The sequence below is a fragment of the Salvia miltiorrhiza genome, chromosome 2, assembly GCF_028751815.1.
Source record: "Salvia miltiorrhiza cultivar Shanhuang (shh) chromosome 2, IMPLAD_Smil_shh, whole genome shotgun sequence".
NCBI lineage: Eukaryota > Viridiplantae > Streptophyta > Magnoliopsida > Lamiales > Lamiaceae > Salvia > Salvia miltiorrhiza.
In genome coordinates this window covers 2,937,107-3,081,285 of record NC_080388.1, presented here as the reverse complement: position 1 = coordinate 3,081,285, position 144,179 = coordinate 2,937,107, and the positions used below count along the sequence as shown (strand labels likewise).

At 37.3% G+C, this 144,179-nt stretch overlaps 13 protein-coding genes, 1 long non-coding RNA gene and 1 pseudogene across 17 annotated transcripts; 7 read left to right on the top strand and 8 right to left on the bottom strand.

The window, feature by feature from the left end:
* Nucleotides 1–30,837: 30,837 nt before the first annotated feature.
* Nucleotides 30,838–31,875, top strand: LOC131007838 (uncharacterized). Its single transcript, XM_057934753.1, has one exon. It carries the CDS (start codon nt 30,838–30,840, stop codon nt 31,873–31,875), a length of 1,038 nt encoding a protein of 345 aa, XP_057790736.1.
* A 27,370-nt stretch (nt 31,876–59,245) lies between these two features.
* Nucleotides 59,246–60,464, bottom strand: LOC131012643 (leucine-rich repeat extensin-like protein 1). The gene has a single exon (XM_057940628.1). The coding sequence runs from the start codon at nt 60,312–60,314 to the stop codon at nt 59,592–59,594; it is 723 nt and encodes a 240-aa protein (XP_057796611.1). The 5' UTR covers nt 60,315–60,464; the 3' UTR covers nt 59,246–59,591.
* A 3,557-nt stretch (nt 60,465–64,021) lies between these two features.
* Nucleotides 64,022–64,543, top strand: LOC131012642 (uncharacterized). The gene is made up of 2 exons (XR_009097399.1): nt 64,022–64,264; nt 64,398–64,543. It is a non-coding gene; the product is annotated as an uncharacterized LOC131012642 (long non-coding RNA).
* Nucleotides 64,544–66,150: 1,607 nt separating this feature from the next.
* LOC131007837 (uncharacterized) lies at nt 66,151–66,840 on the bottom strand. The gene has a single exon (XM_057934752.1). It carries the CDS (start codon nt 66,838–66,840, stop codon nt 66,151–66,153), a length of 690 nt encoding a protein of 229 aa, XP_057790735.1.
* Nucleotides 66,841–68,606: 1,766 nt separating this feature from the next.
* On the top strand, nt 68,607–69,822 carry LOC131012641 (agamous-like MADS-box protein AGL104). The gene is made up of 4 exons (XM_057940627.1): nt 68,607–69,041; nt 69,405–69,458; nt 69,576–69,594; nt 69,732–69,822. Exons 1-4 carry the CDS (start codon nt 68,857–68,859, stop codon nt 69,795–69,797), a joined length of 324 nt encoding a protein of 107 aa, XP_057796610.1. The 5' UTR covers nt 68,607–68,856; the 3' UTR covers nt 69,798–69,822.
* Nucleotides 69,823–70,797: 975 nt separating this feature from the next.
* LOC131007836 (uncharacterized) lies at nt 70,798–74,294 on the top strand. The gene is made up of 5 exons (XM_057934751.1): nt 70,798–70,881; nt 70,972–71,071; nt 72,335–72,385; nt 73,538–73,614; nt 74,177–74,294. The coding sequence occupies exons 1-5, from the start codon at nt 70,877–70,879 to the stop codon at nt 74,292–74,294; spliced, it is 351 nt and encodes a 116-aa protein (XP_057790734.1). The 5' UTR covers nt 70,798–70,876.
* Nucleotides 74,295–83,302: 9,008 nt separating this feature from the next.
* On the top strand, nt 83,303–89,025 carry LOC131012640 (formin-like protein 3). Of its 3 annotated transcripts, XM_057940623.1 has the most exons (8): nt 83,304–83,586; nt 83,751–84,039; nt 84,830–85,523; nt 85,600–86,272; nt 86,349–86,554; nt 86,680–86,915; nt 87,236–88,120; nt 88,715–89,025. In XM_057940623.1, the coding sequence occupies exons 2-7, from the start codon at nt 83,911–83,913 to the stop codon at nt 88,106–88,108; spliced, it is 2,811 nt and encodes a 936-aa protein (XP_057796606.1). In that variant the 5' UTR covers nt 83,304–83,586; nt 83,751–83,910; the 3' UTR covers nt 88,109–88,120; nt 88,715–89,025. The 3 variants fall into 3 exon arrangements, with proteins under 3 accessions (XP_057796607.1, XP_057796606.1, XP_057796608.1); XM_057940624.1 differs by having other exon boundaries at nt 83,303–84,039; nt 85,609–86,272; XM_057940625.1 differs by having other exon boundaries at nt 83,305–84,021.
* A 3,966-nt stretch (nt 89,026–92,991) lies between these two features.
* Nucleotides 92,992–94,241, top strand: LOC131012639 (STOREKEEPER protein-like). The gene has a single exon (XM_057940622.1). The coding sequence runs from the start codon at nt 93,044–93,046 to the stop codon at nt 94,082–94,084; it is 1,041 nt and encodes a 346-aa protein (XP_057796605.1). The 5' UTR covers nt 92,992–93,043; the 3' UTR covers nt 94,085–94,241.
* A 4,268-nt stretch (nt 94,242–98,509) lies between these two features.
* LOC131007835 (uncharacterized) lies at nt 98,510–100,243 on the bottom strand. The gene has a single exon (XM_057934750.1). The coding sequence runs from the start codon at nt 100,241–100,243 to the stop codon at nt 98,510–98,512; it is 1,734 nt and encodes a 577-aa protein (XP_057790733.1).
* A 5,464-nt stretch (nt 100,244–105,707) lies between these two features.
* LOC131007834 (pentatricopeptide repeat-containing protein At1g62680, mitochondrial-like) lies at nt 105,708–106,869 on the bottom strand (annotated as a pseudogene).
* Nucleotides 106,870–107,486: 617 nt separating this feature from the next.
* LOC131012637 (pentatricopeptide repeat-containing protein At1g12620-like) lies at nt 107,487–109,748 on the bottom strand. The gene has a single exon (XM_057940621.1). The coding sequence runs from the start codon at nt 109,694–109,696 to the stop codon at nt 107,687–107,689; it is 2,010 nt and encodes a 669-aa protein (XP_057796604.1). The 5' UTR covers nt 109,697–109,748; the 3' UTR covers nt 107,487–107,686.
* Nucleotides 109,749–111,730: 1,982 nt separating this feature from the next.
* On the bottom strand, nt 111,731–113,406 carry LOC131012636 (protein VASCULATURE COMPLEXITY AND CONNECTIVITY-like). Its single transcript, XM_057940620.1, has 3 exons — nt 113,206–113,406; nt 112,894–113,099; nt 111,731–112,217 (listed from the first exon to the last, which is right to left on the bottom strand). Exons 1-3 carry the CDS (start codon nt 113,305–113,307, stop codon nt 112,031–112,033), a joined length of 495 nt encoding a protein of 164 aa, XP_057796603.1. The 5' UTR covers nt 113,308–113,406; the 3' UTR covers nt 111,731–112,030.
* A 17,491-nt stretch (nt 113,407–130,897) lies between these two features.
* LOC131012635 (uncharacterized) lies at nt 130,898–131,972 on the bottom strand. Its single transcript, XM_057940619.1, has 2 exons — nt 131,538–131,972; nt 130,898–131,093 (listed from the first exon to the last, which is right to left on the bottom strand). The coding sequence occupies exons 1-2, from the start codon at nt 131,822–131,824 to the stop codon at nt 131,036–131,038; spliced, it is 345 nt and encodes a 114-aa protein (XP_057796602.1). The 5' UTR covers nt 131,825–131,972; the 3' UTR covers nt 130,898–131,035.
* A 2,753-nt stretch (nt 131,973–134,725) lies between these two features.
* LOC131012634 (uncharacterized) lies at nt 134,726–135,883 on the top strand. The gene is made up of 3 exons (XM_057940618.1): nt 134,726–134,859; nt 135,112–135,348; nt 135,628–135,883. The coding sequence occupies exons 1-3, from the start codon at nt 134,770–134,772 to the stop codon at nt 135,649–135,651; spliced, it is 351 nt and encodes a 116-aa protein (XP_057796601.1). The 5' UTR covers nt 134,726–134,769; the 3' UTR covers nt 135,652–135,883.
* Nucleotides 135,884–137,482: 1,599 nt separating this feature from the next.
* On the bottom strand, nt 137,483–140,549 carry LOC131012633 (uncharacterized). Of its 2 annotated transcripts, XM_057940617.1 has the most exons (7): nt 140,233–140,544; nt 140,057–140,156; nt 138,902–139,978; nt 138,693–138,822; nt 138,299–138,610; nt 138,110–138,214; nt 137,483–138,016 (listed from the first exon to the last, which is right to left on the bottom strand). In XM_057940617.1, the coding sequence occupies exons 3-7, from the start codon at nt 139,054–139,056 to the stop codon at nt 137,657–137,659; spliced, it is 1,062 nt and encodes a 353-aa protein (XP_057796600.1). In that variant the 5' UTR covers nt 139,057–139,978; nt 140,057–140,156; nt 140,233–140,544; the 3' UTR covers nt 137,483–137,656. The 2 variants fall into 2 exon arrangements, with proteins under 2 accessions (XP_057796600.1, XP_057796599.1); XM_057940616.1 differs by lacking the exons at nt 137,483–138,016; nt 138,110–138,214; nt 138,299–138,610; nt 138,693–138,822 and having other exon boundaries at nt 139,058–139,978; nt 140,233–140,549.
* Between the last annotated feature and the right edge of the window lie 3,630 nt (nt 140,550–144,179).

Below are 144,179 nucleotides of genomic sequence, written 5' to 3'. Positions count from 1 at the left end.
ACTCTGAAAGGGAAGTCTGAGCACGAGGTGTGCTTAGCAGGGAAACCCTACGCGAGTTGTGTAGGTGCTGAAATCCTACGCGAGGTGTGTAGGTGGGGAAACCCTACGCCAGGTGTGTAGGTGCTGAAGAGAGTTTATCTTCAGTTTACGGTTTGCAGTGCACCAGGCAAGCACTTGCGGAGTGGATTGTTGGTCTGATCAACCAGCCGTGGATGTAGGAAAGAGTTTTTCCGAACCACGTAAAAGTCTCTGTGTTATTTACAGCTTTCAGTTTTACAAGAAGGGTGCACCTCTTCGGACTGAAAAGTCACGTCCATTCAAGGAAACCCCTGGAACACTATAAATAGGGCCCTCTAGAATGAAATTAAACACACTAACGAATTCAGATAATCAACTTGTCATATTAGTTTAGTTTACATACTCAGTCCCGAGTATCAAGCCGTTCGACCGGATAGCGATCTCCTAGTGCTAAGGACTCGTCTATCATCCATAAACCGTTGTATCTTGGGGGGCAATTACTGTAGATCCGCGAGCACAGAACGGAAGTAATTTTGCCTTACGGAGAGAGATTTAATCTAGCCTCGGTTCTGCATCTTTTTCCATTTATCGTCATTTGTTTTCTACACTCCCAAAATAACAATCGTAAGGAGAAATTAGTGTGGAAAGATGGCGACAGGAAGCAACACCAACAACAACAACATTCCAACTGTTCCGGTCAACGTTCCAAATGCTCCAGCACCTGCCGAAAAGCCAGAAAATTCTCAGGTTCTGAATTTAAACGTTGGCAATCAAATATGCTTTTTTATCTTACTACTTTGAATATGACTCGTTTTCTGAATGAGTCTCCTCCAACAGTGGGGGAAGACGAAATTGATCCGTAAGTGCGTATCGCATATGATGCATGGCATCACAGTGACTTTCTGTGTCGCAACTACATTCTGAATGGGCTAGACAACACTAGTTAAATAAGAACATTAAAAAATGGTGAAAATTCCACATAGGATTATTGATTAATTTACGATTGCACTCATTTAAAACTTATATATAGCCTTATATATCCAAAACTCAGTTTAAAGATGATTTTAGTACTTGTGGTGTCCTAAACGTATATAGCTAGCTAATATCACAAATAATCCAAACTCGTTGAAATTTATTAATATCAATTATTATAATATAGTAATCGGTCTTAATAATAATCTAAATTATTTTAAATTATTCTTGTCACCTAAAAGTTATTATAATATAGTAATTGATGGTGAAAATATATAAACCATGAGATACTACACAAATATTTATATAGCATTTAGTCAATATAGAGTTTGATTAAAAATCAATATAAGATAAGAGATGTTTCTTGTGAAAAAATGAAAGTAAAGGAGAATAGAAAATAATTGAATTTTGATTAAAAATCAATATAAGATAAGAGATGTTTCTTGTGAAAAAATGAAAGTAAAGGAAAATAGAAAATAATTGAATTGTAAAATGTTACGTAGGCAAACTTCGATTTACTATTATATATAAGATGTTTACTCAAATATTCTATGCATTAATGAAACAATACAAATAATAATATAATTTCAATTTACTATCATGATGCATAATTAGCACATAAATCATCATCTGAAATACAATTTTAAAATATTAAAAGAAATAAATTTAAATTGAGTAGAATATACCTGAAAATGTCAATTAAAGAAAGTAATGTGGGCAAAATTATTTTGAAATTTCAGTGGGAATGTGAATGAGTAATTTTTTTATTTATTTATTGAGAACCGGGATGTGAATGAGTTTTGCATCATGTGAGGTCACGACTCAACGTATGAGCATTTTAAGGCAAAATATATTCTTAACTGTTAACAAAAATCAATTTTAGATAATGAGATTAAAATTCAATGACGGTTCAGACGATGTACTGTGCTACTCATGCACATTTGTACTTGATGAATATATTCAAATTATTTCACTCGAAAATATGTTTAAAATGATCATCTATTAATGTTTATACATTATGAACTTTAGAATTCATTAATTATAAAAGGAATAAATGAAATGCTTATAGTAGAATGAAATCAATAGTCTAATATAATGAAAACATACAAGTACATATCGTAATTACTTTTCACGTGCTCATAAAATTATAAGATAATATTTCAATAATAAAATAAATATATACATACTAACAGTACATGTTGGATAAACAAACATTGAAACTAAAGTAAAAATAAAAAACATAAATAACAATCAAAGTATACATCATTAAATTGAAAGGTTCCAAAAAAAGGGAGAAAAAACTATTTAAATACATACATACAGGGAGAGGTTCAAGAAAGAACCACTAAATAAAAGAAGAACGAATAACTATTTTCAGTCATTTGATCATTAAGATCTACGGTGGATGCATCATCTTGTTGGATGAATGCAGATCCTGGGTTCGAATCCTGAAGGGAGCAATTTTTATTTTTTATTTTTTTTAGTGCATTAATTTTAACAGCGAATGCATTAATTTTTACAGTGGATGCATTAGATTTGATGGTTCTCACGTTCTCACAAATAATGTAGTTCTCTCTAGAACCACACCCCATATATATATATATATATATATATATATAGGGGTGGGCTAGAATAAAAACACTCTTAAGTGTATAAAATATAAACGTTTTTCTTAATGTACGAATTTTATGTAGAACACGTATGAATTTATCCAACAGAGTTACGAATTGCGAAAAATAAATTTTTGTTACCTTTGGGATTTGAACTCAGGACCACGAATTCATCCAACAGGGTTACGAATCAACCGTAGATCTTGATGATCTAAGGGCTGAAAATCATTTATATTTTATACACTTAAGAGTGTTTTTAATCTAGCCCTCCCCCTATATATATATATATATATATATATATATATATATATATATATAGGTAGGTGTGTGTGTACATAATTATGTGTGATTGTAATTGAGGCATAATTCGTGCACATGTTACATAAATATCAATTAATTTGTGCTGATAGATTGAATGGACTAATAAACTTAATTGCACAAATTATGCTAAATGAGTAGACTATGAATTTAATTGTCCGTAAGTTACATAATTAATAATATCAATCACAATTAAGAAGCACAAAATAAAATGCAATAAAAGAAAAGGATGGCATAAAATGAAGAATTTAGAAAATTAAGAATAGAAATTCTAGGAATTGCCACATAGGATAGAGGATTGTTGTGGTGGCTAGAATGTGTATCTCTTAATATCAATCACAATTAAGAAGCACAAAATAAAATGCAATAAAAGAAAAAGATGGCATAAAATGAAGAATTTAGAAAATTAAGAATAGAAATTCTAGGAATTGCCACATAGGATAGAGGATTGTTGTGGTGGCCAGAATGTGTTCTCTTTATATAATAAATAGATAGATAGATACGAAGTCAAGTGGAATATGTAAAAGTAGAATGTTTGAATTAATTGAATTGTCATCCAGTTGAATCAGATCTTTTTATTAGGTTAATATTAAATTATAATTTGAATTTTAGCGTGATTTACAAATATTACAAATATAATTTGTATTTATATCCGTTATTGACTTAGCAGACCGGATAAAAGTTTTCAATATCATAAATATAATTTATACACATTAATTTCAATTGGACTTTTAGCCTAAATTTACAAATATTATAAATATAGTAAGTACTTATATATGTTAGTATTACTTTATAGTCGAACCAAAAAATTTAATACTCCCTTCGTCCGCCAAAATTATGTCACAATTACTATATCGGGCGTCTGCCAAGATTATGTCACTTTCCTTTTATGGCAATGGTCCCACCATCCTCTTTAATATTTTATCCTTACTAACACTCTTTATTTACAAAAAACCACTCAAAATTCAATCTCAACCACTCATCTCATAAAGTGGTGGGACCCTTTCTCCACTATATCAAAATCATCACCAATTTTATTAAATCCCGTGCCCAAGCAAATTGCCATAATCTTGGCAGACGGAGGGAGTATTATAAATATAAACAGTACGACAAAAGTTTTTCGACTTAAACTATTTAGTAAACAGCAAATATAAATATAAACTATTGTTGAGTATGCTTTGAATTATTGGATGAGTACGTGTTTAGCTGCATGGAATCCATGTACACGACCAGAGCTCTTATAACAGATTAGTTATTCGAGTTAGCTCTTTACAGCCGTTGATCTAGATTAGATCTGTGTTTTTCCTTTGGGAGTATAAATACTCTACAGTAACATTCATGCTGCGTGATGTGTGTTAGTCATTCCAAGAGAGAGAGTGAAAAATATATACACTGTTATATAGATTTGAGAGATGTTAAGCATAGCTAGCCATGGTTTTGGAGCTCGAAGCATAAACTTTGTACTGTTTGATTGTCATCAATAAAAGAGTGATCTATTCTTCTGCCGTGGACGTAGACAAGAAATTGCCGAACCATGTAAATTATCGAGTTCCTTTTTTTTATAGGGTTAAGTACCAGATTGCCCCCTATCGATGGCGTCCCTATGGCTTTTAGCCCCCTAAAGTCAGGGGGGGAGCTGCCCACTACCTTATCGTGGCTTTTTGGTACCAATTTCCCCTCCAGTCTTTTGACGGAGGCAGCTTTCCCCCCTGACTTTAGAGGGCTAAACGCGAGGGGGACCCCTATCGATAAGGGGGAAATTGGTGCCAAAAAACCACGTTGAGATAGTGGGCAGCTCTCCCTCCTGACTTTAGGGGGCTAAAAGCCATAGGGACGCCATAGGGGGTAATTTGATAATTAACCCTTTTTTATATCGCTTTTCTTGTTCGTGTGTGCTGTGTTTTTTGGTTTTGCGTTATTGTTCTACATTTGGCGCCGTCTGTGGGAACCAGAGTTCAATTTGGGAAATCGATCTCACGGCATTTATTGGCCACCGGAGTTTGCACATCTCTGAAAGTTTGCACATCAAGAAGGCTAAAGGGAATGACAAGAAGCCATATGATGATGCAAAGAATAAGAGTCAGTCAAAGGGAAAAGACTCTAATTCAAAAGAAGAACAAAAATGTTTTGAGTGTGGGAAACCTGGTCATCTCAAGAAAACCTACTACGTATGGAAAAAGAGTATACAAGAGCTGAAAGGAAAGCAACCAAATGCACTAACAACATTCAAGAGAAGCAAGATGCAGAGGTTCTGAACATAGTCCAGGGAAAGGCAGAAGAATGTTGGATTCTAGATTCAGCCTGCACACTTCACATGTGCCCAAGGAATTAAAGACTAGTTCTTGGCCTTTGAGATGAAAGATTGTGGCTCTGTATTGCTTGGGAATAACCAGGCATGTCATGTTAGAATAATTTCTGATGTCAGATACATACCTGATTTAAAAAGAAATTTAATTTATCTTGGAACTCTTGAATCAAAAGGTTGTAGTTGGGAGTCACAGAATGGGGAATTACATGTTAAAATGGGAAATAAGGTTGTTATGATGGCTAAAAGAAGGCATAGCCTCTACTACTTAGATGCTCAGATTTTGATTGGTCATAGTGATGTTAGTCAAGTTGATGAAACTATGAAGTGGCATTCTAGACTAGGACATATTGATGAGAGAGCTTTAAATGAGCTCAAAAGACAAAAAAATCCTAAGCAATCCCACTAGTTTCAAGATAAATCACTATGAGATTTGTTTGTTGGGTAAAAGCACTAAGTTACCTTTCCCAAAAGGCAAATATGTATCAAATATGCCCCTTGATTATGCTCATCCCTCCAACACACCCACAATGGGAGGGGCAAGGCAAGGTATTTTCTTAGTATAATTGATGATTGCAGCAGATTGGTGTGGATATATTTGCTAAAGCAGAAATCAGATGCCTTCAAGTATTTTCAGCGTTGGTGTGCATAAATGGAAAATCAAAAGAGGGTAACTCTCAAGTGTCTAAGGACAGACAACAGTTTGGAATTTCTATCAAAGGGGTTTGATAACTTCTGCAAGTGACGGAGCTGTCGTTTGAGCTTCGTGCAAATAAATAATCCTGTGCCCACAACTAGACTAGCTAGTGGTAAGTCCAGAGTCGAATCCACAGGGAACTGAGCAGTAACTTCTCCTGCAAGGGTGTCACTAAAAGGATTTTATTTTCTGTAGTGTTCTGACCAAAACGTGGTAATGGGCAGAACGGGTATCCAACCTAAACTGAAATAACAAAGGAGATAAATCAAATAACAAAACAATTCTGACTTGGGTTCGAATCACTAAACATGAATTAACACTCGATCATCGGTGCAAAGATTAATCACTATATTCGCATACCAGTGGTTATAGGCATAAGAATTGTTGTGCCCCTATTGTCACTCGTCACGCACACAACAAACCCCTGCCCAATCTACCCTTTCAGTTTATGATCCCTTAGAAGGGTCAGCTAATGGAAATCAACTACCCCGGGCAACATCCACGCTCTCTGCGATGGCCTATCGCTAGTTGTGCTTTGCCCAGAATGCTTTAAGAATTAGATAGACCCACTTGACTCTTACGCCGATATTTCACAGCAGTCACGGCTCCAACACCAGTTGTACTATTTTGGAGGTCGATGGCAACTCGCCTTATGCCCAAATTATTACTTGTGGTCAGAACTTCCTAGTTAACTAGTGATCAATTAATTAACCAAGTTGTTACAACCTTTTTGGAATCAAACCTAGTGTATCGGGAATATACTCATATAGTTGTTATGCTCAAATTAGACCTCTCGAGTTTATTCATTCATGCTTAGATCATCTTTCCCAAATCAGAATATAAACTTAGCCAACCATAACGTAAATAACACAAGCAAAAGATGTAAAGGAAAACATAACTAGAATTGAAATGACTTAAATGAAAATCAAAGTACCTACGGCCGAAAGTGCAGTGCAAATCATAAACATAAAAGTACGAGATTACGCCCACAGCCTGGGCTAGCTTCAACTCTCAAACAATGCACAACAGAACGGAATTTTAGCACCCTTGGCTTGTGAAGCTCGTCGGGTATTTATAGGAGTCATTAGGGTATGAAAGCCCAGCCCATTAGGTGCGGCCGGATCCATGCAAGCATGGAGATGCTTATCCCTTTTCAGACCTAATCTTCATGAAGATATGTTTCCTTTTGGATAAGGCGTTGGTTTGGCCTTATCGGTCTCTTTTGGATAGCTGCCGCCTTCCGCCTTTCTCGGACTCCCACTTGCATTCCTTCCTCGCCCGTCTGTTGTGCCTCCGTCTTCTCTTGCCTTCCTTCCTTCTCTTGCCTGCCAGCTCTCGTGCGGTACTTATGGGCATAAGGGATGGTTTTGCCTCCAACTCCCATTTGCTTCTAGCGCATACCTCTTTCACGAGAAGTGACAGCACTATCGACCCCTGGAGTGCTTGGAGGATTCTTCTGCTCGGCCGATTCCACTGCTCGGAGGATTCCGCTGCTCGGAGGATTCCGCTGCTCGGAGGATTCTTCTGGTAAAGTCGACTTCGCTGCTCTGGCACTTTGATTCCTCTGGCAGCTTGATTTCTCTGGCAAAGCCGACTCCGCTACTCTGGCACTTTGAATCCTCTGGCAGCTTGATTTCTCTGGCCCTTTGAATCCGCTGGCGGCTTTGATTCCTCTGGCCCTTTGAATCCGCTGGCGGCTTTGATTCCTCTGGCCCTTTGAATCCGCTGGCGGCTTTGATTCCTCTGGCCTTTTTGAATCCTCTGGCACTCCGCTTCTCTGGCATTTTGGCCTCTTTCCCACGAGCTGGTCCCTGCCATTGAACTACGCCCTCCCAGGCGACCAAACGACACAAACACAAGAAAAAAGACTCGATCTAGACTTAAAACACACACAAAAACGGCCTGAGATTCAGGTTGCTTGGGAACATCATGTCTCGAAGGGTCCTGTTGTTATTGTCATTCTGTCCTTCCGGATTTTCTGCCATCTCTCTCTCTGCTTCTAACTGTCTCTCTCTTACCTGTGCCTCTTGTTCTGCCCTGCGTCTGTTGGTGTTGTTCAGTCGGACAAGTCGCTCAATCTCCTCGTTGAACAAAAGGTCTTCGTTCCCTGTACTCCTAGTACGACGCATACACAAACGTGAAGGCAAAACTCACACAAAAAATACAAAAGAAATTACTAGCGCTCTCAGTTCCCCGGCAACGGCGCCAATTTGACGGAGCTGTCGTTTGAGCTTCGTGCAAATAAATAATCATGTGCCCACAACTAGACTAGCTAGTGGTAAGTCCAGAGTCGAATCCACAGGGAACTGAGCAGTAACTTCTCCTGCAAGGGTGTCACTAAAAGGATTTTGTTTTCTGTAGTGTTCTGACCAAAACGTGGTTATGGGCAGAACGGGTATCCAACCTAAACTGAAATAACAAAGGAGATAAATCAAATAACAAAACAATTCTGACTTGGGTTCGAATCACTAAACATGAATTAACACTCGATCATCGGTGCAAAGATTAATCACTATATTCGCATACCAGTGGTTATAGGCATAAGAATTGTTGTGCCCCTATTGTCACTCGTCACGCACACAACAAACCTCTGCCCAATCTACCCTTTCCGTTTATGATCCCTTAGAAGGGTCAGCTAATGGAAATCAACTACCCCGGGCAACATCCACGCTCTCTGCGATGGCCTATCGCTAGTTGTGCTTTGCCCAGAATGCTTTAAGAATTAGATAGACCCACTTGACTCTTACGCCGATATTTCACAGCAGTCACGGGTCCAACACCAGTTGTACTATTTTGGATGTCGATGGCAACTCGCCTTATGCCCAAATTATTACTTGTGGTCAGAACTTCCTAGTTAACTAGTGATCAATTAATTAACCAAGTTGTTACAACCTTTTTGGAATCAAACCTAGTGTATCGGGAATATACTCATATAGTTGTTATGCTCAAATTAGACCTCTCGAGTTTATTCATTCATGCTTAGATCATCTTTCCCAAATCAGAATATAAACTTAGCCAACCATAACGAAAATAATACAAGCAAAAGATGTAAAGGAAAACATAACTAGAATTGAAATGACTTAAATGAAAATCAAAGTACCTACGGCCGAAAGTGCCGTGCAAATCATAAACATAAAAGTACGAGATTACGCCCACAGCCTGGGCTAGCTTCAACTCTCAAACAATGCACAACAGAACGGAATTTTAGCACCCTTGGCTTGTGAAACTCGTCGGGTATTTATAGGAGTCATTAGGGTATGAAAGCCCAGCCCATTAGGTGCAGCCGGATCCATGCAAGCATGGAGATGCTTATCCCTTTTCAGACCTAATCTTCATGAAGATATGTTTCCTTTTGGATAAGGTGTTGGTTTGGCCTTATCGGTCTCTTTTGGATAGCTGCCGCCTTCCGCCTTTCTCGGACTCCCACTTGCATTCCTTCCTCGCCCGTCTGTTGTGCCTCCGTCTTCTCTTGCCTTCCTTCCTTCTCTTGCCTGCCAGCTCTCGTGCGGTACTTATGGGCATAAGGGATGGTTTTACCTCCAAATCCCCTTTGCTTCTGGCGCATACCTCTTTCACGAGAAGTGACAGCACTATCGACCCCTGGAGTGCTCGTAGGATTCTTCTGCTCGGCTGATTCTGCTGCTCGGAGGATTCCACTGCTCGGAGGATTCCGCTGCTCGGAGGATTCTTCTGGTAAAGTCGACTTCGCTGCTCTGACACTTTGATTCCTCTGGCAGCTTGATTTCTCTGGCAAAGCCGACTCCGCTGCTCTGGTACTTTGAATCCTCTAGCAGCTTGATTTCTCTGGCCCTTTGAATCCGCTGGCGGCTTTGATTCCTCTGGCCCTTTGAATCCACTGGCGGCTTTGATTCATCTGGCCTTTTTGAATCCTCTGGCACTCCGCTTCTCTGGCATTTTGGCCTCTTTTCCACGAGCTGGTCCCTGCCATTGAACTACGCCCTCCCAGGCGACCAAACGACACAAACACAAGGAAAAAGACTCGATCTAGACTTAAAACACACACAAAAACAGAGCACAAACCTGGGCTTATCAGCAAGGCAAATGGGATAAAGAGACACCAGACTGTTGCTGCAAATCCACAGTAAAATGGGACTGTTGAAATAATGAACATGACTCTTCTAGATAGAATGAGATGTATGCTCATATCTTCTGGTTTACGAGAAAAGCTCTGGGGTGAAGCTCTTTCAACTGCCGCTTTTCTCATCAACAAGAGTCCTTCATCTGCTATAGATTTTAACACTCTTGATGAAGTCTGGACAGGACATGTATTAGATTATTCATAGATGAAGGTGTTTGGATGCCAGGTATTTGCTCATGTGAAGCAAAACAAATTAGCTCCAAGAGCCTACAAGCGTATTATGTTAGGCTATCAGCAAGGGGTGAAGGGCTACAGGTTGTGGTGTACTGAGAAAGGTGTCAACAAAATCATAATTAGTAGAGATGTACGGTTCATGGAGGATGTTATGCCTCACAAGAAGGATGCAACTAAAAATCAGATAGGTTCAGTCATTGAGAATAATGCAGAACTTGAGGTGGAGCCTCAAGAAGAGACTGATAAAGACATTGATTCAGACTCACAAGATGAATCAGACTCTAACACTCGGGAAAAAGATGGTTCAAGCTTAAATGACTACCAACTCACCAGAGATAGAGAAAGAAGGCAGATAAAACCACCAACAAGATATGATCATGTTGATTTGATAGCTTATGCTCTTAGCATAGCTAAGAATATTGAGTATCAAGAGCCAAGTACCTACAAGGAGGCAGTGAGTGGAAAGGAAAAAGAGCAGTGGATTCAAGCAATGAATGAGGAGTTGAATTCTTTACACAAGAATTGCACATGGGTTCTGGTGGATAGACCAACTCATCAAAGGTCAGTTGGATGTAAATGGATCTTCAAAAAGAAATTCGAGTTGCTAAATGGAAAGAAAACAGTAAGATACAAAGTTAGATTGGTGGCCAAAGGATTTACTCAAAAAGAGGGTGTTGACTTCAACGAAATATTTTCACCAATTGTCAAACACTGCTCTATAAGGTTATTATTATCCTTGGTAGCTCAGCAAGAAATGTATCTTGAACAACTTGATGTCAAGACAACATTCTTTAATGGTAGTCTTGAAGAAACAATTTTCATGGAGCAACCAGAGGGTTTCATTAAAACTGGAGATGAGGGAAAGGTTTGTCTACTAAAAAGGTCATTGTATGGATTAAAGAAGAGTTCAAGGCAATGGTATATCAGGTTTGACAGTTTTATAAGAAGCATTGGTTTTGTGAAGTCTCAATATGATAATTGTGTGTATCAGAAGAAGGATGGTAGGAAACCAGTTGTGTATCTATTGCTCTATGTTGATGACATGCTGGTGGCTAGCAAAAGCATGGCATAAATTCAGATATTGAAGGGAAAACTGAAGGAAGTTTTTGAGATGAAAGAACTGGGGAAGGCTAGCAGAATCTTAGGTATGGATATAGTAAGGAATGAGAGTGAAGGGAGCCTATTCCTACTTCAAAAGGATTATATCAAGAAGGTTGTTAACAGATTCAGAATGGAGGAGTCTAGAGCAGCTTCTGTACCTATGTCTCAGCAAGTAAAGTTGTCTACATCTCAATGTCCAGGCATTTCAGATGAAAAGAAGCTGACAGTGCCTTACTCAAATGCAGTTGGAAGCTTTTGTACTTTCTCATAATTTGTCCTTAAATGGTTGTTGTTATTCTACTTAATTTAAAATTCCAGCTCTATTTATCTTCTTCGCCGCCAAGGAATTGTTGATTCTTTCCTTTTTCTCCTTCTGTGGAGTTATATTGTCTTATATAAAGATTATAGGTGAACTACATTTGCCATTATAATCCACCTCAACAATAGTATTTTTCTAGTGATGTCAAATAAAGTTAAATCCACTCGTGTTATCATGGGAAAAAGAGGGTTAAATTTTATTTCATAGAAAATGAGGGAAAACAAATGAATGATTTAAAAAGTAAAATTTTATTTATATCTCATTTTTTCATAATAAATTTATAACCAAATAGAACGCACCCTAAAAAGTATATAAATGGACTAGAGTGATTTACTAGGCCCAACATAAAAAAAAATCGTAAGGACCTTGACAATAAGAGGCCTCAATTAGAAAACTTTTTGCCCCAATAAAAATATCTTAACGATCTCATTTGAAACAAGCATAATATTAACCAATAAGCCCAATAAAATATATTTCATGATGAAACAAATTAATGGACACCACAAGCTTTGTTTAGGGTAATTTTATACATAACCCCCATTTCACTTATTGTAGCCCACTATTTATAAAATTAAAACTTACAAGATATAGCCTCATAGCCATTGATATTTCAGATGCATCTTTTTATTCTTTCATAGCCTCCAAAGATTCAAATCATCTCCATCATCTGTAACCTAAGAGGTACCGCAAATAACTAAACTCAGAAATGTTTCAATTATATGCAATTAAATTAACAACAATATTTAGTCAAAAAAATAGCAACAATATAATCGCTCACTGTGAAAAAGTACAAAACCATTCAAATATGGCCTTGCACGGTGATGCCCCCTTCTAAACCATTGTGGACGCTTTCCCCACCAATTCAAATAAACCTCATCGGGTTAATACGCAAAAACACCCCTAACGTTACCACCCCAACTACACTTAAGCTCTTAACCTAACGTTGATAGCAACTAACACCTCAAAGTTCATTAAATACTACAATTAAACCCATAAACAAAATTTCTTTCACAAAATTAAGAAATTCATTTTTTTTTAATTTATACAATATATAAAAGGGAGAAGAGAGAGAAAAAATTGATTGGAGAAGAGAGAGAAAAAATGGTGGATTATATCTTTAAGGGTAAATATCAGTTTTTGGCCTATCGTTTGGACGTTTTCTTAAAAATATCCCACCCTAAATATATTTATAAAACAATACACATCGTTCCATTTTTTTCTTATTTGTGGCCCACAAAAATAATCCGGTCATCAGGATTTGACGTGTCCGGCCAAACGTCATATTGGCATACATGTGTAATTAATAAAAAGGAAAAAAACTAATGAAAATCCACTAAGTCAAAATCGCATCTCTAGTGTTGAAGAAAAAAAACGTTTTCTTCATTAACTTTCTAACTCCTCCCTCCTCTCCCATCTCCTCTGCCGTCCCTTCCCCTCTCCCATCTCCTCCGCTTCGCCTTTGATCAAAAGCAGTTTAGGGAGAGTGAAGTAAAGCTATAGGCGATGGCACAAGGGCAGTTGTAATTCTTCCATGAATCGATGGAAGAAGACAGTGGCGGCGCCGGGACGGCGACGACAGGTGTTGCTCGCTATTCATCCCCATTCAAGAAAGATGATAGAGCCGCAGCGACAGAGGTCATGCTTTGGTTGTTGCTCACTGGAAATTGAACAAGAAGAAGGCTAGGAATTTTAGAGATTTCATAAATTGAAAAATTTGTGGGTTCTGTGAGAAGGAGAACGAGATGAGGGATTTAGGGGATCGAGAGTGGGAGAAGGTGAGGAAGGGGCAGGAGGTGGTCGGCGGCGATGGCGGCGTGCTTCCCGACCGAAGATTTGAGAAGGAGTAGGAGATATTTTCTGCCCCGTATGTGCGCGCGCGCGTTTTCTGAATGGTGTCGAGTTTGAGTGTTTTCTGCCCAATTTCCCTCATCCCCATGAAAGTCATTGTCTTCATCATCTTCAGAGTTTTCTTGGAAGTTTTGGGGGGTGTTGAGGTAGATTTGAGGGGGGCAGATGTGGTGATCCGGCAGCGGCAGCGGTGGGGGATATCCGGCAGGGGTGGCAGTGGGGATCCGGCAGGGGCAGGCGTAGTGATTGGAATTTGTTTTTTTATTATTATTATTATTCCACGTGTACTTCCAACTTGTCAATTTTCCAGAACACGTCAAAATCCGGTCGTCGGATTATTTTTGTGGGCCACAAATAAGAAAAACATGAAACGATGGGTATTGTTTTGTAAATATACTTAGGGTGTGATATTTTTGAGAAAACGCCCAAACGATGGGCCAAAAAGTGATATTTACCCTATCTTTAATTATCTAAACCTTTGATGAGACATCAAATTTCCCCAATTTAACACTAAACGTCATCTTTTGTTTGGCGACGGTCAGGCAGCCGACGTGCCATCATTGGTTGACGAAAGCGATTAAATTGTGTGGAGACGTCGGAGGCGACGAGGGAGAATCAATTGAGACTCATTTTATGACTGAATGTAATGTTTTGGTAACCATGGTTCTCGGTCTTATCAAACTCTGTCATCTATGAATCTTGACAGGAAACATGCATATAGTAAATTTAAGAAAATAAAAAATTAGATGTGCTCAAGCTAAGTTATTAAACGAGCTCTATCACTGGATTGCTCACTACTCCAGAGTCCAGGCAATCTATCTATCTTTATGCAGTGAAGAAAAGAAAAATAAAGAGAAAGAGAAACAAATAGGAAAACAGGGGCTATACCTTTTATATTTTATTTTTATTAGAATTTTAAAATGGAACTATAAGCGTGGGGTGAAATGGTAGTTTTATAAATAAAGGGCTATACTGAGTAATATAGGGGCTATGTATAAAATTACCCCTTTGTTTTAGTGATAATAGATCTCATTAGCCATTCTCACATTATTTAGGACTTATATAGCCAATAATATAAAAGCATGAATTTGGGGGTCAAAAGCCATTGAAAAGATAAAATAACCCTTACTAATTACTGAATAAAAATAAAAGAAAAAGAAATACATGCTTCTTTGACCCACCAACTACACGATCTCTTCTCTCTAGCCAAGCAGCAAGAAGAAGGCCAGTGAATAAATAAAGTACTCCAGGCTTGCTGCCTCGCCAAAAGAAGAAGATCTCGGTTCGCTCCTTAGCGGGAGGATGTTTAGTTGCCATAACTTTCTATTACTTCCTCGACGGAAGCTGCCTGAACCTTTACTTGACTTTAGAAGTGATGTCAACTAGTGAAAAAGTCCCTGGATTGGTGACTAAACCCTGCCAACCCAGTCTCGCGGAAACCAGATCGAAGTAACATATATTATATTGAATCTTCCTGCCGCCGACGGATTCACAACCCGTTTAGGCTCGACGATGCCGCCCGTTTTCATTTCGTGTTAACTCTCCACTTTTGGGAGAAATTATCTTCATTTATGAAATGAAGAACAAACGCACGCACGCCACACTCTTCTTAACCATATCTCATGCTTCGTAGGTTAAGATGGACCGTACAACTTAATTAATGTGATAGTAAATGCTAATGTAAGGTAGGTTGGTGAAGAAATGCATGAAAAATGGTGTTCTTGTTTATCTTCTCCATTCTATTTTTTTGTGAGTAAATCCACGAAAACTACCTAAAAAATTAGCGATTTTTTATATGAAAAAGCTTGAGTCAGACGAAATTCTTTGGGCATTCGGATTGTATTTAGGTATGTGTTGGGAACTTAGTGAAATATCATTGCCCTAGTTTTGATGATGCCAAAATCGTTAAGGTTTCTTTGTAATAGACTAGAACTTTTCGAACTCAAGTGTTAGAGCTCTTTTTCTAGTTTAGCTAGTGTTCTGAAGACTGAAAACCGGAGGACTAAAGACTGGAGAACTCGACTGATGTTGTGAATAAAGGCAGAGACTGATCACGTTTCTCAACTAAAGGATCAGTTACGACTGATTCATTAATGCAGGCCACGTGGATTCAGCGGACTGATACTAAAGTCAAGTATCAGTTAACATTCTTCCTCGGACTGAACCTCCAAAGTTAAAAGGAAGCCACGCACTCCCAAAGTACAGCTGCATTAAATGCAGAGATTTCAAGGATCGTCCTTTCTCTGCAAAGCATTCCATTTTGGTGATTACCTTTTCAGAGATGTCCTATCTCCTGCTCCTTAGTAGCCGTTCTCACCAAACAAGGAACCTCGAAGATTGAAGCCTCAGCAAAGTTCGAAATTCTCTCCAACGGATGAATTCCTGAAGACCCTCTCCGCCAACGGATCTATTCAAGACCTCTCCTATAAATAGAGCTCGATGATCACTTCAATCTTCACCAATTCAAATACATAAGCTGAAACGCTGCCGAATTCGTTACTCAGCAAATCAAAGCCTTCCAAAGTTTGAATCGAAGAAGATAATCACAAAGTCAAAATCAGTCCACTACTGATTACACACATTCTCTTAGAACCTTAGGCAAATATTGTATATCCAAAGCCTAAGTAACTTATTACAGAAAGCATGTTCTTTATAATCTAGTTGGCAAGTTTTCGAACCTCATTTCAACTGACCGAAATGAATGTTTGAGCCGAGAGGAGTTCAGACCAGTGTTCTAACTCCGTGAGATCTTAGCAGTCGCAGGGTAGACATGAAGGATTATTAGCCCCAACGGTATCGTTTCTTGGATATCTTAATTTACCATACAACGATTAATCCTAACATGCTCCTATGAATTTAAGTGCTGCATGTTGGAGTTAGAATTACTTACTTGTAAACTGTATGCAAAGGTTGTCGATGATTGAATCGAATGACTCCAGCTCTGACCTTTTGAACTGTATCCCGCTCAGCTTTCGCCGTTGGATGGACAACGAGCTATGAAAGTCCCAAGAGAGAATTCAGCCTTACACGCCTAGCGCCGCTCTGCGCTGCTCTCAAACCCTAATTTTATGTGTGTCTTTCCTGAGAGCAGACAGTTGTATTTAAATAAATAAATCAAGCTGTGGGGCGCCAGTTCTCTAGTGATGGGCGAATTCTCTCTCTGCTAGGGCAAGGAGACTTTGGGCCAGTCCAAGGACCAGATACAAGGAATAAATATGGGCCTCAAATAAATTAATTCTCCATGGTCAGCCCAGACCTAAATATTAGTTCATTCCACTAGAGAACTAATACTGACTTACCCCTTTATTGCCGGTGATGAGTCGGGGCTTGTATTTAGACTTATTAAATCTCCGTATTTAAAATATCCAACATCCATTAATTAATTATAGCTCTGACAGCTTAAATTTATTAATCTCTTTGTAATCCTTAAGCAGTACCACTCAAACCTTATTATTGCGCCTGAACTTAATCAACCTACAGGGTTTAACGCAATAAACCTTATTGAGCTCCTTAAGGAGATGTCATTATCCTATACCGGATACGGGTACTAATACAGATAACCAAATATCATATATTGACCGCTATCACCCAAGATACAGAGTACTCAAGTTACTATATAACTCTCACCCATAGACAAGTAGTCAAGACAAACTACTTCCACCTATACCGCAGTCTAAACCAATGACTCGTCCTAAAGTCATCTCGGTTGTGATCATTTTATATCTCTTAAGGTTATTCCAATTATATGGTCTTCTGTGATCTACAACACACCATATAATCTACTTATAAAGAGATAAGGAACATACATATGCAATCATGAACACAATCAGATAGGAGATTAAATAGTGAACACATGAATCATTGTATACAAGCATAAAATGTTCTTGCTTTCAGTATACAAATCCAACAATCTCCCACTTATACTAAATCAAACTTTAGTATACAATGTGTCTAAATACTAGCTATTACAACACTATGACTTCTCCCACTTATACTGAAAGTTTTCTTAAGTGGGTGGCATCAACTGCAATCTCATCCCTCGAGCATGTTTCTCGTAGGCCCTTTGCGGCAAACTCTTCGTGAAAGGGTCAGCTAAGTTCTCCAAGGTATTGATCTTCTCAACCAGCACATCTCCTCTGGTTACGATTTCTCGTATGATGTGGTACTTTCTCTCTATGTGTTTGGTTGCCTTGTTGGTCCTGGGTTCCTTAGAATTTTCCACTGCACCCGAGTTATCACAATAAATTATGATACTCTTAGGCAAATTAGGTACCACTCCTAGATCCAAGAGGTAGTTCCGGAACCATACAGCCTCTTTAGCAGCTTCGGAAGCAGCTACATACTCGGCTTCCATGGTGGAGTCTGCAATGCACTTCTGCTTTGCACTCCGCCATGATACGGCTCCACCTCCCAAGGTAAACACATAGCCAGAGGTAGATTTCTTCTCATCCCGGTCAGCCTGGAAATCCGAATCGGTATAACCCAAAGGAGTTAGACTGTCTAACTGGTAAACTAGCCTATAATCTCGAGTCCTTTTCAAGTACTTGAGAATATGCTTTACCACAGACTAGTGTCCTGGACCAGGGTTTGACTGATATCTCGCAACCATGCCAACGACATAGCAAATATCAAGTCTCGTGCAAAGCATTGCATACATGAGGCTACCTACAGCGGAAGCATATGGTACCTTCCTCATTTCCTCAACCTCACTAGGCGTCTTAGGACACATGTCATTAGACAGAGGAATGCCATGTCTGAAAGGTAGCAACCCTTTCTTGGCAGTTTGCATGCTGAAACGAGCAATCACAGTATCAATGTAGGACGCTTAAGATAAGCTCAACATCTTTTTCTGGCGATTACAAACAACCTTGATTCCCAGGATGTACGCTGCATCTCCTAAGTCCTTCATTTGAAACTGTTCGGATAACCACTTCTTTATGTCTGATAATAGCGCCACATTGTTGCCAATGAGGAAGATATCATCTACATAAAGTGCAAGGAAAACCACGTCACCATTGGCATCTAAACGGTACACACAACTTTCGTTTTCACAACGAGTAAATCCATAGGATTTAATGACCTCGTCAAAATGTTTGTTCCATGACCTCGAAGCTTGCTTAAGTCCATAAATGGACTTCTTCAGCTTCCATACAAGATGCTCTTCGCCCTTCTTCACAAACTCTTCGGGTTGCTGCATATAGATGTCCCTTCCTTCTTCAAGGAAACCGTTTAAGAAAGCGGTTTTGACATCCCTTTGCCAAACTTCAAGGTTCATGTGGGCTGCTATGGCAAGGAGTATTCAGATAGACTTAAGCATGGCAACCGGCGAAAAAGTTTCATCGTAATCTATACCATGTTCCTGGGTATAACCTTTCGCCACCAGTCTAGCTTTAAAAGCTGCGACTTCGCCATCAGAATCTCTTTTTCTCTTGTATACCCACCTACTACCTATAGCTAAAAAGCCATCTGGTAGTTCAGTTTTCTCGTATACATCCATAGCAGTCATGGATTATATTTCAGAAACCATGGCGTCGTACCAAAAATCTGCATCTAGATCTTCCATCACTTGTCTAAAGTTATCGGGGATATCCTTTTGTTCATCAACAGGAAGAAGATCCGAAGATTCTCCCAAGAACATAAATCGATCGGGTTGGACGATAACCCTCCCACTACGACGAAGCGGTGGTGGTACAGCTGTGACAATGGTTTGTGCAGTCTCCTGTGGTGCATTCACTTGCACACTTGGCTGGGGTAATGGAATCGCCTGTCCATTGCCTTCGATTTCTTGAAGAACAATCTCGGACTTAGACTTGTGTTTATCTATATAATCCTGTTCCAAGAATCGTGCGTTGGTGCTAACAATCACTTTCTGATCCTTAGGATTATAAAAATAACCACCTTTCGTTCCCTTAGGATATCCTACAAACAACATTACTTCGCATCTAAGTTCCAGTTTCTTCGCTTCCTTGTCTAGCACGTATGCAGGACAACCCCATATCTTTATATGGTTCAAGCTGGGCTGTCGCCCAGACCATAACTCGATAGGAGCTTTAGGAACCGATTTGGACGGTACTAGATTCAGCAAGTAAGCCGATGCATAACTCATCATCGATCATACCATTTCCAAAAGAGTTCTGTTTCTTCTCTCCGCTACACCATTCTGTTGGGGAGTACCCAGTGCAGTCAATTGGGATGTAATCCCAGAATCTGACAAGTATTGCTTAAACTCGTTTCCGAGGTATTCGCAACCGCGATCAGACCGCAATGACTTGATAGATTTACCCAATCTCTTCTCCACTTCCGCCTTGAATTCTTTGAATTTCTCAAAGTATTCAGACTTGTGTTGAAGTAAGTAAATATACCCATATCTTGAGTAGTCATCAATAAAAGTGACGAAATACTCATACCCTCCACGAGCTTTTGTGGACATCGGTCCACACAAGTCAGAGTGAATCAATTCTAACACATGCGAGGCCCTATTCCCCTTTGCCTTAAAAGGCCTTGCCGTCATCTTTCCTTCTATACAGGATTCGCAGGTTCTAAATGGAACAACTTGAAAGTCTTTCAAGATTCCATTTGACACGAGCCTTTAGATCCTATTTAGATTGATGTGGCCTAACCTTAGGTGCCACGCATGTGTATATTGTTCATGAGAAAAGTATTTCCTTTTATTTGGATTTGGACAGATTTGTGAGGTAGATGCAACATGGACAGAGTTATTAATTGGACATGTAATAGTATAGAGAGAGTTGCTCAAAATTTCGGAGCAAATAGTCATGTTATTTTTCATGATAGAGACACCTCTATCAAAAGTAACAGAATATCCATCCAAAAACAATTTTGAAATAGAAATTATGTTCCGCCGAAACTCCAGCACATATAAAATATCTCTCAAAATTAAAATGTCATCACCAAAACATAAAGATAAATCTCCAATAGCAACAGCTGCGACCTTCGACGCATTGCCCATGGAGATGGTGATCTCATCATTTCCCAGCTCCCTTGTCGGCTTGAAGCCCTGCAAGGTGTAACAAACATGATCAGTTGCCCCCGTATCCACTACCCAAGAATGAGTAGAAAACGAAGCTAAACATGTCTCAGTTACTAGAACTTGTGACGTACCTTGTCCCTTTGCCTTGAGCACCGGACAGTCTACCTTCCAGTGCCCAATCTTTCCGCACTTGAAGCACTTTCCCTTTCCCTTTGGCTTCTTCACGCCGCCGGTAGGGCCGCCCACTTTGCTAACTCCCACTAGCTTCCTTGTCACCTTTGCCCTTTGGACCTTTCTGCTTCTTCTTCCTGTCTTTCGACGAAGAAGTAGATCCCTTGGCAGCGACAAACACTTCTTTCCTGTTGCCCAAGACTCCCTCTGCCATAACTAGAGCATTCAACAATTCGTTAAGAGTATAGTTGGCCTTGCTCATAATAGCATTGAGACGGAAGTTCTCAAAGGTCTTGGGGAGAGTATTCAGGATGATATCAACCTTGACATCCCCTTCTATACCCCCTCCGAGCAACTCGAGCCTGTCAAACAGATTTATCATGTGCATGACATGCTCGTGTACAGAACTGCCCTCGCTCATCTTACATGCTAAGATTTCTCTCATTATGTTAAAGCGAGCAGATCTCTCGGACTCCCCATAAACCTCAGAGAGGTTCAACATGATGTCAGCCGCGTCATCCATGACCTGATGCTGGAGTTGCAAGGTTTGTGACATAGTCATCATAATATAGCACTTGGCCATATTATTTGACTTGTGCCACCTTTTATGCGCCTCTATTTCCGCATCAGTTGACTCATCAGTAAGGGCCGCGGGACATGGAGTAGTAAGCACAAAACTGTGCTCCTCAGCGTCAAGAATATACATAATATGGCGTTTCCATTCAGTACAGTTTGGACCGGTGAGAGGATTGTTTGGAAGAATAGAGATGATTGGAGACATAGACATATCTGAATGTAAAACAAAATAAACATGTAAGAACATGAAGCACATAATTCGTAACAATAATATTGTAACCTTTCGATAAAATAATATTAATGAAACCTTCAACTGCCCAAGGAATCTCACGAGTAAGCCACGTTCGTGTGGACGTTTACGCATGAACCCCTCAACCAGACTATTAACCTAGTCGTTTAATTTCCATCCATGTCAACTTAACCTTTTGACAAAGGAAATTAATAGTTGGACCTTAACTAGACCATATCATATTCAAGAAGGGACTCCGTTGGAGAGTTGTGCATTGTACTTGAAATGATATCTAAGCAACGACCACAATTTAACCTTGATAATTAGATTCTCGAAATTAGCATACTCACGAGGACCATACCGCTTTCAATTTAATCTCTTGGTTATCTTATTTAAAATCCATCCTCTAAAGTACTTATGAAAATTATACGAGTAAGCTACGTTCGTGTGGACGTTTACCGCATAACTCCCACTACTTAAATGGATTTAAATATTTTTAATAGAAATCTCAACTTAACAAACTTGTGAAATCAAATATGAAGTAAGCCACGTTCGTGTGGACGTTTACTCATATTCTCAATCACTTTGTCTTGAGACCGCATGTGGAGGTCTAAAATAATTTTTAAGCACTTTAAAAATTATTAAAACTGCTTAGTCTTTTTCTTTGAAAATGTTTGTACATGCTTAAGCACATAATCCTAAACATGCTCTTCTAGAACGCAACACGTAAAACATGCTCGCAGAATTCTAAAACATGCTTAAGAAAATGATAAACCTAGCATGCTTGTCTAAGCGCAGTTAATAAACATATATTAACAAGCAAAGACAAAGACAGCAGGCAAAGAGCATAAAGGATTAACACCACGACATGCAAATAACAGAATAAAAAGATAAAGTTCTTCGTGACCCATTCGCGGAATCCCAATTCTAATCTATTACATATAAAAAGTAAAACTCGGCCCGAACAACTCCAACAGGCCCGTGTTGGAAATTAGGGTTTGAGCCCCCTAGGGTTTTCTCGAAACTCGCGCCACCTACGGTTTGGGACCCCTAGGCGCCGCCGCCACCCACGCCTCGACAGTAGCCGGATCAGCGCGGCAGCAGCAGCCTCGGCGCGCATAGCCCTCGGCACCAGCAGCGTCGGCACGGCAGCCGGTAGCCTCGGCGCGCACAGCTCTCGGCAGTGGGCGGACGACCATGCAGCGCAGCTCTGGGCGCACACCACACAGCGCGCAGGCACACGCGCGCGCGCCGCCCCAGCACGCACAGCCCTCGCTCCCCAGCCCGACTCCAGCGCGCTCGCCTCATCGGCAGGTTCCAGCACCGAGAGCAGCAGCGGCCGCGCAGTGCCTGACCGGGCGCGCAGCGCACGGCACGCAATCGCACACACACGCGTAGCCCCTCGGCGCACGCAGCCCCGTCTGCCTCGGTCCCGGCAGCAGCCGTCCAGCCCGGAAGTATGTGCGCGCACCGTGGCGCACGGGGCTCGCGCAGTGCGCAGCCTTTCGTGCCCTTGGCGCCCGCCGCCTCCCGGCTCTCCAACCTTCATTCATTCGATGTTGATTCATCGTCGTCTTCGCCTCGATTTTCAACAATTACCGATTACAACGGAAAAAATAAATACAATTTGAAATCCTAATCTAACCACGGATTTTCTCTTGGTGAAAAATGATTACAACGTCAAAACGACGTACCCCACGAATCAACAGACCACGAAGAACAGCAGCAGTAAAAACAACGCACATTATTAATTGTACGCAAATTAACTGACAGAGCCAAGAAAAACAATCCAGGCTCTAATACCAATTGAAGGATTATTAGCCCCAACGGGATCGTTTCTTGGATATCTTAATTTACCATGCAACGATTAATCCTAACATGCTCCTATGAATTTAAGTGCTGTACGTTGGAGTTAGAATTACTTACTTGTAAACTATATGCAAAGGCTGTCGATGATTGAATCGAACGACTCCAGCTCTGACCTTCTGAACTGTATCCCGCTCAGCTTTCACCGTTGGATGGACAACGAGCTATGAAAGTCCCAAAAGAGAATTCGGCCTTACACGCCTAGCGTCGCTCTGCCCTGCTCTCAAACCCTAATTTTATGTGTGTCTTTCCTGAGAGCAGACAGATGTATTTAAATAAATAAATCAAGCTGTGGGGCGCCAGTTCTCTAGTGATGGGCGAATTCTCTCTCTGCTAGGGCAAGGAGACTTTGGGCCAGTCCAGGGACCAGATACAAGGAATAAATATGGGCCTCAAATAAATTAATTCTCCATGGTCAGCCCAGACCATAATTAATTTATAAATATTAGTTCATTCCACTAGAGAACTAATACTGACTTACCCCTTTATTGCCGGTGATGAGTCGGGGCTTGTATTTAGACTTATTAAATCTCCGTATTTAAAATATCCAACATCCATTAATTAATTATAGCTCTGACAGCTTAAATTAATTAATCTTTTTGTAATCCTTAAGCAGTACCACTCAAACCTTATTATTGCGTCTGAACTTAATCAACTTGCAGGGTTTAACGCAATAAACCTTATTGAACTCCTTAAGGGGATGTCATTATCCTATACCGGATACGGGTACTAATACAGATAACCAAATATCATATATTGACCACTATCACCCAAGATACAGAATACTCAAGTTACTATATAACTCTCACCCATAGTAAGTCAAAGTGATATACGAATCAACATATATATTTGAAATCTTATTAGTATTAAGATTCTATTAAGTCACCGAGATCTTTGATTCTTCACTTAAGTCAGACAGAAGAATACATCTCACTGTGGTCCTATCAATACGTTATGACGTACCAGTATAGACAAGTATTCAAGACAAACTACTTCCACCTATACCGCAGCCTAAGCCAATGACTCGTCCTACAGTCATCTCGGTTGTGATCATTTTATATCTCTTAAGGTTATTCCAATTATATGGTCTTCTGTGATCTGCAACACACCATATAATCTACTTATAAAGAGATAAGGAACATACATATGCAATCATGAACACAATCAGATAGGAGATTAAATAGTGAACACAGGAATCATTGTATACAAGCATAAAACGTTCTTGCTTTCAGTATACAAATCCAACAAGACATAGGTTTTGTCTCAACGAAGCTAAGAGTGAGAAATCCAACCCAGTGTGTTGGTACTGAAGATTAGATCTTTGGTTGTTTCGGTTTGCTGTGCACCCTTAAGTACAAGTCTAGAGTGTTTGTCAGTGTGATCAACTGACCGTGGATGTAGGAATTGGATTCCGAACCACGTGAAAATCCCTTTGTCGTTTATCATTTTCAGTTTTAGTTTCTTATCTGTGCGCAAACTCTTTATCAACTGAAACTGATTAACTGCAAAGTGAAACTAAATCTTGACAACGTGTTTAATCACAAAGGTTATTTCTTAAGTAAAAAAATTCCGCTGCCAGTGTTATTAGTCTAACTGATAAATCTTCGGATACTCAGTAAGATTCATAACATTCCTCTATTTTACAAACCTGACTGAAGCCTAACGCATATCAGTTAAAGTCTTGGACTTAACTGATAACTCTTTACTGAATAAAGAATCAATATCAGTCACCAACCAAAGTTTTTCTGAACTCTTTTACTGTCAAAGGTTGTGTTGGTTTGCTTTAAGTTTTAAAATAGCGTATAGGTGTATTCTCTCCCCCCCCCCCTCCTCATACACATATTCGAGACCTTCTGGGACTTAACAGTATGTATGTTAAATTCATAGCAAATGTATCAACTGTATGTTTTATTTTCTGATTTTGGTGATAATATTGCAGTACACAGTAGCCTCTGTGTATATGACACAGTTAAGACTATATTGATATCAAAATCATGATTTGTTGTTTTGTAATGATAAAATTTAGTTTTTTCACGTCTAAGATCACATTGAGTATGAAAAATATAAAATAAATGCTTGATTGGGAGGACACAATTGGGAGCTATGAATGTGTTCTTAGCTACACAGTTGTATTCCACAATGACACAGTGAACATAAACAGCCATGCACAATTGAGCTCAAATGTGTACTTAAAAACACAGTTCTATCCACAACGACACAGATGTAAAACATCAACTGTGTATAAAGTCAATCAACTGTGTACATATTGTGCACAGTTGACATATTATTTATGAATTAGCTTAATCATCATTTGTATAATAATTAAAATAATTAATTAATTAATTATTATTATTAAATTTATTAATATATTTATTAACTAATTATTTGGATTTCAAGCTCATAAAAATCTTAATTATTTATTATTGAAAATTAATAAATATTCAATTTTGTTAAATTAGCAAGTTAATTAAATTACTAATTAAGTATATTAGTAAATTTTTTATTAATTAAGTTACATATTTATTTATTATTTTTAAAATATTTATTTTGTACACAGTTGATTATATTTGTACACGTTTGAACAAAATCAATCGTGTAAATGTTGTGCACAGTTGAACTATATGTACAGTTGACATAGTAATTCTGAATTAGCTTAATTATCGTTTATATACTAATTAAATTAAATTAATTAATTAATCAATTAATTACATACTTTATTAATGTATTAATTAACTAATGATTTGAATTTCAAGTGCATGGATTGAAAACGATGAAGCTTCTCTCCTCTCTGCGTGTGAAACCCTAGTTCGCCGTCTTTGTTTCTCATGGATTCCTGTCGCAGCCCGATTCCCGACACTAGTGATAGTGGGGTACGAGTATCGATACGACTATTTTTAAAAGAATAAAAGATAAGAAGAATAGGTCGAACATCAAGCGGAAGCTTGCATCAAAGCATGCTAAGGAAAATCATCATAAATGAACCCAAGGGTAAAATCGTCAACGTCGTTATAACTTTTTAATTATCAGGAATTTCATGAACAAAAACAAAACAGGTATAGCTTATTTTTCATAAGGAAACATAATATGCAGAGTATCGCAGCAAAAGGCGAACCGATTATATGTATGAAGACACATAACCGTGAGTATATTACTTGATTCATATTCAAAGTAACTTCACATCGAGACTTTATCGATAAAAAGGAAATACGATAAAGTAAATACGTCATCTAACGATCCCCCACCAGCACCAGACCAATCTCACTCCTCGCTTAGCCTGCACATTTAGAAATACATGCAGGGCGTGAGTACATAATACTCAGTGGGCAAACGCCGAAAAACAAGAAAGGTGCTCTTAGAGCTATAAGTTTGAAGCTTGCCACATCTCAGCAATACACAGAGATAAGTTAGCATCAATGAATCTGTGCATGCAGTTTTCATAATCAACATCATAAATAAGTAACTGCGCAGTTTAAACATTCATCATGTATGTACCGCATCCACTACTTATCATCAAAGGTACTGAGAAGTAGGCCTCCCTCTCAAGTACCGTGACCGGCCGACCCGAAGACGGCTCACAGTCACCTCTGTGCACAAAATCCCGCTTGAGGCAGGACCGAATTCGTCTCATCAGTAGAGGGTAACACACAAGCTCAACATCAAAAATTGGCAAGTCAAACAGTTCTCAAATATCATTTATCTCAAAACATTTGTTAATCTCATAACATCATAAAATCATTTTAGAAAGCTCATATGATAAACATATACTCAAAATATTGCCCACCTGAAGACCTTACTCAAAATCTCCCGTCAAAGCGGAGTTACTTACTTCCTTGCTCTGCTCGTGTCTTCAGGGATCATCATCATCATCGAAGGTTCATGTCATAAAATGAATCTCGATTAGAAACTCATTAACAAAACCTCATGCCTTAACGCTTGCTCTATCTCATATTCTATCTCCTTATTCAACTCTATATAGACTCTCCACTCATCTTAAATCCTTAAGCTCAAGGATAGGTTTCAAGAAAATCATGGTTCTAAGTCTCGATTTATCTCTCATATAAGACTCGTCAAATTATCATTCAAACATATAGGCAACACAAACACATAAAGGCACATAAGAAACACAATCAAACATCATCAAACATACTCTGTTTTTACACAGACTCGACTTCAAACTTTAACCAGACTCTGTACAGAACTCCCCTGGAGTCGTAATTTATATCAAAAGAAACCTTTTTGAGTCTAGTTTCTTTTAAAAAAAGTAGGATCAAAAACTCCAAGTGGTTTGGGAGATATGACTGTTTTACTACAGTCTACCATATTCGGCAGTTTTGAGCAATCGAAAACTTGGATTTTTGAAAATTAGTAAATGTTGTCAAATTGGGCTCAAATTTGGTGGATATCTATCTAACACAGGAAGTCACTGAAAATAATGACTCTTTCCCCTGTTCTCTGCAACTCTCGGTAGAAATGTGCAGTTTAGGTTTTGTATTTTATAAAAATAGTGAACGAAGTCCAAATGACTTGAAATTGTACAGGGGTGCTCAAGACTCATGTAGGGACTTTCTATAAAATTTTCAAAGCTTTTTGACATCGACAAACCGTCGATCACAGTAGGTCAGTAGGCCTACGAAAATCACCAAAATCTCATCTCAAACTCTTAAATGCTCAACTCAACATTCCATCCAAGAAAACTCATCAAAGCTTATTTTAAACACATATAACACTCAAAAACATTCAAGCACATTAAAATACTCATCATACTTAATCTAGACTCTCCTCTTTTACATCATAAACTCAAATCTCAAGTAAAACGTTTCAACGAACCATCAATTCAATTCTCTCTTCATTCTCATGCTCAAAATCACTCAATCATTCATTAATGACCTCATACATCATATAACTCATTTTACACATATAAATCCCCTTTTTATCAAGTAAACTAAACTCTAATGATAACTCATGTATCAACGCAAACTCTTAACAAAAGCATGACAAACGTTCACATAATGGTCATAAATCAATTAGACCTCATTTTATCATTTATTGACTTCTCAAAATATGAAAACTCAAAAATTCATTCAAACTAAACTAAGTCCAAATTTTACTTAGCTTACAATAGACTTAATCAAACATATTAAAACACTAATATCATGCTCAATTTCATATATCTTAAGACAAATCACTTAATAGACACATAAGCAAGAAAATCCTAATTTTTATTAAACTAAACTCTTTGAAATTTTATAAACACACATGGATCTTTAATCTCATCATATATCTATCAATTTTAGTCATTTAAACTCACATATACTCCATAAATTTACAAATTAGAGCATAGATACACATAGCCTTAATTTTAGTAAACTAACTCATATCAAAATCATCAATTGACATCATATACTCAATTTACTCCATCAATCATCATCATATATATCTCATGGACTCATCTACATCATCAATTCATCATTTAAATCATCAACTCAAAAGTTCTCAATTTTGGGTAAACTAAACTACATCAAACTTTCTCATTTCTAAGCACATACTTCACAACACACATCAATCTTCACCAATCATCATATAAAACTCATTTTTCACCCCAAATCAAGAAAAGAAAAAGAAATTTTTTTTGAAGGGTATGAGACCCATATTTTCGAAAATTATGAAGAATAAGAGAGGGGGTGATTTCTTGCTTCAATCCTTCAAATATACTCATATATATCATCATACAAGTTATATCTATGAATTTAAAGCTCACTTACCCAAACTTACACCCAAAACCAAACTTTCTCTCTCTAGTCTTGAAGCCAATCTTCAAGGATTCTCTTGAATTCAAGTTGATAGGATGTGTTTATGTGGGATTTTGTTGGTGATTTATGTGTTTGGCATATTTTGGTGAAGCTTCGAAGGTCTCTCCAATGGTTGACAATGGAGGTGAAGTGAGAGATGAGGGAGAGAAGGTGGTGATCGAAAATGAGGGAGTGAGGTGAGAGAGAGATTTTGCAAGATTTGGAAGGATTTGCTAATCTTGAGAATATTTGGAAAGATTTGAAAATCTTTAAGAATATTTGGCATTAATTGCATTGGTCTCTCTCTCTCTAATCTCTACACTCTCAATCTCTACACTCTCACTTAATACACTTGGCAATTTGTGGTATTTAGTCACATGGTAGGGAAATTAAAGAAAAATGTGAGAAGGGTGATCAATTAATAATCACAATAATTATGGAAAAATTACTCATTAATAAAATACCATAGCATAATTATTCATGTGACCAAATAAAATAATTATAGCACTAATATTAGTGCACTCACTCAATTATAATATTCCTCTTCGTAGAAAAAATAATTTAAAAATATTATGCTAGGAAAAATTTCCATAAACCGTCATCATTCGATTTCTCGGTAAAAAAATAAACCACACTTGCTTTGGAAACTTAATCAAAATTTCAAATGCTAAAGTCTCGAATAAAAAAAAATCATAATAACACATGTCACAAAATCACATAATCACTCAGTCACGTAAATTCACATAACATCACATCAAAGCGGTCGGCAGACACAAACAAACTAGACGTCTCTCTGACCGACTCTATTTATCAAGGTTTCTCACTCTTTCTTCCTCGACTCTATTTCCAACTCATTATTCCTATTTTCTTAATAGGACAGTCAAACTCTGATAATTCAGTATCCGGTAACTCTATTCCCGGTAGTTGGAAATAAAATAAAATCTCAGCTCAATTCAATCAACATCTCTATCACAACTCATTTCTCGAACCTCATCATTCTAATTCTATCATCGGTTTATTCACTCGTATCTCTATTTAAAAGACAATCTGTATTATCTGCTCATAAAAAAAAATAGTCTCGTATTTCGACATCTCAGTACTCTCATTAGTGTTAAGACACTATCTCACAACATAAGGAAAAGTACGGGGTGTTACAATTCCGGCCAACTTGACAGGTCGGGCCTCAATCTTCCGGTGATCTCTAACAACTTTTCTCGCAACTCTCCACCAAGGAACTCCATCCCGGGTAACCCTAGTTTGCAACCTTCGACTCTTATGTCTTCCCCTCCGAGGTTCGAAGCCGGTACTTCTACTGTTGTGGTTACTGCTACCCCAGAGCTTCTGTGCCGATGGATCCAAACACTAGGGTTACCGCCAACCCTAACTCTAGTTCTACGACGGGCTGTGAAAACGGCGCGGGAAACCCTAAACCGGCGTACGCGGAAGTGGCTGCTCCTAAAGGCAAGAAACCGGACGTTCCTGCGCATCGCTTTCAAGCCTTTTCACACAAGAAGGAAGGGGATATTGTGACCGTCTCGATTCCACAGGATTTTTACCAGAAACAAGTTGCTTCTTTTCAATATGCCCTCATTGGACGTATGATTCTGCGGAAATGAGATAAGCCGAAGCCTATCGCGGAAATAAAAAAGGAATTGCAACTCATTTGGAAAGTCTCAGACTGGCAGTGTATTCCCATGGGGAAGGGGTTTTTCACGATCAAATTTAAGTGCATGGAAGATAAGAAGATAGCGAAATCGAAGTCGGTGATTGAGCTTTCTTCTGGATACGTTAGACTCCGCGAATGGACCAAATTTTTTGATCCTTATAAGGAATCTTCATCGTTGGCACAAATATGGGTTCGGATCTACAACCTGCCTTTGGAATTCTGGCACCCTGAAGTCATTGCTGTGGTTGGGCGTGCGGTCGGACATCCTATACGTATGGATAGTAGTTCAGCGTCGGGGGAAGTCGGGCACTTCGCGCGTATTCTGATTGAAGTTGATCTTACCTTGCCCCTTCTTGATGGGGTTTATGTGGATGAAGGAACCTCTTCCTGTTTTGTGGAGTTCAGCTACGAGTCTATTCCGCCTTTTTGTTCTCGCTGCAGAATCACTGGGCACACAGCGGATAAGTGCAAAAGGAAACTGAAGGTCAATCCGAATATTGTGAAGGGCCAACGGCGGGCGGATACGGTTGCTATACCTTCCTGGCAACCGAAGGAGACGACTGAGGAGATCGTCGACACTGAGGACGAAACGAATAAGGAGAACCTTGCTGTGGACACTAATTCCCCTTTGTCCAAAGAAAAGGAGGATACTGAGAAAAACCCTTCGGTGGCTCCTTCACCTTCGACCAATGATAAGGTGGATGCTGGGACTAATTTTAGCCCCCAATCCAATCGCTTCAATGCCCTAACTGGCTTCCATGAAGAGGTGCAGGGAGATTGTTCGTTTGAAGGGGCAGACAAGGTGGAGATGACTGGTCTGAATCCCTTGGCGTTGGTTACTAAACCTGTGGACACTTCACAGCCTTTCCAAATTGAAGAACTCCAGGGAAAGATTATTGATCCGAGCGCCGGGTTTGCGGAGAAGCGGGATCAGTTGAAAAATGACGAGGACTTGAAAGTTATAGCAGCTGAGCAGGCGTTAAAAATTCAAAGACTGGAGGATTACATTAACGCTCGAGAGGCTAGAGAGGCGGAGGGAGAGACGATCGGGCATGTTAAAAAATGACGGGGAAGACCCCCAGGCATTGGAAGGGGGAGAGGGGCTCGGCCTCCTATTTCTCAGGTTACGGAGGAAAGTATAAAACATCGTTTAAGGCAGAAGGCCGAACTAGGGTTGACGCCAACGAGATTTGTGGTGGATGATTCTGGCTCAGCCCCTATTACGACCATGCACAATGTGACGGCGAGATCGTGGGCCTCGGAAGTTGAAGCGGGCGAGCACCCATTTTCTGATCCTATCATTTAATGAACGTCATGGTTTGGAACATCCGAGGGCTTACGGATGATTCTAAGCTCTTTCTTAAAGAGCATTGCTGCTCTTTTAAGCCTCTTATTTTGGGTTTGCTGGAGCCCAAAACTAATTTTAATAAGGTCCCGCATTCGTTCTGGAGGTCGCTTCACTTGGTTCCTCTTCACCAAAATTATCGGCCTTCTATGCGTTCCAACATATGGATTTTTATGCAACCTTCTTTAGTTGCTAATGTTGTCTTTTCTTCTCCTCAAGTGGCTATTGTTGACTGTTCTTGGCAGAATATGGTTTTCCGTCTGGCTATTATTCATGGATCTAACGATCCTTGTGAGCGTCGGACTCTCTGGACTATTCTTCTTCATTTTGCTCATGGCAACACGGTCTTCATCGGCGATTTTAATGCGATCAAAGGGTCGCATGAGAGGATTAGTGGGGTTCTGCCGCCTAGGGGGGCTTGCAGAGACTTCTGCCACTTCATTGATGATTCGGGTTTTATCGAATCTCCCACTTCTGGTCTTCGATTCACTTGGTCAGGGCGCAGACTTCTGCCTCATCATGTGGAATCTCGTCTCGATAGAGCCCTTTTCTCCACTTCTTTTGCAAATCTCTGGGGATCGATAAACACGCATGCTCTTCCTCGTGCTACTTCGGACCACTCCCCCATCGTCTTACAGTGCCGCTTTGCTGCTCCCCCGGCTAAGAGATCTTTTAAATTCTTTAACATGTGGACGTCTCATCCGAACTTCATAGATGTCGTGGCTGATTCTTGGAATATGGGAGTTGATGTGCGATGCCCTATGTTATCTGTTATGTTGAAATTGAAGCGCTTGAAGGGGGTTTTACGTAACTGGAACAAGTCGGTGCTTGGGAACGTGGATTCTGCCATCGACCAAACTCAAAGAGACTTGGAAGATATTCAGGCGACTATTGCTGATTTGGGCTATAATGATAGCAGGTTTGATGCGGAAGTCAGTTGTGAAGCTAAGCTTAATAGATTTCTGTCGCAAAAAAGCAGTCTCCTTCAGCAGAAGAGTAGAGTGGCGTGGCTAACGGATGGGGATAAAAATACGAGCTTTTTCCATAACATGCTCAAGTTTAGAAAAGATAAGCTTCATATTGGGCACCTGCGGATTGGCAATGATATTGTTTATGATTCGAACGTCATTGAGCAGCATATTATTGGACATTTCTCCTCGTTATTCACTAACGGGGACTCTCATGTGGTGGAGTTGGCAGCTATCGAAGCTAACGTGGATATGGTTATCACGGAGGAACAGAATAGAGGGCTAATTGCAATTCCGGATGACATGGAGATTACTGCGGCAGTCTTTAGTTTGGATGGAAAGAGTTCTCCTGGACCGGATGGGTTTTCCGGGTTGTTTTTCCAAAACTCCTGGAGTCTGATCAAGAATGATGTGATAAAGGCGGTCAAGAGCTTCTTCCTGCACACGTCCTTGCCTGCGGGGTGTAATTCTAACACTTTGATTTTGATTCCGAAGAAAGATCTGGTGGACTCGGTTTCTGATCTTAGGCCCATTGTCTTGGCTAATTTTTTGTTCAAAATCATCTCCAAGGTCCTAGCTTCAAGGCTCAGTTCAGTTGCGGCTGCTTTCGTTTCCCCAAATCAGTTTGGTTTTATTTCGGGGAGATCTATTCATGATTGCATCGCGATGGGTTCGGAAGGCTTCAATACTATGAATCGTGTTAATCGCGGATCGAACTTTGCCTGTAAAATCGACATCCATAAGGCTTTTGACACCATGCGTTGGGACTTTATTATTGCTGCTCTCCGTACTATGGGGTACCATGATCAGTTCATTCGCTGGATCGAGGTGATCTTTGAGTCGGCTCGTATCTCTATTTTGTATAATGGGAGGCTTAGTGGTTACTTCGCCTGCTCTCGTGGGGTTAGGCAGGGAGATCCTTTATCCCCTATCCTTTTTGGTATCGCCGAGGATGTTCTTAGCCACATTATCCAGAATTGTGTTGCTTCGCGTCATTTGGTGCCCATGGGCTTTGACAGAATGTCGGATTTCCCAACTCATTTACTCTATGCTGACGATGTGCTTATTTTTTGCTGTGCTTCTGTCAGGAATGCGAAGAAAATTAAACATATCTTGGATTTCTATGGGGAGCTTTCGGGTCAGATTTGCAGCCAAGCGAAGTCGAGAATTTTCTTTGGTCGTGGGGTTTCGTATGCTATGACGCAGGGAATTAATAGGGTCTTGGGCTTCACTCAGGGATCTCTCCCGACAACGTATTTGGGCGTCCCTCTCTTTATTGGGAGACCGCGCGCTTCTTATTTCATGAGCATCAAAGATAGGATTGTGCAGAAATTTTCTAGATGGAAGGGGTTACAGTTGTCCATGGCGGGGCGTCTCTGTCTGGTTAACTCGGTTATTAGAAGCTCTATTGTTCACTCGATGATGGTCTTTCGCTGGCCAAGATCGCTGCTCCATGAACTGGATAGAAGTTGCCGCAATTTCATTTGGTCGGGCACCATCGATAAAAAGCCTACCTGTGCCGTGAGCTGGGGTCGTTGTTGCGCCCCCAAGGAGGAAGGAGGCCTCGGCGTTCGGTCTTTCGCTGTGATGAATCGCTGCTACATGATGAAAATGGCTTGGAAGCTGTTAAAGGGTGAGGATTTTGTTTATAGAATTCTCCGATCTCGCTATCTGAATAGTTTTGGCTTGGCAAAGACGTCGGTGGTGGGATCTTCGTTTAGGTTGAGTGTTAAGCCGGAGGTTGATGAGTTAGTGGAGAATTCTTATGCTCTGGTGGGAAATGGGAAGCACACTCGCTTTTGGACGGACGACTGGCTCGGTTACAAAATTTGTGATAAAATTGCCATTCCTTCTTTCATGCATGAGTTTTTGCATCAATCGGTGGCGGACTACTTTTTCGAAGGTGTTTGGCATTTCTCGGCGAATTTCATCGAGCACTATCCTGAGGTGGTGGTGGATATCATCACCTGTCAGTTTGTTGGGGAGGACGATGGTCGGTTTTGGAAACCATCTCTCCGTGGAGATGTGACTGCGGCTTTGGCCTTCGCTCAAATTGGGCATCGTTTCCCTAAAGTCAATTGGGGTTCTTGGATATGGAATAAAGTTATTCCGGTAAGGCGGTCGATCACCTGCTGGCGTATCATTCATGGACGCCTTCCAACGATGGACAAATTGGTCAGGAATGGTCTTATTGCTCCAAATCGCTGCAGTTTGTGCATGGCGGATGCGGAGACTCTCGACCACATTTTCTGGAGTTGTCCTAGTGTGACTCCAATCTGGATTGAGTTCCTCACGTGGTTTCAAATGCCACACCTTATGGCTTGTGCAGACATCCACTCTTTCTTGGTACAGACTTGGCAAGCCTCTTTCTGTTCTCTTATTCAGAATTTTTGGAAGTTGGGGATTGCTAATATTCTGTGGTGTATTTGGTCGTTACGCAATAAAGCGATTTTTTAGGATCGACCCTTTGAGCAGCGGCGCGTTTTAGCGTTCGCAAAGGCTTCCTTCAAAGAGGTGGATGAGGCGTTCTCTAAACTTGGTCATACTTCTAATTTATGGTCTGATTATATGATCACTCGCTCTATCGGAGTCTCGGTGCGTGCTGCCCCACCTCCGGATTTTATTAGCGTCAGCTGGTGGCCGCCTGTGGAGGATTGGATCAAGGTCAATACGGACGGGGCAGCGTCGGGTTCCCCGGGAGACATCGCAGCTGGGGGGGTTTATCGTGACAAGTTTTGTGTCGTTAGAGGTTGTTTTCACTTGAAAGGTGGCAAGGGTTATGCTTTTGAGGCGGAACTTCTGGCAGTTATTACCGCGGTCGCCATTGCGCACTCGAGAGGGTGGCACAAACTTTGGTTGGAAGCGGATTCGTTATACGTGGTGAAGCTGCTGGAAGATCGCTCGTTGGCGGTTCCATGGCGTTTTTATGCGGCTTGGAAGGCCACTTTAGCTAGACTCAACGAGATCACTTTTCGTGTCTCTCATATTTTCCGTGAAGGGAATGTTGTCGCTGATGCTATGGCTAATTTAATGCAGCCGGAGGGCTGGTGGCCGTTTGGGATTGAGGCCATTCGAAAGCTTGATGTTGCTGACATCGCAACGCATAGTTTCTCTAGGAAGGTTCGGTGATGTTGTTGGCTGTGGTTGATGTTGGCGGTCTGCTGCGGTTGCTGCTGTTTTTTGGCTGGTGGGGTGGTCGTCTCGCGCTGGTGGGGTCTGGGCGGGATGGGCCTGCTGCTGGTGTGGCTGTCGACTTGTGCTGCTGCGTGTCATTTGTTTTTGTGGTTCGCTCGGAGGCTGGTCTGAGCCTCGGGTTTGGTAGTGTGTGGTTTGGGTCTTCTTATTTCTGTCAGGTGGAGCCGGGGTAGCTTGGGGGTGATGGTTAGGCCGGAGCTCTCGAAGCTACTCCTCCCGCTCCCTTGACGTTTTGCGGTTTCTTTACGAGTACTCTTTTTCCACTTTGGGGTTTTCCCTACGGGGTTTTTCTTCAAAGCGGTTTTAACGAGGCTCGGCCCTTAGTTTGCTTCTTTGTGCTCTCAAGGGTGTTCCGTTTGTTTTCCTTTTCTTTTAATAGAACTCCATTTCATTCATTGAATTTCAAGTGCATAAAAATTTTAATTATTACGTGATTATATGTACACAGTTGATTAATTTGTGCACAATTGAATTGTATGCACAGTCCAGTTTTCTATACATAGTCAACTATCAACAATTGAACTCATTTACCAATTTATTACGTGATTCTTTTGCAGATATGTCGTCGCGGCGTGTAGCAATTCGTCATAGTGGTCATTGTGAGAGATCTAATTACATAGGTGGGGACGAGCTTCTTTTATACATGCCTGTGAGTTTGTCATCTTATGATAACTTAGTACGAGAGATTAACGAGCAACTGGATTGTGATGACAGCGCCTCTGATTATTTATTTCACTATCTGACGAGCATGAGCGATGGTAGGAGAACAAAAGTTACCTTGAAAAGTGATACAGATTTTTTTCGATTGCTTTTGGAACAAAATGACTATCCAGTAGTATATGTGGTCAAGAAAGACAAGCAGTCAGCTACATGTGTAGAAAATCGCACTGAATCAAGGCATTTTGGTAATGGCAAGCGTTGAACAGTCGACGCGCATGCTCAGATAGTGTCACCCGATGATGATGATGATGATGATATAGTGTTTTCAGATGATGAGGTCGTGGACAAGCGTCGTGAACATCTATTGTTGTAGTGCATCCATGAATTTGGAAGTTGGATTCGCCAACCTGGTCACCTCGAGAAGATGATTGGGAATCGTAAGCTTTCTTCTGATGATCATGGTGACAAAGACGTGCATGCTGAAGATGATGTTTCTCTTTCGCATGATGAACTTCGCAATAGGTTGATTGTTATTCCAGATTTTGATAGTGTCTTACCATTATGTTGGGCTGAACCATCATTTCCAGATAAAGAACAACTTGCGGTGAATGCCACATTTCGGTCTAAGGATGAGTTGGCAATTGTTGTAGGGCTTTATCACATGGAAGAAAAAGTGGAGTATGCGGTGGATCGATCCACCAGCAAACGTTTGGATTATATTTGCAAACATGGCGGTGAATGCCCTTTCATGTTGCACGTAGTACAAGAAGCTGGAATTTGGAGAATCATTAAGTTCATTCTGGACCAACACTTGTCGTTCGAATTTAACTCGTATTGCTCCGAGAATGGTGCCGTCTAGAGTAGTTGCTGCATACTTTTTACGTAAATTATCGGTGGAGAGGATTGTTCTAAAACCGAAAGAGATGATGGATGAGATGCTTCGGCTATTTGGCATTGAGATGGACTATAAGTTTGCTTTGCGGTCCAAGGATATTGTGTTGGGAACCTTGTGGAATATCCTAACCCTTATTTTGATGATACCAAAATTCATAGGACTTAAATGTAATAGACTAGAATCATTTTGAACTCAAGTGTTAGAGTTCGTTTCTAGTTTAGTTGCGGTGTCGAAGACTGAAGACTGAAGACTGGAGTTACCAACTGAAGTATCAGTTGAAGAATCAGTTGAAGACTGATTATTTAATGCGCGCCATAGACTGATACTAAAGTCAAGTATCAGTTGAACATTCCTCCTAGGACTGATCTTCCAACGTTCAGAGGAAGCCACGTACGCTCAAAGTACAGCCGCATTAAATGCAGAGATATCTCAATATCTTATCTCTGCAGAGGTCATTCCTATCTGCTGGCTACTTTTCAGAGATGTCACATCTCCTGTCCATCAAAGAGAGCCGTTTCCACACAGACAAGGAACCTCGAAGATTGAAGCCTCAGCCCAAATTCGAATTGCTCTCCAACGGAAGAAATCTTGAGGACGATTTACGCCAACGGATCTATTCAAGAGTTCTCCTACAAATAGCGCTCGAGGATCACTTCAATCTTCACCGATTCAACGACATAAGCTGAAGCTCTGCCGAAATAGCTACTCAGCCTAAAGCTTAACCGCTCAAAGCTTGAATCGAAGAAGAGAATTCCAAAGCCAAAATCAGTCACTGCTGATTACATACATTCTCTTAGACCCTAGGCATATATTCTGTGTACCCAGAAGCCAAAGGTCAAACTTGCTTCAAAGAACTTATTCTTCGTAAGTATAGTTGGCACTCGTTTAAACCTCTCCCCCATAAGAGTGTTTGAGTGACTCGGAGATTCAGGAAGGTACTCTGAACTCTGAAAGGGAAGTCTGAGCACGAGGTGTGCTTAGCAGGGAAACCCTACGCGAGTTGTGTAGGTGCTGAAATCCTATACGAGGTGTGTAGGTGGGGAAACCCTACGCGAGGTGTGTAGGTGCTGAAGAGAGTTTATCTTCAGTTTACGGTTTGCAGTGCACCAAGCAAGCACTTGCGGAGTGGATTGTTGGTCTGATCAACCAGCCGTGGATGTAGGAAAGAGTTTTTCCGAACCACGTAAAAGTCTCTGTGTTATTTACAGCTTTCAGTTTTACATTCTTAACTGTGCTATTTCAATTGATAAAACTGAACACTGACTAACAGCTAGAGAAACCCTAATCCAACTATCTGCTCCACCGAGGCTATTCGAAACTAAGTTTAATTTCCGCTGCGTATGATATCACTCTGAATCACTATCCTCTGATAGTAAGGAAGAAAGATATCACCTTCATCTTTGCAAACACGACTGAAGCCCTTACGTGGATCAGTTAAGTTCTAGTGACTTAACTGATAACTCTTTACTGAAGAGATTTTAGTATCAGTCGTCAACCCTGTTGGTCAAAACTAATTTCGGTTAAACAGGTGTCTGGTTTGCATGAAAAGTTTCTTTTCTATCTCTGACTGAGATCCCTCTGATTGAGGTTGGTAGATAGACTAAAAATAGCCTATAGGTGTATTCCCCCCCCATACACCTATTCGAGACCCCCCGGACCTAACAATTGGTATCAGAGCAGGTTGTTCGCAAGAACTATCTGTCTCTGACTAGTTCCTACTTGAACTAGATCCTTTCTTAAAGGTCTCGAAAAAGTTTTACTCTTTCTTATTTTTGTGCTTGCTATTTGCTCTATCTGCTGTTATCTGTTCTCTCTTTTTTGATGGAGACTAACCACAGCAGATTATCTTCTCTACCTATGTTTAGTATTGAAAAATACGACATATGGAAGTTTCGGCTTGAAAGCTTCCTCACCGCCCAACATTGCAGAATGTGGGAAGTCATCACCAGCGGTCCGATCATCATCACCGAAACTGTAAAAAGGGTTCCTAATGACATCCATCAGGAACCTTACGATGAGGACCAGCCCAAGTCAAAGGCAGACTTCACCACAGAAGAAAGGAAGCAAGATGAGTTAGACAACCTCGCCAAAAGCATCATCTCCGGCACCGTTCCTGACAAGCATGTCATGAAGATCATCAAGTGCAGAACAGCAAAGGAGATGTGGGACATTCTGGAAAGAATGTGCGTAGGTTCTGAGGAAATCAAGGAGAATAAGCTATCCATAGCTTGCCAGAAATTCGACTCCTTCCTCATGCTCAAGAATGAATCTGTCGAGGAAATGGAACAAAGATTCAATCGTATATTGAATGAAGTTCAATCCATTTCCAAAGATAAATACACTCAACGAGAAATCAACCTAAAGATTCTTCGAGCACTGCCACGTGGAGAATGGCAGATCTACTCAGTCGCTCATCAACATAAGCTAGGATTCAGTCAGCTCCCGACAAACAAGCTTTTCTCCGATCTCATGGAAAATGAGTTCGACCTTATGAGAAATCTTGGTAACAAGAAGGCTAGAGGATCAGACGAAGATGGTCCATCAACCTCAAGAGGAGTTGCACTGAAGGCCTCGATCAGAGAAGGCAAGAAGCAGATCAAGGAGCCAACGGAACTCAACCCTGAGGACTTCTTCAGTCAATATGCCCTATTGACTGACAGATTCAACAAAATGGAGTCCAAGTTCCGAAAGTACAGAAGGTTCCACAAGCAGCACTACAAGGGAAAAGAAAGAGGAGGGGATTCCAGACATTCCACAGATCGAAGCGGAGAAAGGAAGTCAGCCGCTTACGACATCAAAGAATTGGAATGTTTTGGATGTAGAAAGAAAGGGCACTTTCGACATGAATGCCCTAATTTGACTCCAGCTGAGCGCAGGAAACTGAAAGCGAAGAAAGATCGCAGATCTTCGAAGAAGAAAGCGATGGTTGCTGATGATGTTGATTCTTCCAACGACACATCAGAATCATCCGACTACGACAGTTCCAGCTCAGATGATGCGAGCCGAGCCCTGATGGCCAACGAATCAGAAAGTGTAGCCGAAAACAGCTACGACAATGGAATGAATGGCCCAGAGGTAAAATCTCTCACAAAAACTCCATATACTGATGACTTCCTGATGCTTTCAGGAGACCACTCAGAATCTGGAGATAGCTCATCCGTTGAAACTGACGAGTTTGATCAGCTCCTGACTGATCACTGTCAGCTGAGGAAAATGTTCGAAGATCTCCTCAAGCAGAATCAGAAAATGGACAAGGAGATCAATGATGAACGAGCTAAACATCAGACAATCATCTACTTTCTGGATGAAACTTGTCTTGATCAGCTAATCATGGAGAACAGCCGACTGGAAGAAGAGCTCAGAGTCTCCAACTCAGAATGTGAAAGAGCATCTCATGAAATCAAGAGGCTCAATCACAAGCTGGAAGAAACAGTCAAGAACTGCATGATGCAGTCACCCATGATGAGCAACTTTCCATCGAAAGGACTGGTCAACAACATCGGAGGAAAGGTTGCAGCTGCCAAAGGAAAAAATATCATGATCATCTCTAAGAATGATCCTTCTGAAATCACAACCTCAGAAGAATCAAGAGACCATGATATGGATGAAGTTCAAAAGCGCAGACTGATGGCCAGATCAAATGTTCCACCTCCACGAAGCTACAGACGAGCTAAGGAGGCTCCCAACCAGATCATCTTATTGAAAAGGCTGGAAAGCAGATTTCAGTCAAAGATCCGGGAAGGAACATCAGGAGCCAAGAAGAATCTTCCTCATCAATCCAGGGGGAAGAAAGGCCACATCAGTCAGAAACTGACATCCTCAGTTCAGTTTCAGAAGGAACAACATCCATGGAGATCAAGCAATGCTGAGTCCAGTCGAGCCATGCCAATTCCTCGACGACAAGCCACTGGACGTCAGACAAATCTCCATAAGTCTGCAAAGACTAAAGTATCTCAAGGAAGATACTTCACCGAGCAAAGAAGACCTCAATCACTCATCAGACAGAACTGCTACAAGAGTGAGGCCTTCAAAAGGATTTCTCAACAGAAGAATGCTCACGTGCCACCTGAAGCGCCAACGACATCGATCAGACATCCAACAAAGCGCAAAAGATCAGACAGACCAATTCTGAAGCAGATTTGGGTTCCAAAGGGAACTCGAACTAACATTGAAGGACCCAAAGTTTGATTGGGTGCCTGAAGCAACTCTTCCTTGCAGGTCAATGTCAGGAAACATAAAAAGAAGGAAGAGGCCAAAGCTTCAATCAGAACGTGGTATCTGGACAGTGGCTGTTCGAAGCATATGACGGGCTACAAAGAATATCTATCCCAGTATGTTGAGAAAGCTGGATCCAAAGTTGCATTCGGAGACAACTCGATTGGAGAAACAAAAGGCTACGGTGTGCTCAACATGGGTAACGCCAGTATCAGTAATGATAGCTTTGTTTCTGGTCTTAAACATAATCTGTTGTCTGTGAGTCAATTTTGTGACAGTGGTTTCACAGTGAAAATCAAAAAGGATGAATTCACTGTTAGAAACAATCAGAAGAAGGTGGTTCTTAAGGGATTCAGACAAGGGAGTCTCTACGTCGTTTCTTGGGAAGACAGCCCACCAGAAACGTGCCTCATCAGCAAGAGCAGCTCGGAGCTCAATTGGCTATGGCACAAGAGACTCAACCATCTCAACTTCAAGACGATCAACAAACTTGCTAAACATCAACTGGTAGAAGGTCTTCCTTCTATTGTATTCCAGAAGAAGCAAGAATGTGAAGCATGCCTCAGAGGAAAGCAGACGCGGACGTCATTCAAGTCAAAGACAGGACACTCCTCTGGAAGGATTCTGCATCTACTTCACATGGATCTGTTTGGCCCGATCACTCCAAGAAGCTACAACGGTAGGAAGTACACCTTGGTAGTTGTGGATGATTATTCACGATATACTTGGGTTATCTTTCTATTCAAAAAGAATGAGACACTGGAGGAACTGCCAAAGCTGCTGAGAAGACTGAGCGTTGAAAAGGAAGTCAACATCATCAGCATCAGATCAGATCGTGGGACTGAATTCCTCAATACTGTCATTCGTGAGTATTGTGATGAACAAGGAATCAGTCATCAAACTTCTGCAGCAAGAACTCCCCAGCAGAATGGAGTCGCAGAAAGAAGGAACCGGTCTCTAAAGGAAGCAGCCAGGACGATGCTAGCCGAGTCAAAACTCCCCTAGAAGTTTTGGGCTGAAGCAGTCAACAACGCATGCTACACCCAGAATCGCTCCTTCCTCACTCAGAGACATGGAAGAACTCCATACGAGTTATGGAAGAACAGAAAGCCATCGATTGCCTACTTTCATGCTTTCGGTTCTAAGTGTTTCATACACAACAATGATAAGAAGAGGTTGAACACCTTCGATAGCAAGGCTGATCCAGGAGTCTTCCTTGGATACTCTGGAACAGAACGTTCAAGCAAAGCCTATCGAGTGTTCAATACTCAAACTCTTTGTGTAGAAGAAACACCTCATGTGATCTTTGATGTGTCTACAAATGGTTTCAGGAAACAAGATGCTGAAAAGGGTGTTCAGATCACGGAAGGTTCCAACGCTAAAATCCATACTGTCGAGCCCTCTACTGTCTTGGTGTGGGGACCTGGCAAAGATGAAGATACTGAGATGCTTCAGTATCAGAAGATCAACCAACGGTCTGAAGTCCAGACTGGAGCCAATACAGATGGCATCAGTCAAGGGGGAACTCCAGTTGCTGAAGTTCAAGTTGAATGCGCAGAAGCCGCCCCAGCTCAACTCACCCCTGCTCCAGAAGATGCTCAACATCCCAGAGCTATTCTGACCGAAGAAGCTCCACCATTCCCTGAAGAGATCAAGAAGTATCGAAGATGGTTTGAACTCCACTCTAAGGAGAACATCATTGGAGAACCATCAGATGGCGTCAAGACTCGGAGATCAATGTGCAACCTCGTCTTCGACATCAACCAGAACTGCATCAACGAAGATAAGAATTTCAGTTGTTTCTTATCAACTACAGAGCTCAAGGATATAGAAGAAGCTCTGAAGTCCACTGAATGGGTCATCGCAATGCCAGAGGAACTCAATGAATTCAACCGGAATTCAGTTTGGGAGCTTGTGGATCGACCAGACGATGCAAAGGTGATTGGCTTGAAATGAATTTTCAAGAACAAGGAAGACAAAGAAGGAAACGTTGTGAGAAACAAATCAAGGCTTGTGGCTAAAGGATACAGTCAAGAAAAAGGAATCGACTACAACGAGACATTCGCCCCAGTTGCCAGATTGGAAGCAGTCAGACTCTTCTTAGCCTTCGCAGCTCACAAAGGTTTCAAGGTACACCAAATGGATGTCAAGTGTGCATTTCTTAATGGAGTTCTCACAGATGAAGTCTATGTAGAACAACCTCCCGGATTTGAGGTTGCTGGACCAGAAAAGGTGTACAAGCTGAAGAAAGCGCTCTATGGGTTGAAGCAAGCACCAAGAGCGTGGTATGATACTCTCTCTGAGTATCTGATTGAACAAGGCTTCAAAAAGGGATCTGTGGACAGAACTTTGTTCACTCTCAAAGAATGAGAAGATCTCTTGCTTGTTCAAATTTATGTCGATGACATAATCTTCGGATCCAAATCCGAACGCATGTGCAATAAGTTTGCTGACATCATGACGAACAAATTCCAAATGTCCATGATGGGATAAATGAATTTCTTTCTCGGATTGCAAGTCAAGCAGACCAAAGAAGGAATACTGATCAGCCAGTCCAAGTATGCCAAGGAGCTGATAGCTAAGTTCGGTATTCAGCACATGAAATCAGTCAAGATCCCAATGAACACAAACTGGAAAGTTGATCCAGGTTCAGAAGGAAGCTCTGTGTCTTCGAAGAAGTACAGAGAAATCATTGGATCTTTACTGTATTTGACTACGAGCAGACCAGATATCGCATTTGCAGTCGGGGTTTGTGCAAGATATCAATAAGATCCTAAGGAAGCTCATTTGGATGCAGCTAAGCGGATTCTGAGATATCTCAAGGGCACACCCAATTTAGGATTGTGGTACCCAGCAGACGACGACATCAAGCTCACCGGATTTTCAGACTCCGACTTCGATGGATGCAAGCTTGATCGCAAGTCAACCTCCGAAACATGTTAATTCCTAGGCAATAAGCTCATCTCTTGGTTTTCAAAGAAGTAGACTTCAGTCGCCACCTCTACAACTGAAGCTGAATATGTTGCTGCCGGAAGCTGCTGCTCACAAATCCTGTGGTTAGTCCATCAACTAAAGGACTATGGGATCGAGGAAAATGAAGTTCCTATCTATTGCGACAGCTCCAGTGCTATTGCAATCTCCCAGAATCCAGTTCATCACACCAGAGTCAAACATATTGAGATTCGACATCACTTCATTCGTGATCATGTCGAAAAGAAGAATATCTCTGTGGAATGGATTCCCACTGCTATTCAGAGAGCGGACCTGCTGACCAAGGCTCTTCCAGAAGAGAGGTTCAATGATCTATGTGCAAAGATCGGCCTCATCAACCCTGAAGAGTGATGCTGTGTTTGAAGAGTTTCTCAAACAGTCTTGCTGACTGGTGGTCAACCAACTGCTGCTTCTACGATCACCAACGTGGAAAGCAATGAAGTCCGAATGCTCATCTGAAGAAGAAGTCATCCTGATGATTCAACCAGGATCACGTGGTATCAACTGACTACTATGTTCAGTTGATCAGTAAGTATTTTAAATGCTTACCTTTTCAAAAATCAGTTATTTCAGTTTAGAGCCTTAAGTGTTTAGTTCAAAACCTTTTCTCTAACTGATCAGTTTCTTTCAAAAACTTTAACTGATTGTTGGAATTGTTGGAAAATGGAATATCCGAAAAGGACAAGATTTTTATAAAGAGAAAATCTGTTTTGATTGAACTTGTCCTGATCTTTTTGCCAAAAATCCTTCCAACCTTTTTGCCTCTGCAATAAAATTTCTAGAAACGCTCATTGACATGACATGTGTAATGATGCTTTTCAAAGTCCCTCGCAGTGACGACGGACGCGAAATTTTTCTTCAATTGCAATATAGGCACAGTTTTCGAAAAACCTATTCATCTTCTACATGGTTCACATCTTGTCTATTTATACACCATGTTGTCTTCACGACTTTTCTGCATGAACTAACAACTCTCCACAGCCTTCACTGTGAGAAAAAGTTTCAATTTTTTTTCCAAAGTTGCAGAGAAAAATTGTTCCGACTAAAGGAGAAATCTATGACTGCAAAGTCATGGAGTGGAAGAATGACGCTCATAGTCTTGGTCTTCACCGGACCCTTCCACTGGATCTCAACGTCTCTCCGACGTCAAAGTTTGCTCTACCCTCACTTGTATCCAGCGAAGCGAGTGTCTTCTATCCTCATGCCCGGTGCATTGGTTTGTAGTACCTGTCTGAAAAAGGACAGACTTCATCGTCTTCACCAAAAAGCTTCTTGCTCTTTGTGGAGAACCGATGCGGAGCAACAACAATGAGCTGGAACTCATTGTCAACCGGCGCTATGTCAACAGGGAGACCCTCACAATCTCATCTGTTTTGACAACCCCTCATCTCTCAAAACCTCTGCTTCTCTTCTTTTTCCTCGTCATCTGTTTCTTCTTCCTAACCTCCTTCTAAGCCTTCGCCTTCTTCATCCCCCATGACCCCAATATCTTCCTCCTGCGAACTTACCTTCGCATGGTCTTCGCTTCCTTCTTAGGTTCGTCCTTCTTTTTGATGTTGCCAAAAAGGGGAAAAGAAGAACAATCTAATGGACTTAAGTAAGGTTAAGCAACATGATCATCCTTCATCCGATGATCATGAGGAAGATTAACCAAGAGGATAAGACCTCAATTCAACGGAAAACAAGTGAGAGTGGAACAAGCTTAGGAACATGAAGACACGAAGACAGAAGATGAAGATCAAGAAGTTCAAGGCGCAGCCAAGCAGACTGCTGGAGTCCATGGTTTATCCATGATGTTTTTTTGTTTTTCTTATTACTCCAATGTAAGTCTTGCTCTGTACTTCGACTAATGGCTTATCAGTCCTTTTAATGAAATGAACTTCTTATTGATCTCACCCTGAAGACAATGACTCTTTGTCCAGGCTCTGATTTATGGTTTTTCTGTCTTCTTTAAAGTTCTGTGTTTAGAACTGTTTTCGTTCTTGCTCTAAGTATAAGTTGTTTAGATTCTATTGTTAAGGGGGAACTGTTTTCTCTCCTTGTCTAGAACTTGTACTGAGAGCTCAGTCTTTTTATTGTCTAGAACTGCTGTGTGGTTTTGGCATCATCAAAAAGGGGGAAATTGTTGGGAACCTTGTGGAATATCCTAACCCTTGTTTTGATGATACCAAAATTCATAGGACTTAAATGTAATAGACTAGAATCGTTTTGAACTCAAGTGTTAGAGTTCGTTTCTAGTTTAGTTGCGGTGTCGAAGACAGAAGACTGAAGAATGAAGACTGAAGACTGGAGTTACCAACTGAAGTATCAGTTGAAGAATCAGTTGAAGACTGATTATTTAATGCGCGCCATAGACTGATACTAAAGTCAAGTATCAGTTGAACATTCCTCCTAGGACTGATCTTCCAACGTTCAGAGGAAGCCACGTACGCTCAAAGTACAGCCGCATTAAATGCAGAGATATCTCAATATCTTATCTCTGCAGAGGTCATTCCTATCTGGTGGCTACTTTTCAGAGATGTCACATCTCATGTCCTTCAAAGAGAGCCGTTTCCACACAGACAAGGAACCTCGAAGATTGAAGCCTCAGCCCAAATTCGAATTGCTCTCCAACGAAAGAAATCTTGAGGACGATTTAAGCCAACGGATCTATTCAAGAGTTCTCCTACAAATAGCGCTCGAGGATCACTTCAATCTTCACCGATTCAACGACATAAGCTGAAGCTCTGCCGAAATAGCTACTCAGCCTAAAGCTTAACCGCTCAAAGCTTGAATCGAAGAAGAGAATTCCAAAGCCAAAATCAGTCACTGCTGATTACATACATTCTCTTAGACCCTAGGCATATATTCTGTGTACCCAGAAGCCAAAGGTCAAACTTGCTTCAAAGAACTTGTTCTTTGTAAGTATAGTTGGCACTCGTTTAAACCTCTCCCCCATAAGAGTGTTTGAGTGACTCGGAGATTCAGGAAGGTACTCTGAACTCTGAAAGGGAAGTCTGAGCACGAGGTGTGCTTAGCAGGGAAACCCTACGCGAGTTGTGTAGGTGCTGAAATCCTATACGAGGTGTGTAGGTGGGGAAACCCTACGCGAGGTGTGTAGGTGCTGAAGAGAGTTTATCTTCAGTTTACGGTTTGCAGTGCACCAGGCAAGCACTTGCAGAGTGGATTGTTGGTCTGATCAACCAGCCGTGGATGTAGGAAAGAGTTTTTTCGAACCACTTAAAAGTCTCTGTGTTATTTACAGCTTTCAGTTTTACATTCTTAACTGTGCTATTTCAATTGATAAAACTGAACACTGACTAACAGCTAGAGAACCCCTAATCCAACTATCTGCTCCACCGAGGCTATTCGAAACTAAGTTTAATTTCCGCTGCGTATGATATCACTCTGAATCACTATCCTCTGATAGTAAGGAAGAAAGGTATCACCTTCATCTTTGCAAACACGACTGAAGCCCTTACGTGGATCAGTTAAGTTCTAGTGACTTAACTGATAACTCTTTACTGAAGAGATTTCAGTATCAGTCGTCAACCCTGTTGGTCAAAACTAATTTCGGTTAAACAGGTGTCTGGTTTGCATGAAAAGTTTCTTTTCTATCTCTGACTGAGATCCCTCTGATTGAGGTTGGTAGATAGACTAAAAATAGCCTATAGGTGTATTCCCCCCCCCCCATACACCTATTCGAGACCCCCCGGACCTAACATATTGCTATAGAGATGATGTATGGCGGGTTCGAGCAGTCTTATTAGAGGCTCCCGACTTATCTATATTTGTCGAGGGAGCGTAATCCTGGGACCATATATGATGTTCAGATTACTCAGACGGGTGAGTTCTGCTACATGTTTTGAAATGGGGAAGTAGAAAACTGAAATGGGGAAATTCATTCGTGGTTTTTTTTTTTTTTAATTGTTAAGTCAAACTTTGATTTTTTATTTTGTTCTATTACAATTTTTTTAAGTCAAATGCTATTTCAATTTTATTTTATTTTTATTGACTAATTAGTAAGGGTAGCTTTGTCTTTTAATAGCATTTTGTCCCCTAAAGTCGTAGTTTAAAAGTGGTGGCTATATAAGTCTCAAACTATATGCTTTTGGTTAGTTGTGTTTTTCACCCTATGATTTTTTTGTAAATAAAAGATGTAACATCCCACTTATTTAGATTATTATAATAATTTTTTTTTATGTATACACATAAGTTGAAATCAAGTTTAATTTTTTTTTCAATGTGTAAGCTTATCTCAAATTAGACTTTATTAATTTGTTTAAATCGATTAAACAAAATTTCTATAAGAATCATTATGTTTGTTTGATTTTTTTCCATTCTGTAAAATTTTCGTTCGTAGAGAAAATTTTTTTGGGAAGTCAATTAGAATTTGTATAACTTTCGATTTTTTTTTTTAAAGAAGTTTAATTTATTACATTACCCAAATGAATGTGAAGTTTACTTTTTTTTCTTTTTCTTTTCTCGTTTGAATTCATAGGTAAGAGTAAAGTTATTGATTAAGATTTGATTTTAAATATATTTTTTAGTGAATTTGTTAGTTAGTGATTAAAATAGTGCAGCCACATTTATCCTTATTTTATCTAAGCATTTATTTTCCTTAAAACACAAGTTACGTATATATTTTAGAAATACAAAGTGGTTTGCTCAAATAAATTCATGCATATCAGTAATTTTCCAAACAACCTATATATCTAAGGGTCTTAGATGCATACTGGGGAGGAAGCACGAGATTTCAGTCTATTTTTTATCTCTCTTTTCTTTTCCACATAAAAAATTTGTCGAGCTATTTCAGAGTAAGGTTAAGGTGAGGGATTATATGCTTGTTGTTATATTCATGTATGTTTAAATGTGCTTTTAGTTCATGTTTGATTATGCTTGCTCAGTTACATGTCTAGATACATGTTCAGAATATCATGTTCAAGTACATGATCAGAAAATTTAGAATATCATGTTCAAGTACATGATCAGAAATTCAGAATATCATGTTCAAGTACATGATCAGAAACGCATAATATCATGTTCAAATACATGATCGGAAATTCAGAAACACTCAGAATTCAGAATATGTGTATGACAATGTGTTTTATTAGTATGTTTAAGCGTATATATGTGCATAGTTCTTCATTGAGTATATTTTCAATATGCTCACCCCTTATCTTTTCAGTTTTGCAGTTCTAGAGTCGAAGTGGCCATGGAAGTGGAGAATGACTAGGGATAAGGGATTTACATTGAACATTTTAGTTGAATTTGTTAAGTTTTAGTTTATCGTTTTACTTTTATTTTTATTTTTATTTTATGTTGCTACTTTGGATTTGACAAGTTGATTTTGAATTATTTTAAACTTTGATATTCAAGAAATTTTATTTTTATCTATTAGTTCTTCAAGATTTTAGATTGAAAAGTTTATCAAAATTGGGTTGTCACAAGTGGTATCAGAGCGGGTCTACGTTCCTGTAGACTCGTGTTTGTTTTAAAAAAAATTACTTTCAAAAGATTAAGTAAGCCTAGTCATTCGAAACTCATGCGCTGCATCGACTCCAAGGTATGTGTTCTAATTGTTCAAGTACATTGTCGTTATGATGTTTTACATGATTTTTTTTATGATGCTTTTTATATTATAGTACTATTATGTTTAGCTCCATTAAAATAGTTGTAATTGTTTAGAAATTTCGAGGACGAAATTATTTTGAAGTGGGATAGGTTGTAACATCCCACTTATTTAGATTATTAAAATAATTTTTTTTTATAAATACACATAAGTTAAAATCAAGTTTAATTTTTTTTATTTATTTTTTTGCAATGCGTAAGCTTATCTCAAATTAGACTTTATTAATTTGTTTAAATCGATTAAATAAAATTTCTATAAGAATCATTACGTTTGTTTGATTTTTTTCCATTCTGTAAAATTTTCGTTCGTAGAGAAAATTTTTTTGGGAAGTCAATTAGAATTTGTATAACTTTCGATTTTTTTTTAAAAGAAGTGTATTACATTACCCAAATGATCTTATGTGAAGTTTACTTTTTTTTTTCTTTTCTCGTTTGAATTCATAGGTAAGAGTAAAGTTATTGATTAAGATTTGATTTTAAATATATCTTTTAGTGGATTTGTTAGTTAGTGATTAAAATAGTGCAGCCACATTTATCCTTATTTTATCTAAGCATTTATTTTCCTTAAAACACAAGTTACGTATATATTTTAGAAATACAAAGTGGTTTGCTCAAATAAATTCATGCATATCTGTAATTTTCCAAACAACCTATATATATAAGGGTCTTAGACGCATACTGGGGAAGAAGCACGAGATTTCAATTTATTATTCATGTATGTTTAAATGTGCTTTTAGTTCATGTTTGATTATGCTTGCTCAATTATATGTCTAGATACATGTTCAGAATATCATGTTCAAGTACATGATCAGAAAATTTAGAATATCATGTTCAAGTACATGATTAGAAACTCAAAATATCATGTTCAAGTACATGATCGGAAATTCAGAAACACTCAGAATTCAGAATATGTGTATGACAATGTGTTTTATTAGTATGTTTAAGCGTATGTGAATATGTGCATGGTTCTTCACTGAGTATATTTTCAATATGCTTGTAATGGACAAATTTCGTACAGCTCATTTAAATAAATATTCACAGCCCAAATATTCAGCCCAATCCAAAAATGGAATTAATTGAAATTAATTCAGCCCATACACTAAGATGTTGAGGCCCAATCGCACCAAATCCTGGAAAAAGGGTTTGCGACTTGGAGGAGAATGCAGGTCAGGGAGACGATCCCGTAAATATCGGCACAACCAGGGTTTCACGGAGGTCCCGGAAAAACCCTAGCCGTCGAGATACCACAGTATATAAGAAAATTAACTAGGCCACTCGACCTATCCAATCATTCACGCTCTAGCACGATCTCTCCACTTTCTTTCATATCTCGCTCTAAATCCGCCTCCACGCTCTCAATCCAGGGAATCCCGGCAACAATGCCATCCATCTCAAACAGTATCACGTCTAACTTTACACTCCGTTACTTTCTTAGGTCTCACGAGACCCACTCGACATACTATACTATTACTGACCTTTCCATGCAGGTCAGAACTACATTTGGACTTGATCCCCTAACAAGGTATAGGCAGCTCTAAGGAGCGCAACCCCCTCTCTCCCTCTGACTCTTCCATCCCCGACATATCTGCGAGTGATAGAAATTTACCCTAGTAGCGAATAACTAAGTCCTTTATTCCTACTACCACTAGAAACTACGCCTCAAAGAAGTTATGAGTTAGTTTAAGTTTTAGCACTACGTGCCCTCCCTAAACTGGGGGACATATCTACCCGACCTTCAAAAAAAGTTTAGCAAAGGTGTTAACTCCACAACTTTGTCTACACTTAGAATACACCAACACAAATACCACAATCACAAACTACATAATACTTTAGGGTAACAACCCCCAACCGAGTCGGCAATGCCGGAAAACATCAAACAATAATACATAATGTTTTAGTTTGGTCTCCAAGGCGACCACAACTAAACTAGAAAACAATAAGAAAATACTAAGTCCATACAGAAAATATCCAAGGGCACAACATGCCCGTACACATCCGAACAACACAAAGAAAGGCGATGTAATCACTCGCCACCAACACCATCGTCACCATCGAACGCAGCGCCATCACAGATAGCCAAGTACTGATGGTATTCATCCACCCACTCATCAGTATTCCACTGGCTCGTCTCCCCGGCGTGGAACTGCTCGGCCATCTGTCCACGGGAGCAGACAAGAGTCCCGGCACAGGCATCCTTCATTTCCTCCTTAAATGAGGCCTCCCTCGCAACCATAGCAGCCTTCACCTCCGCCACTGAGGCCCTCACAGCTTCAAGCTCCTGTTCCTTGGCAGCTAGCTGGTCACGGAGAAGATGCTCCAAGGAGGACCACTCCTTCCGGGCCTTCTCTTTCTCCAAGGCAAAAGAGGACCTCTCCCTCTCCAGCTCGGCAACCCTCCTCTCGCCCTCCTCCAAGGCGTTCATCATGAACAGAGAGTGCTGATAGGCCTACACATGAGAAAATATAAGCAACTATAACAAGAAAGCCCTAGTACGATTCGTGCAATCAACTTGATATTTGAGATTCGACATCCAATCATCTGCATAAGCCCGCTCATCCGGCGTCAGTTGACCCCATATAGGATAATGGGGAATCCCCCCGTCATTTATGAGCTCTAAAGCCCTACGACACAGTACAATAGTAGAATCGATGCGAGTGGGGGGAATATAGGTACCTTCTTCACACCCGACAAGATGACCCTAAACAGACGTCTTGATTAAGTTCTCGTCCCTTAAGATAAACCTCAACGCACGCTCAGCTCGAGGAAAACTAAGGAACCAGTCAGCCCGTTCAGCCAGGTGCAGTGTTACGCGAGGATCTTGACCAAGCCGACCTATAGAGAAGATAGGCGAAAGTGTCAGCATCACAAAGAGGACAAACATGACAATGCAAACAACTATATCAACTAGAACAACTCACTTCCTTCCCTCCAAGCGCATGGAACACATAAGCCAACAGGCACACCCAGACTATCATAACTTACAAAGATATATTTAGACGCCCAATGTTTCTCAGCATCGCCCAATGGTTCAAGGAGGGCATCCCGGTTGGGCCTCACCCTCATGCAGAACCTACCTGAACTAAGATTTTCCGACAAAGAATACGTGTATAACACGTCATATACGTTGATGTCAAAACCGTGCAGCTCCGCAAATACTTGAAGGTTTAGCAGTAACCTCCATGCATTCGGCATAAGTTGACTCGGAGACAAGCAATGATAGTCACGCAATTCCAACACAAACCGGGGTAGTGGAAGCTGACTTCTCTGTGTGAAGATAAACTCATATAGACACACCATATTCTCCACATGATAGGAGGCAAGCAAATTAGCATCCGGAGCATGCAGTGTTACCCAGTCGGGTATTCTGTATTTTCATCGAAGCCTCCGCACCATGTCGACCCGATTTACGCGAGATACCGGATTCTTGTCGCTAAGAAATGAAAGCATAGGAATAACATCCAATATAGGTCCTTCACTGTCGACCCCGAGACCCGAACGTCTGGACGTCCCCGGACAGACAGAACTACCATCTCGTAGCTGATCATACGGGATACCCGAAGAAACGTCTACACCATCATAATCTTCAATCTTCATCATCTATTAAGTGTGACATCCCGGTAGCGGAACCTGTCGACCATCCCCGATTTCGTGACATAGTAACTCGACCCTAAATTACGACAACGTTTGAGTTCGGTCAATCCAGACCATCCAGACCCAACCCAACGATACTAGCATGTCAAGTAATAAAGTTCATAAATTAACCCAGACCCAACACGTTACATACTAAGTATACATCACTAGCGATATAACTATAATGGAACACATGTGCTCACTAGAACAAGGAGGTCCTCCCGTACCACCCAGACGACCCAGGCCACCCAGTAAAGCAATTTCCAACAATACATTTTCTAGCTAAGTATATACCCAGACAAACACCATATATGCAAACAACAAAATACATATGGATCAAACTACTCCCTACAAAAACAATAAATCAAAGCTATCCTGAAGCAAAACATAGCATGCTTACATAAAATCATGTTTGAAGATATGCGAAGAACACTTGAAGAACAGTAGAGATAAAACCAACCTTCCCGAAGCCTTCAGAAATGCTCTCTCTACTCTTGATCCCTACAAGCTCCAAGATCTCCAATTGCTTTCAAAGTGTTTGTGAAAAAGGAAAGACAAGTTCCCCATTATATAGATAAACGGGGGCTCGGATTTGCGACACTTGTCAACCATCTAAACAACCCGTAAGAATCGAGCTTTTCTAAAATACCGCAGACATGTCGAAACAACTCCGGCCGTCTAGAGCATCCCAGACATCGTAACCATCCAGAGCGTCCAGGATTTCAGTATGGCTCTAGCCATCCAGAGCGTCCAGGACATCCAGGATAGCTAAGATTCCAACATGACTCTAAACGCCTAGAGCATCCAAGACACCCGAATGTCTAGAATTTCAATATATCACAATAGCTCTAGCCACTCAGAGCATCCAGGACTACCCAAATGACTAGGATATCCTGGACACACGTATAGTACAGAGGCACCCTGCCACCCCCGATATCCTAAATTACACATGATTTTGATAACTGGACATCCAGGACTTCCATGTCATCCAGCACTACCCGGATGATTAAGCATCCAGGACTCCCCTGCCATCCCAGACGTCTCCAAATTTCACAAGCAACCTTGATGACTAGGCAACCCGGACAACCATGACAACCGGGACAACCATGATATATCCCACACTTCAATTATGCACATAAATGGATTCCTTCCATCCCAGACAACCATGCCAACACGGACATCCCGTAGACATCAACAAAACAGATGCACAATAGTCATGCAAACAAGCCTTCCACACCAAAGAAGTGCAAAAAATATACTACACACAACTATCAAAACAAAATCAACAAGAAATAACATCATCCACGTTCATCTACATCCAACAAAAAACTCCAGAAATCTACAAAGAACACATGTTCATCCAACATTCATCTACACAAATTTTTTTTTCAAGACTCTTATCTCATTCAAAATCAAATGAACGTTACTCAACATTGTTTCGAAACTTGAAGATTAGGAAATCCATACGAAAAAGAACTTGAATAAAGTATTACAGAAGGAGAAAAACAAAATCTGCCTAAAAAAGAATAAAATCTTCAATTTCTACAATTTGGAGCTAGCCCTCACCGCCTGCTCCACATTTCGTCGGACATGGCGGCCGGAACGACGACATCAAATCCATCTCCCCGTTGCTGCCAAGAAATCGAAAGATGCAAAACAAACACAGTCTCGTGTCGCAAAGTCGCACCGCCCTGCTCACTCTCAGATCTGGAAACTAAAGAGCATCCGCTTCCTTCTCCAGTCACCGCCGCCGCCTCTGAAAAAGCATGGAGGCCGACTACACCTCAAGCCATCCCTTCTCTCTCTCATCCCGTCGAGCCACGCAAGAGCGGCCTGAGATTCGCGGAGAGAAAGCCAGCCGTCGTTCACTCCGTCATCACTAGTCCGTCTCCGGCCAGATCTAGAAAAAAGACGGCGCCCATCTCCTTCTCCGGTCATCGCTTCATCCAGTCACCACCACCGCCTCTGAAAAAGCATTGAGGCCGACTACACCTCAAGTCGCCTTTTCTCTCTCTCTCGTCCTGTCAAGCCACGCGAAGAGCCGCCTGAGATTCGCAGGGATAGAGCCGTCGTGGCTTCCCTCATTCTGCAAGGCCACGTCGCCTTTAAGAGAGATCCGCCGGTCAGGAGAACAAGGCAGCGGGAATCTCGGCGAATGAACCCACCGCCCTCCACCTCGAGCCACTGCCAGCCAGTCTACCAGATCTCGCCGCCTGCTCCACGGCCGTCGGAACAGCCACCGCAGCAGCCTCCTCTCAAAGAAGCCATATTCAAATGTTGGTGCATCAAAAGGCGGCGCCCCTAAGAGAGAAACCCTAAATTTTTATAAAATCTGATACCCCATTAAGTGGGCAGCGAAAATCAGCCTAATATTCAGGCCATTCACACACTTAAGCTGTCCAGGCCCACAAAAAACGAAGCCCAGCTTAAATAGGCTATGGGCCGTTTAAAGCTTCTAGCCCAAATCGATTTAATTATGCTATGGGCCAATAAATCATTCTTTAGTCCAAATTAACATTTACACAATTATAATACAATTACACCAGTAACATATATTGGAATATAGACCACTTTTGGTCCCCAGCTCCGTATATTATTCAAAATTTACCGACTCAATAAAATCTCTAATAGAGAATTTACAACGAATTAAACTAGTCAATAGTTTTACTCTCTATTTCGATAAGCATCAAATTAGAGAGTGGGGGACAAACTGTAATGGGAAAATTTCGTACAGCCCATTTAAATAAATATTCATAGTCCAAATATTCAGCCCAGTTCAAAAATGGAATTAATTGGAATTAATTCAACTCATACGCTAAGACGTTAAGGCCCAATCGCACCAAACCCTAAAAAGGGTTTGCGACTTGGAGGAGAATGCAGGTCAAGGAGACGATCCCGTAAATATCGGAACAACCAGGGTTTCACGGAGGTCCCGGAAAAACCCTAGCCGTCGAGATATCACAGTATATAAGAAAATTAACTAGGCCACTCGACCTATCCAATCATTCACGCTCTAGCACGATCTCTCCACTTTCTCTCCTATCTCGCTCTAAATTCGCCTCCACGCTCTCAATCCAGGGGACCCCGGCAACCAGGTCATCCAGGACGACCCGGCGACCCCGGCTGATTGTTGAACAACTCTCTACTCCGTCAATCAGATCGCTCCGATCTAACCATTTATTTAATATATTTCAATTCTTGTCAATACGATTACTTGTACCGTTACTGACTTGAGCGTCGGAGGCCCTTCCATCGACACCCCCACTGGTGTTCCTAGAAGGGCTCTAACGTATTTGTGGTTTCAGGTTGTTAATGCCCACCGTCCAGGACGACCCTGACATCCTTATCCGTAATTGTTGGACGTATCCCCAACAATGCTCACCCCTTATCTTTTCAGTTTTGCAGTTCCAGAGTCGAAGTGGCCATGGAAGTGGAGAATGACTAGGGATAAGGGATTTACATTGAACATTTTAGTTGAATTTGTTAAGTTTTAGTTTATCGTTTTATTTTTATTTTATGTTGCTACTTTAGTTTTGACAAGTTGATTTTGAATTATTTTAAACTTTGATAGTCAAGAAATTTTATTTTTATCTATTAGTTCTTCAAAATTTTAAATTAAAAAGTTTATCAAAATTGGACTGTCGCAAAAGATATTTGTAAAGATTAAAAATAACAATAAAACGTGGAGTCATGTCTTAAAAAAAGGTGTTACTCCCCACGTCCTTGAAATATCTTCCTAATAGGAGACACTACAAATTTTAATAAAAACTAATTGTATATTTGATGAATGGCAAAAGGATCCCACAAATTAAAAAAAAAAAAAAAAAAATGATGATATAAAAAGTTATGATAACGACTAATGGACCAATTAAAATGAAAATTGGTAGGTATATTTGTGGCAATTGGTATAAATATGTGATAATTGTAAGCATAATAATTAGTGAAATTATTTCAAAAAATCAATTAGAAAAATGTTTCGAGGATGAAAGAAAATAAAAATAAAGGAAGATGATTCATAGACGAATGGAGTATAGTTTTTATGGACGTTAAAAAATAAAAACAAAAATTATAATTTTGGTAAATGGAGAAAGAATAAATTATGACAACTTATTAACTTTTATCACAGCATCATGCAATGTGACTCGCACAGACACAATTACTTATAAGCAAGAAAATTTGAAGAAATTGCTAAAACAAAGGGGACCAGCTAATTGAAATGTAGGGTAAAATGTCTATTTCTCGTCAAAAAGTAGAATGAATATGTTGCTTGCTAATAATTACTATGAAAAGTTGAAAGACTTTATTAAAATGGTTTGGCTATGGTCCATAAATAGAGAATAGCACCCCATTTCTTACTGAAGAGATCAAAATACAATTTATAAATTTCTGTTTTTTTATTAATTCAAACCCTATAATTAGTTTAGAAATAGCTGGTAATTATTTATTTTCACCATGTTAGAAATTGACTGTTCATACAATTTTTTAACATTTACAAATGTCATAAAAAATTAAAATTTAAGATATCACATCATTGTTTACTAAAACTATTTTTTACGAGAGCCATTGTTTACTACTCCGTATGTCCCATCACGAATGTCTCACTTTTCATAACCGGATGTCTCATTCTTTTTTTTAAAATATATTCTCTCTTTATACCTAATATTTAAATAATTATATCAAGTTATCAACTAATTTTATCTATTTTTTACATGGAAAAATAATCTCCGTGTCTAAAAGTAACCGGATATTTAGAATAGGTTGAAAAAAGTAAAACTTTACTGTTAAATTAAACTATTATAGCATCACACTACCAAATCTAGTCAGTGACAGTTACCAAGAAAATATCAAGTTATTTTTCTTTCTTTTTTCTTCCACATCAAGTTCTTTTCTCTCCAATAAAATGCCTAAATTCTGAAATATTTTAAGATATTTAAATATACATGAATAATTTGAAAATAAATACCCCAATAATTTATTACATCCGACACTCCGAAAATAATAAACGAATTGAATAGTAGTAGTATAAAATAAAAACATCCAATCCTATCAAAATTCTAAAAGATAATACTCTGCTCCAAAGATTTTATGATTGTAAAGTAGAAAAAATCATCCAATCCTATCAAAAATTTGAAATAAAAAAAAAAAGAAAAAAAAAATCAATTCTACTATACAATATCAATTCATCGAAGATCTATGGCAGAATAACAAAACTCTTAAAAAGAAGTAAGCAGATGTCAAATTGATAAGCAATAATCGAATAAAAAAGAGCAGAATTATGAATTATTCACTGGACCTGGCGCCGCCGGCACTGGATTAGGCGGACTAAACGCCGGCGGCGGAGCCGCCGAGACCACTGCAGGAGGCGGCGGGTAGACCGTGGGCATCGGCGGCGGCGGAGAAGTCAATGCCGGAGGAGGCGGAGACAAATCCGGAACACTAGGACTCGAATTATCACTCGGCGGCGGTGGCGAATCCGGAACAGTGGAGCCTGAACTCTCACTCTGCGGCGGGGGCGGCGGATTCGAGTTGCCGGAAGGATTAGGAGCGGCCGAGCTCGGATTGGAATCCGGAGCGGGGAAAACGATTGGAGCTGTCTCCGCGCACGAATCGGAGTAGCAATCGTGCGATTTTTTGCGAATTCCGTGATGCCTGAGCAGCGTGAACCCCAGGACGAGCCCGGTGATGACGAGAATCGCGACGATGAAGACGAAGATCTTCGTCGCTTTGCCGACGTAACACATTCTTCCGTCCCCAAAATTTTCGAGTTTCGATTGGTGCGGCGGAATTCTGCTCAAAATTTGCAGTTGGGGAAAGGCATTTGTGAATTTGTGGGGGCAATGATGAGCTGGTGAGTGTGTGTGTGTGTGTGTGTGTCTTTTTGTATTTATGCGTGGAGGAAATGGTGGTTTTGCATTCCTGTTTGGGAATTGTATGTATGTATTTTTCCTGCTTTTCTTTTTCACCTTTTTTTTCTTCTTCTTCTTGGCTTTGGTCATTGGTGGAGTGAAGGAGACGATTGAGGGGGGTGGGTGAGCACTATCACGTGAAGGCCATTGAAGGGGAATCTGAGACTGAGAGAAGAGAAACTGCTGTTAGTTTAGCTGTGATTTTTGGATGTTTCTTGATTAATTATTATTCCTTTTTTTGGTAATGCTGAAATGTTTGATTTAAATTGGTATTATGTCATGAGAGGATATTGTTAAAATATTGAAGTCCAAGATAAATTATATTTTGTAGGGTAGGGTGGACAATTTTTATAGACTATATATTAGTCGAGATTAACAGGGGGCTTAGCCCACTGGCCACCAGGTCCTCACTTAAGTGAAGTGACCCGAGTTCGATCCCTCTTGGGAGCGAATTGGAGATTGGAGATATAAGGTGGATTTTGGTGAATTGAGAGATAAGGTGATTCTTGGAGATTGGAGATATATGGTGGATTTTGGTGAATGGAGAGATAAGGTGGTTCTTGGAGTGGATGGGGAACTAAATACTAACATCTAATATGATTTTGCCCGGTCAAATAAAAAAAAAAAAGTCAAGATTGTTTAAGATTGAACCAACTCAAAATTATTGGAGATAAATTTGTTAAGGTTCAAGATTAATCCTACATATATAGTCTCAAAATTAAACTTCGGCCAACCAAATACTCCCTCCGTCCCAACTTTAGTATCCAACTTTTCTTTTTTGGTCGTCTCATATTTTAGTATCTATTTCTATTTTTGGTAAAAGTAGGTGGTGCCCTTACTCCACTTTAATTATTTTAACTCTCACATAAAATGTGAGACCCTTATTCCACTCACAACACATCAATCACTTTATTAAAACACGTGCCGTTCTCAACGGGATATCAAAAGCCGGGACGGGGGGAGTAATATACTAGTACTCCATTACTTTCTTTGTACACAAAAATTATTCCTAATTTTTATTTTTGGGTTCTTCCACAAAACTTCTTCCTAATTCTTCTTTGAAAATAATCACGCTAACTATTATCAGTAAAATTTCTACATATTTATACATATTCTCGTTAATAGACTTACATAAATTCACTTACTATTATTTCATCCGTCTCGCGAAACTTGAGCAATATCTTTTCGGCACGAATTTTAAGGAATTAGTATTTTATGTGTTAAGTGTGGTAGGTGAAAAAGTGAATAAAGAGAAAATAAAAAATTGCCATATGAGGAAATTGCTCAAACTTCGCGGGATAATCCAAAAAGAAATTCTGCTCAAGTTTTGTGGGATGGAGGAAGTACCATTTTTTTTAAATGTGGAACCCCTTCACCGCTCACCAAATACAGAGTTAATTTTCTTTAAATTCATGTGTATTTTACTGAGAAATAATTACTTCACTCATCAAATACACAATTTTTTTTTTAATCCATATACACTTCATTAAAAAAGTTTTTGTGAAGGGATGCAATATATTATATCATGAAACTAGATCTTATCTGATCTACTAAGAGGGTGTTTGACTAATCTTAATTTAAAAGGCTTATAAGCTCCAAGAGCTTATAAGATGTAATTTTTAAGAGTTTATAAATTGTCAAAGTGTTTAGATAATTGAGCTTATAAGCTAGAGAGAGAATTTTTTGTTAGAGAGAGAAAATCGAAGAAAAATGAACTTGAATGATATATAATGAAAATAATAAATTATAGTTGAAAAATATTTATAAAATGATTGTTGCATATGAGATTATAAAAAAATAAGTTGGGGTAGATGAACTTATTTTTTGGGGAGCTATTTATTTTTAGAGCTTACAACTTGTTTGAAAACTTATTTTACCAAACACTTTGGAGGAGCTTATACGCTCATAAACAGCTTATAAGCTGTTTTGAGTTAGCTTATAAGCTCAGCCAAACACCCTCTAAATCGAACACAACGTATAAAGATGGCTCGTGTGTGTTGAACTTAAATAAGAATAACATATATAGTATGTGTGTTTGAGTATAGTGTAGTTGGTCTAAATACTGGAGAGGATGTTTGTTTGCAAATATTTATGAGATAAATATTCAAATATATTTCGACTATCATTCTTTTTTTCAGTGTTTTTACGAACCATCATTAATTTTGACTAATTTATAGTCAAATTAGAAGAACCTATGCAATATTTTTTGCACTTGAAAACTAAATAGAATATCACGAATTTGACATTACACTACATATGTAAAACGATTTTTTTTTTTCAATGCTTGAACATGGAACTTTTGGAATGGTGCCAAAAAACTTCCGACATTATTAAGTGGAGATCTAGTGTTTGTTTGCAGTAATTTAAGATTGAATTCTTATAGTATATTCATATAACTTGAAAAAATATTAAAAATAAAGGAAAGGAAAGATAATGAGAAATGAGTTGACTATTTTTCCCATGATTCATTCCATGGACTACAATTTTTGATGAAAAGTATTACCCATGATGCAACTTGGGGAAATAAGCCAAATCCATTCCCTATGGCTATATTTACTACAATTATTAAAAATAATAATAAAATAAATAAACCTTTCCGGTGATGACAAAATCTTAGGCATTTATCCACCTTGCCATTGAAGTCACAATATGGGGAAAAACAATAAAATCATACAAATGTGCAGTGCACCAAATCAACAAAGAACCCCTTTCATCTAAACACAACAAATCCCTTATTTATAAGAACATTAAGAATAAAAAAATGAAAGCAAATTTATACTCCCTCCGTCCCACTGTATCTGAGACTCTTTCTATTTTGGGCGTCCCACTATAAGTGAGACTTTTTCCTTTTTGGGTAAAAGTTTTTCCCTTTAAACACCTTTTCACTTTTTCACCTACACACAAAATACTCCCTCCGTCTACGAAATGAGTACCCATATTTCCTTTTTCGTCCGTCCACGAAATAAGTACCCATTTCCCTTTTTGGCAAGTGTACCCCACACATCTCTTTAATTAATACACTCAAAAAGTGGGACCCTTAAACTATTCACACTACACTCCATACATTTCTTAAAACCCGTGCCGTCCACAAATGGGTACTCATTTCGTGGACGGAGGGAGTATGTCACAGCCCAAAACCGTTTACTTCCTTTGCAAATTTTATTTGGAAATTATTATATTTTCGAGTTATTAATATATATACCTATGAGTTGAGTCGAGTTTATGAATATGTCTAGTCGCGCCCCCAATTAAGATAATAATAATTTTAATATTAAAATTAGACTTTAAAACAACAAATCTTGTAGGCTCTTTAATTTCTTTTACGAGTCTGAAACAAAAAATTATATATATAAGTATATCAACGTATAAAATGTAAGCAGCTACATTATTAAATATTATCAATATATATGTATCAGAAAGCTACGTGTCTGAATAATAGGAAATGAATCATCAACCCTATATATCTAATTAAACCTATTAATTAATTGACTCATCAATCCTACTGTCTAACTAGTATAAATAGAATGACACACCCACAACAAATCTCATCAGATAATTAGTGAGTGTTCGACCAATACTAAGGAAAAGCAAAAGGTATTTGTATATTAATTCTTTAATACTTTTGTAATGCTTAGTCTACTTATTCACAGACACACACGAATAACACACATTTATAATTATAAGATTTCTTTATAAATTATTTTAAAAGTTTACTTAGGACCTTATATATTATTATTTGTATTTATCTAATTAGGTGCGGCGCGACTAAGACGTGGACTTTAAATTATCGCAGTTATTTTTCAAAGCTCAAGTGTCAGGTGTGGGATTTATTTCAGTACATGCTGTGGTTAATCTTTGTCCATTTTAATATTATGTGTTTACCATATGTGAGTTTCATTAAATTATATCGCTAGGGGCCCGTTGAATGGGTCCAGGATGGAAAGATCCTTGGTATGCCACAATGCGATATTATGTTAAAGTTATGGTTGCAACCAGTCGCCAGGGGCCGGCTAAATCGGTCCAGGACGGAAAGGTCCTTGGTATGCCACCGTGCGACTTTCAGTTACGAATGTATTGATCATATGTGATTCTCATTTTATTAGCGTGGACAATGATTGCATGTTCCCACACTGAGTGTACCTTGTATGCTCATCCCATACTTAACATTTTCAGGTTTTAAAGGTCGGAGGCACGTGGAAGGTCGAATGGCGAGTCAAATATTTTGAATTTAGCATTACCTAAAAATGTTATTTTGAGTAAAGTATGTTTAAATAAAAATTTATTTCCTGATTTTCTCATTAAATATTTATTTATATTCATAGTTTTTCCGCGTGCATTTTCATTTAAAATTAGAATGGATTTGGGTGTAACAGAGTACATCTTTTTTTATTCCCGTGCCCCAAAAAAAGGTCTCACTTACAGTGGGACGGAGGGAGTACAACATTAGACAAATTCTTGATGTTTCGAAGTCCACAAAGAAATCAATGCATCTATCTCATTGTGCACATGAAAAGCTAAAACATAATTTCAAATTCATCCCAACAAAAAGAAGTAATCTGCAGCGGATCAAATAACATTCACAAATAAAGATGAGATCCCAATCCAGCTTTAAATGACCAGATTGAAACAGATTTAAAGCAAAATTTCCAAGAACTATCTCTTAAAGAAGGGGACAACAAAAGAAAAAGCACAACATGCACTTTATGTTAAAGAGATCATAACATAAACCACCAATTTTCTACTGCAAATGATTTGGCAACTAAAACAGGAACCCCAGTGGGGAGATCTCACACTGCATAATGAAATAACAGAGATAGGCCGATTTTCTAGCAACGAGCTAAACAATATGCCTATAAGCTTCACAGGTCATCAATTCGTATTTATTACAATTCTTGAGGTAAAATATGAATCCTAATGGAAAGATCTAGCACAACCATAAGGCAGAAACCGGGATAGGTTTAAAGCGTTCAACCCGATTTTCTAGAAACAAGCTAAACACTATGTCCATCAGCCTCACAGATCATCAATTCCTATTTATAGTACAATTCTTGAGGTATAGCAAGAACCCTAATGGAGAGATCTAACACAGCATAATGCAGAAACTAGGATAGGCTTAAAGCGTTCAACCCAAATTCTAGCAATGAGCTAAACACCATGTCTATCAGCTTCACAGAGATCTCGTGGAGAGATCTAACACAGCATATGCAGAAACTAGGATAGGCTTAAAGCGTTCAACCCAAATTCTAGCAATGAGCTAAACTCTATGTCTATCAGCTTCACAGAGATCTCACAGAGATCATCTATTCGTATTTAATTCTTGAGGTAAACCAGGAACCCTAATGGAGAGATCTCACACGGCATAATGCAGAAACCGGGATAGCCTTAAAGGGTTCAACTCGATTTTCTAGCAACAAGCTATGTCTATCAGCTTCGCAGATCATCTATTCATATTCATTACAATTCTTGATGTCTCTCGACTGAACATGAACAAGACAGCGATCAAGAACTCGAGTATGCTTCTATAATAGAGAAACTAAAGTTGATTACTCGACTGAACATAAACAAGACTACGATCAAGAACTCAAGTATGCTTCTATAATAGAGAAACTAAAGTTGAAGAAATTGAATTCACTAAACTATAGCTAAGAATCTTCCTTCAAATCCATGAACATAACCTAACAAATCCTCTGAGCAACATGCAGAATTTTCCCCAAAATCATGTACACATAAAGAAGCTCGAAATAATTAAACACATATTTTTCAACGGAATCTCAATCCACACAAAGCATTCAATGTGCCAAATCAATTTGATTTCACAAAGAATGATTCATCTGTTTTCAAAGAATTAGGTTATGTCAAGTGTGAAAGATAAGACAACAACAATTTACAGAGAAATAATTAAGAATTAGAGAGAGAGTTTCAGTAGCTAACTCTCAACTTTCATGACGATTCTAGTCCTCCTCTCCCCGGCCAAAACCACGCTCTCCGCGTCGACGAACCGCGATTTCTGGAACAATTTCACAATCTGCGCCACCTCCTCCGCCCCACACTCCTCCACGGCCACCACGCAGACGCCGCCGCGCCTCACCGTGCGCTCAATCTGCCCCACGTACCTACCCGGGAACAGAGCCAGATCCAGATACGCGCCAAACCCTAGATCGAAAATCCCGTCGAAAAACGGCAGATTGTGCGGATCCGCGCGGCTCACCAGCGGCGGCCACTCCACCACCTCCACCCCCGTCACGTCCTCGACACCGGAATCCCTGAGCGCCCGGACCGCGTGGCCCGGGCCGGCGGAGACGACCAGCACGTGCGAGTGGTTCGCGATGTGGTTTCGGCCCCGGAGGGTTTCGAAGAAGGAGGCGTAGGAGGCAACGGCGACGTTCCAGGCCTTGGTGGACCAGACGCGGCGGTTGCGCTTCTCGACGGTGGTGTAGGCGCGGGGGTGGAAGTCGCAGGTGGATTTGGGGAAACGGGTGTGGGGCTTCGGGTTCGGGTCGGACGGGTCGAAGCAGGTTTGCGGCGTTTGGATGGAGAGGAGGAGGAGGATTAGCGTGGCCGCGGTTATGGCGGCGACGGAGATTCGATTGAGGAGCCTCTGAACGTGCTTCTCCATTGATGGATTAGCTGAAACCGGAGATGGAGCTTCATCAATGGATTCAATTGGCTATACGACGTCGTTACGCAGATTTAGGCTATGCGTCGTCGTTTTGGAATGTTTTCACTTTTCACTATATATTTAATAGATTTGTTAATTTTGTGCAGAATATCATTTTTTTATATAGTCCGTTGACCTTTGCATTTATCAACTTATCTTCTCCCGATTGAAAAAGAGAATCAATTTTATCTTCACTACCAAAAAGTTGGCCCAAAAAATAAAACATAAGATTACAAGACCAATGAAATGAAGGACCCTTTGAATAATTGAATTTGGTATGTTTTTATGGTATTTCAATTTCGTATCAGGCATTGTTAAACACGTGTTAAATTACGATAAAGATAAAGATGGAGAAATACAACATATTAATTTTTTTCAAAATCGTGTCTACGTCATTAGAATCAAAGTAAAATCCAATAATACTAAACCAATATAGTATACATTTATAGGTAACTACGTGTCAAAATTTTAAGGTTAATGTACAATGCGCTCGACATAGCATAAAAATCATCAGTCCGAGTATAAAATTTGAATGTACGGACAAAGTAAAACACAAAAATCATCCGTCCGAGTATAAAATTTGAACGTACGGACAAAGTAAAACACAAAAATCATCCGTTCAAGCAAAGTACAAAAAATGTACGGAAAGAGAAACATGTAATTGGATAAAAATATATATTAATATATATGTGTGTGTGTGTGTGTGTTTGAATAATGGTTTTTACAATTGTCTCAATAAACATCCAAACGGTGCAAACTCATGTCTGTAAATAGCAAGCAAACCACGTCGCTCCCTCTTCTCATAATTAAAAAAACAAAAAAAATGTTTTTACAATTATTGCATAACATGTAGTTTTTTATCATTTAATAATAATTAATAAAAAGTAAGTTAATCTTTTTAATTCATTAATCAAAATTAAAAAAAAAATTATCCCATAAAAGAAAAAAAAATACTCTCTCCATCTCAATTCAATATGTCATGTTTCCTTATTCAGACGTCTCAATTCAATAGGCCACTTTCTAAAATGGAAAGTAAATACATAGCAAATATCTTCATGTTTTCGTTTTGTCTGTCTGAGCCGGGTTGGTTTGGGGGCAATGGTTAGGCCGGAGTTCCTGAAACCTTCCCTTCCGCTCTTTTTCCGTTTCTTTTATGTTCTTAGACGGGTACTCTTTTTCCTTCTTACAGTTTTTCCCTTGGGGTTTTCTGTAGGAAGGTTTTAATGAGGCTCGGTCCTTAGTCTGCTTGTTTGTGCTTTCAAGGGTTTAGGTTTTGCTTGTTTGTTTTTCGTTTTTTTCCTTCCTTTATAAAATCGCATTTTAATAATTATTTACATCAAATGATATTGTACCTCACACATAATTATCTTTTCATTATTTCTATCTCCTACTTTTTGGACACATCTATCCTCAACAAAAGTTAATTTCTCTTTCCTATTTTATTGTAAATTATTTATTTTTTAATATTCGTATTTAAGGCTTGTGACCTATTGAATCGAGACGGAGCAAGGGAGTATTTACGACATTCACATGAAAAACAAAAGCCGTTGGAGCATCCACTCCTTTTGCATTTAGATTGTGTATTTAAAAGCTATTCAAATCCCCTTTCGGCTTCTTGATAATGTAAATTCAAATTAAATTAATTACAAACGAATATTTTCCTTAAAAAAAGGCCATTTAGACACTAGGCAACACTTGTTAAGAAACCAAATCTCAAATACACAGCCAAACCAGATTCTCTCATCACTATGAAGCAAAAAAACAAATCATCACACATAGAGAGCATTTAAATTATAGCTTAGCTCAACATTTAATTCATTTGGCCGTACATAATCTTTTATTTATGGCCCCATAAAAGGCTACAAAATTCACATCGTTCCTCTAATTTATGCTCTTCCTCGAGATCCTCCTCCTCTTCCTCTTCCTCTTCCTCTTCCTCTTCCTCTTCCTCTTCTTACGACGACGACACCCACCATGGGGCGCAAGAAGCTCGCAATGAGGCGAATCGACAACCCTACTTCCCGACAACTCACTTACACGAAGCGCAAGGATGGCATCGTCAAGAAGGCCGGCGAGCTCTCGGTTCTATGCGACACGGACGTCGCCCTCATCATGTTTTCGCCCTCCGGCCGCCTCACTAGCTTCGCTAGCAACGGAAGGTTTCCTATTTGTCTTTATATGTCTCTACATTTGCTTGTACTCAAAATTAAACGCCCTCTAAGTGTATTCTGAGTAATTTGATTAGTTGTTGGCGATATCAAAATTCGTGATCATCGATCCTTTAGATTATATAAAAAAAAATTACTATAGCAAAAATTAAATGTTTGATAATTTGAAATAAAATTTTAGTAGCTCAATGAGAATGATAACACTAGAAATATCTACACTTTCAAATCTCAATAGGAACACAAAATTAATTGTTTTTAAATTAAAGTGAACGAAGATTTATAATTTTAATAGATCTACATGCTGTAAATATTGTACATGGTTTGACAATTGAACTAATTCTTTTTTTCTTGCAGAATTGAGGATATCTTCCTTCGTTTTGTTGACAGGCCTGATGAGCTAAGAGGAGGGTAAGTTGTGAGGTCATTCATTTATTAATCTGATTTCATAAATACATTTATTTTCTTTATTTTTTAAAAAAAAAATATTAAAAAAATATTAAAAAAATATTTTTGTTTGTATTGCAGGCCTATTAATCACGAAGAGGTGCATATTCATTTGCCGAGCTTTTTGAAAATTGTATTTGAAATTTTGAATTGAAGAATCTTTACATATCTAAGCATTATTATTAATTATTGTTGTTTTTTTGTTATTACTATTGACAGATAAATTTTATTTTGTAGTTCTTGTCTCAAAAGTTGAAGCAGTTGAAGTATGAAGGTGAAATGCTGGAAAAGATAGCCATGTAAGAAGCCCTTATGCTTTTAAGCTTCACCTTCACTTTATTGTTTTTATATAATATATATATTTAAAAATAAACGTTAATATTGCAAAACAAAATATTAGTATTATTTTTAACGATTTTATTTTTTTTACTTGACATGAATGTTCAATCACCTCGCTGATTTTGCTGGCCAACAAGTTCAGTATTGAGGTAATTTACACTAGCTAATTCCATCACTACTTTCAATTCGATTTAAATTTAAATAGAAATTTAATGGTTTAAATTGGTTTTTGCATGGGTGTTTATAGTCTTCTTTTATAAATAATTACAAACTTAATTTTAAGATATAATTTGGGGATTAGTCGAGGCAAAGTGCCAAACCAATGTATTTTTTTATACTAAAATTTTTCCGTATAATATTTTATGTTATGATTTTATATTCTTAATTAATAACCTAATTCGACTATTTTTGTTATATTCTTATAAATAATTTGTCAAATTAAAATGGGCTATTTTTCAAATTTAAGAAGTGGCCTATTAAAATGGACTTTAACATTTTAGAATGTTAAATTATCATTTGTATGTTGAAGTAGTGTCATTGTAAAGCTGGTTTCACCATAAAATCGGTTTCACATGAATTTTTGTGATTTAATTGTCAATCAAAGCGACAATTTATACAAAAGTATGTGTCTTTTTGCGAAAAGATGTGTGTCTTTTTCAAAAAATAAATGATATAAGTAAATAAAGAAATTTAAATAGTGCGCTAACGTGTGCCCTTTCATAAAAGAGTGCAAGGTACAACCACCATTTTGTAGCTTCCACACGTCGTCATGCATAGGTCACACGCATCCATAAATCCTACACATTATAAAATCTACTACATTTAATAGTTCTAGTAATTTTCGAATATAAATTAATTGTTCATTCATCTAAAATCGAATTAGAATAAAGAAATATATTAAATTCATCTATTTTAAACATAATTAATACCTAATCTAAAATTTATTACTAATGAATTTAGATGGAATAAACATTTTTTTCCAACAGGAACTTGAAGAGAAACTAGACAAACTCAACAGGAAACAACGTGAGTCGCAGGAAAAAATGAGGTTATACATTTACTAGTATATATTTTCTTTATATTATTACAATATCAGGAAATTAATAAATTGTTTTTATTTTTTTGTGTTTTTTGGCAGGTATTATGAACCTAATGTTGAGAAAATCAATTCAGCTCTTGAAGCAGGAGTTTACCAGCAGTTTCTTGCTAGCGCTATTCAGCGTATACAATTGTCAAAGGTGAGTTATTCTTAAAAAATATACATCAAAATTTGATTTTATGGCCATTTTTTAGTTTGAATTTAACAATATATTATAAATATAGTCGGCTCTTATCTCTACTATTCATTTTATAGCTCGAATCACAATTTTTGAAAAACTTACAGAAGATTTCGTTGGTTTTTCAGCATTTAAAAGAGCTTTTTCAGGTTGTTTGTAGACATAATTGATTTGAGACGTCAATTTAAATTGCTCGGAAAATTTGACTTTGGATATTAAGTGAACAACGAAGATAATATAAGTTATATTTGTAATATTTATAAGTAATAAATGAAAAGTCACCGTCGGATTCAAATTCGGGATGTAATTTAAGAGTTGAACTTGGGTAATTTTTTAGATAATTTTTAACTGATTATTGATTTCCAATTAAATAGAGCTGAATAAACTCAAATGAGCAAAATGCAAGCTTTATTTACACTCTAACGTATAGTATAAAACTAGCATTTGCATCCCGTGCAATGCACGGGAAAATATTTTATATTTTTATATTTATATAAAAAATAATATTAATTTAATTATCATACTCATAAATATAATAAAATTTATTTTTAACTAAATATATTAGAATTGAATATTAAAAAATTAAAAAGAATTTACATTTATAAAATTTGATATTATGAAAAGCCAAAAAAAAAGTTAAAAATAAATAAAAAATACTAATAGAAAATAATTAAAAATACATTTTTTCAAAAAGATGAGAGAGGAGAGAGAAATTTATAAAATTTTAATATTTAAACAAATTTAATTTGTACATTTTAAATCATATATTTACATAAAATATATCAAATTAAAGCTCTTATCGTGATCTTTAATTTGATATACATATTAAATATTTTACAATTAATCGAATTTTACAATTTAAAAAAAATGAAAAAATTAATGGAAATATAAATAGAATATTAAAAATTAATGGTTGTTTCTTAAAAAAAAGTTAATGGCAGTTATCTACACATAATTAAATGTGCATGCGAAAATTTACAAATATTAATTTGAGTTTGAACTTTTGACTTTAATTTTTCTATTATTTACAAAATTGCCACCTAAATCAATTTGAAATCAATTTCAAATTGGAAACTCCAATTTTAATATAGTATAGATACGGTCATTGACAACGAATTTTTAGCAAACAATATTAATAAATAATTTGATGTGATTTTCATTTTTCAAGCAACTTCATTATTAATTATATTTATATAATCAACTTTGTATTCATCCTGTTTGTAGGCCAAACTGCTAGGAAATCAACTTGTTCATGAAAGGACTGAAAATGTTGAGGTATTATTATTATTATTATTATTATTATTATTATTATTATTATTATTATTATTATTATTATTATTATTATTATTATGCAATAAACATTTTATTACTCTTTCCATCTCAATCGACATGGCATTTCTTCGGCACCGTTACGTATAAGAGTAAGATAGTACTCCCTCCGTCCCATTGTATCTGAGACTCTTTCTATTTTGGGCGTCCCACTGTAAGTGAGACCTTTCCTTTTTGGGTAAAAGCTTTTCCCTTTAAACACCTTTTCACTTTTTCACCTACACACAAAATACACATTTCTTAATTTCCGTGCCGAAAAAAAGGTCTCACTTACAGTGGGACGGAGGGACTATAAAGGTGTGTGACCCTTTATTTAATGAAGTGTAAAGTAATTACAATATATATATATATATATAGAGAGAGAATTTTCTATATGCGACACTATATAAATACTATTTATTTATACATATCTATTATTATATATATATATATATATATATATATATATATATATATATTGAGAAGCTCAAATGTGTTGAGAAGTTGAGAAGCAATCTAATAGATGAACATGTCAGTACATTTTGATGAACATGGCAATTAGACCCTAGATCAAAAAATTCTTTGAACATACCAAATATAACTGACGAATATACGAATCTATTTAATTTGTTAAAAAATACGCCACCACCAAGGATCGAACCCCAGATCAAACCCGCGTTCATAAAAATTAATTGACATGTTCATCTATTAGATTGCTTCTCAACTTCTCAACACATTTGACCTTCTCAATAAAACCTAACCCTATATATATATATATAGGGTGTGGTTCTAGAGAGAACTACATTATTTGTGAAAACGTGAGAACCATTAAATTTAATGTATCCAATGTAAAAATTAATGCATTCACTGTTAAAATTAATGCACTCAAAAAAATAAAAAAAAATTGCTCTCTTCAGGATTCGAACTCAGGATCTGCATTTATCCAACAAGATGATGCATTCACCGTAGATCTTGATAATGGAATAACTGAAAATGATTTTTTGTTCTTCTTTTATTTAGTGGTTCTTTCTCGAACATGTCCCTATATATATATATATAATATATATATATATATATATAATTATTATTGTTAAGCCTAAAAAGGGGGTTGCATTTTAGGTGCAGGCAGCATCATCGATGCAAATGGATGATGCAACTTCATTAACTGATCAGACTGTTGAAAGAAACCAAACCGGGTAACTATAATCATGCAATTAATTTAGTTCTTTTAACATATAATTATTTATTTAAATTAAGATAATATTGTAAATTATAAGAAAATTGCAATCAAATACACAAATTTTCATCCACTTTTTATTTTGTATGTGAACTTAAAATTGTGTCTCCAAATACACATAATATTTCAATTATTTTGATTTTTCACGCGCGGTTATTAATTCTTTCCAAATTAATGTTATTGTGACTAACTGAAGTTAAATATCCAATTACGTTGTTTAAGCTATATAAATATTTAAGGCGTCAACTTCAACATTAATTTGAGGACAATTGACATTCGTATAAAGAATTAAAATAATTGAGAGTTTGCTCTCCTTTCGAAGAAAAATTATTTAATTCACGTGCAAAACCAAATTGAAGTGAAAATAGTATATTTAGGTGAAAGTACTCCTTAAATTATAGTCTATAAATTTGCTTTCTTTTTCTAGATGCTAATAATTTATACATCATAATTTAAATATTATCTTAAAATATCAATATTCTCCACTATCTAAACTTGATTTTATTAATTTACTTTTTCAGGATGAATTCAACCATATTGGATGAAAATCAAAGTGGAACAAGCTTAGCTGCAGGGCCTCATCTTAGCCTAGGCTTCATTGAAGCACAAATGCTGTGGAATAAGCATGGGATTCTTTGAAATTTTATACTAATTTGTTTGATAAAATAAGATAAATTATGCAAGACAATGATTATATTATTATTGGCTTTTGTGAAACAACCAAATGGGTATATATGTCATCAATTTGAATTATGTAGTCTTACAGACTTACAGTGGAATGATATCACTCGAAAATACTATGTAAACATTCAAAGAATAGATTTGGCATTTTATATAGTACTTTTTATCCATTTATTTTTTTGGTTAATAGTAGGTTTTACCTATTCTGGACAAAAATAAAAATATATCCACACAAGCTAAAATACATAAATACTACCCATTTTTTTATTAAATTTAATATTTATACCCTTAAAAAAGAAAAGAAATTCCCTAGTACGTGAGTCCCCTCATCAGTCATCTCTCCCCCATCCCTCTCATCTTCTCTCTCTGCCGCCTTCCCCCCTCCTCCCTCCGCCTCTCGCCACGTGCACCCCACCTAGACTGGACGCGTTGCGCTGCGCCTCCGTCTACATATCTCTCTCTCTCTCTCCAGATCTGCATGGCGTGCCTCTGCATGCCTCGCTGTGTCGCGCTGCACCGAGCCGCTCCTCTGTATCGCCTCGCCGTGCCGCGCCTTTGCCTCTGCTTCGCCTCATATTTGAATTGATTCAGTGCTCAACAGTTCAATGCTCGATGATCAAGTGTCGAGCAATAGTTCAAATTGAACTATTGCTCGGCGCTCGATGCTCGACAGTCTATGCTCGACAATGCTTCAGTGTCGAACAATGCACGAAATGGTACATAAAGATAAAAATGTCCTAAATGAGTATAATTTATTATTTTGTAAATGGTGGGTATGTTTTAGGTTTTGTCTTTTAATTTAAAAAGGATACTATATCTCATTACCCCTTCTATTTTGATTTATTTATTCAAAATTTAACTCTATATTTTCATTTCCTCCCTGAAAATAAATAAATTTAGATTTGAAAAATATGTAAATTCCTTTTTCACTAATAAAATTTGCCCTATTCGAATCAAACTATACATTATACTATACGGACTGGTTGGAATATATAAATCAAATATATAGTTCCTAATTCTAAAAACAAATGCTACTTTGGATTTCCAATTTCAAGATCTATTTGTTTGATAATATAAAAAATATATTTAACTTTCTTGATAATTTGGCATTTACTAAACTTTTGCCCACATATATTAATCTTATTTTATGACAATAGAATCTACATAACATTGTCATATATAATTTTTTTTTTTTTTTTTTGATCGGACAAAGTCATGTTAGATGTTAGTAGTTAGTTCCCCATCCACTCCAAGAACCACCTTATCTCTCCATTCACCAAAATCCACCTTATATCTCCCCAATCTCCAATTCGCTCCCAAGAGGGATCGAACCCGGGTCACTTCACTATTCGGGTCATATATAATTTGATAATTATTACAAATTTTGACATAAAAATATCACTCATCTATTCACATATTAATTTATAATATCACGTAAAACCTGATGCGAACAATATAAAAAACACATCGACAAGATTATGATAAAGTTTCGTGAAAATATGTTCACATGTGAGAATGCGCGCAAAGACCAGTTTAATTAAGATCTATTAATCTCAATCAAGATTTATTAGTCTCTAATTTGAATACAAACAATATCACAAGAAACCATTTCCAAAATTATAAAGGGTTAATTATCAAATAAGTCCCTAATGTAGAGATCCTTATCACGTTTAGATCCCTACACTACAAGAAAAATGCTAATAGAAACCGGTTTCTATCTGCTTAAACTACCGGTTTCGTAGGTAGTGGTTTCGTAGGGGTCCAAAAAAATACGTTGATAGAAACCGGTTTCATAGGTATATAAAACACCGGTTTTTAACCGGTTTCTATTAGCGCATTTTTTAGCGGTTTGTTTTCAATTGATAGACACCACGACACACAGTGGCGGATCCAGGATTTGTAATTTGGGGGTACTAAATCTATATGATGTCTAAAAATATTTGCATGGGGTTCGAGGGCGGGAGCACCCGAACTAATTTTTTAAAACATTTCGTACAATTTATTTTTATATTCATGTATAATCTTACTGAACATAGAATTAGAATCAATCACTTAATATAATAAATAATTGTTCGCAGTTCTATTCATTCAACGACAAGTCGACAAGTACATTGAAAGCATATAAAGACCTACTTCTACATTTTTTTTTTGAAAAATTATTTCATCTTCTAAATTAAAAGTATAAACTAATTCATTATTAATAATTCATAATTTTACTTTGACTCGATCATTGACTCAAATTCAACACTAAAAATTACTACTAAGAAATAAAAATGAGTCAAAATAACAAAAATTTAAGAAACTAATATAACAAATCACTATAAAATATTAAAAAATTAACATGAATATAAAATATATTATATTTGTTCTTTTATATATATATATATATATATATTAAAAAGATATAAGAAATTTGGGGGTACAGTTGTACCCCCTTGCACCAATGTGGCTCCGCCACTGACTACACAATAGCGCTAATAGAAACCGGTTTTTAACCGGTTTCGTAGGTTACTTGTGGTGGAAAAAAAATTATTTTGCAGCCCCTATTAAAAGGACTATTAATAAAATAAAATCTATTTAATAACAAAAATAATAAACAACAAATATAAAATTACATATAATCAATTCACCAACATTCATTACAATTATTTAAAATATCTTACACTAGGAAGCACCGATACGTTTCTGGCTCCAGCGTCCTGGTATTAATACCAAAAAATACCAATACGTTTAAAATACGTCTAAAAGACGTATTTAATACGTTTTTTTTTCGTATTTTTTGTTTAACTTACTTTTAGGGTTGGGAAATACGTATTTAATACGTTTCAGAGATGTTTTTTGACTAAAAAATACGTCTGACCAGATTTTTTTTTGAAAAAAAGAGAAAACCCTAACCCTGCGTCAGTTACGAATTAGACAGACTCACTCTCATTTCTCTCGTAAATCTTCACCCACCCTGCGCAAGAAGACAAGGCAGCGCCGTTCTCCGCCACCGATCTGGACCGCCGTCGCCGCCGCCTTCTGGACTGCCGTCGTGACAGCAACTGTTGTGGACCGCCGCGCCGCCGCTGCTTTAGCGCCGTTCTCCGCCACCGGTCTGGACCGCCGCCGCTGCTTTGTGGGTATTTAACGTAAGCCAGCAGTGGGTATTTTTTGGGATTGAATCTTTGATTTGTGTGAGGTAGGGTGAGTGGATTAATTAATAATTGATTGTTTATTGGTATTGGAGTATATTGGAAGTGGGTTTGATATTGGGCTGGGTGACAGATTGCCTAATTAGGCTAATTTTGTTTGTGAATTGGAATGAGGTTGGCGGTGGGTATATTGGGGGTGAATTAGGCAGATTGCTAATTTTGTGCAGAGAGTTTAATTTTGTTATTTATTTGCTTGGGCAGTGAGTATAATGGCCACCAATAGTTCATCATCGGCATCTCTTATGAACTAACTTCTAAGTTTTAAGAATTAAGTAGTTATTTGCTCTATTTGGTTATGAATGAGTTTCTATAATATATATATATATATATATATATATATATATATATATATATATATATACTAATATTATTTATAAAAAAATTAAAAAAACTAAAACGTATTTTTAACATATTCGTATTGTGATTTTTGGGATATTGACGTATTTTCATACTCGTACCGGTGCTTCCTAGATCTTACACGAAGTTTCAAATATGAATCTAACAACTTTTCAAAATCTAATAACAAGACAAAGGGCAATGCCGTCAAGGTTAATTGTCATCAAATTTTTACAGACTTCAAACAATAAACAAAGATTACACTTAACCACATCAGTTACTTTTTTGCTCAACTGGCTGGCCCTTGATCTGGACCATACTCATTGACGACTTGTTTGCTGCCGGCTGGTTACCCATCCTGCAATACACTTTCGTTAGATATTTCGAGCAAAAGATGAACATCTTCAGAAATTGCAAACAGATAACATCAGCATTGCAACATCAGATACTTTGCCATCATGAAACACTTTGTTTCATGCATAAAGTCAGTGAATAGATCAAGAATCCAACAGAACCTCTAGTTTGAAAAGTATAGACTATACTGAGTAAGAAAGTTATGTTAAGCAATCTAAAAGCGTATGAGAATGTCATATACTTGCACTGATAAGCAACATGAGCTAGATCAAGTATAATTAATTTATCAATAGTTAGTTGCTTTACCTTTTCTTAATCTCGCTAGCCATAATCAAGAAATCTTGTTCCCCAAAGGAGTGTGTGAGAGAGATAGAGAATCACTAGAAATAATAATCTATGAATATATGTAAGAATAGGAGGCTCTATAAAATATTACATTGAATTATCCCACTTGCAAGACACGCCATAAATTACAAATCATGTGCAGAACTTGAAATATTCAACCACTTCCTATCAATTTCCTAAGGCTTTGTGGAAACAAGAGCTATAATCAAATTGTGCTTACAGGCAGGACATGTACAAAATCTAAAAATATCTCATGTATGATTTATGGCAGAATTAAAAGGAATACAAAACATACCTTTGAGATGAATAACCTGAAGGTGAGAATAATAGTGTATCTTGAGCCACTTATATCTGCCAAGCTACTGTCAACTCTCAAGATGCGTTCAGCACCCTGAGAATCACCTGTAGAGAACTCTGTTGGACTTTCATATGGAACAGAGACAACTGTAGATGATGAAAACTTCTCAGTGACTAATTAATTAATTACATAGAGACAAGAATAGATAAATTAAAAGCTTCAGTAGTTTTCTTGCTCACTTTGAGATACTCATCTGCTTGTAGAGCAGCAACAGCCATTCCATAAGACTTCTTAGTATTTTCCTTATCAAGTATTAAACCACGGTAATAGTAAGCAGCATCCTACATGGATCCAGATTATAACTTTGTGAATAACTATAAGATTTTGCTAATATCAATCAAAATGACAAAACTAGTTGAACTTGACTTAGCTATGTACATAAACTAATATGTCAATTGTTATTCAAGGAATGTCCGTCATATATGTTTAGTTCACAAGACTTAGCTATGACATAATTAAGACTAATACAAAACACAATCATGATACCTCAATTCAATGGCAAATATGGAAGAACATGTCGAACAACACAATCATGATACCAGACTGTCTTTAAAAATATAACAGCAGATGGTTTGTTCTCTGTCGAAAATGGCAAAAACTATCACTTGATCAGTGGAAGTTTACAACTGCAAAACTTATGCTTACTAAAGAATATGGAATTACATGTACTAAATACAACATTATTTACAGAAATACAGAAAATAGATCAAGAACCTACTCTTTCTAATAAGGTATACATCACTCATAATCCAAAAGCATCAAAAACACCAAATTAGCTTCTGAATGCATCTTGCATCATGATATAATTAATATTAATAATGCAATAAATACTAAATCACAATGAACACAAGATAAGGACCAATTTGAACCCTAGCTCTTACGGCAACATAATCCAAAACAACTTTTTTGTAGTTTGCTTAAATTTGAAAATTACACAATTGAAATATGAAATTAAAATAAACAGAGACACACATATGCGCACAAGCACGCGCAGAGACATGTACCTGTAGGAGAAGAGCTATCGTGAGTTTCTTCATCATCGACGTGGCTCGCGATTCTTCCCATTTCTTCTGTAAATCTGAATTCTATTCCAATATAATTGCGCTAGCTTGTGATAGGAAGGGGTGAATGGAGGAGATGGAGCTAGCGGCGACGAATTAGGGTTCTAGATTTGGAAGTGGGAGAGAGGCGACAGGAGAGCGAGAGAGGTAGGGCGTCGAAGAAGAGCTGGCATGCCTCTGAGGCTCCTATGCAGGGCTGCAGTGATCGGAGATGAGGCCAGCGAAGACCTAGGGTTCTAGATTTGAGGGTGGAGAAGAGGAAGAAAGGCATGGGGTAGGGTATCAAAGAAGAGAAGGGACAGGAGATGGAGAGAAGCAAAGCAAAGGAGAAGACGTCAGTGTTGGAGTTCGTTGGATGGGCGGACGTTGGCTAGGGCAGAATCGGTGGCGGAGGACGGCGATGGATAAAATGGAATTCGTATATAGGCTTTTAGCAATCTATTCCAACTCTTTTTTCATTTTTAAAAATTTTCCCATTAAAAAAATATAAATGCTGATAGGAACCGGTTTTTCACCGGTGTGGTATGGTTCTATTATAATCGGTGTTGTAGTATATTTACGAAACCACAACAAAGAAACCGGTAATAAAGAACTGGTTTTTGAAGCTATGAAACCGATTTTTGCTCAAAATCGGTTTCTATTTAGTGGTTTCTATTGGAGTTTTTGTTGTAGTGCTATAGTCGAAGTTGAGCCAACTAAACCCTCAAACTACCTAATTTCAAACAATCGAGCCCTCGCATCTAACGGTCAGTTGACGCTGTTTGTTTTCATTTTTTCTTTTTGTTTTTTTTATTCAGTGGACCCCACAATTAAAGCTTCAAGGGGAAGGCAAGCCGTTGGTACCGCCGCCTACGCCAGGGGAATCCGCCGCCAACAGCGGAGAAGCCGCCACCAGCTCCGCCGAAGCTACTGACGTTGCTAGGGATAACACCGCCTACTCCAGCAAGGCCACCTTGAGGCGTGGTGCCGATAATGCCGCCTACGCCAACACCACCAGGTATGTCGGGGATGCCGTTGGCGCCCATTCCGCCGCCGACGCCGCCAAAAGGTATGCCGTTGTCGCCCACACCGCTGAAGCTGCCCACACCGCCGTAGCTGAGGTAGTTCTTTTGGTCGGCGAGGCCTGCGTCCCCAGTTGGTTCAGAGATAGATCCAAATCGGAGAGGTGGTAGATGTAAGAGATCGAGACCGGGATGGGGCCGTTGAGCTTGTTCTTGCTGAGCAAGGCCCGACTCAGCATCCTCAGTTTCCCGAAATTCTGGGGATGTTGCCGAAAATTCGGTTGTCGTAGATGTCGAGATGCATGAGCGAGGAGAGGTTGGTAAACGAGCGGGGATGGTGTCGGAGAGATGGTTGTCGGCGACATTGAGCACGCTGAGGCGCCGGCGACGTTGAGCACGTTGAAGGGGCTGAGGTGGCCGATATTGGCGGGGATCTCACCTGAGATCTTGTTTGCGATGAGGCCAAGGATTCGGAGGAAGATGAGGGAGGTGATACAGGGGGGATGGGGCCGGAGATGCCCTTCCAGTCGGCGATGGTGAGGCTGGAGAGGTGGGTGAGCTTGCTGATGGCGGGGGAGATGTAGCCGGTCATGTAGCCCGTAGATCGGGGAGGAGGGGTCGCCAAGTTGAATGGGAATTTAGGAAATGAAGAGAAATGGTGGAAGAGTGGGGCCCACCTATTCAAATTTTAAAAAATTTAACAAAAAAAAAAACTGATAGCGTTAAGTAGACATTAGAGGCGAGGGCTCGATTGTTCGAAATTAGGCAGTTAAAGGGTTTAGTTGGCCCAACTTCGACTATAGGGATCTAAACGTGATAAGGACCTCTATGTTAGGGGCTTATTTAATACTTAACTCAATTATAAATATGCCATTAACTATGCTATTGAAGTTGAACATGAGCATTATCCAATGAAATTAAACGTTAGAAACTCTGACACAAATATTTTATATTTAATTATATAGTTATTTATGAATACAATATAGATCCAGCATGAAAGAATTATGTACCGTAAACACTACAAAAAAGGTAAACAGCGACGGAATTAACGACAAAAATAAATTCCATCATAAAATTACAACGGACTAATGACAGACTAATAGCGATTTATATTTTCGATAATTAACGATAAAATTTACATCGAATCTACTACGAAAATATTTTAACGACGAAATTAGCTACATAATATATCTCATAAGATTTTACTACAAAATAATTCCGTAGTTAAAACTAAGGAATATTAATTATTTAAATAATTTAAAAATTAATGACGAAATTATTGCGTAATTAAAATAAAGAATACATATTATTTAAATAATTAAAAATTAACGTCAGAATTATTTTGTAGTTAAAAATAGAGAATATATATTATTTAAATAATTAAAATTCAGCAATAGAATTATTTCATAGTTAAGAATAAAGAATTTATATTATTTAATTAATTAAAATTTAGCGACAGAATTATTCCGTAGTTAATAAATAAAAAATAAATTATTTAATAATAAAAATTAACAATAAAATTATTCCTTAACTAAAAATAAAGAATATAAATTATTTAAATAATTAAAATTTAACGACAGAATTATGCCATGGCTAAAACTAAAGAATGTAAATTATTTAAATAATTAAAAATTAACGATAGAACTATTCCGTTGTTAAAATTATTAATTATTTAAATAATTTAATTTTAATTACGAAATTATTCCATCGTTAAATTGCATACGTACAAAATACACCCCATTTTCATCCTCGTGCGTATACGCCCTAATCAAAAAATCCTTCTTCGCTGCCGCTTGATCAAAATATAGGTTTTAAAACCTATACTAAATTAATTTCCTTTGGGACCTATAAATTCATTAATATACAAATATTAATATATCGATAAATTAGTAATTTATTAATTTATAGGGTATTTTCTTCATGTCAACAATTATAATTTTAGATCATATGCAAAAATAATGAAAAATAATGTTTTAATGTATTTTGAAATTAAATAAATTCATCTATCTATCAATTCGTTATAAATTAAATATTTAACAAATTATCATAATATTCATTTATAATATTCTCTTAAAATTTACTATCATTTTATTAAAAATTACTGAATTTTTAAATTGGTCCAAGTTGGGATAAAAAAAAGACTATTAATTTAAATAATTTTCTATTGTATTGAGTATTACATAGACGTTTACGATATACTCAACCAATACGTGGAAATTTTCATCTTAAAAAATAGAAAAAAAAAATAATTTAGATAACAACATATATAAAATATATTTTTATAATTTCCTCTCTCTCTCTTCTCTCTCTTTGTAGTAGTAAGTTTCTTTGTTTCGTCATTGTCTTGTTCATTTCTCCATCTCACCTCCGAATTACATGCAGCATTTCAACGAACAAAACTCCCAACAGAAATTCGATTTCTAACCCAAATCGCTTCTTTTTCCCCCAAAATCCTCTTCACGAATCACATCAAAGAACCCTATCCGATTCACACCACCGTGAATCCGACTCCATTTTCAGATTAACGGCTCAATTTTTTCCCTTTCTTCAGTTTGGGGACCTGAGGAAAAAGGACATTTTTCTGGGTTCCGTTACGAAGAGGTACAGCCATATTTTGGGCGTTGAAGCATTGTTGGGAATTTTGTGACGTTGAATTGAACCCCCCCAATAAACAAAACAAAATATTGTTTATTTTTTTCGGAGTTTTCTCGGATGAATTAGCTGAAAGACTTCCGTTACATGTTTTCTCGTTCCCATTGTTTTAGGGCTCAAAATTAAAGCAGGAAGAAAAAAAATTCTTGTTGTTTATGCGCATGCATAGCTAGCTGTAGATGATGGGGCTATGCGTGTCGTTGTTGTTTGAGTTCAATCAAAATGAGGAAGGCAGCTCTGAGGGAAATGGATTATTGATTGTTTGAGAAAGCGATGGGCGCCAGATTTGTGGCCATTTTTATTGTTTTTATCTGTGTTTTTGCAGCGATTGATTCGGATGGAAAGAGGGAATTAGGGGAAAACTCTTTCGACAGCGAAGTTCAGGTTTTCGATCATCATACGGTTTGAAAATCCATCGCAATTTTATGATTTTTCTGTTTTTTTTTTTTTTGGTACTTTTATAGAATGCATGATGTTTGTTTGCTTCTGCCATTGTATCTGTTGTTCTGCAATAATATATGCTCTGTTGATTGGAGAAAAAAATGCTTCTCTATCACTGTCAAGGAACACAAAACTATAACGCGTCTCGTGCAATAAATACATGCATTTGTGTGAGTTTGGGTGAAGTTTTACTTGCCCAAGTCGATGGAATTTACTTTGCAGAACATGAACTTGTTTTGGTGCTTTTGTAGAAAAGGGGTTATCTATGATGCTTATTTGTTTCAGCAATGTATGAGTTTTTCTGCAATAATATATGCTTTGTTGGTTAACGAAACACAAACTACAACCTGTCTCGTGTAGTTTATTCATGTTTGAATATGTATCTCAGTTTGCTCGAGTAGATTGAGTTAAATTTTTATAATTTTGGACTTATCTGTGATGCTAAAGGTTATCTGCATGTTTGTTTACCTCAAAACTCCAAATGAGAAGTATAAATGAAACAGAATTTAGTAATTTTAATTTGTGCCATTAATAAAAAGGAGTTTTCTGTTCCTATCCCGCTCGGTTAGGTTTCAAGAATGTGAATTCAAGCTAAAGTGTGTGTCATTGTGAAATGTAATCTTAACAAGAGTTACTTTTTGAATTTGTTTGAATATGATTATATGAAGGACTACATTTTTCTGAACTTAGATATCAATGAAATTATGTGTATAGAGCGTAACAGGGTTGCTTTGTTGGTATTTTCTGACAGGCCGAGCAAGTTTGGGATTATTGTAGTAAGAAGTTGAAATATAGCACCGAGGCTGCTAAGAACTTAGGTTCAGGTCTATCTCATTCAGCTGTTACAACATACAGTAGCGTCGAATTTGTTTCGAGTTTGTCAGTGAAAAGGACTATACAGAAGGCTATAGCTGATCTGCCTCCAAAGGAGAGGATAACAATTCTGAAATGCTTGAGAGACAGAAAATTCCCGTTGCAGGTCTTAAATGACGAGCAAAGGATTTTACTTGATGAATGCCAAAATCTGTTTTCTGGTTGGGCTGGTATTCCAAGAAGGTACCTGAGGCGTAAAATTGGCATGCGCCAAGTTTTACAAACTGCTTCAGACTCAGATTCTGCATCACCCTCTTCACCTACTTCAGAAGAATCAGAATCATCAGATATCGACTATCCTTCACCATTTGATCTCGACTACCCTTCACCATTAGATATCGACTACCCTCCAGTGGAAATGAAAAAATTTACACCTATGGCTTCACAAGACAGTGCTAATGATAACAGAATGTATCTTGTAGGTGCTGTGATTGCAAGTTCAATGGCAGGAATTGCTCTTGCAGCACTAGTCTTGTTTCTATGTGTAAATAAAGATAGGAGGGAAGATGAGCCGAAAGATGTGCAGAGAGACGACAAGCCTCTTCTCAACTTCAACGGTACTGACTCTCCAGGTATTGTAGAATCATGGTCGTGCTTTTTATCATACGAATGTGTTTCATTCTTCATAGCCATGGTATAACTTTCCAGGTTCTACAGAAAACAATCACCCGATGGGTACACCGAGTAGTTTTAATTTCAAGGCGACTTCGACTGTTGGCAGTTCAGTCGATGCTTACAGTGCTGCATCTCAAGCTGTATCTCCACTGCTAGATGATAATGGGGAGGCATATGTGAAAATCCCATTACCACTTCCTCCGGGGAGAGCAGCAGCGGCAGCTGCTGCAGCCGCTGCTGCTGCTGCGGCTGCTGCTGGAACTGGAGCTGGAACAACAGCAGCAGCTGGTGGTTCTTCCATGGGGATAATGGGAGCAGGAACAGCAGCTGCAGCGGGAGTCGAGGCAGGAGCAGCAGCAGGGGTTGTGGAAGGAGCTACAGAATCAGCAGCAAAGGCACCAGCACCACCACCACCTGCACCACCAGCACCACCTCCACCAGCAGTGGCGCCACCTCCTCCTCCACCGGTATTCGGAGCTCCAGCTCCTCCACCGCCTCCTAGAGGCGGTCGTCCACCTCCTAATGCACCTCCTGGTAAACCCCCTGCGTTGGGACCCCAGCATCGACGTAATTCAACAAATGAGTCTGTATCTTCGGAAGACTCCGTAGCCCCCAAAGCCAAGTTAAAGCCATTCTTCTGGGACAAGGTTATGGCAAGCCCAGATCATTCAATGGTCTGGCATGAGATCAAAGCTGGCTCTTTTCAGTAAGTACTTGCACTGGATTGTCTCTCGTTTCCGCATTTGTCATGTGAATCATGTAACTGTTTTCGAAACTTTCAGATTTGATGAGGAGATGATGGAAGCTCTGTTTGGATATGCAGCAGCTGATCAGAAGAAACATAAAAGAAAAGAATCAACTTCATCTGAATCTTCTTCTACCCCGCAGTTTATTCAGATTATCGATGCTAAAAAATCGCAGAACTTGGCAATTCTTCTAAAAGCATTGAATGTGACATCAGAAGAAGTCTGTGATGCCCTCATAGAAGGTGGTGTTTACAAGATTTTTCAATTATTTTCAAGAAATAAATTGATGTGAATAAATTCTACATGTTTGTTAATTAGTTTTTTCTTTTCAAACTTCTTGATGGGGTCTGTATATTTTGTTGACCAGGTAATGAGCTCCCATCAGAATTCATCCAAAATCTGTTGAAAATGGCACCAACGGCGGACGAAGAACTAAAGCTTAGGTTATATACTGGAGATCTTAATCTAATTGGCCCAGCTGAGAGATTTCTTAAGGCCTTGATTGAAATCCCATTTGCCTTTAAACGTTTGGAGTCATTGTTGTTCGTAAGCACGTTTCAGGAGGACTTCACTTCAGTCAAACAATCTTTACAAACTTTAGAGGTTTGTATGCAGCCCCCATGGATATATTTTATGTTGAATTCTTATAAAAGGTTTCCTCACATATATGAAAGCATATTGAATTCTATGAGGAGAAATTCATTTTGTTGGTACGTTGCACCAATCTGATGATTTATTATGTAAAGAGAAATAATCTTATGAACATTGACTAGGGATGCATTTCATTACCATTGGTTTTGGTACTTGTTAAAGCTCTTGAAACATGTTGCTCGACTCATGCATTGCGGTGCTTGTTTAGTTTCGTGTACTTTTAAATGTCAAGTGTTGGTTTTGATGAATAAACATTAGATCACCCTTTTCAGGCTGCGTGTGACGAGCTCAAAAACAGCAGACTCTTCCTGAAACTCTTGGAAGCTGTTCTGAAAACTGGCAACCGAATGAATGATGGCACCTACCGTGGTGGTGCTCAGGCATTCAAGCTCGACACGCTCTTGAAACTTTCGGATGTGAAAGGAACGGATGGGAAGACCACACTGCTGCATTTTGTTGTCCACGAAATTATTCGTGGGGAAGGAGTAAGAGCTGCTCGTAGAATGAGGGAGGGCGGGAGTTTGTCCAGTGTGATGACAGAAGATCTTCACGAGGATCCTTCCCACGACACGGAAGAGTACTACCGGAGCCTCGGCCTTCAAGAAGTGTCCGGCCTCTGCAGCGGCCTCTTGAACGTGAAAAAGGCAGCAGTGATTGACCGCGAGATCATAAGTGAGTACGTGACCAAACTCGGCCAGTCCCGTTTCAAGACTAAAGATTTTCTTGAGAATGAGATGAAGAGCTTGGATGAAGAAAGCAAGTTTCTTGAAACCCTCACTAGATTCATCGACCAGTGTGAGGCCGACGCTGCATGGCTCATGGAGGAGGAGAAGAGAGTGATGGACCTAGTGAAGAGCACTGGAGACTACTTCCACGGTAGGGCAGGCAGGGACGACGGGGGGCATCTCTTTGTGATCGTCCGTGACTTCTTATTAATGGTGGACAAGGCGTGCCAAGACGTGAAGAGCTCCATAAAACTGCCAAAGACGCACAGGAAAGACATCTTCTCACCATCATTATCACCTTCACCATCTCAAGGATCACCCCCGGCCTCCGAGACCACGCATGAGATGCAGTCGCGACTGTTTCCAGCAATGAGGGCGCGCCAACTTGACGATGAATTCAGCTCTGAAGATGATACCTAATCTTTTTCCAAGGTACGCAAAAATGAAGGGGACAATATGCTTACTTAACACATGAGAAATTATTCAATACATGTATATTGTCCTATAAATTTTGCGACACGTGACAGTTGGACCCACCATTTTTTATGGGAACTGGGAAGTTGTAGAAAATGGTAAGGTCCAACCGTCACGTGTAGCAAGATTAATGAGCCCACCACTTTTTATGGAAAATGGGAGAAGTTGTGGAAAATGGTGAGGTCCAACCGTCATGCGCACGTGACAAGATTAATGAGCCCACCACTTTTTGTGGAAAATGGGAGAAGTTGTGGAAAATGGTGAGGTCCAACCGTCATGCGTCGCAAAATTAATGGACCCATAATTTTTTATGGGAAATGGGAGTGGAAAATGGCAATGTCCAACCGTCACGCGTTACAAAATTAGTGGGCCCACCATTTCTTATGGGAAATTAATGGGCCCACCATATTGTTTTATGGGAAATGGGAAAAGTCAAGGAAAATGGTGAGGTCCAACCGTCACGCGTCACAGAATTAATGAATAGATGTAGTACGTGTACATGTCCGATAGAAGTTCACCGATAACACAAGTTTCTATGCTCTTTTATTTTAGGTCATGTTTGAAGATGTTGGACTTTCTAAACTCGGTTGTCGTGGGACGGGCTCAATGCATCGGAGGCCAAGGACGACGGGCAGCCACAATGACAGAAGACATACACAGTGTGAAGAGTTGTGGGATTGATGGCTTTTGTGAACATATGCAGAAGAATTGATCTACAAAGTTGCTACTTATAAAAAACACCTGTTCTTCATGGTTGTTAAGAGGTTCAGTTCAAAACCTTAAATTTTTTGTCTCTCAAATCCGAATTTGTTGTTATAGGTTGTATAGCACAGTCTCAAATTTATACTATTTCATTATCTGTATCCAATCCTAATTTGGCTGTCTCCTTGGTTTCTTTTAAGATTTGTTCATGTTATATTAAGAATGTTTACTAATTGGAGCGAATATTATAATTGTATTCGTAAAATATTTACATATTCAAAAATATAATAATTTAACTAATACTCCCTCCGTCCACGAAAGAACTTCCTATTTTTCTATTTCGGGACGTCCACGAAAGAACTTCCTACTTTTTCCTATTTTGGGACAATACCCCACCAAAGACAATTCCCACCACTCAAATAACATTAATTAAAACAACACAATAAATTATTAATATTTTTCACAATTCCTAATACACTTTACAACATTTTCTCCACTCTCAATACACTATACAACATTTTATTAAAACCCGTGCCACTCCCTCCTAGGAAGTTCTTTCATGGACGGAGGGAGTAGTAGTATATCGCCCGTGCATGCGCGAGTATCCTATTTTTAATTCTTTTATATATATATTTGAGTAATTCAATACGAGGTTGTACAATAAAACATAGAGATAATTAGGCCGTAAACGAGCAGAACTGAGCCGAGCCGAATACTAGCAGGCTCGAGCTCGGCTCGTTTAAATATTCGGGTGTTCGAGCTCGGCTCGAGCTCGATTCGAGCTTCTATCTTGTTGATTGAGCTCGGCTCGTCACCCATTTACCAAGCTCGAGCTCGGCTCGGGCGATACTCGATAATGTTGAATTCGAGCTTGAGCTCGAGCTCGGCTTATTAGATGTTCATATATATAATATTCGAGCTCGAATTCATTATAAATTTAGGAAAAACTTGTTAATTAATAAGTTACTCGAGCTAGAGTTCGACTCGTTTAAGGCTCGTGCACTAACTCGACTGAAGATTCGTGAACAGACTCGCAAACATGTTCGTGAACAATCGAATCCGAACATGTTCGAGAGCTCAACGAGCCGAGTACTGTCAGCTCGAGCTCGGTTCAATAAAAATCTCAAGCTCGAAATCAGGCTCTAACTCGACTCGTTTACTATCGAATCGAGCTTCAAACGAGCTTTTTTTGAATCGAATCTCGAATAGCTTGCAAGTAGCTCTGTTCATTTACCGCCCTAGAGATAATTGCTTAATTATAATTGATTTGAATATTACAAATGATAGAATATAAAACATAAACATAATTGCTTAATTATATTATTTTGAAAGGGAAAACGGCCAATATATTAAATAAAATCGGAACGCATAATATCTTGGACTCGAGTCTGACCTCCAGATTATTACATTATGCTTAATTATAATTGTTTTGAATAAAACAAATGAAAGAAGATAGATAAAGTGTGAACTCACTCAAATAATCGAATAATGTTTAATGTTTGTTCATTTTCAAGACCTTACCCGTATATGCATATAAATTTATTTTGGTTGGAGTTGGAATTGATTAAATTACGACTTAAACACTATAACTAGTTTTGCTCCCGTGCGATGCACGACAATAGTTATTTAACTAAATTATTTAAAAGTATAAGTAATCTATACTTTTTAATGTTAAATGTCTTTTTATATTATACTAATATTTTTATAACTTAAAAGATAATATTGATAATTTTTTTAACTTATATAAGAAAGATAGTACTATAATTGTTCAAATAAAGGTGACTTTTCATAGTTGTATCTAAGTTAAATCAATGACCAATATCAATTAACAACATATTTTTATCAACTATCATTATTAACTAGTTAAAATGTCCATCAAAATATTCATCTGTTTTTATTTTAGGTTTCTATTAAGAAATAAAAATTTTCTAAAACTTTATTTATGCATATTAGTAAAAAAGATTTTCTAGAATTTTTATTATTTGATGCATAATATAACAAGTTATATAGGCTGATTGAATTCTACACAATGATTAAGAAAATCATTGTAAAAGAAAATTATAGAAGTATATTCCTAATATGTCCAGATTTATTATTTGACAATACATTAATGCTAAAGTGAATCAAAGAATTAAATTAACACGTATCAGGATAATAAAGATGAATTTATTATTTGACAATACATTAATGCTAAAGTGAATCAAAGAATTAAATTAACACGTATCAGGATAATAAAGATGAGAAGAAGTTTGATGATTGTTTTAAACACACTAAAATTTATACTCTTTTGTCGTGTGAATTTATGATTTTTTTTGAAGATAAATTTTTATAAACACTAAAACAACAATTCTTTATATATAGGGTTAATATTATTTTATGTCCCAAACTTTCAGCGTTTTTCATAAAATGTCCCGAATTTTCACTTTCTCTTAATAAACCCCGAACTTTCAATTTTTTCCATAAAATGTCCCGATATATAAAATTCAATGACGAAAAGATGATTTATCTCGCCGAATGAAATACTTTGAGGACTGTTATTGTTGGAAAATCATATTAGGAGCCAGCATTATTGGAAAACGTTGAAAGTTCGGAGTTTCATCTTTTCGTCTTCGAATTTTGTATAACGGGATATTTTATGAAAAAAATTGAAAGTTTGGGGTTTATTAGGAGAAAATGAAAGTTCGAGATATTTTATAGAAAATGCTGAAAGTTCGGGACATAAAACACTATTAACCCTTTGAAAAACAGTAAGTAGTCGAATATAATTTTCCTAAACAAGACATTATTAATCTATGCACCTCGTACTAAGGGTGGTGGCATTGGTTTGAAGAAAAAGGCAGCTCCTTATGTGCCACATCAGCGCCACATCAAAAGTTTAAATCTACCAACTTTTATAAACTTACATCTGCAACAATAAACCTACAAAAGCAACTCCTTTATGGGTCCCACCATATCTTTTAATATTATATATATACACATTTAAATGTATTATCATCAATTTAAATGTGTATTTCATTTAAATTATGCAAGATAATTATATATTTAATTTAATTTAATTTAATTCTATTAAAATTTAATTTAATTTTATTTTATTATAATTTAATTTGATTTAATGAGTAGCATATATTTGCGCATATTATTCATCAACAGAACTTAAAATTAAAAATTAAAGGAGAATTTTAATAATTGAAAATACATAATTCAAACGAAAATTACATAAATAAAAGTAGAAATAAAAAAAATCACCAATTACGTTTTGCTTTAATACTTGCCACAATCATGGAATGAATAATAGAATCAAGAAATAAACACAAAGAAGAGAAGATAAGTTATGGTATGCAATACTGAGAACTTGAAGTATATATAGATAAGAAAACTGAAATAAAATAATTAATAAAACTACAAATAATTTAGCAAACAAGCTTGTGTCGGTTGCTTGCAAAAAAATTACACATAATAAATAAAAGAATTACACATTAAAATAAAATAAAATAAAAAATTATATCATTATAAAGAAAAAAATAGAAATGCATGCTCATTAAAAAAAATTAAATGAAACGAAAATTTTGAAACAAAAAAAAAAAGAAATTAAATGCAATTGGAGCACAAATTTGCCAATAATTTCGCAACAATAAATTGAAAGTTTAAAACATGCAAAAAACAAAAAAAAAACAAAAAATTGAAATGCATGCTCATTTAAAAAAAATTAAATGAAACGAAAATTTTGAAACAAAAAAAAGAAATTAAATGCAATTGGAGCACAAATTTGCCAATAATTTCATTAAATAAATTCAAAGTTTAAAACATGCAAAAAAAAACAAAAAACAAAACAAAAAATTGAAACAAAAGTATAATTTGTAGCCATGGCCCACAATTTTCTTGCTTTATGTGCATGGAGTTGGGTTCTATGTGTAGGAGTTGGGTTTAGGGAGTTGAGCCAACATGGCAATTTGCAATGGAAGGGAGCTAGCTCCCAACTCCTTAGAGAAGCAAAGGAGCTACCAATGCCACCACCCTAACAAATTACTTAAAATAATGTGCTCGATAATTAAATCAAATCAATCTAATTGGGAATCAGAATCCTTAACTAAAATTAAAAGGCACCACTTTTGATCTCATCAATATAAATATTTCAAACCCTACTCTCCATCTTCTCGCCTCATCACACACAGAGAGACTATGGCTCCCAAATCCTCCTTTCTCTCTCATCAGCCCTCCAAAGACGAAGACGAGAGAGAGGAATCATCCTCCGGTGAAGAAGAAGAAAAAGAAGACGAATCAGAGCCGCAATCTTCCTCCGACGACGAAACGGAGGCGGGCTCCTCCTCCGAGGAAGCCCCAAATCGACGAACCCTAGAAAGTCTCAATTCCCCAATATCAGCTGCCAAATCGGCCTCGCGAGGTAACAGATTGGATTCCGACGCCGATTCCGACGGCTCCCCTTCCAATTACATGCTACAGCCGATCCGCAAGGGCTCCGTCTCCTCATCGAAGCGCAGCCGTGATGAGATTCAGGAGGATTTGTTGAGGAGCTATAAGAGCTCGAGAATTGAGGAGAAGAAATCTCCTTCCACTCCGGCGGGAGGTGGTGGGGGTGGGGGTGGGCTGGGGTGTATCAATAGGCTGTGGAGTAACGAGGATGAGATCGCCGTGCTAAATGGGATGATTGAATTCAAAACCGCCAAGGGTTTCGACCCGAACGCGGATATGGGGGCGTTTCACAGCTTCATCAAGGGGAAATTGAAGGTGGATTTCTCGAGGGATCAGCTGAGGACTAAGATTACAAGGATGAAGAAGAGGTTCTTGAATGCTTTGAAGAAGGGCGCGGACCCTGTCTTCTCGAAGCCTCACGAGGATACGGCATTCGTGCTCTCGAAGAGGATTTGGGGGAAAAGTGAGAATGCGAAGAAGAAGGTGGAGAAGGATGTGGTGGATGAGAGAGAGGCTGTGGAGAGAGAAAGGGATGGCGAAGGAGAGGACTTTTGGTCCAAGTACCCGAACATTAATGCGTCCTTTGATACTATGAAGGCGAACTTCCCCTCCCTCGTTGCTCCCGTGGCTGGGATGAGTTTGTTGAGGGAGAGGTTGAGTTTGATCGGGAATGTGAAGGCCAAGGCATTGGATAATAAGTGGAAGCAGTTGCTTGTGGAGGAGAGTGAGCTGAGTTACAAGATTTTGATGTTGATGAAGGAACAGGTTGAAATGGCTTTGGATCAATGATAGGGTTGACAATTGCTAAGTTGGTATTTTTGTGCTTTATTTTATACTCCCCTTTTAAAGTTAATTGTGATTCTTTGTTTTCATTAGGATAATGAAGTTTTTGAGTATATGTTCAAATTCTTGCTTAAGTTAATAGTTAATCTGTCATTGTTTCTAATTTCTATGATGAATTTAATTTTTGATATACTTGTTAAGTTAATTGTGATTCTTTGTCTTGATTGGGATAATGGAGTTTTTGAGTATATGTTCAAATTCTTGCTTTAGTTAGTTAATTTATAATTGTTTCTGTGATGAAGTTAGTTCTTGATATGCTTATTGATGAAGCTACTTGTTTCTGAACATTACTGCTTGTTTTTTATAGTATGACTGCGAAAGTGAAAATTGATAGATAGATGATGAATCATGACTAGATCTTGATGGTAAGATCCTAAAATGCACTAACTGGATTTGCTAAAATACATGTTATTGTTAATGTTCCTACTTCGAAAGCTGATAAATTTCCCATCATATTCAACTCTCCTCTGCTTGGGAACACATTTATTCCAATTGTATCTTGATCTAGACTGAGGGAGTTCTTGAAGCCTTTTGTTTGCAGTAGCATTTTTAGTATTGCTTTTGGTCCATGAATCTCTGCTTTGATCGCATTTTATGAATTTATATTTGTAAATTACTATGCCACAATTGCCTTAGTTTACATTTGAGGGAGTTTACTGATTTAACATTTTGGGGAACCTTTTGCTTAGCTAAGTTCCCTGCTCGTTCGTATTCGATTCGTTTCAAGTCTTTGGATGATGGTCAATTTCAGAACTCAGACAGCTTTACATTATATGTGGATGTTGGTCAGTTTTCATTAAGTTCATAGGCTAATTTGTTGGGTCGTTTCCGGTGATGTCTCTTTTGCATAATGCTTCTATATCCAAAATCTGAGAGATATACATTTGTGAAGGCTTGTACTACTATATGTACATTTCATGAGGATGTGTTTCTTTGAATTTATATTAATTGTTATTTTGTTTTATATATATTATAGGACTCGTTTGCTTGACAGTATGGGATAAGGCTAGCTTTGTTTCACTGTGATGTGATGTCTTATATTGTACTACCTTCGTGTCGTAAAACTGCTTAGTTTGTTTAGCTCGGTTTTAATAAATATGTAGTTGAGTTTGTTGGGAGTGGAGAAAGAGGTCCACTTTTGATAGAGTAAAGGTGGAGATGAGGCTAAAATAATTCACTGAACGGGAGAAACTCCTCCACAACGGAGGCCTACAGCAAACACGCTGTTACAATCTTTAATCTCTGGATAACTCTCCTGCTATAGTACACACTATATATAATAAAGAAGGGAAGCCCTAATCTGCTAAAATTTTGGGGTGGAGTGAAACTCAACCAGCAGCTTAGGGATCCAGTCGGAAACTGAGGGCAGGACTAGGCGTCCCTTATAAAACAACACGCCTCGAATCAAAGTATAGTGCTTAGGACCAGGTTGCGAACATATCGACGTCTCGTTGCCAATGTTTATTGGCCGGGCATGATGCGTCGCGTGACACAGTTTGTGGCAGCATGCGAGATCTGCCAACGCAATAAGTATGAAACTAAGTCCCCAGCCGGACTCCTCAACCCGTTGCCAATTCCAACCGTCGTTTGGGAAGACATTAGCCTCGACTTTATTACGGGGTTGCCGCGCTCGGGAGGTATTGACTGTATACTGGTGGTGGTTGATCGCTTTTCCAAGTACGGACATTTCCTCCCTTTACGCCATCCTTTCACTGCCAAAAGTGTGGCTGACCTTTTTACTAAAGAGATTGTCCGCCTTCATGGAATCCCGGGGTCAATCGTATCAGACAGGGATCCCATATTCATCAGCTCGTTTTGGCGCGAGCTTTTCAAATTGGCGGGTACTACCCTGCGAATGAGCTCGGCATATCACCCTGAGACGGATGGCCAAACGGAAGTCCTTAACCGGTGTTTAGAGACGTACTTGCGTTGTTTCTCTTGTGAACGGCCCAAGCATTGGAGCAAGTGGTTATCCTGGGCTGAGTTCTGTTATAATACGGGATTCCAATCTGCTGGCGGTACTACACCATTTGAAGCAGTTTATGGTCGACCGCCTCCGACCATCTCTCGATTTCTCCCAGGGGAGGTGCGTGTGCAAGCTTTGGCTGAAACTCTCCGTGATCGCGACGAAGTTCTTTCACACCTATCTTACCATCTCCAACGTGCGCAACAACGTATGCTTCGTGAGGCTAATAAACATCGCCGTGCAGTGGATTTTGCTGTCGGTGACCTGGTTTATTTGAAGTTCCGTCCGTATCGGCAGTCCACCCTATATTCTGCAACTAATAGGAAGCTGGCCCCCAGATTTTTTGGTCCTTTTCAAGTGGAGGCTCGAATCGGATTGGTCGCGTACCGTTTGAAGTTACCACCGCACTCTCGGATTCACCCGGTGTTCCATGTGTCCTTGCTGAAGAAAGCTATTGGCGCAGCACAAGCAGTCCCTACACTGCCGCAGGATCTTTTATCTGTAGATCCCCCTTTTGTGCCAGAATCGGTGTTGGAGAGGCGTTCTATTTCTCGTGACGGGCAGCAGGTGGATCAAGTGCTGGTTAAATGGGATGGTTTGGCAGTAGACGAGGCAACTTGGATGGATGTGGCGGATGTCAAAGGGCAGTTCCCTCACTTCAGCCTTGTGGACAAGGCTGTTCTGCCGGGGGAGGCTATTGATAGCACACGACCTTGGCGCACGTATGTGCGCGGGCCGCGGGCTGTGGTCGATTGGATGGCTGAATAAAGTTAAAGTTTATCTTTATTTCTTTTATCTTGTTAAGTTATTTCTTTGTGTTGGGTTATTATTATTTTAGCTGTTAAGTTATTTCTTTGTGTTGGGCCTTAAGCCCGTACATGTGCATGGGCTTAGCAGATTAGGGTTTCCCTTCTTTATTATATATAGTGTGTACTATAGCAGGAGAGTTATCCAGAGATTAAAGATTGTAACAGCGTGTTTGCTGTAGGCCTCCGTTGTGGAGGAGTTTCTCCCGTTCAGTGAATCAAAGTATAGTGCTTAGGACCAGGTTGCCCAGCTTCCAGTACATTGATGATCTTCGATATAGAAGGGTCGGCCTTCAGCTGTGCTTGCAAATCTGACCAATCAATCCATCGTGGCAGGGAGATGGCGGAGAACTCGACCTCTTCGTCGCGTCGAGACAAAGCATCTGCAGCCTGGTTAAGGCAGCCTTCCTTGTATACTATGGAGAAATCATAGCCCAAGAGTTTCGCGGCCCAATTCTGTTGCGCAGGGGTGGTGAGAGCTTGGGACAGAAGATGTTTCAGACTGCGTTGATCGGTGCGCACGGTGAAGTGGCGGCCCAATAAATATGGTCGCCAATGTTGAACCGCGAGTACGAGAGCCATGAGCTCTTTTTCATAAGCCGATTTGGATAGCACCCGATCAGACAAACCTTTGCTGAAATAGGCAATAGGTTGCTTATTCTGCATTAACACGGCGCCGAGACCTCGGCCAGAGGCATCACACTCCACGACGAAGTCTTGGGAGAAATCTGGCGTACGCAAAAGGGGTGCCGTTGTAAGGGCAGATTTCAGTGTCTGAAAGGCAGCCTCAGCTTCCGCCGTCCACCGAAATCGAGTATGGCTGTCTTTTTTAAGTAATGCGGTGAGTGGGGCTGCTATCTTACCGTAGTTCTGAATAAAACGGCGGTAATAGCCCGTGAGACCCAAGAACCCCCGCAGCCCACGCAGAGAAGAAGGGACTGGCCAACGTAAAACTGCTGATATCTTGGCTGGATCCATGCGCACGCCGTCGTTGGACACAATATGTCCAAGGTATTCAACTTCTTGTTTGCCAAGCAAACATTTCTTTGGGTTAATTACTAGCGAATGTGAGCTGAGTAGACGCAAAACCTGCCGGAGGTGATCCACATGCTCAGTCCAGGAGCGACTATAGACAAGAATGTCGTCAAAGAAAACTAACACAAACTTCCGTAAATGGGGTCGGAAGATATCATTCATGAGGCCTTGGAAAGTTGCCGGTGCATTCATAAGACCGAAAGGCATGACCAGAAATTCGTAATGGCCCGAGTGAGTGCGAAAAGCTGTTTTTGGGATATCCTCAGTAGCAACTCGGATTTGATGATAACCGGCCCGAAGATCTAGTTTGCTGTACCATCGCGCCCCATGAAGTTCATCTAATAATTCTTGGATGACCGGGATCGGATACTTGTCTGGCACAGTCAGTTTGTTGAGCGCCCGATAGTCGACACAGAACCGCCAGGAGCCATCTTTCTTATGAACCAAAAGAACAGGGCTTGAATACGGGCTAGTGCTGGGTTGAATAATGCCCGCGGCTAGCATCTCGGCGACCAAGCGCTCCATTTCATCTTTTTGAGTATGGTTGTAACGGTAAGGTCGTACTTATACCGGATGGGAGCCAGGCTGCAAGGGGATACGATGATCATGAGCTCGCGGTGGAGGAAGGGTTGTGGCAGGTGTACTGACTTCCGGAAATTCCGCCAAGAGATTAGCTAATGCACGCTGGGCATCGGCAGAGAGGTTGGGCGAGACGCCCCGAATTTGTTCTCCATCCAACAGCCATAGTATCCAGCAGGTGTCTGCAGAGGTGAGTTCGTGAGGCTTGCGAGGATCACACCTACGGCGGGTCAGGGAGCGGTCCCCCCGTAAACAGATGTCACGGTCGGAGGCAGAAAATTCCATGGTAAGTGTCGCCCAATTAGTCTTGACATTCCCCAATGTAGCCAACCATGAGATGCCAAGGATCAAGTCCACACTGGATAAAGGAAAAACATAACAAGAAATAGAGAATATCACACCATCTAAGAGAAGTGGAACATCCTTACAGAAACCCCTGGATCGAACACGAGTACCATCGCCGAGTGTAACTGAGGAATGGACGATGGAGTCTACTTGTAGCTGTAGGGCTGTAGCCATCTTTTCGGAGATAAAACAGTGGCTGGCGCCGCTATCGACCATGATAAGCAGACGGGTTTGATTCACACAACCGAAAAACTTCATGGTTTGGGGGCCATCAAATCCAAAAAAAGTTAGTTCGGAAAGCTGGCTGTGCTGGAGGGTAGTTTCCTCCGGTGTGTCGTCAGCCTCAGCATTCGGTGAGAGTGGAAGGTCTGGAGCAGGTGTGGTGGCAGACTCAGAATCGTCCAAATCATCATAGACGAGAACATTCAGCGTCTTGGGCGGGCATCGATGCAGAGGGCCAAAAGGTAAGCTGCAACGAAAACAAGTGCCAGCAGCAAGGTGTTTCTGGATTTCCGATTGCGGCAATTGGCGAAATTTGTGTGCCTTCGAAAAGTTGGAGGACTGCGGTGATGTGGCAGACCCGGGGGGTGGCGGAGTAACCGTGGTACGCGGAGGATAAACTGGTCGTGACGTCTGCACCGGAAGAGTAACAGCACGGGAGAAGGATCCGGGTACAGTAGACGGCCGTTCGGCGCGCCGTGCTGCTCGTACAGCCGAGTCATAATTAGTGAGGGCAGTGTCCTGGATTCGATCACGGACGGAAGACTTCAGGCCACCCAAAAAATATCCCAGCATCTGATCATCAGATAAGGGAATGGGTAACTGTGCTGCACGTCCTTCGAAAGCGGCGATGTGCTCCTCCAAGGATCCGGTTTGGCGGAATAGGAACAAGGCCTCATAGGTGTTGAAAGTAGAAGCATCGCCAAAACGCTCTAAGAGGGCTCTGGTAAAATCTGGCCAGGCCGGATTCGGGGTTCTGCGCAGGAACAAGTGCAACCAAGATAGGGCGGCTCCAGACATTGCAATGATGGCGATTTGCAACTTTTGATTATCAGCGATCTGATGAACGAGAAAATATTGGTTTGCCCTAGCTATCCAGCCACGCGGTTCAAGACCATCAAAAACCGGCAGGTCCATTCGTTGAAGCGGAAGAGAAATCGGCGGGGTACCCGTAGGATCAGGCGTATGGTGTGGAAGAACGGGCGGCTTGTCGTGGTGGGAGACAGCAGCCAATATGGCGGCTAACTGAGATTCGATGGTGGAACGGTTGGAGTCCACCGTGGCCGTGAGGGTCACGAGCGACGTCTGCAATTCGCCAACCACCTTCTCTAACTGCCCCAGGCGATCCTCGGTGCTGCGCGTCGTAGCCACCATGGTAGGTCGGACCAATTTGATAGAGTAAAGGTGGAGATGAGGCTAAAATAATTCACTGAACGGGAGAAACTCCTCCACAACGGAGGCCTACAGCAAACACGCTGTTACAATCTTTAATCTCTGGATAACTCTCCTGCTATAGTACACACTATATATAATAAAGAAGGGAAACCCTAATCTGCTAAGCCCATGCACATGTACGGGCTTAAGGCCCAACACAAAGAAATAACTTAACAGCTAAAATAATAATAACCCAACACAAAGAAATAACTTAACAAGATAAAAGAAATAAAGATAAACTTTAACTTTATTCAGCCATCCAATCGACCACAGCCCGCGGCCCGCGCACATACGTGCGCCAAGGTCGTGTGCTATCAACTTTTGTGGGTGGAGTGTAGAAATAATGGTGGGCCATAGTGGTGAGATCATGTTCAAAAATGGATTGTGTATATTCTTGTGGGCCAGACGAAAAAAGAAAGTAAGCATACTTTCGGCAATTACTTAGGGGGGTGTATTCGTTGTGGAATTTAATGGATTTCTGTGGATTTTAAAAGTCTGGATGTATTCGTTCAAGACTTTTAAAAGTCTGCAGAAATCTGGGTGTATTCGTTCAAGACTTTTAAAAGTCCATATAAATCTGGGTGTATTCGTTCCAGACTTTTTAAAATCCATACAAATCTAGGTGTATTCGTTATTCCATTGACTTAAAATCCGGAATGACTTTCATGGATTTCATCCAAAAAATACACACGACGAAATCCGGCCAAGAACCACGAGAATTGAAATCCATGAAATTTTAAGCGAGCGCTGAGTTCCAGCGCCCGCGGCCAAGAAGCCAGCAAGCGCCGGAACTCAGCACCCGTTGAGAAAGTCCAGCGCTCGCTGGGTTTGAGCGGACGCTGGTGAGTTTCTATGTACAGCGGCGGTGAGTTTCTATGTACAGCGGATTACTGAATGTCTAATTCACCTTGCATTTCAGCGGTCAAATTAATCTCTCTCTCTCCTCTCTCTTTCTCTCTCCTCGGTGCGTGTCGAACGCTGGTTAACTTTAGTTAAAACCCTGAGAACTATTCGATAATCCAGCTTCAGCTCCGGCGACCGGATGTGTATCCGGCGGCTCTACTCGTCGATACACGGTATAAGTTCATCTCTTGTGATGGACATGGCGTAAATGCTATTGTACCGTTGTTATTCAGTCTCGTCTCTCCAAATTCTGTTGCTTTTTTGCTGATCTTAGTGGGGAGGATTAGGAAGTTTGCGCCCACTGCATTTTATACGTATGTATATATACACATGATTTTACGCTCGTTTGGTGTCATTTTGATCTCTTAATTTAATTTCTTTTCCCTGCGTTGCGATCAATTGAATTCTTGTGACTTCTGAGATTGGTTAAAAGAAGAAGCCTATCCGATTTTATTTTTTCATCAGTTGATGAGCTGTAAATTAGCTCAACTTTGTGAGAATTAATGACTTGTGATCATTAATTTTATGTAATTTTATCTTTTCACCGCTGCCACATAAAGTTGACTTCTCTATGCAATAAAACTGGTTCGTGTTTGTTAGGATAGGCTGTTTTTAAGAACTTTTGTGTGAAATGAGCATTGCCAGACAGAAAATGAAGGCGGTGAAGAGAAAAGTCGGAAAATATGAACTTGGAAGAACTATTGGAGAGGGAACTTTTGCAAAAATGGAAGACTTGCTGTGATATAGGGCGTGACTTATTCCCAGCGCTCGCTGGATTCCCAGCGGTCGCTGGGACTCAGCGGGCGTTGGCGTTGGTTTTCATGGAATTCAATTCTAGAATTGTCCCGTAAAGTCTTCGAAAATTAGTGAAAATCGGGGTGAAATCCAACCACGAATTCTTTGAAAGTCATTTGGAATCTATGTGAATTCCATGAAATTTAAATTCTATGGACTTTTTAAAGTCTGTGGAAATCCACAACGAATACACCCCCTTAGTCTTGACTAGGGCTGAGCAAAACCAAACCGGAACCGCTAAACCGAACCGAATCGAATCAAATCGGGCGGTTTGGTTCGGTTTATGTAGAAAAAACGGTTCGGTTTGGTTTGAAAATTTTCAAACCGCCAGAAAACGGTTCGGGTTCGGTTTGAGAAAAACAGTTTGGTTTATAAACCGAACCCGCCCGATTTAAATATAATTAATAAATATTTATTTTTAAATAATTAATTAATAAATATTTAAAAATTAAATTTAGAATTTTACACTTTACATTAAATTCAAAAGTACATAAGATTTTTATTCTGTGCTTGTTCTTTAATTTTTACAAACTCTTGATTGTAGAAGTAAATGGATTTATCTAGATGTGGTAATTTTTACTTATTCATAGTACTTTAATTTTTGCTTATAGCTTAAAAAAAAAAAAAAAAAAAAAACGGTTTTGGCCAAACCGAACCGAACCGAAAATTTACGGTTCGGTTTGGTTCGATTTTGACCAGTCAAACGGTTTGGTTTGGTTCGAAATTTTTTAGGCGGTTTGGGTTTCGGGTTGGGTATTTCGGTTCGGTTTCAACCCAACCCGCCCGAATGCTCACCCCTAGTCTTGACTCTTGATAGATTAAAATAATAAAGTTAAATCACTTGTTTATTTTGATGGATTGAAATTTTATAAATTTAAAAGCCCTTGATTACTTCTATCATTTAAGCTAGTTTTGCTTGTCTCCTCTTCCATTGAAAGGGTGGAATCGGAGAAATCCTACTCTTGAGGTTAAAATATTCAATCAAACATCTTATCAATCATGCAAAGTAAATGTCATTTTATGGGATAGAGATAGTATAAAGTATGAATATTATGTTTGATTAGGTATATTAAATTGTCTGTTTTATATGTAAATTATAGTAGGAGATTGAAATTTTGTAATTTAATATATTAATTTATAATAGGAAGATGAAATTATGGTAGTTAAATTTATTATCAAAATAATAAATTACAAATAGGATTTGTATTATGTATTCTTGCGACTCTTGCTTTATAAAAGGCTTCGTGTTCTGAATTAAACATGGTATTAAAGTATCATATATATATTATACACCATAATCATCCTTATCAAATAAGCCAAATATATCATAGAAATTATGATATGGCCCAAGATCGAAATTGAATTGAAAAATGAGGTAATTGGAGGGGTGATTTGATTTTGTTTGTATGCCTACTTTGCTATAGTTTTTGTGATTATTTTTGTTGTAAGTTAGGCATTTTAGTATTGGGTCAAAATGCACGATAGCTTCCCAAGACTTTGAATTATGTAAAAAGTTAATTGATTTACACCAAATTAGGACGTGTAATTCGTAGTATATTATAGTTGATTAGGCTAAAGTTTGATCAAGCTCAAATACTGAAGATAATTGAGTACATGCAAAAAGATGACGCTATTCAAACTAAACTGATGTCAATATTTGGTTGAATTGGACTTCAACATAAACGCAAAACCGGTTTTTTTTTTTAAAAAAAAAACCCTAAAATCGGTTTTTTATTTTAAAGTATCATTTGTATGTTGAAGTAGTGTCATTGTGAATGTAGTTTTTTTAAAAAACCGATTTCACAGGAGATCATCTCAAAAAAAATTACTAGTTAGACGAAATTTAGTACTATACAATTAATTTTTTCCTAACGACAAGGAAAACCCCAAATTAATGATGAGAATGTATCTCATACGGATATCGACACCGTGCAGACGATTGCACAAAAGAATTTGTGTACTCACGATAGTCAAGACCAGTTTAAGTAGAACTGTAGAAGTGTAGAGGGTTAGAGACAGACACACATCAGCCACTATGGGGGCACGTGCCCCTACAATTTATTTACATATTTTTGTTTACTATATATATATATATATATATATGGGAAGGCTAAAATAAGAACGCTTCTTAAAATATAAATTAGGAACCATTTTCAGCCCTTAGATCATAAAGATCTACGGTTGATTCATCACCTTGTTGGATAAATTCATGGTCCTGAGTTCGAATCTCAAAGGTAGCAAAAAATTACTTTTCGCAATTCATGCATTTATACAGTTTATTCATGCGTGTTATACATAAAATTCATGCATTTTTGCTGGTTCGTAATTCTTAAAGGGCAAATTGCATGAAAATACTCCACTTTTTCCCAAATTTGATTTTTTGACAATCTTTTTTTTTTGTTGCAAAAATTTGAACGAGCTTTCAATTTGTTGCAATGTCCGTCCGGAGATACCTTCCATGCAATTTTTTGTTGCAATGTCTATCATATCACTACATTGATGCAATGAAATGAAAGCCTTAATGGAAGGTATCGCCGGACGGACATTGCAACAAATTGAAAGCTCGTTCAAATTTTTGCAACAAAAAAAAAGATTGTCAAAAAATCAAATTTGGAAAAAAGTGGGGTATTTTCATGCAATTTGCCCATTCTTAAAATAAGCGTGGTTTATTGAATAACCGCCCCCTATATATGTATATATATATATATATATATATATAATTTATATATTTGATTAAAGTATATAATAAATAAGTAAATCTTTAAACCTTCGATCCCCAATAAATATATACTTCCTCCGTCCCAGCTTTTAGTATCCAACTTTCCTTTTTTGACCGTCCCACATTTTGATATTCATTTATATTTTTAGTAAAAGTAGGTGGGGGTCTTACTCCACTTTAATTATTTTAACTCTCACATAAAATGTGGGACCCTTATTCCACTCACAACACATCAATCACTTTATTAAAACCCGTGCCGTTCTCAACTGGATACCAAAAGTCGGGACAGAGAGAGTACTATATAGTTTGAAAGGGTATTTTCTGCAATGAATATCATAAAGAATCGCTTATGTGGCGTGTGGGAGATCAATCGATTAATGCTAGTTTGATTGTATCTATTAATAAATAGATTTTTGATAGTGAATCATGCAAATGTTTCAGTCAATGAAAAAATTCATAGATTTTTTTAATATATTTTATATTTATAGGATGCTTATATTTTGTGCCCAACAATAAAAAGATTTTAGATTCGTCGATAAGATGGCACGAACCATGCAGAGAATTAATGCCTCCTTTGGGTATGTGAAACTACATGATATTCTTTTCTCTTATCCCAATCACAAACATTGTCACACCAACCACATAGATCCTAGAGAGATAGAGAAGGCCAACTGAGTTCTTTACTGATTTGAACATAAATAATCCAATTTATTTCAAATATTTTTCTTATTTAAGATTTATTCAAAGATACGTGAAAGGTGCAACTCATAAATCAAGATACAAGGTTTAGAACGGACGAGGGGTGCAAAAGAAACAAAAAAATTAAGTGGAGCGCATGATGCGCTCCAAATTTATATGGAGCGCACGGAAGTTCACTACTACAAAAAAAGAAAAAGAAAAATCGAACTGCGACGAAATTAACGATGGAACAAAATTTTGTCATAAAATTACAACGAATTAACGACACATTAACGACGACTTACATATTTAGTAATTAGCGATGGAATTTGCATTAAATCTGCTACGGAAATATTTTATCAACAGAATATTGTCATAAATGTTTACTACGAAATATTTTTTGTAGTGGTTTTTGTGCAATAATTTTATGATAATATACGACCACATATTTTCAGCCTCTTCCATCTTTTCTTTCTTACAGTATGCATTGATCATGGAATTATAAGTGACAACGTTAGGTACAATACCCTTCCCAACCATTTTGGTTAGAACCTTGAAGGCATTGTCCACCATTCCATCCTTGCAAAATCCATCAATTAGTGCACTATAAGCGTAAACGTTGGGGCTCCACCCACTACTTTCTAATCTATGAAGCCAATCATTAGCTTCAATGACTTGTCCAGCTTTGCACATACCATTAATCACACGCAGAATCATAACATCACTGGGCTCACAAAGTTTTAAATCCAAAATCTTTTCGAACAGTTTCACGGCTTCAGCCTCCTAATTAACTAAGAATATCCCTTTTATGAGAGTGCTAAAAGTCACGACATCTGGTTCGTAACCTCTCTTGAGAAAGAATCCCATTACAACAAAAGCAGAGTATATATCTTTCAAGAGACAACAACAGTTGACAGCAATATTCATTATGTAATTATCAACATGGACACCCATCCTAAGCATTTCATCGAACACACAAAGGGCAAAATAATACTGCTCAATCTTTACACTAACACTCATGAGTTTGCTGTAGAGGCGAACAGAACGCTCTGGCCGCATACTCTTTATTTTTTGAAACTAGTAATTAATAGCACACAGATATAACCAGACTTCACACCATATTTTCATTTCTCATCAGAGCCCCAAAACCGAGAAAGTACATGTACGTACATTTTTTAATATACAATTTGAAGAATTAATTAATAATCAATTGATTGCATGAGAATTTGAGAAAGCTTGCGTACATATTATTGTAATTTATAATTTAAAACCAATTAATATTCAATTAATTAAATGAAATTATTGAATTAATGTTCGTTAAAGTAAATAAAATACATAATTTGATTTTTTTTAATCAGAAAAAACAAGGAAAAACTTAAATAAATCGGTACCAGAGGTACCAAGGCAGAAGCCTTAAAGCAGTTTACAAATCAAGTCATTGGAGCACCAAGAATCCAAATCCATCTCATCACCAACAATCTCAAAAATCCTATTTCAAAAATACATAATTTGATAATTTCAAAAAACTGAAATACGGTTCCAATTTCAAGTAAAATAGCATTACATTTTCAAGGAAAATAATAATAATAATAATAAAATATTTTATGTATTACTATAACTTTAAATTAATATAACTTGCTTATTTTAAAATCTATTGTTTACATAGTATTATATATCAAATTAAATGTCATTTTATGAGCTTTTAATTCAAGATGTACACTACAAATTTTATCTAACACATAATTACTTGAAAATAAAAAAAGGTTGTATCTATTAAATAAGATGAAAAAAATAAAAGATTTAAATGAGACATCGTCCTGAGTGCAACGAGAGGATATCATGATTTGTTTACAAGTTTCGTGGCGCTTCTCATCTGAGCCTGAGGCGATGGTGCCGCGTATCTGAGCCAGCTCTGTGCTCCCGGCTGTGTTCCCGTGGGACACCAATGTAGCCCTTACACAAAGGCATCTTCGCAGTAAAAAAATTTAGACACACTGTTAAGGAAATTCACTTTAAATGTGTGTGCAACGAGAGGATATCATGATTTGCACAATTTCTCACGATTTAAACGTCAATTCAAGTCGTTAACCATCTCCAAGAAAAATTCCAATGCCAAAAGCAAAATTACTAGCAGCGAATGTAAACATCCACAACATTTTTTTTTAAACGTACAAAAGCATTTGCATTTACAATGCCAAAAGAAAAATTACCTTGGTAACGTACACAACTCTTGAATAATCCAAGCGTTAAGAGACAAGAGAAAAGCTGAGAGTAGATTGAGACCTCTCTCAATTTTGAGCACAAACTTTCTCAACAATCTCTTGCAATTTCTCATCTTTACCTTCTCTAATTCTTAGTTCATCACGCAAAGCATAAATGATCACGGAATTAACCACGAATCCTCTCCTGCACATTTCCTCCAAGAAAGGAATCGCCGCATGCACCTTTTTGCTCTTTACCAGATTCCACACAATAATATTGAACGTCACGCGATTAGGCGCGCAGCCGCTCCTATCCATCTCCTCCATCAACCTCCTAGCCTCCCCTTCGCGCCCTTCTTTGTAGAGGGAGTTGAGCATAACGTTGTAGATTTGTACGTCCGGATTTAAGCCCTTGGAAGGGAGATGGTTGAAGAGCCTTATAGCTTCATCAAGTCTTTGGTCCCTGCACAAGCCGTTGATCAGAACACTGTACAAAACTATATCAGGATTCATGCCTTTCGCCTCCATCAACCTAAAAAATGTCAACGCCTCATTAATCCGACGGATCCTACACAAGCCGTCCAATAAGATGGTGTAGGTGTAGAGATTCGGATGTAGATTCTGAGCTTCCATATCTTGGAAAAGCTTCCACCCATCTGAAAAACTACTTAGGCATATTAGCCCATGCATCATCGTGGTGTATGACACGGTCGAGTGTTTGAGACCTACACGCGAGATTTCATCGAAGAAACGCCACCCTTCATCAAGGTTTCCCGCCTTGCAGTATCCCTTAATCAAGATACAATAGGTGAATATATTGTGCTTGATTCCCCTCTTTGGCATTGAATCGAAGAGCTGTCTAGCTCTAACCATCTCGCCAAGCGAGCAATATCCATCTATCAATATGCTGCATGTGACAACATTAGGCGAGATACCCTTCTCCACCATCTCGGACAGCAGAAGCAGAGCTTCATCAACCATCCCACGCTTCAACAACCCATCCAATAATGTACTATAAGTTTGCACATTATGCTCGAGACCTTTATCGCGAATTTCAAGAAAAATAAGCCAAGCTTCATCCACGCTTCCCTTCTTACAATATCCATTTAGCAAGGTGCTATAGTTAACAATATCGGGTTTAAGGCCTCTCTCTACCATGGACTCAAGTAACTGTTTCGCTCTTCCAATTTCACCCTTCAAGCAGAGCCCTTCAATAAGCGAAGAATAAGTGAAGACATCCGGACAAATATTTTGTTGCATCATTATTTCCAACATATTTTCAGCCGCTTCCATCTTTTCTTCCTTACAGTATGCATTAATCATGGAACTATAAGTGACCACATTAGGTAAAATACCCTTCCCAACCATTTTGGTTAGAACCTTGAAGGCATTGTCCACCATTCCGCCCTTGCAAAATCCATCAATTAGTGCACTATAAGTGTAATGGTTGGGACTCCACCCACTACTTTCTAATCTATGAAGCCAATCATGGGCTTCAATGACCTGTCCATTTTTGCACAGCCCATCAATCACGTGCAGAATCATAATACCATCTGGCTCGCAAAGTTTTAAATCCAAAATCTTTTCGAACAGTTTCACGGCTTCAGCCTCCTTATTAACTAAGAATAACCCTTTTATAAGAGTGCTGAAAGTCACGACATTTGGTTCGTGACCTCTCTTGAGAAAGAATCCCATTATAGAAAAAGCAGAATATATATCTTTCAAGAGACAACAACAGTTGACAGCAATACTCATTGTGTAATTATTAACTGGGACACCCATCCTAAGCATTTCATCGAACACATCAAGGGCAAAAGAGTACTGCTCAATCGTTACACTAACACTCATGAGTTTGTTATACAGGAGAACAGAAGGCTCTTGCCGCATACTCTTTATTTTTTGAAACAATTGAATAACATCGTCTACTTCTTTAACACAACTGAAATCGATTCTAGACCGCTTAGGTTGAAAAGCCTCGGAAGAGAAGAGAGAGAACATAGGAGAGAGAATACCCGATTGATGCTGTGACCATCGATTGAGAAATCCTCTTCGATGAATGAGATCAATTGCAGAAACAACAGCTCTTCTGGCCATCATCCTTAATCGGCGGTGAGATTTAATGTGAAGAAAGAGAGATTAGATCTGAAGTAAGGTACAAAAGTGAAAAAGAAGAGTTTCACTTATAGAATACTCCATATAGTAAAAGATAAAATATATTAAAAGATAAAAGATAAAAGAAAAAGAAAAAAGTAGTCGGTCAAAATTTTCTATTTCTTCGGATATTAGTTTTTGAAAAGCTATAATTTTGTAACTAATTAGTTAATAATGCCTGCCAAAGAAAAAGACAAAAGTACTCAGTCAAACAGTAAGTTCAGGTTTTCATTTTTTTCGAATATTAGTTTTTTTTAGTCCCGGTTATTAGTTTTGGAAAAGCTATAATTTTGTAACTAATTAGTTAATAATAAAACTCAATGATTAGTTAATTATATAAATTTGCAATAGTTATTATATAAATTTGCAAAAGTAAATAAGATTTTTTAAAAATAAAATAAAGTTTTGCACATAAAGCGAGAAATATATTAAGTAAATAAAACTTATCGTAAATTCAAATGAGACATATGATCAAATTAAATGAGATTTTTTAGGGAAAACAAATGAATTTAATTAAAGTGATGTGATTGGCGGATGGGATCCTATGTCCCACTATTTAGTGTTTACCATTGTGCATCACTCTTAATTTATTTATTTTATAATTGTTTTTTATAAAAAAATAAAAATTATTATTATATTATGAACTCTAATTAACATTTATCGTTAAAATTGAAATTTTAAAAAATTATATACCCTGAATTTGAATTAATGAACCTAAATAATCAATTATTAATTCAAATAAATATAAAAAAAATAATTATAAACCCTAATTGGATGAGTGAACCCTTGTTAATTATCTTTTTATTATATTAAATCATAATAAATTAAAATTAAAGAATATATAATTAAAAATTATAACAAATTAAGAATGGTACACGGTGGTACACACTAAATTGTGGGACATATGATCCCATCTGTGTAATTGGAGGGGTGATTTGATTTTGTTTGTATGCCTACTTTGACATTTTTTTTTCTATAGTTTTTGTGATTATTTCTGTTGCAAGTTAGGCATTTTTGTATTGGGTCAAAATGCACGAGAGCTTCCCAAGACTTTAAATTATGTAAAAATTTAATTGATTTACACCAAATTAAGATAACGGAGTACATGCAAAAAGATGATGCTATTCGAACTAAATTGATGCCAAATCTAGTGTTTTTTTTTTTTTTTGATGGGGCACAAAATAATTATAAATATAAAATAAGTTAAAAAAAATTATTTCAGTTAATTTGTCCACGAAAAAGTCTCATTGTAAATAGAATTGTAAAATAAGTGTATAATTTGTAGGGATAATGTTAATACAAAAAAATGGAATAAATGTACATTATAGTTAAAAATTAGAATAAAAGTACAATTTATAGATAAACAAGATATAATAATTCAAAAAGTGAAGTGAAGTTCGTTTGCATAAACAAATAGAAATGGGTAAGTGGAACTAATGTATTGCGAATTGAGAGTTTACTTAATATATATTTTATTTAAATATATAAAAATATATAAATATGTATATAATTACTTAAAAAAATTACGGGGGCATGCGTGCCCCCACACTAGAACACATAGATCCGTCTCAATATTAATTAATAAGTAATGAATTATTCTTAAATTATAATATGAGTTTTTACCACATAATGATTTTATTTATAATTCAAATTAGCTCAAAATTTAAAATATTACATATATAATTTGTATTTATATTTGTTGTTTACTTAATAGTTCAAGTCAAAATTTTGGTCTTACTGTTTATATTTATAATATTAAATTTTTGGTTTGACTACAAAGTAATGACATATATAAGTTCTTATTATATTTGTAAATTTAGGCTAAAAACGCTGATTGAAATTAATGTGTAGAGATTATATTTATGATATTGAACATTTTTATTCGGTCTACTAAGCAAATAACGGATATAAATACAAATTATATTTGTAATATTTGTAAATCACGTTAAAGTTCAAATTATAATTTAATAATAACCTAGTAAGAGTAAAAAGATCCATCCGATTCAATTGGATGACAATTCAATTAATTCAAACATTCTACTTTTACATATTCCACTTGACTTCGTATTAATTGAAAATTATGTTACTACAGCGATCAAAAGGACTTGAGATAACTGAAAAACATACAACTATGAAACTCCCATTTAGTAGTATACAATTAATTTTTTCTTAACAAGGAAAAATCCAAATTCACGATGAGGAGGTCTCTTATACGATTTTCCACACCGTGCAGACGATCATACAGAAGAATTTGTCGTATTCACAATAGTCGAGACCAGTTTAAGTGGACGTGTAGAGGGGAGCAGAAGAAGTAACATAATATGCAAGAGATAAGATGGCATGAACCACGCAGAGAATGCCTCCTTTGGGTAGAAAGTTGTGGTATGTGAAGCCACATGATATTCCTTTCTTTTCATTTGATCTTGTCCCAATCACCAACATTGTCACACCAACCACATAGAAGATCCTAGAGGGAGAGAGAAGGCCAACTTAGTTCTTTAATGATTTGAACATACATGATCCTATCTATTTAGAATATTTTTCCTATTTAAGATTTATTCAAAATTATGCGAAGGGTGCAACTCAAAAGTCAAGATACAAGGTTCAGAACGGACGAGGGGTGCAAAAAAAAAAAAAAAAAAAAAACGAATCGATTAGAATATTTTCTTAAAGATTTATTTGAAAAAGTACGAAGGGTGCGACTGAAAAGTCAAGACAGAAGATTCAGAACGAACGAGGGATGCAAAAGAAACAAAAAAGAAAAGGAATCGGAAATTCGAATAATTTATTTCTTAAAGATTTTTTCAAAATGCATGAAGGGTGCAACTCAAAAATCGAGATACAATGCAAAGGAAAAAAAAAAGGAATCGAGAGATGACGACTTATTTCAAATATTTTCTTTCTTAAAGATTTATTCAAAAATTGCACGAAGGGTGTGCGACTCAAAAATCAAGATACAAGGTTCAAAACAGACGAGGGGTGCCAAAAAAAAAAAGGGGAATCCACTTATTTCAAATATTTATTTCTTAAAGATTTATTCAAAAATGCACGAAAGATGCGACTCAAAAGTCAAGATACAAGGTTCAAAACGGACGACGAGGGGTGCAACAAAAAATTGGAATTGAAAGATGTTTTTTTAATACCATATCAAAAGAAAGAACGCCTTGGAGAACTTCTTGCTCGGCGGTGAAGGTTTCTGCGACTCATCTCGCCCGGTGGCGCCCAACAACCCTAGCAAATTCACAAGAATATGAGCCGCGCTAAGAAGCACGGCCGCAGCCACGCCTAACACGAACGCATCGTGGCTTCGCCCTTTACACTCGAATATCCACATCCTCATATGCTTCACCTGATGAGTGAAATATGAAATATGACACCAAAGATTGGAAAATAAATATATAAATAAAATAAAACAAAACTCAACTAGACATGGAATTTTTCTTTAAAAAAATTACATGGTTTTGAGCTTCCTTAGCCTTCATTGCAAGAACCATCGCAATGACATCCAATACCACGATCAAAATACATGCAGAAATACCCAAGATTTTTGTCTTCATTTTCTTGGACAAAACTTTATTTGTAATTGTAGAGAGATTTTTGCTCTTTTATGACAAGAAACGTGAGATTTCATATGAATTTGTAGAAGCAGAAAGTATATATATAATCTAGAATTGGGATTTGAATATTCTTATATGTATTTGCTTTTATGCCTACTTTTACCTTATTTTTAATTCTTTTCTTAAGAGAAAAGTAGGGTATAAACCAACAAAGAGGTAGTATTGCTACTGCAGGTTAGGTATTTTTTCTTATTCAGTGATGATAAAAATGTTGGTAAAAACGCATGAGATTTTATATCTTCAAGAGTTGAATAAATTTTTTTAAAGTAATTTGCTTTGCTATATAAGACAAGATTTTGGAATGTAATGTCTTCACAGCTAATTAATGAAAAGTAGATTATATATATTATGTTTTTTTTCCTTTATGTTTTCTATATCTTTGATTTGATAATATTGTGTTTTTTTCCTTTATGTTTCCTGTAACTTTGATTTGATTCTAAACCCATGTGTGAATTTATTACAAATATATGATAGTTAAATTGAGTTGAGATTTGTATTTATGATTCCAAGTTGCTTAATTGAATAAGATAAATCTTTTCATACATACTATGTATAAACATAACTAGCGTGTAATCCGTCGAAATTCGACGGTAAATTATTTTAAATTATTATTTAAATTATATAATATTATTTTTATATAAGTAATTGTTTATATATAAATTATTTTTAAATATGTTTAATTTGAGGTAATATAATCGAATGTGAACCATATTTCTCAATTAAATGTTAACTTTTGTTAAAATAATAAATAAGAATAACAAATATTCTTTTGATATAAATTTTTATTTAATAATGTTTTGAAAAAGGTCGAAATAAGATTATAGATTTTATTTCATCTTAGCACCATCTTGTCTGAACCCTTTAGGACCATATGATCATCTAAAGTCCGAAAGACGTCATCTAACGTTTGAATACTAGACTTTTGAGCATCATCTCGTGTAGACCTTAAAATACAAAAAATAAATTTTTATGTGTCAATTTTTTTAACATCACTATCTAGAGCTTTAAAAATCAAAGTGGACTTGTGAGATTATATGATTTGGAGCTTCTAACATTATATCTAACTTGTAAACATCATTTTGTATGGAACTTGAAAAAATATTGGCAAACTTTTATGCATTATTAGCTTCAAATATTATAATTTGGGCTCCGAGAATAATCTCATTTGGAGTTCGAAAGAACAAATTTAACTTGTGAGTATTATCTCATTTGAACATTGAATGACCACAACTAAGTTTACAAAAATTATAACTTACCTCCCTAACAATTGAGAGGAATTTGAAAAATAGCCTACAGATGCATTTCCCCTCCCCATACATGACATGTTCATTGACCCTCCGAGACCCAACAAAATATAATATTTTCAACGAAATATTTTTCTAAAGAATAACATTTCAATTGAGATTACTTACCTCCCTAACAATTGGGCCTTTTATTTTATTTTTCGAATTTTCAGTTAACCAAATATAGAATCATAATTAATCAATTCTTCTTTCTTTTATTTTTGTAGGGGGAATCATATTTAATCAATTCGGTATTCAATTAACCGTTTCAATAATGAGTAATCGGTTCGGTTTCAGTGCATGACTATAAACCATGTTGGATTAGTTAAGGGAGAACTAGCGAATAGTCCCCTATCAAACAACTCTCTAATACATTTATTTTCTTATCTCTTAATTATGAGCTGTTAGCCTCTCAGTATCTCATAAAGAGTGCAAAAACTCTCTGTTTCTGATGAATACTTAACACCGTTAGATATTTTTAATTTTCTTTATTTCTTATTTCACTATAATATTTGTTAAGCAAAATACATTGCCACAAATATTTCTACGCAAACCTCAGCCTTAATTAATAATTAACAACTATCATTAAATATAAAATCATATTTTTTGGGAACAATTGACGAGTATGTAAAGATTAAAATATGTAACATTGTGTGCTCATAAGCTTTTACGTATTTTTCTCTATCATACCACTTGGATATCATGGTCAATGGATTAAGCTTCTTGGAGAAATAAATAGAAGCAATTGCATGAGCATATTTTAATCTTTGGGTATTCGTCGATTATTCCAAAAAATATGAATTTATATTTAATGATAGTTATTAATTATTAATTAAGGTTGATGTTTGTGTAGAAATATTTGTAGGAGTGTATTTTGCTTAACAAATATTATAATGAAATAAGAAATAAAGAAAATTAAAAAATATTTAACGGTGTTAAGTATCCATCAGAAATAGGAGAATTTTTGCACTCTTTATGAGATGTTGAGGGGCTAATCGCCCACAATTAAAAGATATATAGAGATAAATGTGTTAGGGGATTCTACGACAGGGGACTATTTGCTATTTGTCCCATTAGTTAAAGATTTTGGTTTGATTAATTAAACCCGACCCGACCCACCCGACATCCCTACTAATCGGGTACCAACAGCTTGTTTTGATTTGTTCCTTTATTTCATTCACTTAAACCCTACTCCAAAACCCCAAATTCCCATTCATTCCGGCGACGGTAGAGACTGAGACGGCGGCGCCGGCGCCGGCGTACCTGGTGTATAAGCTCCGGTAACCTCTTTTCTTTCTTCCGATTTCAACAAATTGTATTTTAGTGTGTTTAACGCCGCTACCTTAATCGCATGTTCGCGACGCAAGCCAGTGGATTTCCAAATTATGCGGCTTCAAATTATGATATTGCCTTTTTTTCAATTGAATCAGAGCGTATTCCATGCATATCGAGATCTTCCCCAGTTTGTGGAGTTATTTTTGTCATAGATAGATGAATTTCACGTTGTATTCCACCTAACCGATTCGTCGCATTTCCGTTGATTTTGATCTTTGAGATGATTATGAATGGATGAACATTGGATGCTATAAATTTCTGAATGTCCGCCTTTCACCTCATGGTTTGACAAATTCGAGTTTTTCTTTCAAATTGCCGTGTGATTTCTTGCAAAAACTACATTCTCTTGGCGTGCTGTTTCTTTGCCTGAGTACTTCCATCATTGGTTCAAGTTCCTTGTTCAGCCATGCTTATTTTCAGTACTAGGTATGCTGCTGTTTGCGTGTGTTTGGTTGTTAGTAGTTCCTTATGTTAAGTTCGAGTGCATTTTCCCTGTTTTACGTACTTCAGTTGTCGCATGATTGAACTTGAAACATAATTCTAGAGAAAGATGCATCAAAATTGGATTGGAAATGAAAACTAGAACTGCTTAGTTTGTTATTATTTGCTTGAGTTTTCCCATTATTGGTTTGAGTTCCCATTATTTTCAGTACTAGCTATGCAGGGGAGTGATGTTTGCATGAGTTATGGTTGATTGTAGCTCTTTATGTTTAGTTCGACTGATTTTCCCCATTTTACACATTTTAATTGTTGCATGATTGAATTTGAACCATAATTCTAAGTTAGACTGATGACAGAAAAAGAGAAAGATGCATCAAATTCGGATTAGAATAGAAAATTAGGATTGCTTAGTTTGTTATTATTCGTTCGAGTATTCTATCATCGGTTGAGTCCCTGATTGTTGATCATGCTTTGATGCTTATTTCAGTACCCCGTATGCAGGGTAACGATGTTGTTTGCGTGTGTTTGGTTGTTTATAGTCCTTTATGTTTAGTTCAACTGCTGAGGAAGACGAGACAGATGCATTAAATAGACAAGTAGAATTGCTTAGTTTGTTATTATTCGCTCAAGTATCAAGTATTCCATCATTGGTCGAGTCCCTGGTTGTCAATAATGCTTATTCCGGTACTCGGTATGCAGGGAAATGATATTGTCTGCACGTTTGTGGCTGTTTGTATGTAGTTTGACCGTGATTTCCCCGTTTTACATACTATTAATTGTTGCATTATCGAACTTGCCACAGAATTTCTGATCCAAACTGATGGCAAAGGAAGAGAAAGATCTATCAAAATTGGCAAAGGAGGAAAAAAATGTATCGGAATTTGAGTGGAAAACTATGCAAGAGCCCGTATCTGGTGAAGGAGTTTCTGCACAGAAGAGGCCCCGGAAAAGGCTGAGGCAGATTCCCGAGTATTATTTCCTTCCCCGCAGATCTCTTACATTTAATCTTTTATTTTATGGAGGATGCATTGTTGGTGGTATAGGCGCTGGCATGCTCGTAGAAAAATGGATAGACAAGAAGGTCAAAGGTAATGGCTCTTCCTCACCTCTTGATCAACTTAATGCCATATATGTTGTTTCAGTTGCAAAACATACACGCGTAGATATATTTAGGGGGTGTTTACTTTGAAGGATTAGCCTTGATAGATAAAAATAGTAAGGTTGATGGATTGAAACTTTGGGATATCTCAGGTCCCTTGATTATTTCTATCATTTAAGCTAGTTTTGCTTGATTCATATCCCATTTAAAGGGTGGGATTGGAGAAATCCTACTCTTGAGGATAAAAATACTCAATCATCCAAAGTAAACACCCCATATGATATCATCTTCTGCCAAATCGCTGTCTTGAGCCATTGATACGTCAAAAAGAAAAAGAAAAAAAGAAGAAGAGAGCATGGTTATGGAATTGTGATTGCAACTCTGATGTTTGTGTTGATTAATGTCGTTACAGAAGATGGAGGTGTGATCTGGGAATTCGACAAATGAAAAGCTCGATCATCTAGTGACAACATCATATTAAAGATTTGTCTGAACGGGTAATGTGCTGATTTATTCTAGTTCTTCTCTTTTTGCATGTCTTCATGGAAACACCTTATATCTGAATTTTTCCCAGCGTTAGAACTTGAGTTATTAGTTAATTTGTATTATTACATGCTTATTAAATGTATGTTCATATCACGTTGTGTGGTTGAACTGTTGAAGAAACAATATAAATATTATGCCCACTTTATCATAGACAAAATTTGATTAGAGAGGTACAAGAGGAAGGGTTAATCATATTATATTTTGTGTCTCTGGATTCTTAAGTAGATACTTTTTCCCAATCATCCACTAAACAACGTCGTTTCACAAAAACAAAAATAAAAATTCCATATGAGAAGGGAGCTTAGTTGAGCAGAACTCTGTCTCGTTTCAATTTGTCACATTGTCTTATTTGGACGTCGCACTTCATCAATAGGTCACTTCGTGAAATGGAAAATCAATACAAAACAAACACTCTAACACAACTCATTATTTTTATCAAATGTTATTGTGGCTACTAATAATTATCTTTCTTTTACTTAAAAAAGATATCTTCTTTTCTTGTTTTTATACTCTTTTGACAAATACATCATCATAGAAAGTTGCATTCTCTCTTCTGTTTTGTTATAAATTATTTCTCTTAACATTTGTGTTCAAGCTTTATGATCTAGTGAAATGGGATCTAGTGAAATGGGTTAACATTCGTGTTCAAGCTTTAAGATCTATTAAAATGGGGCACAGAATATTATGTATGTTCATATCACGTTCTGGACCTTGTGGTTGGAGAAATAAAATAGATATTAAGAACTAAGAATCAATCTAATATTAACATTTTTTTGATGTAATACATCATGAATCGTTAACAAGATCATCAAATTTACAAATTGTAAAATAAATTTCGAGAACAAATTGGTATATGATTGTATATTTTGAGTGATTAATAAATTTGATGATGATGGTAAAAAAGTTTGAGTTGTTATAATAAAACATGATATTCAAAAGTGGAAAAATAGTGATTTTGACTAAATATCAACGGTGCTTACAAATGAAGAGCGAAATCCGATGGATTCATTAATTTGATGAATTAATTTGATGAATGAATTCTTGGTATTGGGTTCAAATTTTGTGAAAGGTCTTTTCTTAGGATAAATTCATCATATTTCACAAAGAATACATCGTGTGTTCATATTCTTACCATGTAAAAATAAAGCAAACCACCGATCACTTTACACTCATCTTGGGTGAAACAAATAATGCAAGCAAGTTGACATCAAGATGAGTTATAATAAGAAATATATCCACTCTTTACACTCGATTATCGAACTTGAATATTTTAACTGATTAATACGTGATACAACACAAAAAGTTAGAAGAAGAAAAGAAAAATTTACAAATTAATCAAATATTTGTTGGAATAGTGTTAAAATGAAAGTGGGGATTTGTTAGTCAAAGAAGGGCAGCTCAACATTCCAACTTTGCTACCAACAATTTCAACAATCTGCAACTTAACTATTCATTTGGAGGCTTGATCTTTGCCTATAAATTGAGCATGCATAGCAGCCTGAAAGAGTATCCCCAACACAACCAAAGCACCAATCACTACCTTTAGTCTTGTGATTACTTCTAGTTTGAAATTCCTTACTCTTTGTTTTAGAGGGGTGAGAGGTTTTCAAAGGCTTGTAAGAGTGTAGTGGTTGTGAGTCGAGAGGGTGAGAAATACTGTGTGATTGTAGAAAATTATCATATAGTAATTTTTCAGTGTGTCGTGGTTTTTTCTCCGGATTTGGAGTTTCCACGTTAAATTCTTGTGTTGTTAAATTGTGTCTAGTTTTATTCTTATTTCTTGCTTCTACCAAGTTTGGATGGGGAACTGATTTCCCAACAATTGGTATCAGAGCCTGGTTGAGGTCTCTTGATATTCCAAGTATGCTCTGTGGTTGCAGCATTGTCTGATCTTCCACATCAGAAAGGATTTCTTGAGAAAGATCCGGGCGGGGGTGTCTCTTGCGAGACGGCTGTTCATTTTGGTGGAGAAGCGGTACGTCAAGTCAACTTCAAGTCCAAATGAAGTTCGACGTGGAGAAATTCGATGGAATAATAAATTTTGGCTTGTGGCAAGTGCAAGTCAAGGATGTGCTGATACAATCTGGGTTACACAAGGCCCTAAAAGGAAGTCCTGGTGCAGTCAAAAAGCCCGGTGCAGATGATGACACAAACAACAAGTCCGGTATGAGTGATGAAGATTGGGAGGATCTGGATCTGAAGGCGGCAAGCACAATTCGTCTCTGCTTGGCCAAGAATATACTTGCAAATGTACATGGGATTTCGAGTGCGAAGGAGCTTTGGGAAAAGCTGGAAGCTTTGTACCAAGCAAAAGGCATCTCGAATCGGTTGTATTTGAAGGAACAATTTCATACCTTACGGATGGATGAAGGTGTGAAGATTTCAGATCACTTGAGTATTCTCAATGGCATTATCTCTGAACTGGAGAGTATTGGAGCAAAAATTGAAGATGAGGATAAGGCGTTGAGACTCATCTTGTCTCTTCCACGTTCCTATGAACACATGAAGCCAATATTAGTTTATGGGAAGGAAACTCTGGTCTTTGCTGAAGTCACGGGCAAACTTCTTTTGGAAGAAAGAAGGCTGATGAGTGAAGGACGTACTTCATCGGAAAATTCAGCAATGGTGGCCTTTAGCAGAGGGAGGAAGAAAGACTCCAAGGGCGTTGTTTGTTGGAGGTGCGGAAAACCCGGCCATACAAAGCGAAACTGTCCAGGTGGAGCTTGTCAAGGTGGAGCGGATTCGGCAGAAAGCTCCGAACAATCAGCTAACATCGTGTTTGATGATGTCCTTTGAGGACATGAATATCCTTATGGCATGTCCAATGGCCATGATAGAGGATGTGACGATGTTAGTTGGACCACATGTGCATGGTTTTTTGGCATGGATGCAGGTGTGTGGTGAAAAGTATGTCGATGGCTGATGACTTCTAGGAGGGCCAAAAGCTAGAAGGTTGCACCAAAAATTTCAGCAAGGTTTTTTCGACATGTGCCGAAGTAAAATTCTTAGAATGGTTTATTCTAAGTGTTCTACTCATTTGGTGGAGTAGGTTTATTCTCTTTTGAGGATGATGGTTCTTTGTGATAAGAATCATAATTGTCGGTGAAGACAATGGTGTTTTTCTTTCATTTTTAACAAGGTGGAGATTGTTGGAATAGTGTTAAAATGAAAGTGGGGATTTGTTAGTCAAAGAAGGGCAGCTCAACATTCCAACTTTGCTACCAACAATTTCAACAATCTGCAACTTAACTATTCATTTGGAGGCTTGATCTTTGCCTATAAATTGAGCATGCATAGCAGCCTGAAAGAGTATCCCCAACACAACCAAAGCACCAATCACTACCTTTAGTCTTGTGATTACTTCTAGTTTGAAATTCCTTACTCTTTGTTTTAGAGGGGTGAGAGGTTTTCAAAGGCTTGTAAGAGTGTAGTGGTTGTGAGTCGAGAGGGTGAGAAATACTGTGTGATTGTAGAAAATTATCATATAGTAATTTTTCAGTGTGTCGTGGTTTTTTCTCCGGATTTGGAGTTTCCACGTTAAATTCTTGTGTTGTTAAATTGTGTCTAGTTTTATTCTTATTTCTTGTTTCTACCAAGTTTGGATGGGGAACTGATTTCCCAACAATATTTTCATTGACTTATATAGATGGTTAGATAATACATGAGCTGTTTGAGATTTTCACAAAGATTAAAAAAAATCGTTGAAAATACAAATATATAAATAAACTTCCTAATATGCTCATATTTATTATTCAATGATATATTAAAGTTGGAGTAAATTAAAAAATTAAATAAGGATACAATAGTAAATAAATAAAAAAACATTACTTTTTTTTTATAGAAATAGGCCTATATAAATGGAACATCCGAGAAAAGAAAACAAGCCCATATATATGGGACGGAGGGAGTAATATATATATACATATATATACATAATAGTAGTAGCATAATTAATATCTAAAATTAAAATTCTTAAATCCGAGTCCACTATTTTTAAATTTACTTCTATTTATTTTGAATGTGTTTTCATTGCAAAAATATGAAGAAAAAAAAATCTCTCTTTTCATCAATGTTAAATGATTCAAACATGTTGCAAAATTAATTAATGACACGAAGGCAAAATGCCTCAAAAGTAGCAATTAAGACAAAAAATCTGTGCAATGAGCACAACTATATATATGGAACATTTATTTAGCTGGTGAAATGTTGACAATCTTTGTATTTCATTTTTTGCAATTATGTATATGATGCGAATTTCATATCCCAAATATCGTAATTAAAGTATTACTACTATTTTGTTTGTCACCAGATTTATTTATAAATATAAAAAAAACCCTTCTAAGATCCACGTCTCATCGTTTCCATAAACTGTGCAAAAAAGAAAAGAAAAAAGAAAAAAAAACACTAATCACCTTTAGAAAGCCATTTGAATTCAATCACAGCTCATAATTCTCCTTCAACTTTTCTAAACTAAACTAATTCAAGATTGATCTCAAGATTCATTATATTTACGATCACTATTGCCGAAAATTTTCTGAAGAACTCCAAAATCTAAAAAAAATAGACAGAGAGATGAAGGAAATCTCAGAAACATTCATCCCCAAAATCAGCGCATATGCGAGGCCGCCCTATTTCAATCACAATCACGAATTAAAGAGACTAGGGTTAGAGGAGCCGTACATCACCTCCTGATCAATCAGAGCCGCCTTCTGATCAGCAATCTTCTTCATCAGAAGCAGCTGCTCCGCCGCGTAAACGCAGCAGCCTTCGGCGCAGAGCTGCGCCTGCACCGCCGGAGAGTTCGTCACCACCTGAAGCAGCTGCTGCCTGTTCAGCTTCGGCAGATCTCCGCCGAAGGCGGCGTTCGTCGCCGCGCCGTCGTCGGCGCTCCGGCACGGCATGCACTGCAGCGCGCTGACCTGCGACTGGAGGAACCGGATGTACTTGTACGCCTCCTCCAGCACGGTCGCCATGTCCATTTTCTCGTCGCCGGGGAGCAGCTTCCGCAGGCAGTGCGTCTTGTCGCTCAGCCTGCACGGCTGCCTCCGCCGCGGCCGCTTCCCGCTCGGATCCACCTCCGATCTAGGGTTCGGCGCCGGAGAATCGATGGCAGCGGCGTTCTGCGGCGGCTCGTAGGAGAGGAGGCCTGGCAGCTGGTGGCGGAGTGGAGACGGCGCCGTTTCCGCGAAGAAGTTGTAGAGGGGAGTGGCGCCGTCGTCGGAGGAGAAGAGCGGTTCGGTTTCCGGCGGTTTGAGTGGATCTGGAGAACCGGCGGCGAGCAGTGAGCGGAAACTGAGGCCAGCGCAGATTCCGCTGAAGTAAGCCTCGTCTATGGAGGCGGCGGAGGCTGAGGCGGAGGCTTCGCCGCTGATTGGCAATGCCTGTTGAAACTCAAATTCCTTCTCCATTTTGCTCTAATCTCTATGAATGAAAATCAGAAAATTGATCAGATGTTTTCTAACAATTGTGCGCAGGTGAGATTATATACTAGAGAGAGAGAGAGAGAGAGGTGGCGGCAACAGGTGGCGGTGGCCGTTGCTGCAGACTGTACGGTAGCTTTTCGTGCAAGTTTTGAAAGGACGGCGTCGTTTTTAAGGCTGTTCTGCTATTTTAAGAAAGGGGAAATTTGTGGCCGTTTGATGAGACATGATTGTAATCGGACGGTGCGGGAGGGACTGATGAGATTGTGTGGGAATATCAGTGAATAAAATGATAGAGATGCGACAATAAATGATGCGTTTTTACTCCCTTGTCCTTAAATTTACTATAATCTGTGTGCACGCTATCGCATCCGCATGGTGTGATTCTGGGCGTACTTTATTTATTTATTCAAGAGTTAATACTAGTAGTATTTTACTTTCAGCATTTTTAATAAAATATTTTAAAATTTTATTTATATTTAAAAAAATTCAAATTTTCCATTTTTTTCATAAAATATCATGTTAAACAAAATTTGATGACGAAAAGATGACTTTTATCGCCGAATGAAATATTTTGAAAATCGTCATTATTAGAAAAATATATTATGAACCACCATTATTGGAAAGCGCGAGTTTTTTTTTTTTCATCATTCTGTCATCAGATTTTGTTTAACGGAATATTTTATAGGAAAAACTTAAATTTCAGGTTTTAGGAGAAAATGAAAGTTCGTGATATTTTACAGAAAACACTGAAAGTTCAGGACATAAAACATTATTAACCCTTTATTTAATTATCTTTTAATTCCTTCGTTTCGATTAGCTTGATTCGTATTTCTTCTTGAGTCGTTCTAACTAACTTAATACATTTTCTTATATGACAGGGATTTTTTCTCTTATTCATCTTTTCAGTTTTCCACTTTTCACACCTAACAAATAGAGTAGTACTATCTCCGTCACACTTATCTTGACATATTTGATTTGGACACGGATATTAAGAATAAAAAGTTAAAAGTGTAAAGTGTGTAGCTAGGGATCGCTTATTTGATGTGTGTAGAGAAAGTATGGACCATATATTACTTTTGAAAATTGTCATTACAAATAGGACAAACTAAAATAAAAGTGCGCCAAGATAAATGGAACCAAGAGACGGAGAGAGTATTTTATATATTAGTATAATAATTTTTTTAATGAATAATGATCCTTTGTATATATTCCGTTCGTCCTATTAGAATAAGTTTAATTTTTTTGGACACGAATATTAAGAAACTTACTTTTGAGGAAAAATATGATGAAAAAAATAATGTGATTTACATTATATATATATATATATATATATATATATATATATATATAGGGTGCGGTTATAGTGAGAACCACACTTATCGTGAGAACATAAGAACCATTAAAATCAATGCATCTACTATATAAATTAATGCATTCGCTATTAAATTTAATGCATCCGAAAATAATAAATTTTTTGCTCCCTTCAGGATTCGAACCCAGGATCTGCATTCATCCACCAAGATGATGCATCCACCATAGATCTTGATGATCGAATGGTTTAAAATGGTTCTCTGTTCTAATTTTATTTAGTGGTTCTTATTTGAACCCCTCCCTATATATATATATATATATAGGGGGCTACCGTGAGAGCACATCTTAAAATAAGAAATAAGAGCAATTTTTAATGTATGAATTTTGTGTAGAACACGTATGAATTCGCTGTATAAAGGTATGAATTGTGTAAAATAAATTTTTGCTAGCTTTGGGATTCGAACTCAGGACCATAAATCCATCCAACAGGATTACGAATCAATCGTAAATCTTGATGATCTAAGGACTCACAATTATTCTTATTTTATATATTAAGAAATGCTCTTATTTTAGCTATTTCATATATATATATATATATAAATCACTCAAAATTAAAAATGAGATTATTTTAGTGGATGGGAGGGAGTAGTAATAATAATAGAATGACGATTCACGTCACCACAATCATCGTAAATAGCAACGGTCCACACCGCTGACTCATAATTCCTGCATTAATGGTTTTGTATTATTAGAATCTACATATTTTGATACGATCCGTATCAATGGTGGAGCAATTCGAGTAGCTCAAACTCCAGAAATCAAGAGAGAAGAGAGAGATTTGATAAAACATCAACCAAAATATTCATTTCATATTCAATAAACTTAGAGATTACATTATTTATATCTAATAATGAAAACCTAATGGGCTAATGGGCTTGAGCTTAAATGGACTAAACTAGAGCTTGGGCTGAGTGTATCATTCCCCACTCCTTCACAATCACCTTGTCCTCAAGGTGAAGTTGTAAAGAAAGAAAAACGGCTATGGGAGATTATTTGGCCCGCTAATTGCCACAACAAAACTAAATAGTGCCAAAATACAACTGCCCGACACATGCTTGATAAAAGCTATGACTGAAAATCAACTAAGAAGCTTGATAAAACTACGACCACCATGTGCTCGACAAAAGTCCCAGCTGAAAACCTGCAAAAAATTAATCCGAGCAAACTCAAAACTGATGCAGATCACCTGGGCGTACCCACGAGATCCGGCGGCGGTTCGCCACATAGCTGGACTTCTTGACCAAGTCCACGATCCTTCTCCTTGACGTCGACGGCGTGATGTGGCGCGGTTAATAGCAGAGACAAGCCTTGAGGCTGTGGAAGAACCCCAATTTTATAATCTCGGAGGAAGCGACGGAGACGAGCCTGGGCACTTGGGCTGTGGGCAGCCACAATCAAAGCTTTAAGGCCACTCATATTGGGCCCAAATATATTGATTGGGTTGGGCTCTTCATTCTTAGACTTGGGCCCAATAGGAATCTCATTGTCGACAGCTGGAGTAGGGTTGCCCAGTGAATCAAGGTCTTCGTCTCCATAACCCAGAAGGAGTAATTTTTTGTTGTGGCAAGGAAAAGTCGGAGATGGTGGTGACTGACTGAGTGGGGAGCGGGTTGGCAGATGACTCACTGGAGGAATTATTGGTGGTGGTGGTGGTATTACAGGTGAAGGCAGAAAGTCTGTTGGGGGTGGCTCGGTGGGTGAAGGTGGTATTGGCGGTGGAGGTGTTGGCGGCGGCGGCGGTTGGAGAACTATCGATGGTAGCGGAGTGGGCGAATGCAGAACAAAGTGAGGTGGGATAGCTTTGGACGGCAAATGGGGTGGAGCATCAAATAAGGGTAGATCTGCTGGAGTAACGGTGGTGGTGGAGGGTGCCGACGGCGAGAAAATCGGAGAGGGGCTGTGAGTGGTTGGGAATGGTGAAGGACTTGAGACATCCTTCGCTTTAACTTCAACTCCACCCATGGAATAAGAAGACTTGGGATCTCCAAAGTCATCCCCATCATCGGTGCCGAAAATAATCAAATATTTGCTGCAATATCGGTGGGTATCGGACCAGGTTTGGTCACAATTGTAACACAGCCCGAGGTCGTTTTTAGCTTCGATTTCAGATCGGCTTAGACGGCGAATGGGAAGATGTGATGTAGAGTGAGTTGTATGTAAGATTGGGGGAAACAATTGTGGTGGATAGGGGGCTGGAGTAATGGGTGGTGGGGAAGGAGATGAAACCAGGGAGGAATCTGGAGTCGCCTGAAAATAGGCGTCGAAGGAGGTTGGCCAGCTGTAGATGGCGGTCTGAAATTCTTCAATGGCAGCGAGTATATCGGATTTTGACATTTTTTTTTGGATAATCAAAGAGAGATGAAATCTCAATGAAAGCACCAATTGATACGATCCGTATCAATGGTGGAGCAATTCGAGTAGCTCAAACTCCAGAAATCAAGAAAGAAGATAGAGATTTGATAAAACATCAACCAAAATATTCATTTCATATTCAATAAACTTAGAGATTACATTATTTATATCTAATAATGAAAACCTAATGGGCTAATGGGCTTGAGCTTAAATGGACTAAACTAGAGCTTGGGCTGAGTGTATCATATTTCTCAAACTTTATATTATAATAATTCTTATGCATCATACACAAAATAACACTTATAATTAACAATAGCAACATGAAATTAAAAATTAAAAAATATATAAAGAAAGGACAAATAGTGCTTGGCACTTTGGTTTAGGATTGGCGTTGAGTGGAGCATTGCTTTAACCGATTCTTTGAACCCAAAATATAATGAAATATACATAATCTTGGCATATAGATTTTCATGGCCCTCCTTCACAAAAGGAAGTTTTAGTGTCCAAATCCATTGAATTTTGTATACAAAAATATAAAATAAGCTAAACTCCCATCAATTCCACTCCATTGATTTTATTTTATTTTTACATTTACATAGAATAAATTTATCACCTTGGCTTTCATTATCTTGTTTCATTTTACTTGTTCCAATTTTATCACTTTGATGAGATGAGATTTTCTATTTCACTATTATATTTTATCTTTTATTTTAATTTTATTACTTTGGTTAAATGAAATTCCCTATTTAACTGTGTTTCATTTTGTTATTCCAATCCTCTCACTCTCATCGAACAAGATTTCCTATTCCATTATTATATTTTATTTTCTATTGCAAGTCCATCACTTTGGTGAAATGAGATTCTCCTCGTTAAATTGTTGTCACGGGTATTTTTTGAATTTTGTAATCACCCAACTTAACATCAGTTTAGAAAATTTCGAAATATAATTAAAAAAATTCCAATCACTAGAATACCATTATTTGTAATGAGATTTCAATAGTTTGATCCAAAATACTTCGCCAGATTCTTTAGAGCATCCACACCGGTGATGGCTCATCGCCGGTCCGAGTCAATTTGGGCGATAAGCCACCCGACGCGGACACCAACAAGTAGCAACTCAAGTCGCGGTTCATCTTCTATTTTTGCACAGTGTGTGTCTCTCACGTGCAATTAAAAAAAAAATAGAAAATCATACTTGTTTTCAGAATTTGGCTCCATTGAAGAGAAGAGCTAGAATGAAGATGAAGCGTGTAGGGTTAATTATCTCTTATTTAATTTTAAAACTAGTATGTGCCCGCTCGTGCGATGCACGACTTCATCGAAATTGAACAATAGTTTAAATAAATAAATATTAAATATATATATATATATATATATATAAGTAAATATAAACATATATGATCTCAATAAAAAATAAATTATCCACAATATAATCTCAATAAAAATATCAATCTGAAAACATTCGAATTTTCAATTTTTGAAATAGCAATTAACTGATTTAATTGATAATGTGTATAAATATATAAATTATGAAATATCAAAAGCAAGTATAGATGATAATAAGTATCATTATGGATCATATAGTATTCTAAGATGTAAAAAACTATTTATTTACATATAGTATAACTATAATACATATAGTATAACTATAGATTAATATAGTTTTCGAATACATATTTAAATCATATTTATGTGGTCATTTTGTTTATGCTCAAATTTTAAAATAAAGTTACTATCAACATATACAATTTTTTATCAATTGGAAAGTGGAAAAATAAAGGGTTTAACATGAGATATGTATCATTCATTTTCAAAAATAAAATGTATACAATTTCAGTAAATTTAAATAAATCTGCTACTACAAAATTAAACTCTTCAATTTACTAATATATAGTAAAAAGATTTAAAAAAATGAAAGAATATGGAAAAATGAATGAAAGAACCGTAACATTTAAAAAATAAGAAATGAGAGAGGATATGATAGAGGAGAGAAGAGAGAGGAGAGAGAAAAAAAAATAATTTTGTGACTTTAAACTATAATAATTTATTGATTTTAAATTTAATTTTTATAATTTTTACATCAAATTAAGATATCGTCATTATCTTTAATTTAACACCCATATTGAATATTTTTTTTTATAAATTAAAGTTGATGATTTTAAAAGAGAATCAAAAACTACAAAAAGAAAAATAAAGAGAGAGAAATTTTGGTGGGAAAAAGTTTACGTTAAACTCCTCTTTTATATTATACTAGTATGCCCGTCCGTGCGATGCACGGCGAAATTAAACTTAAATGACTTTTTAAATAAATAAATATAAATATTAAATGGAATCAAAATATAAATAAATGCAAAATATAGTTTAAAAATAAAATATCAATTACTTAATAAAATTTCAAATTTAAAAACATAATTTTCAGTTATGTATAAGGTGTAATGATAATTATAATTATTAAATAATTTTATATTATTTGATAATGAAAATTAATATACACATTATTATTATTATTGAATATTCCTCATAATAATAAATAAATATATAAATATTTTCTTAAACAAACATAAATAAAAATATTATAAAATTTTAACAAAGAGAAATAAGATAAATATTTTAAAATTTTAATAATCTATTCATTTTAAATTAATTTTTGATGATTTTTATATCATAAACTTAATATGCATATTGAATATTTTTTCATAAATAAAATTTGACTATATTTAAAAAAGAACTAAAATTATAAAAATTGTATAAAAATTGATAGAAGAAGAGAGAGAAAAAGTGAAGAGAAAAATTGGACAGAGAAAACTCCTCTTTTATATATTATATAGATATAGATTATAGTTAGATTGAGCTTTTATTAATAAAATGAGAAAAAAAAAAGTTCAGGCTTTTGTTTTTTAAAATTATAATTTGGTCTTCTATTTTTTATTGATATTAATTTTTATTTATTTAATTTTTAGTTTTTTTTAATTACTGTAATTTTCAGTTTTAAAAATTATTGCAATTTTGGGCTTCTATTTTTTATTGTAATTTTTCAATTTTTAAGTTTTTAAATTTATATATTTTAAATTTTATTGTTATTTAAGTAATTTAAAATTAATGCAATTTAATTCAAGTAATTGTGTTATTTAAATTTGTGTCATTTAAATTAAATGAAAAAGGTGGAAATCAAAACTAATTCATATATGGGCCAGCAGGATAAATCAGACCAATGCAGACCTTAACTCATAAGTGATTCTAAAATATGAATGAATCAATAACTGATTCCACCAATATGGATGCTCTCAGCAAAACTCAATATAACATAAAACCATATCAACTACACGTACAATCATTAAAAGTCGTCATCGTATTTAGAGACTTCAAATGAACCAAACAAAAGAAATTCAATTGGAAAAAAAATGTTAAAATTAATACTCCTTATTTAGTATTCATGTTCAATATTAATTTAATTAGTAAAAATAAGATAAATAATATAAAGAAAAATAATAAATAATTATTATATCGTTTAAAATTAATTTATCTCAAGATGTGATGAGATTGTTTTTCGAAGAGCAATAATAAAATAAAATAGAGCATTAGTTTTATCCAAGTTCCTCGTGATTAATAGTGTAAAATATCAAACACATAAATAACCTCAAATTATTTAACTATCCAGATTTATAAATCCTACTAAATGATTGGCCAAAGAAATTCGAGCTATTTAACATACATCCATACAACAAAACCCCAATTTACAAAATACAATTACTCTCAATTTTCAAATAAATATACAATTTTTTGAGCAGTCCAATTATGACGCAAGCAGTCCCTCCATCTCAGAACAAATACGACGTCGGAGCGAACACCGGCAGTGCCATTGTGTGAGAGTATTTCCTGAAATCACACAACCACACATAATTTTACTAACAAAAAAAAATATCATAAAGAAAATGAATAATTCACTTAAATACACGAGCTTCCATTCTATCCACTTTTACCAAAATTTCATTTTTCGAAAGATTAAAAAAACAACAAAATTAAAACAATTAGAAAGTCTTATATTTAAACATAATTATATAAAAAAGTTACACTCGTCCATAAAAATTATCATAATCTATTTTTACTAAATTTATAAGTTCCTTTGTCCACTCACTAATATATGGACCCCATTTTCCGTTCACTAACTTAATTAATTTTTTATTTATTTTTCTTTATTTATAGGATCCTTTTTCAATTAATTAAATAAATAATACAAATTTTATTAATATTTGTGACTCTCTCTATTAAGATAATATTTGTAGACGGAGCTAGTAAAAAAAGGGGACAAAGAGCACCTACCAGTAGTCAGCGGCGGGGCTAGGCGGCGGCGCGGCCCTCGCCGGCGACTTGGGTTTGGCTCTCACAGGCCGTTTCCTGTCATCGGTGTCCGACATGGGGCTGTTCTCGGAGATGGCATTGAGCTTGGGCCTCCAATTAGCGGCGGCGCCGCTCACTTTCGCCGTACTTTTGCTCCTGCGCGGGGCGCGCTGCTCCTCCGTCTGCCGCCGAGCTCCGGCGGCCTCCGCCGTTGGAACCACAGTTGCTCCGCCCCAGCAAGATGCGAATTCGGAGAAAAACTTCTTCATATATATGTCGAGAGAATTTTCAGATGTTTATTCTGTTACTTTGTGTCTGAAAATAATGATCGGAGATATATATATATAATGGGGGGTGGTTTTGGGGGTGTGTGGGGCCATGGTTTTGTGCTAAGCCACAGTTTACTGTTGGGCAGCTTGATTGGTCCCATGTTTTTCTTCCTCTCATTTATACAGAAATAGAAAAAAAAAATAATAAAAAAAAAATAGAAGAAGTTAATTTTGGTATCAAGTGGTGACGGTTCTACTTACAAATTTAACATCCGTCCTAAAAATATTCCAATTTTATTAAAATACACTCATAAAAATATTTTTTTTATTTGTAAATATTATTCTATAATATATGTTCTTCATCTCATCGATAATGACATGATTTTTTTTTTAAAATTATTTTATTTATAATGATTCTTTCTACTATTATTTTTTTTTATTTTATAAAGATGTCACAAATAATTTGAGTGTAAACAGTTTCAAAGATAAGAACGGACTATTTGATTCAAATAAATTAGGTAGATTATCGCTAACAATCCAGTATTTACATAAATTATTTTAGCCTAATGTATATTGCATGCTATGTATGCTAATTAATTTAAGTAAATAAGATATAAAATTAGAGTATGATAAATATATACATAGATAAATATATTTGTATATTGAGTTCGAATCTAATAGATAGCGAAAATTTTATTTTTCACAATTCAGACATTTACACATCGAATTTACACGTGTCTACATAAAATTCATACATTTACATTCCATTTCTCTAAGATAAAATATCAACCGTTAAATTATAGGCAGATCGATGATGTTACCTATTTTATACTCTAAGCGTTAGTTTTTAACCTAGTCCTCCCCTATATATGAGTGAACTAAAATAAAAATACATCTTAAAATTTTCGATACCTATGAGATTTGAATTCAAGACCATAAATTCATTCAATAAAGTTATGAACACTACGACAAAATCTGGATAGGAGGACATTTATTTTAGGACTCTTACATTATGAGCGTTGCATTACTATTATAATAGGACTCTCTCTTTAATTTGTCATGTATAATAAATTTAAAGCATCACATTTAATTGAAATTATTTAAATATTATAAATAAATTACCGAAATCCCCAAAATCATACCTAAAACCCAAAAATTTGTTACTCCTCACTCTCTCTCACTTCGTCATTTCCATTTTCTCTCACTTCTCTCCTCGATTCATCAATTCACATCCCAAAATCTCTCTCTCACAAATCTATCGCTCGTTGCTGTTGCTCTCTCCCTGGAGTTGCTCTCTCACAAATCATTGTACTTGAATCCAGGTAAATTCTATTCCTTGATTTTGATAAATAGAAATAGCAAAGCAACTGAAATCGGACGTGGATTGATGCTCTGATTTTGATAGCAAATTCATGGCTCTGTCACTCTCTTTCCCCAAATTACTCTTGAGTGTGCGGCAATTGGCTATCCTCAAATTCTTAGTGTGAATATATGTACAATGATACTGCGATAGCCTTCAACATGTTAGAAGAGGATGAAACGTTGTGGTGTGTGGTTTTAGAATAGTAAACTTCCAACTAGTATTTCTTCATTTTTATCCAAATCGAAATGCAGTACAACTGCTATAGATGCGAATTTGAGAAATTTTGATTATTATGCAGAGGATTAAATGAGATAATTTCTAAAAAAAATTTTATAACCTCTGGTGTTTGGTTTCTAAAACTATTGCACATGAGCATAGATTTCCCCAAATTAGTTACATAATTTACAGATAATTAATGGAGGGTTTCATTTTAGATAGATAATTAAGAAACAAAATATGAGGAATATGAGACTACCTATATATTTCACAAAGGCTGTTAGTTATATGTATTCATTGCACTTTGGTGTAACCTCTTGAGAAATGTTAGAGCCTTTCGGAAATACAGGAGAGAATTTTGGGGGTCTTTGGCATATGTGCACAGTAGCATTTATGTATTCAAATTTCTCATTTTAGTTTTATTAATTCTCTTATCTTAATATTTTAGTTGATAAAAAGTTGATGTAAAGGCATCATCATCTAGCTATCAAGTTCAGTAAAGTAATGGATACGTGCATGACTGTTTAAAATGGGCATTATTATTCTTGTTTGGCAACTGTAATCCTTGCTGACTATGATCAATGACAGTGGTAGTGCAGGGTAAGAACAATGACAGGTTCACTCCAGTAAAATTCTTATATACTCTGCTCATTGGTAACTGTCGTCCTTGCTGATCTCTGCTCATAGCTAATATACTTTGTTTTCACTTTCTTATATACCACAAGATGCCTACCTATATCATAATTCATATTTCTGCAGACTTGATGGATCCTTGTTATTGCTGTAGACTTATCTTCAATTTCTGCAGACATACCTTATATTTGTATTTTTTTTTTCTTATACAGAGCAGGGGAAAGATTTAGAAGAGATTTTTTAGTCAATTTCAGGTGAGCCCTATATCTTAACCACTGTTTTTAGTAATGATAATAACTGTGCAAATTTTATTATAAAATTTAATATGGATGCTTGCTTACATGTCGTAAAATAATTTATTTTCTTCCAATTTGAAGGTAATAAGCATGGATAAGACTTGGATGAAATTTCCTAGGAATAGCAAAACGTATTTGGATGGACTGAAAATGTTCCTTGATTTTGCTTTCTCCAAAGAAAACACAAGTGTTAATGGAATGATATTGTGCCCCTGTAAGACATGTAAAAATGGGATTTGCCTACCAAGGGAAGATGTAGAAGTTCATTTAAGGTGTTTAGGATTTATTAGGGGCTACACTCAATGGATAGCTCAAGGTGAAACCTCTAATTTGTTGTTGAGGCTTGATTGAGATTTGGTCTTAGTTTAGAACGAGACTTTAGCATTAGACTTAGTGTTGAAATTACAAGTGTGTGTATACCAGTTTCATATGGAAACATGTCTTATTGTTCTCCAATTTCTACAGCACATCAACTTACATCTCCAAGTCAGTCGTCCAACTCAGTAAATATGGGACACTCTTTTCAGGTATATTCTTTTTATTTTGAGCCTGATTAATTTAGTCATCAATAATCAGTTGTTATATTATGGGAGAGAGTTGTGTGCCTGTTTTTATCATTATTTGCTCTCCTACCTCTGTCTTTGCTTTTACTGATTTTGTTTCCTCCTAAAACTAAGTTTCAGCCCAATGTATTGTAGTGTTGGTTGTTGTAAAAGTCATGTAGCTATTGAGATAAAATAAACGTTCTATTAGTGGCTAATTTAGAACATGCATTTCAGGTTGGGGATGAGGTGCTTTTAAAAAGCTTATTCAATTCTAGAAAAGCTGTGGCAAAAGGTCGTATTCGTAGTGTTGATCCAAATCAAGAAGTTGGAGGAAAACGACTTGGACTACAATGTTGTGAAGTTCAAGTTTCAGTTCCAATAGAATGGGATGAAGAACTGATTAGGCCGTATTCGAATTTGTCTACAATTGGAGACGCAATCGAAACATGCATTGCATGGCCTCACCACTTGGTAATCATCTTTATGTGTCTATGTTGTTGATTATGTTGGTATGCTTGTTCTATTTTAAAATATTGATAGCATTACCAAGAAAATGCATCTGTATTTTTTGTTGCATTAGATAGCAGTTAACATATTTCAACACCACAAAATTGACCTTTAATATTCCAGTTTATACACCTCATCATCGACAGTCGATTGCATAACCATATCTTTGTCTCCTTCATCACAGCCATACACTTATCCCAATTTGTCTACAATTCTAATTATTTTTTCTCTTGCAAATTTTAGGTGAAAGTCGATGATTTGGATTGATGAGATGCTGAAATAGCTTTAAAAGTGAAGCCTAGCTAGAGGTCTCATTCTAAAAGAATTGGTACCAAAGAGAAAAGTGAATTGATGAGCAGAAACTCATTTTAAAACAGTTGATATCAATATAGACAATATGTAATAAGCTTTTTACTCATGATTGCGTAGCTATTCCCTCAACAGAATATTCATTAGTGATGTTTGAAATTTTAGATTTGAAATTAAACATTTTATATTAGGATTGATCTCATGTTTTAAAAGCATTAGTTATAACATTATTTCCATATTATAATTGTATTTTAAAAGCCTCCTAGCATCCTAAAATAAGGGACTGCAATCATCCCAGAATAGACAGAAAAAAAATGTCCTATTATGCATTTTGTGGTAAACCTTTAATAGGACTTTCCCGAGTGTCCTAAACTAAGTGTCCCAAAATAGGACACGCGCATGCGTCCTATTACACATATTGTGACTCGCACAGATAGGACTCATTTCGGGAGAGTCCTATACAAGAGAAAGTCCTATTATATTGCATAATAGGACACTTATGAGAGTCCTATTAAGAGATTTTTGTTGTAGTGGAATCAATCATAGATCTTGGTGATGTAAAAGTTGAAAATGATCTTATTTTATATTTTAAGATGTGATTTTATTTTAGCTCACTCATATATATAGGAATTTATTTTTCGTGATAAATGAAAATAATTAACAAATCAATAAATTTTACGAATAAACTAATATATATATATATATATATATATATATAACTGATGAACAGATACGTCTGTTTAATTATATGGTGAAAATTTTGCTCCTTGTAAGATTCAAACTGAGATCAAAATATTTATTTACAAAATTTATTAACTTTTACAGTAAAAAATTATTACTTTATTAATTAGTGTTTAAACGAATTCTCAATTCTCAAATACATATAACATTTCTGAACGTAACATTTTTCATCTATATATAGAAAATCAGGTTTCGACTTTGGTGCCACTAGTTATAAAATAATATTTCCACGATAGTGTACCTAACGAACGCATGTACCTATCAAAAAACATTATCTTATTACAAAATTCAGAGAGTGATACACTGGAAACATTTCTTTATCAGAGAAAAAAGGGTTACATCCATTAAGGATATCATACATAATCTAAATCTAGTGGGGTAGTAAATAAATATTAAAATAATTAAAAATAATGCATGAGCACATAGAAGTTTGGAAAAAGAGATGGTCTCATGATACAGTTGATGCTTCAATCTTATGCGGCAATTATTTCTCTTGTAGTAAGAAAAGAAAAGAAAAAGAAAAGAAAAGAGGTCAAAGGTTCTGACACTACAAAAAAATTCGCAATTCTCGACGGAAAATTCCGTCGACAAATATAAAAAACCCGTCGTTATTTTTGTTCTCGACGGATTCTCGACGGAAATCGGGAGTCATTAATTTAATCGTAGGGAAATTAATTCTCGACGGAATTTCCCGTCGAGAATTTCTCGACGGAAAATTCCGTCGAGAAAATATTTAAGCCCGTCGATAGATCGTTGGGGGATTATGCCAAATCTTACTAATTAATGGCGGATTCTCGACGGAAATTTCCGTCGAGAATTTGTTTTCCCTCTTAAAGTGGATTCCGTCGATAATCCGTCAAGAATTCGACAAGTTTTGCTTTCCGTCGAGAATCCGTCGATAATTTGTTTTCCCTCTTAAAGTGGATTCCGTCGAGAATCCGTCGACAATTATTCAGTTTGTATATATATATATTTCTCAATATTGAATATCCTGTAAAAATCAATATAAAATATTCAAATTCAAATATACTTATAATGAACATCCAAATTCAAACATATTTACTAGACATCCAAATTCAAACATACTTACTAAACATCCAAAGTCAAACATACTTACTAAACATCCAAATTCAACACACCTAAATTAAGCTAAATATCAAATATCATAAGTTCTAACTCCATAGTTACTACATAAATCCAAATTCAAACTTCATAAAAAGTATCAATTATGACCCTTATTCATATTTGCCATCAACTGCGCCACCATACTCTTGAGATCATTAATGGTGCCATCTTGCTCCAGCAGACGTGCCTCGAGTTCGTTCCCTCTAGTAGCCTGAGCATTCACTTCAACTCTTAGCGCCTCGACCTCCTCAAGAGAAGCAGCAGGGGCAGTCTGAGACGTGCTAGTGGACTGAGTACTAGATCCACTAGACACCATCTGTGTCATCATTCCCATCCCGAGCACACGGCCTTTCGTGTCCCTCTTCACCACCTCCTTAAAGATGGCGTGTACCTCTTCTGGTGTCGGATCCCTATCTTGAGTGGCTTGAATATCTTGAATGCGACTCTCAATCTCCACCTACAATTAGTTTAGTTGAATCGAATTAAAACTATATATTCAAGTAAAAATGGAATAATGAAACTTTAACACATATTAAAGTAATACACTTACCGCGTGTGCCTCGGAACGTATGCCCGTGTATAATCCTTCCTTCCGGTGTATGCGTAGAAATGTATCATACGCAGCACAGTCAACCGGGATATTCTTTTCACGAGCCTATAATAAAAACATAAGATGTTAACAATATATATATAAAAAAATAATTTAATTTATTACAATGAAATAAATTATTTAACTCACCAGATGCTCGGCGTGGTCAATGGCACTACGCGAGCCGCCATGATGTATGGCGATTCCTGTACCGGGACCACAAGGTTCAGAGCGCCGGTTCTTGCTCGCCTGCTCGGATATGCGCTTCACTTCAGGTAGATCCCAATAGGCTTTCCAAGCCGTTTCAACATGTTCCTTCAGATATGCTGGCGTCTTCTTTTCAATTAAGACGAGCTTCTTTGTCGCGCTTACAAAGTCCTTGTAAGCAATTCTAGCCATCCTGATCCATGCAGTGCGGATAACTTCTCTTGAATACATAGAAGGGTCCCACTCAAATGCATTCTGTATATTTTAGATGATGTCAATTTCTTATATAACATTAATATTATAATAGCGTTAGGAAAATAATTAAACAATCACTTACAACAAACCGATTGAAGTAAACTTCAATCGTGTCTTCAGTAAGCGCCTTCCATGAGGTGCCGGTGACCTCTATGTATGCTTGAAAAGTATGTGATGTGTAACGCCGGATTTTATTGGTTGGTCGTAAAATCCTTCAAATTACAAATTGGAGGTTATATATTTGTATATTAAAACAATATAAATTGTATTAAAACATTATAAATTACATACCCATTAGTTAAAGTGCATAAAATCTTCCCATTAGGAAGAACAGTGATATTCTCGCCTGACCGAGAGATATGTGACGATGCAGGCTGCTGCTGCGGCTGCTGCTGTGGGATCTCATCACTAGAAGTAGAGGTGCTACCAAGTGGCTGGGTGCTCATCTATATCACAAAATAAGAGTTGTATAAATAAGATATATGCCGATTATATAACAGCATGAATGATTTAGAATTTTAATATCATAATATCATATCATTGCATAAGGTAGAAAAAACAAGGATGATAGTCATTTCAAAGATCTAAGCAATCATTTGAATCACTATTTACCTGAATTTCAAAGATCAAAGGTAGAAAAAACACCATGCCTAAAATAAAACACAAGCACGTGTTTTATTCGCTATCATCTGAATCATTATTTGTAGAGTCAGATGTTTCTAAGACATATTCATTGGTGTCAACATCTTCTTCATCATCCTCATCTACTAGATATACCAAAGCACCATCTGGATGAATTGGCATTGTATCATCATCAATTGTCGTGTGAGGGGTTCTACCAACAAGCTCTTCTTGAAAAGGAGTAGGATCGATAGGAATATTTTGAATAGTTGATACTTCTACAAGTGGTCTTGCCTTCACCTTACAAGCTGCCAACCAATCTTTCCTACTTTGATTTTTACTTGGATATGTGCAGTAAAATACTTGAGAAGCTTGAGTTGATAGGATGAATGGTTCATAGTTGTCATATCGACGACGTTGGTTAATTGAAACCAATTTGAAGTCACGATCAACTAACGTCCCTGATGGTCTGGGGTCAAACCACTCACACTTGAAAAGTGTGATCGTTTTAGTTGGTACACCAGAATACTCAAGCACCACTACTTCAACCAAACGTCCATAATAATCCAACTCCAAACCTTTTACACACAATCCACTATTGTAGGTTGATTTCTTTGATCCGTATTCGATCGTGTGAAATTTAAAACCATTCACATAAAATCCTTGAAAAGAAGTGACTCTTTGAAATGGTTTTAAAGACAAACTCTTCAAGTCAGAGTTCTCCACTCGATTATTTGGATCTGCAACCTAACATAATGAAATGTAGAGTTAATAACTAATTATATCATAACTTGGTGAGAAAGTTAAGGGTATTCATATGCTTACATATAACTTGAACCAATCGGGAAACTCCTTATTGAGCTTGATTTGAAGTTGATTCGGTGAAATGTTTGGGTACTTGGCATTGATTTCATCAACAAACAATCTATATAATTAAGAAGTTAGAAATTCATAATTGTTATGATTATAGTAATGAGGTCTATAATGAAGAAGTTATGTACCGTGTGTAAATTTCTGTTATCTCTGAACAATTGTTTAAGACATACAAATGTGCAGCATCATACTCATCCTTGCTTAAAAATCTTGTTGACTTTTTTCCAAACCCTCTACCGACATTCTTGAAAACAAACAACGTATCATGGTGTTCTTCCATACCACCTGATGATGAACTACCGGCAAAGTTACGAGGAACGTTCCGCTGCTTTGTTCTTACATGTTCTTCGAAGTAATAAGAACAAAATGCAGTGGCTTCTTCAACAAGGTAGGCATTTGTCATTGATCCCTCTACCTTGGCTTTATTTTTCACAGTTTTTTTCAACTTTCCCAGATACGCTCAACTAATGAAACAGAGGAAACTGACTGCATTTTTAACTAATGCTCGTATAGATTTGAGAGAGAATTAACTTTGAAGGCACCTTTCAAATTTGAGAGAGAGACAGAGAGAGGAGGTCCAGCAGGGGGCGAGACGGCGGCAGACAGAAGCAAGGGACTTCGGCGGACGGCGCGACGAACGGGAAAGATCTGAAACCATACAAATTTAATTTGAGATAGAGAGAAAGGGAGGGAAAGAGAGAGAGAGCGAGAGGGAGAGAGAACCGATGGTGAACGTCGAGGGAGGGAGAGGCAGCAGATCGACTCCGGCAGGTGGCGAACGGCGGCAGCGGACTCCGGCGATGGCGTAGGGCAACTGAAATGAATTTGGGGGAAATGGCGTTGATGAACTGAATTGAATTTGGGGGGAGGAGATACTATTCATTATTAAAAATATTCTCGATGGATTCACGACGGGAATTCGAAATATTAAAAATAATTATTAAAAAAATAACTTTCTCGACGGATTGTCGACTGGCACCAAAATTTTGAATTAAATTTAATAATTGTCGACAGATTCTCGACGGAAAAATAAAAAAAAAGGTAATATTTTAAGAAATTAAAATTTATTAACGGATTTGTGACGGATTTACAGCGGGAATTCAATTCCGTCGAGAATCCGTCGATAACGCCGCCATTTTTCTCGACGGGAATCCCCCCGTCGTGAAATTCCGCCACTGTTGAGGTGATTTTTTGTAGTGTGAGTAATAAAAATAAAATATAGTATACTATAATATATATGAATTTAATGGTTAAAATAGGAACGTAATTTTCAAAAAAATAATTATATGTTACGGAATTTAAAAATACATGTTGGCTATATTAAACACACTCAACATAATTAAAAATTGAAATAGAGATAATTCGGAGCAACTATTAGAACCATCTTCCATTTTAGTTAGCAAATCGCAATCTAATTATTTACTAAAATTGATATTTTTTGAAATTACAAGATGTATCTGAATATAATCAATTATGCAATTCGCACGCAGGCGGGACGTCACTACCATTCAAACGGTGGGAAAACATCACCGCACACATCCTCCGTGTGGGACCTCAATACCAAATAATACAACATCGCACAGAGGCGGAAATACAACACCACCTAAAATGAAAAAAACATCACCGTACGCAGGCGGAATTGAATCCAAGATCTCTCACAAAAGAGAGTCTTTAGGTATACTCCCTCCGTCCCCAAAATAAGTTCCTCTTTGGGGACGGCGCGGGTTTTAAGGAAAAGTGGTAAAGTGTATTGATAGTGGAGAAAAATATGTTATAATTAGTATTCAAAGTGGTAAAAAGGTAAAAAAGTGTTATAATTAGTATTGGGAGTGGTGAAAAAGTGAAAAGTAAGAATAAATAAAGTATTATTAGTGGTGGGGTAGTTGTCCAAAAATGGAAAGAAAGAAAGAGGAACTTAATTGGGGGACGTCCCAAAAAGGAAAAAGAGGAACTTATTTCAGGGACGGAGGGAGTATTATATATAATAATATAAAATATATATTATTATTTTTATTATTCTATTTTACTTTAAATGAGTTTTACTCGATTATTATTTTTATTTTTACAACGAAACTCGCAGCCATTCTTTAAAGTATATTATATATAATAATCTTCGAATATATAATAGCTTAGATATAAGTATAACTCAGAACACAAGTAATCTAATTCTCAAAATCCAACTAATTGTCATATTTAAAATATAAAATAAAAAGACAATAGTGCATGCAATAAAATAATAAGTCGTAATCAAAATTTCAGGATGTTCCCTCCCTTTCAAATACCTTTGCCCTTGGATGCATGTCTTAGAAAAATCTAGATACATACATATATCTACTTATTATTCATAAAAAAATAAGTGTTTCAAATTTGTGCCACATTATGCAGGGAAGTACCATCTCTTCTCCACCACAAAGGTACAACTGCTTGCAGCGTTGATCACTTAATTTCAGCAATGACCAATCAATTCCCATCGTTCCCTCTCTTAATTTCTTTCATCTAGAAAATACCATTAAATTTATTAAGAAAAATAATGGGGAAATATACCCCTTAGTCTCATAATTCTTAAATAGACCTAGCGGCAATTTTAGCTTAAATTTCAATTAATATATACATTATTCAAATTTCATAAATTGATTCGCTAAAAGTCGAAATTCATGTGTGACATTTCCATGTCATTAAGTTTAAACATATGGGTGTGCTTATGTTGGCTTAGTAATTAGTGGTAGAAAATTAATGCATAAGATCTGGGTTCAGGTATTTTATCGTTCAATCTTTAAATTTCTTTACTTACTTATTTAATTTATCAAAAAAAAAAAAGTTTAAACATATGGAAATGCTTGGCACAATATCCGATTATCAAGTGGACTTTTCAACGCCAGAACCCAGAAATCACTAACGAATTAAAATTGTTAAATCAATATTTATAAGTTTTGACAATATAATAATTGACGTTGAGTTTCTCCAAAATAATTTAGGTCGTTGTTAGTCGACATTTTGAAGAAGTAGATATGAATTTAAAGATTCATGTCGATAATTGGTAGCAACACCTCACATGTGACCAATTAATAAACCAAAATGAGACTAATAAATAAACACGACTCTATATATCTCGCCAAAATTAAGACAAATTTAAAATCGAGCGCATATTTCACTCAAAAAAAAATCATAAATTTTCGATCACAGCATTTTTCATAGTCGAAAATTTTTCAATTTCATTTTCAACTTTCCCGAAATTATTTATTTGCATCTGCCTGTTTTCACATGATATTGACATTGATAAAGAAAAGATAGCTAAAGATTGTTTTGCTTGTATTGCTTCTGATGTTATATTTCTCTGATTACAATCATCCCTTTATACTACAAAAGAGGAGATGATAGTCATACAAGGATCCCTACGATTAAGGGATTTTTGTTCATTTTTGACTGAAGTTGGCTACTGCTTTCTCTGACTTTGTATGCTGCCTTCTCTGACTTTGTATTTTCAACACTCCCCCTCAAGTTGAGTGACGGGATTTCCGATACTCAACTTGGAGAGAACTTCTGAAAAACTTTTGAAGTCCACAGCCTTGGTTAGGATATCAGCGAGCTGATCTTCGGACCTCACAAACGGGAGCTCCACAATCTTTTCCTCAATCTTCTCCTTGATAAAGTGTCTATCCACTTCGACATGTTTAGTTCTATCATGTTGAACTGGGTTCTCAGATATGCTGATGGCAGCCTTGTTGTCGCAGTACATTTGGCATGTCTTTATTGGGTGAAGGCCTAATTCCATCAACAATCTTCTTAGCCAAAGGACTTCAGTTAACCCACTTTTGATCCCTCTGAATTCTGATTCTGCACTTGAGAGAGCAACCACCTTTTGTTTCTTGCTTCTCCATGAGACAAGATTTCCTCCCACAGATGCAAAGTATCCAGCTGTTGACTTTCTGTCATTCGGGTTTCCTGCCCAGTCAGCATCGGTGTAAGCTTGTATCTCAAGGTGTCCAGTCTTTTTGAACAGCACTCCATAGTCAAAGGTCTTCTTCAAATATCTCACAATTCTGAGCGCAGCTTCCATGTGGTCATCCTGTGGTTG

Coding starts and splice junctions, on each gene's coding strand:
- LOC131007838 (XM_057934753.1), top strand. CDS start 30,838: ATGGGGAAGGGGTTTTTCACGATCAAATTTAAGTGCATGGAAGATAAG.
- LOC131012643 (XM_057940628.1), bottom strand. CDS start 60,314: ATGACCAAAGCCAAGAAGAAGAAGAAAAAAAAGGTGAAAAAGAAAAGC.
- LOC131007837 (XM_057934752.1), bottom strand. CDS start 66,840: ATGGAGAAGCACGTTCAGAGGCTCCTCAATCGAATCTCCGTCGCCGCC.
- LOC131012641 (XM_057940627.1), top strand. CDS start 68,857: ATGGGGCGCAAGAAGCTCGCAATGAGGCGAATCGACAACCCTACTTCC. Junction 69,042..69,404: donor AGCTTCGCTAGCAACGGAAG/GTTTCCTATTTG, acceptor TTTTTCTTGCAG/AATTGAGGATATCTTCCTTC.
- LOC131007836 (XM_057934751.1), top strand. Junction 71,072..72,334: donor AGCGTATACAATTGTCAAAG/GTGAGTTATTCT, acceptor TCCTGTTTGTAG/GCCAAACTGCTAGGAAATCA. Junction 72,386..73,537: donor AAAGGACTGAAAATGTTGAG/GTATTATTATTA, acceptor GTTGCATTTTAG/GTGCAGGCAGCATCATCGAT.
- LOC131012640 (XM_057940623.1), top strand. CDS start 83,911: ATGGGCGCCAGATTTGTGGCCATTTTTATTGTTTTTATCTGTGTTTTT. Junction 86,555..86,679: donor CTGTGATGCCCTCATAGAAG/GTGGTGTTTACA, acceptor TTTGTTGACCAG/GTAATGAGCTCCCATCAGAA. Junction 86,916..87,235: donor AATCTTTACAAACTTTAGAG/GTTTGTATGCAG, acceptor CACCCTTTTCAG/GCTGCGTGTGACGAGCTCAA.
- LOC131012639 (XM_057940622.1), top strand. CDS start 93,044: ATGGCTCCCAAATCCTCCTTTCTCTCTCATCAGCCCTCCAAAGACGAA.
- LOC131007835 (XM_057934750.1), bottom strand. CDS start 100,243: ATGGTGGCTACGACGCGCAGCACCGAGGATCGCCTGGGGCAGTTAGAG.
- LOC131012637 (XM_057940621.1), bottom strand. CDS start 109,696: ATGATGGCCAGAAGAGCTGTTGTTTCTGCAATTGATCTCATTCATCGA.
- LOC131012636 (XM_057940620.1), bottom strand. CDS start 113,307: ATGAAGACAAAAATCTTGGGTATTTCTGCATGTATTTTGATCGTGGTA. Junction 113,100..113,205: donor CTAAGGAAGCTCAAAACCAT/GTAATTTTTTTA, acceptor TTCACTCATCAG/GTGAAGCATATGAGGATGTG. Junction 112,218..112,893: donor GCGTTCTTTCTTTTGATATG/GTATTAAAAAAA, acceptor CTCTCCCTCTAG/GATCTTCTATGTGGTTGGTG.
- LOC131012635 (XM_057940619.1), bottom strand. CDS start 131,824: ATGAAGAAGTTTTTCTCCGAATTCGCATCTTGCTGGGGCGGAGCAACT. Junction 131,094..131,537: donor AGCCCCGCCGCTGACTACTG/GTAGGTGCTCTT, acceptor GTGTGATTTCAG/GAAATACTCTCACACAATGG.
- LOC131012634 (XM_057940618.1), top strand. CDS start 134,770: ATGTCTTATTGTTCTCCAATTTCTACAGCACATCAACTTACATCTCCA. Junction 134,860..135,111: donor ATATGGGACACTCTTTTCAG/GTATATTCTTTT, acceptor CATGCATTTCAG/GTTGGGGATGAGGTGCTTTT. Junction 135,349..135,627: donor TTGCATGGCCTCACCACTTG/GTAATCATCTTT, acceptor TGCAAATTTTAG/GTGAAAGTCGATGATTTGGA.
- LOC131012633 (XM_057940616.1), bottom strand. CDS start 140,507: ATGACAAATGCCTACCTTGTTGAAGAAGCCACTGCATTTTGTTCTTAT. Junction 140,157..140,232: donor ATAACAGAAATTTACACACG/GTACATAACTTC, acceptor TTAATTATATAG/ATTGTTTGTTGATGAAATCA. Junction 139,979..140,056: donor CCGATTGGTTCAAGTTATAT/GTAAGCATATGA, acceptor TCATTATGTTAG/GTTGCAGATCCAAATAATCG.